Genomic DNA, 144,179 nt, shown 5'->3' with positions numbered 1-144,179 from the left:
AGACTGGAAGAAAGATGTATTCACATGTGGAAGTAAGTAGCTAAAAACTTCAGTTCCAGTCCAAATTTTCAATCTTATTCTATATACTAAAACTACAAGATGGGGTGAATAAGCAAGCAACCAGAACTTCCAGGTCAGGTAGTTTGTGGACTTTGCTTTCCTTTTTAAAAGGCGTATGCTATAGTTAACAGGTGTTAGCTTTTGTAGTAAAGTTGCTAAGAGAAACAAACACCTTGGAGTTGGGACTTTCTACTTTCTTTGGCCCTGGTCATTTTGTTTCAGGTAGCAAGGAAAATTCATGCATGGCAATAAGCAGTATATGGAGTGCCTTCACTAAATAAATCAATAAACCAATTTCTATTAATTGGTCTTTTCTGCTATATTCTACTTCAAGCTGTCCTTCCCAGTGTTAATGCAAGTTTTTCAAAATACCCCAGAGCATCTCCTTAGGGTTCAAGGATAAGTATGCTGAAGGCTCCTTCACGCTTGTTAACATTCTGTGACTGTGGGATACTTCTTTTCGGATATACCAATCAGTGTTCAAAACCATGTATGGAACCTTTTCTTTTCCTTGGTACCTTAGGAAGACCACTAAAGCATCAGTTGGCTCTCCTATGTGAACTAATGACATATAGCTTGTGGTATGCATAACAATATAATACAACTGCAGTGCCACACAGGGAAACAGGAAATTTATTTTATACATTCCCAAATGGTTGGTGAAAACCTTGAGAGTAATTATGGCTAAGGAAGTAAAGCTACTTGCCTCTCTCCTCTCTTCTGTCAGATGTAAGCTTTCTCGTCTTCTGGATCTGCTTCTGGCTCCCCTCCTGGTTTGGTGTGTCTGTTTGTTCAGAATATCTGATCAATGAGACCTGAACTGAAATTACCCTTACTGTAGAGAAAAGCAGAAATTGTGTGCTAAATCTAAGTATACTGACTGTATTTCTGCATATCTACATCAGTCTTACTCTTACTGTATAAAATCCATAAAATGATGAGACAGAGGGATCTCTGAATGTGGCCAGTTAGGGATACATGGCAAGGTCAAGACAAGTTGAGGCTACATAGACAAAAACAGGAATGAGGGTTAAAGGCAATCTAAAGGAACTGCATATTATGTGATCCCATAGAGAAAAAAATCAATATATCAATGTATTTAAGGCAAAATTTGTGATAACTAGGAAATAAGCATTTATTTCCAATACAGGGATAAAACAAGCCAATGGCCATTAGGGTTCGAAGAAAAGAAAGGAAAACTTGCCAAGAAAGAAAGAAAGACAGACAGAGAGAGAGAGAGAGAGAGAGAGAGAGAGAGAGAGAGAGAGAGAGACAGAAAGAGAGAGAGACAGAGAGAGAGAGAGAGAGAGAGAGAGAGAGAGAGAGAGGAAACTATGCATTTCATGTTTTTGTTATTATTGTTGGTGTTTTATTTTTGTTTTTGGAGTGATTGCACAGATCTGTTCAAAACTGACTAAACTGCACAATCAAGAACTGTTTTTATACAAAACAATTAACAAAAGCCCTATGATACGAAGGACTTAACTTAGGTACCTGACAACTTTAAAGTCCTTGCTATGTCTGTGCTGAATTTACATATTTAGTTTCTAGAACTTGGATTTATATACACTTAGAATTTGACCAAGACAAATTTTACTATTTACATACCACAATCATAGAACATGTTAGATAGACACACAGCATGGCCACACACACCTATAATCCTAGCACAAGGAAGATAGAGGCAGGAGAATCAGAAGCTCAAGGTCATAGGCAGCTATACAGGACAGCTTGGGCTACATGAAACCCTGTTTTAAATTAATTAACTAATTAAAATAAAAGTTAATGTATTAGAGCAATTCACTATGTTAATGAAGTAATAGAAAATCTATCATCTCAAAAAATTGTTTCTATAATTTGTAACATTTAACTCAAATTTTGTTTTTATGAGAAGGGGAAGGAATAACCTCAACCAGATGAAAAGTATCTGGAAACCCACCACAGTTGACAACAGTTTATGAATGATAAGAGACTGAATTATTTCTCCTAAGATGAGAACAATATCAAGGACATTGGTATCACCATCTGTGTTGAACTTTCCTCTTGAGGTTGTATCAAGAACACAAGGGAACTGGCATGATGGTAATGATGGTTTTATTACAAATATAATTATATATCAAAATTTACCCAATTATATACATCAAAATGGTGACATGTATTATGTCTAACATTGGTCCGCACAGCACAACTGCTCCACATGTTTATGCAAGGCACTGTATCGTCTGCAGTCTGATAATGCTTTATGCTGAAAGTAAGCAGCAAATTGCTGAGTAGAGACAAGCCTAGTGTTCAGAGGTGTTTGAACATCCTCAACCACTGAATGGGCATCTAGAAAATGAAATGATCCCAGAATGCATTTCACCAGCAGTAGACAAACTTATTTCACCCTGAAGCATAGAGAACAGAACAAAACACAAACCATTTAGAATACCTGGGCTTAAAAGTAAGTTGTGAATTAATTAGGATTTATGTGCCTTGTATACATTTACTACACTTGCTAATTTTCAGTCCTTGTTCTAGCAAATGAAATTACTTTCTACAAAGTGCTATGAGGAATCATGAAAATATCCTAACTTTATAGTATGTACATAGAATATATGACTGACATTCTTTTTCCCTTTTCCTAAGTCTTTTAAGTCTCTGATTTTATATTTTTATTATAAAGAGTTTGAAAATAATTATTTTCCATCTACTCATCAAGAATAAACCCAGTGCCAGGTATGAATATCATAGAAGAGTCCAGCATAGTTTTCTTTTTAGAAATGACTGTCAATAAACAAATGTTTCATAGCCACCCACCAACCAAGGTGACTGTAGGAAGAACAGAACATTGTTTAGATTGTTTAAGCAAAACATTCTAGTAAAGAAGCAGAAAGAAGATCTTGAAAGATGGGTGAAAGTGAACCAAGGCTGGGTGAATTTGATTGCCCAGAGTATCATTTCCAATGACAAAACTGATAAAGCTTTCGTAGTTGAATTAATCTGCTTTTAATGCTATAATCAAACACCTGAGTCAAGGTAACTTTATAAAACAAACCTTATTCAGATTACAGGTCTGGAAGCTGAGATCCTCAGAGCAGACAACAGAAGCAATTTCAGGAAAAAGTGATTATATCTTATAACTGGAAGCCATGTGGGGGCTGTGGAAGGACACCCTGAAGCCTTTGTTAATCTCTCAGTAACTGACACAAGTCTCAAATGTTCAATCAGCAAACCTTAGACCTTTGGAATACTGTGTTTTTTTAAATGAGTATAAAAATTATACATTGAATAGATCAAGGAGTATTCCTCTGAACTCTATAAGTTAATTTGACTTAGAGCCATGGGCAGCAACCTCCATTTTCATTGCTGTCTCATATAGTCCTTTCTTGGAGACTTAAGTACTTTACTGGCTTGATTTCACATGCTTCCCAGATGGAGATGCAGTTATGATATGGTATTTGAATGTATTGCACTCTCATTTTAAGGCATTTCATTTCAGCAGGCTGACCCTCAGAAAAAGAGCATGCTGGTTTCTCCAGGTCAGATATTAACTGTTAAGCGGAGCCCTAGCTTCACAGAGAGAGTATTCTTAGTTTTTGATGAGAAAGTGAGAAAGACTGTGATTAGAAACATGAGACCAGGATCTGCAATGACATAGCTTTCTTCAAAGAACTTAAAAACCAGAAGGAATTGAAAACAAAGGAACATGAACTCATGAGTTTGACACCACACCGACTTTCTCAAAGTCAGTAATAATTATTAATATCTCTACTGCAGAGATAAAGAAACTGAGGATAAGAACAGTGCTTGCTCCAGACTGATGGGCACGCGAGCTGCTGAGAACAAGTGGTGAATGCTTTGCATTAAAAATGAAGCCTGTAGCTCCCACAATTTATAGGACATTGCAGTAGGTTGGACTAAAAGAATAAATGACAGGCAGAGGGTGTCAAAGCACAGTGTTTGTTTTTGTTTTGTATTTTGGGTTTATTTATTTATTTATTTATTTATTTATTTATTTATTTTTGGGTGGCGGGCATGACATGGCCTAAGCCATTATGAACTCACATCTGCAATAAACTATGTAGGGCCTACACAGACTGAGCCAATAAACATTCATTCTTAGATTCTGGCTGGGATATGAGGCCCTGCCCTGCTGGTCACATAGGAGTGAATGGCAGTTGGGAACTATCAGCTGCAAGTGAGTATACGCCTTTATTGATGCTACAGCTGAGGAGTCTCTTATACTCTGGCACACAGCTCTTCACCCATGACCATGTAAGAGGCTTTGGTTAAACTCAGCAGGTCTGAGGGCAAAAATCAGAGCAAAAAATCATGACAGTGAGTGGGGACTTGCTGGGATGAAGACAGGTAGAAATCAGGGTGGGAGAAGAATAACAGAGAGTAAAGAAAAGAGAGTAGACAGTACAGATTACAGACATGTACAGAGTTGTCAAAGAATACATTTAAAGAATAAAAGATTGCCCCAAAGCTATAAACCTTCTGTAACTCATAATAATCTTAGCTTGATTTTACATAATAGTGTATTACATGTGGTTCAACTAATTTCTTCCTTTGTTCACTCCACTTTTTTTTTTGGTTCTTTTTTTCGGAGCTGGGGACCGAACCCAGGGCCTTGCGCTTCCTAGGTAAGCGCTCTACCACTGAGCTAAATCCCCAGCCCCTGTTCACTCCACTTTTAACAGTCTAAAGAGGTCAGGATACATATTACTCTATAGGTCAAACCCATCACAAACCCACACAAGAGAAAACATAAGCTTAATTCTTCCAACTGTGATTTTTAACCAGGACTTTGACTCCAAATTTCATTCCCCTAATAGGTTCTCTGAGAAGCCACAAATATTTGTAGGTCTGCAGGACATTAAAGACTGGGAGGAAAAGTGTTAATAGGCAGCAGTAGCAAATCTGAAATTGCAGGCTCAGAGTAGATCACACACTGATGTCCAGTTGTACTGAACTATTATGAAAGGCTGGTCAGCCAGATTCGTATGTGAACTCTCCCAGGTTTCAGTTATTGGTAATGTGTCAAATGTTATTTTTATTAATTCATCCCCTTATATATTATGTCCTGACCACAGTTCCCCCTCCCTCCTTTTCTTCTATCCCTATCACACCCACCTCCCCTCTGCCCATCCACTGCTCCTCCAGTTCTCTTCAGAAAAGGGCAAGCCTCACTGAGATATTAGTCAAATATGTCATATTGCTACAATAAGACTAGGCACCCCCCATATTAAGGCTGGACAAGACAATCCAGTAGAAGCAGAATCCCCAAAGGAGACAAAAGCATCAAAAATAGTTCCCACTCCCTCTGTTAAGAATTCCATAAAAATTTTTTTCCAAGCAAATAGTCTGAAGAAACAAGGTGAAGTATCCATTCTAATATTGAATAAAATTGACTTTCAACCAAAAGTTACCAAAAAAGATAAGGAAGGACGCTTCATATTCATCAAAGGAAAAATCCACCAAGATGAACTCTTAATTCTGAAAATCTATGCTCCAAATGCAAGAGAACCAACATTCATAAAATAAACTTTACTAAAGCTGAAAGCATACATTATAACACACACAATAATAGTGGAAGACTTCAACACAGCATTATCAGCAACGGACAGATCATGGAAACAGAAACTAAATGCAGACACAGAGAAACTAACAAGTTATGAATCAAATAGATTTAACAGATATCTATAGAACATTTCATCCTCAGAGAAAAGAATATACATTCTTCTCAGCACCTCATGGTACCCTTTCCAAAATGGCTATATAGTCAGTCACAGAACAAGGCTTAACAGATACAAGAAGATTGAAATAATCCCATGCATCCTATCAGATCACTGTGGACTAAGGCTAGTCTTCAATAACAACAAAAACAACAGAAAGCCCACATATACATGGGAGAAGAACAATGCTTTACTCAATGATAACTTGGTCAAGAAAGAAAGACTTTTTAGAATTTAATAAAAATGAAGATACAACATATCTAAACTTATGGGATACAATGAAAGCAGTGTTAAGAGGAAAACTTATAGCTCTGAGTGCCTCTAAAAACAAATTGGAGAGAATATACACTAACAGCTTGACAGCACACCCGAAAGCTCTAGAACAAAATGAAGCAAATAAACCCAAGAGGAGTAGACAGGAATTATTCAAACTTAGAGCTAAAATCAACCAAGTAGAAACAAAAGGAAATATACGAAGAATCAACAAAACCAGGAATTGGTCCTTTGAGAAAAATCAACAAGATAGATAAATAGATAAACCCTTAGCCAAACTAACCAGAGGGCACAGAGTCAATATCAAAATTCACAAAATCAGAAATGAAAAGGAAGACATAACAACAGAAAGTAAGAAATTAAAAAACATTATCAGATCCTACTATTAGAAGCCTATACTCAACAAAACTGGAAAATATGGATAAAATTGACAAGTTTCTAGATAAATACCAGGTACCAAATTAAATCAGGATCAGAAAAACAATCTAGATCATCCCTTAACCCCTAAAGAAATAGAAGCAGTCATTAAAAGTCTCTAAACCGAAAATAAGCCCAGGACCAGATGGATTTAGAGCAGAATTCTATCACACCTTCAAAGAAGACCAAATACCAATACTCTTCTAACTATTTCACAAAATAGAAATGGAAGGAACACTACCCAATTCATTCTTTGAAGCCACAATTACGCTTATACCTAAAATACACAAAGACTCCACAAAGAAATAGAACCAATTTCCCTCCTGAATATCAATGTAAAAATACACAATAAAATTCTTGCAAACTGAATCCAAGAACACCTCAAAACCATCCTTCAACATGATCCAGTAGGCTTCATCTGAGTGATGCAGGGATGGTTTAATATATGGAAATCCATCAGTGTAATCCACTACATAAACAAACTCAAAGGAGAAAACTACATGACCATTTCATTAGATGTTGAGAAAGCATTTGACAAAATTCAATACCGCTTCATATAAAACTTTTGGAAAGGTAAAGAATTTGGGCCCATACCTAAACATAGTAAATGCAATATACAGCAAACCAGTAACCAACATCAAACTAAATGGAGAGAAACTTTAAACAACCCCACTAAATTCAGGGACTAGACAAGGCTGCCCACTCTCTCCCTACTTTCACAATATAGTACTTGAAGTCCTAGCCAGAGCAATAAGAAACAAAAAGGGGTCAAAGGATGCAAATTGCAAAGGAAGAAATCAAAATATCACTATTTGCAGATGATATGATAGTATACTTGAGTCACCCCAAAAATTCCACCACAGAACTCCTACAACTGATAAACAACTTTAGCAAAGTGGCTGGGTATAAAATTAGCTCAAATTAGTAGCCTTCCCTCTACTCAAAGGATAAAAAGGCAGATAAAGAAATCAGGGAAACAACACCAGGACAGTCACAAATAATATGAAATATCTTAGTATTCAAGCAAGTTAAAGATCTGTTTGACAAGAACTTCAAACCCACAAAGAAAGAAAATGAAGAATGTCTCAGAAGTTGGATATATCTCCTATGTTCATGGATTGGCAGGATTAATATAGTAAAAATGGCCATTGTCATGAAAGTAATCTACAGAATCAATGCAGTCCCCAGCAAAATTCCAACTCAAGCCTTCATAGACTTTTAAAAAGAGTAATTTGCAAATGCATTTGGAATAACAAAAAACCCAGGATAGCAAAAACTATTCTTATCAATAAAAGACCTTTTGGGGAAATCAGCATCCCTGATCAAGCTGTCTTTCAGAGCAAGAGTGATAAAAACTGCATGGTATTGGTACAGAAACAGGCAGGTAGATCAATGGAAGAGAATTGAAGATGCAGAAATGGACCCACATACCCATGGTCAATAGATCTTTGACAAAGGAGCTAAAACCACCCAAGGGAAAAAAAGACAGCCATTTCAACAAATGGTGATATTTCAGCTGGTGGTAAGCATGTTGAAGAAAGTAAATCAATCCATTCTTATTTCCTTGAACAAAGCTCAAATGCAAGTGGATCAAAGCCCTTCACATAAAAGTGGATACACTGAAACTAATAGAAGGGAAAGTGGGAAGAGCCTTGAACACATAAGCACAGGGCAAAATTTCCTGAACAAAACAATGGCTTATGCTCTAAGAACAAGAATTGACAAATAGACCTCTTAAAATTGCCACCCATCTGTAAGGCAAAAGACACTGTCAATAAAACAAAATGACATCCAACAAATTGGGAAAAGATCTTTACCACTGTTACATTCAATAGAGGGGTAGTATCCAAAATATATGCAAAGAACTCAAGAAATTAGACACCAGAAAACCAAATAATCTTATTAAAAATGGTGTACAGAGCTAAACAAAGAATTATCAACTGAGGAATATCAAATGGCCAAGAGGCACCTAATGAAATGTTCAATATCCTATTCATCAGTGAAATGCAAGTGAAAACATCTCTGAGATTCCACCTCACACCAGTCAGAATGGCTAAGATCAAAAATCTCAGGTGACAGCAGATACCTGTGAGGATATGGAGAAAGAGGAACACTCCTACATTGTTGGTGGGATTGCAAACTGGTACAACCACTGTGGAAATTATCTGGCAGTTCCTCAGAAAATTGGACATAGTTTTACCTGAGGACATAGCTATACTACTCCTGAGCATATACCCAAAAGATGCTCCAACATATAACAAGGACACATGCTCCACTATGTTCATAGAAGCCTTATTTATAATAGCCAGAATCTTGAAAGAACCAACATGTCCCTCAATAGAGGAATGGATACAAAAAATGTGGTACATTTACACAATGGAGTACTATTGAGGTATGAAAAACAATGACTACAAGAAATCCTTAGGCAAATGAATGGAACTTGAAAATATCATCCTGAGTGTGGTAACCCAATCACAAAAGAAAACACATGGTATATACTCACTGATAAGTGGATATTAGCCCTGAAGCTTGAATACCCAAGCAATAATTCACAGACCATGAGAAACTGAAGAAGAAAGAAGACCAAAATGTGGATACGTTTGTTCTTAGAAAGTGGAACCAAATGTTACTGGAGGAAGACAGGGACAAAGGGTCGAGCAAGGATTGAAGGATAGGTCATCCAGAGACTGCCCCAACTAAGGTTCAGCCATATGCAGCCACCAAATTCAGACACTACTGTGGATGCCAAGAAGGTCTTGCTGAGAGCCTGATATGGATGTTGCCTGAGAAGCTCTGCCAGAGCCATGCTGATCCTGATGAGGTTGGTTGCAACTAACCCTTGGAGTACTCAAGAGAACCCCAATGGAGGAGTTAGAGGAAGGACTGAAGGAGCTGAAGGGGTTTGCAACCCCATAGGAAGAACAACAATATCAACCAACCACCCCCACAAACCCCCAGAGCTCCTGGGGACTAAATCACCAACTAAAGAGTACACGAGGAAGACCTGTGGCTCCAGCTGCATCTGTAGCAGAGGATGGCCTTGTCTGGCATCAACAGGAGGAGAAGCCCTTGGTTCTGTGAAGTCTCCTTTCTCCAGTGTAGGGGAATGCTGCCAGGGTGTTAAGATGGGAGTGGGTGGGTGGGAGTGGGAACATCTTCATAGAAGCAGCAGGAGAGGGAAGAGGGGATGTGAGAGGGAAAAAAGCAGATAAAATCTGAAATATAAATACATAAAATATCCAATAAAAAAGGAAAAAAACACAATACTTTGTAGAAATTGAAAGAGCAATTCTTAAGTTCATATGGAAAACTAAAACCCCAGAATATTCAAATAATATTGAACAATAAACAACTTCGGAAGGAATTACCATCTCTGACCTCAAGCTACAGAGAAATTGTGATAAAAACTACATGGTATTGGTTGATCAATGGAATCAAATCAAAGGTCCAGAAGTAAACCCACAGACTAAGATACTTAATTTTTTTATTAAGGAGTCAAAACCATATGGTAGAAAAAAGAAACTGTCTTCGACAAATGGTATTTGTCTAACTAGACGTCTACATGTAGAATAATGGACGTAAATCTGTTTTTATCACCCTGCACAAAACCCAAGTCCAAGTGGATAAAGGAAATAAATATAAAACCAGATACAGTAGATCTCATAGAAGAGAAAGTGGAAAATACCCTTGAACACATTGGCACATGAGACAATTTCCTGAATAGAACACCAATGTCTCAAGCTCTAAGATCAACAATTGATAAATGGGACCTCATAAAGCTGCAAAGCTTCATAAGGCAAAGGACACTGTCAATAGCACAAAATGGCAGCCTGCAGATTGGGCAAGGATGTTCACCAGCCCTCTGTCTGACTGAGGGATAATATCCAAAATTTAAAAAGAACTCAAAAAGCTAGACACCAATACCCAAATAACACAATTTAAAAAAAAAACTAGAGAATTCTCAACAGGTGAATCTTGAATGGCAGAGAAGTTGCAGAATGTTCAAAGTCCTTAGTCTTCAGGGAAATATAAATCAAAAGAACTCTGGGGTTCTATCTTATACCTAGTACAATGTCTAATGTCAAAAGCTCAAGAGACATCACATGCTGGTGAAGGGAACACTTCCTTATTACTGGTGGTAGTGCAAACATATACAACTACTTTGGAAATCAACTTGGCAGTTTTTCAGAAAACTGGGAACAGTCCCACATCATGATGCAGCTATACCCTTTCTGGGCATCCTTTGGGTAAAAGATGCTCCAATATTCCACAAAGACACTTGCTCAACTATGTCATTGTTTTTAGCAGTCAAGTAATACTCCCTTGTGTAAATATACCACATTTTCTTTCCATTTTTTGACTGAGGAACAAGTGGGCTGTTTCTAGGTTCTGGGTATTATGAAGAAAGCTGCTATGAATATACTTGAAGCTTGCTTTGTGAGTGAGAACAGAAATCACTAGGGGAGGGGCACCTCTGGGACCAGCTGGAGTTGTGGGATGACATAGGCTACGTGGAGGCTATGGGGGATGCCCCTGAGATTCTTATCAGCAGGACGTAAAGAGAATGATGTGGCCATTCCTGTAAGCAGGTGGGGTTTCTGATGGAGGGAGGGGAAAACCAACCCACGCACAAAGCCTTAAATTCAAAATTTGCCCCGCCTACAAGATGCATAGGGATAAAGACAGCACAGCTGAGGAAATATCTGTGCAAATGACTGGCCCAACACGGGACCCATTCCAAGGGAGACAGCAAAGCCCTGACACTATTAATGACACTGTGCTATGCTTGCAGACAGGAACCTAGCATAACTGTCTCCTGAGAGGCTTCAACCAGCAGCAGATGGAAACAGATGGAGAGACCCACAGGCAAACATCAGGCCAAGGGGCTGACAGAACTGAACAAGCTGGAGGGGTCAAGGACACCAGAAGAAGACACGTAGAGTCAACTAAACTGGGCCTATAAGGGCTCACAGAGACTGAACCACCAGTCAAAGTGAATGCGGAGGCTGGACATAAGCCTTCCACATATTTGTAGCAGATGTTCAGCTTGGTCTTCATGTGGATCCCCTAATAATTGGAGCAGTGGCTGACTCTGACTCTGTTGCCTTCCTTTGCATCTCCTTTTCCTATCTGAAATGCCTGTTTGGCCTCAGTGGAAGAGAAGGTACTTAGTCCTGCTGGGACTAGATGTTCCAGGGTGGAGTAGTACCCAAGTGGGGCTTCCCTTTCTCTGGGGAGAAAGAAAGAGGGAAATGGGAGGAGGGACATGGAAGGGTCAGACTGGGAGGAGTGGAGAGAGATGGAGCTGTGATTAGGATGAAATGTGAATTTAAAAAAAATCATGTGAAAAAAAAGAAAATAGTTGAGGAAGTGTCTTTGTGGTGGTATGATGGAACATTTTGAGCATATGCCCAGGAGTGGAATAGCTGGGTTTTGAGGTAAATACATCCCCAATTTTCTGAGAAACTACTACATGGATTTCTATAGTGGACTTATAGGTTTTCATTCCCACCAGCAGTGGAGGAATGTTTCCCTTGCTTTATATCCTTACCAGCATGAGCTGTTATTAGTATTTTATTGTCCTAGCTATTCCTAGGGGTATAATATTCAATATCAGTGACTTTTTGATTTGTATTTTTCTAATGGTTAAGGATATTGAACATTCTTTTAAGTGTTTTTCAACCATTTGAGATATATCTGCTAAGATCTGTACCACATTTATTAATTGGATTTGTTTTTGTTGGTGTCTAGTTTCTGAGTTCTTTATATATTTTGGAAATGAGCCCTCTGTCATATATAGAGTTGATGAAAATATTTTTCCATTTTTGTAGACTGCCATTAGGTCATATTGACAGGGTCTCTTGTTCAGTTTCATGAGGTATCATTTATTAGCTGCTGATCTTAGTGCCTATACTATTGGTGTTCTGTTCAGGAAGTTGTCTTCTATGGCAATATGCTCGATGCTATTTCCCACTTTCTCTATCATGTTCAGTATTTCTGGTTTTATGTTGAGGCCTTTGATCACCTTGGAGTTGAGTTTGTTTAAGGTGATAAATATGGATCTATTTGCATTCTTATACATGGAAACATCCAGTTAGCACAGCACCATTTGTTGAAGATGCCTTATTATTCCATTGTATAATTCTGGTTTCCTTATCTAAACAAGGTGTCCATACATGTGTAGATTTACATCTGAGTCTGTGATTTGATTTCATTGATCAGTCTGTTTCTATGCCAATATCATGGAGTTCTTACTACTACGACTGTACAGTAGAGATTAAAATTAGGAATGGTGATATCTCTGGAAGTTCTTTTATTATACAGAAATGGTTGATAAACAGTTGTACAGCTTTTTGTTCTTATGGGACTCTTAACAGTGGAATTGACTGTATCTCTGACTCCTTTGTCCACTCTTGGAACCCTTTTCCTCTTACTGGGTTGCCTTGTCCAGCCTTGATATGAGGATTTGTGCCTAGTATTATTGTAACTGGTTATACTGTGTTCAGTCGATATTCCTGGGATGTCTGCTCTTTTCTGAACAGAAATGAAGGAGTAGTGGGTCTGGGCGAGGGGAAAGTGAAGCACTGAGAGGAGTTGGGGAAAGGAAAATTGTGGTTGGAATGTAATGTATGATAGAAGAATTAAAAAAAACCAGATAGTATTTTCTGTAAGCTCAAGTTGAGAGTCATACTCAAATTTTAATACTAATTTTGTCACTGTGCCTGTTGCTAAGTCATGTGAGATCTCTAAAGCTAAGTCATCACCAATAGACTAAGGATTTCTGAGAAGTAACCTGATGAGATAGGACAAACTTGTTCAAAGGATATAAGGAGCCTTAAAAAAATCCATGGAACTTGATAAATATTCAGTCAACTGGGCTTACTGTTGTAGATCAACCAGGTCCATCAAAGTAAAATTTGTAGCAGCAGTACAACCCACACCAGAAAAGGCCTGAGTCCTTCAGTGCTGGGGCAATCAACCAATTATATGAATAGAAGAGCTTCAAAAACTCCTGCCAGCATATAAGGCACAAGTTATTATGGATTATTGGGCATTCTGATTCACTATCAGATGTCAGAACCAGAAAAACAAAGAGCACAGGTTGTCAATTAGGAAGCAGAGTGGCTGAAAGGCAGGGTCCCTTACAAAGCTCTCTGTATCAAGCTGTGAAATGCATAATGAAAAACACATGTAAACAGAGTCATGATCTGTGTCGTGGCTGAAGGACCAGGATAGAGACTACTGACTAGAGCAGGTCATTGTTTAGAGGATCTCAGGAATCCCCTGTGAGGTTTTCTTGAATTTCTCTTGAATAGCAATCCCCTCTTTCACTGTTTGGGAAGAGCAGCTGAACAAATTTGTATAAATAATCTGACAACCCTGACACACACCTTTAAAGAATATGATGCTAGCCCACACCCGCGGATCCCGGCCCGCAGCAGCTCTCTGCTCCCAGACCCGGTGAGAGAGAGACCCAACCGCCTGGTCAGGTGGGCACTCCTGAGGCTGCAGAGCTGAAGAGACCACCAACACTGCTCACCCCTGCCCACATCCCTGGCCCAAGAGGAAACTGTATAAGGCCTCTGGGCTCCCGTGGGGGAGGGCCCAGGAGCGGCAGGACTTCTGCGCCTGAGACACCGCCGGAACCTGAAAGAAACAGACCGGATAAACAGTTCTCTGCACCCAAATCCCTTGGGAGGGAGAGCTAAACCTTCAGAGAGGCAGACAAGCCTGGGAAACCAGAAGAGACTGCTCCCTGCACACACATCTCGGACGCCAGAGGAAAAAGCCAAAGACCATCTGGAACCCTGGTGCACTGAAGCTCCCAGAAGGGGCGGCACAGGTCTCCCTGGTTGCTGCCGCTGCAGAGAGCCCCTGGGCAGCACCCCACGAGCGAACCTGAGCCTCGGGACCACAGGCAAGACCAAATTTTCTGCTGCAAGAAAGCTGCCTGGTGAACTCAAGACACAGGCCCACAGGAACAGCTGAAGACCTGTAGAGAGGAAAAACTACACGCCGGAAAGCAGAACACACTGTCCCCATAACTGACTGAAAGAGAGGAAAACAGGTCTACAGCACTCCTGACACACAGGCTTATAGGTCAGTCTAGCCACTGTCAGAAATAGCAGAACAAAGTAACACTAGAGATAATCTGATGGCGAGAGGCAAGCGCAGGAACCCAAGCAACAGAAACCAAGACTGCATGCCATCATCGGAGCCCAATTCTCCCGCCAAAACAAACATGGAATATCCAAACACACCAGAAAAGCAAGATCTAGTTTCAAAATCATATTTGATCATGATGCTGGAGGACTTCAAGAAAGACATGAACACACTTAGGGAAACACAGGAAATCATTAATAAACAAGTAGAGGCCTACAGAGAGGAATGGCAAAAATCCCTGAAAGAATTCCAGGAAAACACAATCAAACAGATGAAGGAATTAAAAATGGAAATAGAAGCAATCAAGAAAGAACACATGGAAACAACCCTGGATATAGAAAACCAAAAGAAGAGACAAGGAGCTGTAGATACAAGCTTCACCAACAGAATACAAGAGATGGAAGAGAGAATCTCAGGAGCAGAAGATTCCATAGAAATCATTGACTCAACTGTCAAAGATAATGTAAAGCGGAAAAAGCTACTGGTCCAAAACATACAGGAAATCCAGGACTCAATGAGAAGATCAAACCTAAGGATAATAGGTATAGAAGAGAGTGAAGACTCCCAGCTCAAAGGACCAGTAAATATCTTCAACAAAATCATAGAAGAAAACTTCCCTAACCTAAAAAAAGAGATACCCATAGGCATACAAGAAGCCTACAGAACTCCAAATAGATTGGACCAGAAAAGAAACACCTCCCGTCACATAATTGTCAAAACACCAAACGCACAAAATAAAGAAAGAATATTAAAAGCAGTAAGGGAAAAAGGTCAAGTAACATATAAAGGGAGACCTATCAGAATCACACCAGACATCTCGCCAGAAACTATGAAGGCCAGAAGATCCTGGACGGATGTCATACAGACCCTAAGAGAACACAAATGCCAGCCCAGGTTACTGTATCCAGCAAAACTCTCAATTAACATTGATGGAGAAACCAAGATATTCCATGACAAAACCAAATTTACACAATATCTTTCTACAAATCCAGCACTACAAAGGATAATAAATGGTAAAGCCCAACATAAGGAGGCAAGCTATACCCTAGAAGAAGCAAGAAACTAATCGTCTTGGCAACAAAACAAAGAGAATGAAAGCACACAAACATAACCTCACATCCAAATATGAATATAAAGGGAAACAATAATCACTATTCCTTAATATCTCTCAATATCAATGGCCTCAACTCCCCAATAAAAAGACATAGATTAACAAACTGGATACGCAACGAGGACCCTGCATTCTGCTGCCTACAGGAAACACACCTCAGAGACAAAGACAGACACTACCTCAGAGTGAAAGGCTGGAAAACAACTTTCCAAGCAAATGGTCAGAAGAAGCAAGCTGGAGTAGCCATTCTAATATCAAATAAAATCAATTTCCAACTAAAAGTCATCAAAAAAGATAAGGAAGGACACTTCATATTCATCAAAGGAAAAATCCACCAAGATGAACTCTCAATCCTAAATATCTATGCCCCAAATACAAGGGCACCTACATACGTAAAAGAAACCTTACTAAAGCTCAAAACACACATTGCACCTCACACAATAATAGTGGGAGATTTCAACACCCCACTCTCATCAATGGACAGATCATGGAAACAGAAATTAAACAGTGATGTCGACAGACTAAGAGAAGTCATGAGCCAAATGGACTTAACGGATATTTATAGAACATTCTATCCTAAAGCAAAAGGATATACCTTCTTCTCAGCTCCTCATGGTACTTTCTCCAAAATTGACCATATAATTGGTCAAAAAACGGGCCTCAACAGGTACAGAAAGATAGAAATAATCCCATGCGTGCTATCGGACCACCACGGCCTAAAACTGGTCTTCAATAACAATAAGGGAAGAATGCCCACATATACGTGGAAATTGAACAATGCTCTACTCAATGATAACCTGGTCAAGGAAGAAATAAAGAAAGAAATTAAAAACTTTTTAGAATTTAATGAAAATGAAGATACAACATACTCAAACTTATGGGACACAATGAAAGCTGTGCTAAGAGGAAAACTCATAGCGCTGAGTGCCTGCAGAAAGAAACAGGAAAGAGCATATGTCAGCAGCTTGACAGCACACCTAAAAGCTCTAGAACAAAAAGAAGCAAATACACCCAGGAGGAGTAGAAGGCAGGAAATAATCAAACTCAGAGCTGAAATCAACCAAGTAGAAACAAAAAGGACCATAGAAAGAATCAACAGGACCAAAAGTTGGTTCTTTGAGAAAATCAACAAGATAGTTAAACCCTTAGCCAGACTAACGAGAGGACACAGAGAGTGCGTCCAAATTAACAAAATCAGAAATGAAAAGGGAGACATAACTACAGATTCAGAGGAAATTCAAAAAATCATCAGATCTTACTATAAAAACCTATATTCAACAAAATTTGAAAATCTTCAGGAAATGGACAATTTCCTAGACAGATACCAGGTATCAAAGTTAAATCAGGAACAGATAAACCAGTTAAACAACCCCATAACTCCTAAGGAAATAGAAGCAGTCATTAAAGGTCTCCCAACCAAAAAGAGCCCAGGTCCAGATGGGTTTAGTGCAGAATTCTATCAAACCTTCATAGAAGACCTCATACCAATATTATCCAAACTATTCCACAAAATTGAAACAGATGGAGCCCTACCGAATTCCTTCTACGAATCTACAATTACTCTTATACCTAAACCACACAAAGACACAACAAAGAAAGAGAACTTCAGACCAATTTCCCTTATGAATATCGACGCAAAAATACTCAATAAAATTCTGGCAAACCGAATTCAAGAGCACATCAAAACAATCATCCACCATGATCAAGTAGGCTTCATCCCAGGCATGCAGGGATGGTTTAATATACGGAAAACCATCAACGTGATCCATTATATAAACAAACTGAAAGAACAGAACCACATGATCATTTCATTAGATGCTGAGAAAGCATTTGACAAAATTCAACACCCCTTCATGATAAAAGTCCTGGAAAGAATAGGAATTCAAGGCCCATACCTAAACATAGTAAAAGCCATATACAGCAAACCAGTTGCTAACATTAAACTAAATGGAGAGAAACTTGAAGCAATCCCACTAAAATCAGGGACTAGACAAGGCTGCCCACTCTCTCCCTACTTATTCAATATAGTTCTTGAAGTTCTAGCCAGAGCAATCAGACAACAAAAGGAGATCAAAGGGATACAGATCGGAAAAGAAGAGGTCAAAATATCACTATTTGCAGATGACATGATAGTATATTTAAGTGATCCCAAAAGTTCCACCAGAGAACTACTGAAGCTGATAAACAACTTCAGCAAAGTGGCTGGGTATAAAATTAACTCAAATAAATCAGTTGCCTTCCTCTATACAAAAGAGAAACAAGCCGAGAAAGAAATTAGGGAAACAACACCCTTCATAATAGACCCAAATAATATAAAGTACCTCGGTGTGACTTTAACCAAGCAAGTAAAAGATCTGTACAATAAGAACTTCAAGACACTGAGGAAAGAAATTGAAGAAGACCTCAGAAGATGGAAAGATCTCCCATGCTCATGGATTGGCAGGATTAATATAGTAAAAATGGCCATTTTACCAAAAGCAATCTACAGATTCAATGCAATCCCCATCAAAATACCAATCCAATTCTTCAAAGAGTTAGACAGAACAATTTGCAAATTCATCTGGAATAACAAAAAACCCAGGATAGCTAAAGCTATCCTCAACAATAAAAGGACTTCAGGGGGAATCACTATCCCTGAACTCAAGCAGTATTACAGAGCAATAGTGATAAAAACTGCATGGTATTGGTACAGAGACAGACAGATAGACCAATGGAATAGAATTGAAGACCCAGAAATGAACCCACACACCTATGGTCACTTGATTTTTGACAAAGGAGCCAAAACCATCCAATGGAAAAAAGATAGCATTTTCAGCAAATGGTGCTGGTTCAACTGGAGGGCAACATGTAGAAGAATGCAGATCGATCCATGCTTATCACCCTGTACAAAGCTTAAGTCGAAGTGGATCAAGGACCTCCACATCAAACCAGACACACTCAAACTAATAGAAGAAAAACTAGGGAAGCATCTGGAACACATGGGCACTGGAAAAAATTTCCTGAACAAAACACCAATGGCTTATGCTCTAAGATCAAGAATTGACAAATGGGATCTCATAAAACTGCAAAGCTTCTGTAAGGCAAAGGACACTGTGGTTAGGACAAAACGGCAACCAACAGATTGGGAAAAGATCTTTACCAACCCTACAACAGATAGAGGCCTTATATCCAAAATATACAAAGAACTCAAGAAGTTAGACCGCAGGGAAACAAATAACCCTATTAAAAAATGGGGTTCAGAGCTAAACAAAGAATTCACAGCTGAGGAATGCCGAATGGCTGAGAAACACCTAAAGAAATGTTCAACATCTTTAGTCATAAGGGAAATGCAAATCAAAACAACCCTGAGATTTCACCTCACACCAGTGCGATTGGCTAAGATCAAAAACTCAGGTGACAGCAGATGCTGGCGAGGTTGTGGAGAAAGAGGAACACTCCTCCATTGTTGGTGGGATTGCAGACTGGTAAAACCATTCTGGAAATCAGTCTGGAGGTTCCTCAGAAAATTGGACATTGAACTGCCTGAGGATCCAGCTATACCTCTCTTGGGCATATACCCAAAAGATGCCTCAACATATAAAAGAGACACGTGCTCCACTATGTTCATCGCAGCCTTATTTATAATAGCCAGAAACTGGAAAGAACCCAGATGCCCTTCAACAGAGGAATGGATACAGAAAATGTGGTACATCTACACAATGGAATACTACTCAGCTATCAAAAACAACGAGTTTATGAAATTCGTAGGCAAATGGTTGGAACTGGAAAATATCATCCTGAGTGAACTAACCCAATCACAGAAAGACATACATGGTATGCACTCATTGATAAGTGGCTATTAGCCCAAATGCTTGAATTACCCTAGATCCCTAGAACAAACGAAACTCAAGACGGATGATCAAAATGTGAATGCTTCACTCCTTCTTTAAATGAGGAAAAAGAATACCCTTGGCAGGGAAGGGAGAGGCAAAGATTAAAACAGAGACTGAAGGAACACCCATTCAGAGCCTGTCCCACATTTGGCCCATACATATACAGCCACCCAATTGGACTAGATGGATGAAGCAAAGAAGTGCAGACCGTCAGGAGCCGGATGTAGATCGCTCCTGAGAGACACAGCCAGAATACAGCAAATACAGAGGCGAATGCCAGCAGCAAACCACTGAACTGAGAATAGGTCCCCTATTGAAGGAATCAGAGAAAGAACTGGAAGAGCTTGAAGGGGCTCGAGACCCCAAAAGTACAACAATTCCAAGCAACCAGAGCTTCCAGGGACTAAGCCACTACCTAAAGACTATACATGGACTGACCCTGGACTCTGACCCCATAGGTAGCAATGAATATCCTAGTAAGAGCACCAGTGGAAGGGGAAGCCCTGGGTCCTGCTAAGACTGAACCCCCAGTGAACTAGTCTATGGGGGGAGGGCGGCAATGGTGGGAGGGTTGGGAGGGGAACACCCATAAGGAAGGGGAGGGGGGAGGGGGATGTTTGCCCGGAAACCGGGAAAGGGAATAACACTCGAAATGTATATAAGAAATACTCAAGAATATGATGCTAAAGCCAAGCAAATCACTGAAAATTCTTCTACAAATTCAGGAATAGGGCAGAATAGAGTGCAGCGCTTTCTTCTGTTCATAAATCCCAGAATTTGCTCCTTAGCACCACTAAACCATTAGAAATGTCAGCATACATCAGATAAAGTTGAGAAGATCAGAATTTCAAGACCTCATCCACACACAGGGCTTGAAATCAGTATGTGACAGGTGAGGCTTTGTCTCAAAGACAAAGCCCCCCCCCCACACACACACATACACACACACACACACACACACACACACACAAGCTAGCACACACACAATGATAAAAACATGGACTAACACCATAAGTTGTAACAACGCTGCTTTATTACTGTCATGTTTTAGTATAGTTATTTGAGATGTAGAAGTCAGAAAGATAAAGACAGACTCTCTACCTATCTCTGGGGAGTGCAGGGGGAGGGGTTTTACTTGACTATGCAAGACTATATACTTGCTTCTAAATGGAAATATTTTTAAAAAAGAAAATCATGAGAAGCACTGAACATTAATTAGAGAAGATACAAAGTTCAACAAGACACTAGATCAAAAACCAATCTGAAGAGGAGAGTCAAAACACAAGTAGTCAGAAATGCAAGAGGGAACCCATAGACATCCAAAGACAGTGAGATAAATCCCATGCAAAATCAGCCATCACCCCTTACAGCCTAAAAATTTCTTGCTTGGTTTCTACTCTATAGAGAACAAATATAACATAGCCAAGCCAGACCAGTGATTTCAGAAGGAAGCAAGCACATAGGAGCCTGTAACAAGAAAGAGATGGGGCACTATATAATGAATGGGGGAGAAGACAGAATAGCATCCAGAGAAGCCATACCAAACATGGATCAGTCACTGCAATGTGTGTGGTTTTACATTTGTCCTGGGGCTTGCCCTGAGGCAAGCTTGAATAGCATATTTAGCTTTCTTGCAGAGTGGAGATCATTTTCTTATTTATTCAATCTACAGAAAGGTTAATTATGCTTATGACTGTGGTTGGAAAACAATTCTTAGAAAATGCTTTGGTAACAACAGGTTGGCAGTATATGGAAACCATCTGCTTCCCACAAATGTTAAGGTAAACTTTCAAACCTGTGGGGTTAGCAGCTACAGATTGTAGAGTAGTTTAGTGGAGTCAAATACATGCTGTCTGTGTTGATGTCGACTTTCTGACTCTTGACATCGAGCCTAAAAGATGAACCATGTTATAAGAAGAGTGGTCTCTGAGCATAGCAAAACTTTAAGTCATCTTTGCTTGCACATATTAAGGCTAACAGAACAAGAACATTACACAAGGGAATACAGTATTTATAGTGAATGTCTTCTAAGTAAATTAAGCTGCTCTGGTTTGCTCTTACCCTGACCCCTAATGGGAACAGGATCATAGAGGGAGGATTTGTTTCTTATAAAAATATTCAGTTTATTCTACAAAAGAACATAAAATGGTGCTCCTTTGACCCCATGGCGTGAGCTGCTCTCAAGGGCTGCAATTGCCTTGGTACTAGCTGCTTCGTCATAGATATGTCCTCTCCTCCTCCCTGGACTGCAGGGATTCTTATCTCCCCACCTCCACTCGGAAGGGCAGAGAGAAATGGAAATGGCTAATGTTCTCCAGGCTTAGCAAATGCTGCAAGGGAAGCTAATCAATCACTTTAGGGTGCTTCTCAACGAGACAGATTTCTGTGAAAATCATCTAGCTGAAACTAAGAGGAAGCATTTTAAGTAAAGACAAATTCAGAATTATGAATGACAGTGAGGAGTGGACAGAAATCATATTTGCTAATGGAAGTGAAAAATCTAAGTAGTCCCTTGTGTTTCCTGCTTGCACAGCAACACCTTATTCTGCATAGACTCTGGGTGCTTATGGCCATCACACATTGAAGAATGCCCAATACGATGCCTATGCTACATCCAGCACAAATCCAGGGGCACACTTTATTGGGGCAGTGAGGAATGAAGAAAAGACAGACAGAGGAAACACAAAGACAAAACCTGGAGTTGGGTGCACTGGTCCCTCTGATGGAGAAACCCCAGCACACCAGGAGTTCAGCATGTTTAGTATATAAGGGGTTACTGCAGAGAGCTAAATGAGGAGGCAGGATTTAGGGTATACAGATGAACAAGGAATCAGGGTTTATGATATATAGCTGGATCAAGGAGAATGATTTAGCTAATCTTAGGAGCAGTGTCTGCAGGAGAGAACTTTTCAGGTTGTAAATATTTTGAGGGAGAAACCTATGGTGTAGATCTTTTTGCACACATTATCAACATCCACACATGGACCAGAAGGGAAGGCTTTGACACTTCTGTCTGGGCCTCAGGTTAGGATCCTGGACATGAAAAGGGCAATGTTAACAGCATACATCCATTCCCGCTGAGATTTTACAAACGTGAATTACAGTTTTAGGTAATCCTAGATCTGTATGTCATTAACACCTTCTACACAGCATCCTCATCATACCTGAATCGTGTGGATTCTTCTAGTAAAAGATGGATTTATAGGAAAGCAAATATGCTACCTATCTTAGTTTATATAGATAAAGACAATATAGGGAAGGTTATAAATAGTGACACAAAGAGGAAATGATATGCAAATCAGAACATGATAGGTTAAAAGAGCTCAGAGCACACAATCAGAGGTTTATTTAAGTAAAGACTACAGACATGATTCTATATACTTGACCTTGTGCTGGGCATTTAAACTCTTCAAATATTAGTGTTCCTATAATTTAAAACTCAAAAGATCACTGGACTATGCTTTGCAGAGAATTTCTGTAAAGAGAAATAGCTATCAACATAGGAGGCACTTATTTAGTATCCCAGCTTTTTGTCAAGTCAAATTTTGATTATTCATTTTCACTATGACTATGTGATCAGATAGTGGATCCCTTTTCCCAGCCTAAGAGGTTATCTCTGACAAGTGTGTGAACCATATTTCCTTGGGCAGAATGAAGTTTGGGCATGGATATGTGACTAATTTCTGGGAAGAGGCTAGTGTATGCTGAAACGTTTGGGAAAAAGAGGCCTCTAGAAAAGTGGATTGTTCACTCTTGTATAAAGCTTCATAAAGATAAACCTTGCTTCCATTCCTCGGGATTGTGTCAGCCAAAGGCAATACCTAACATACCACAGGTATGTAAGCATTTCAAAGATGTGATGGACACATTCTGGGGAAGATGACATTACTTAAAAATACCATGTTATCATAAATGGTATCTGACAAATGTTGACAAATGATTTTATTGTTGTCAGATATGAACTCTAAGGAACTGTGGTTTTAATGTTTTAAACAAGCCAACACTAAAATAATAAAGAATGTAATCAGAGTACTAGAACATAAGAATATTAAAAGAAATCTCTACAACCCAATATGCAATAATCTGTATTAAAATTTTGAAATCTGGCATCATGTACCAGTGATCTCAACACTTAGGAAATTGAGGCAGCAGTCTTGCTGTCAACTCAAAGTCAAAGTTGACTAATAGTGATCTTTAGGCAAGACTTAGAAACTAAATTTGATATGGGACAGCATTCTGTACCTATAACAATTTCTTTTGACCTATTTCAAAGGTATTCAAACTAAAAAGCAAGAGAAAATACTTACAGCTGCTTCTGGTCCATTGTATTTTTCTAATGCTGTCAAATGGTTTATATTAATAAATGCAGAAAAACTTCCTCTATATTACTAAATATTCACATTAGAAATTATTTATTTATATACTATTGCTTTCTCTCTATTATTTTACTATTTATGTCAAGCAATATAAGACATCCATACTATATTGTACAAAACATTATTTTGCAAAATATTATTCAAATATCTACTTATGATTCAATTTTACTATAATTGCCCCTCTTTTTCCTAGTTGAGGAAAGATGTATTTGGCTCAGTTAAAGGTGGAAGAGGCACTCCATGGGATATTGTTTTCTGCATTTGTCCTGTTCTTGATTCCTCTCTCAATTTGATGCAGAAGGAAGTTTCACCCACTTATCTGTGAATAGATTTACAGTATCAGGCTTGAATACCCTCCTACTGAGTAGAACTTAAGTCCAAGAGGGAGGAATGATTGTAAGAGACAGAGGCCCTGGTCATTTATTTCAAAATAGTGTGTTCTATGTTTGTCAGGGAAGCTGCACTCATGAAATCTTAAAAAGATGATTGCCTAAGTAGAACCTGAATCCTGACATAAATTCTCTTGACGGTCTAGTTTAATGAGTCATTGCCTATAATTAATGCATCATGTGTACTTAGTCCAGCTTCAACTGGACCTCAGGGCAGATGGTAACTGAGGGAACTTCCCCTTCTCCTCAGAGAAGGGAGGAAATAATGAGGGAGGGATTAAGGGTGGTACTAGGAGAAGAGGGAGGGTGCTTCGATTAGGATGTTAAAATGAATACATTAATTAATTTATGAAGAAAAATAATACCTCATGGTGGTTTTCACTTCTTGCTTTCAGTCTTTTATTGACTTCTTCTCTTCTATAAACCATCTTTTTAAAACTTAGCATTCTGGCCAACACTCTTCTAGACACAAAAGTCCCTCCTCTTTGGTTCACATAAATGCCACTGAATTGCATGGTAAGTCTTTCACCCTGCACCAACCCCCAGACTTGACTGGAATGAGAGTATTATTGTTCCTTCTTGAGCCTGGCCACATACCTTCCCATGACACATGAAGGTACATGATCTATCTTTGAAGCTACATCACAAGTGTGACGTGTTCTAGGGAGGGGCAATTCTCAAGAGCAAAGGGTTTAGATAAAAGCATGCTGGAGACCCTGAAATTCGACGATGGAATTTAGTATACTTTGGTTAAGGTTAAGATTCATGGAATTCTATAGACAATTCACCGAATCTAGCGGTCACTCGGTCTAAATACTCCTATATTCTGTTCATTTTCTTCATCTATTAAATAAGGTTCTCGTTTGCCTCTTGTAACCAAATAGATGAGAACATCCAAGATGATTAGAAATGCTCGGTTAATAAATGGTTAATTATAGCTTTGAGAACCTAAGCACATAGAGGTTCTGGCTTGCTTTTGGCCACATAGTTTAACTCACCAACCGAGATGCAGTAATAAGCACAAGAGCCTTGAGCCCCAATAACATCGTATAAACTCTGAGAATTGTGCATATGACTTATCAAGGATGACACTGGGTCCTCAGAGAGGTAAAGTCTCACTTTTATTTGTGCTTAGGGGCAATGGTATGGTAATCAGGATATCTTGGGCTGCATGATGCCTTTGTTTTACAAAGTGTTTCCCATCAATTACATCATTTTACTTTTAAATATCCCTATGAGTCAGGGAAGACATTATCACCATTAGTTGTTGTTCTTATTATTGATTTTTTTTAAAAAAAGTTCGCCTTGTTATGAGGAAATACAGTCATTCTCATTTTTTAAAATGTTTCGAATACATTTCTCAGTAAATTCTGGTGTCTAGATTTCTCTGACAAAAGGGCTTTATCCAAATTGGAAATGACAAACTTCTTTGACAAATGCACAGCAATATGGCTTAGGCAAAAAGCCACTTGAGCAAGAAAGCTGGAAAATATATTTTTTGCATGCAAACAAATGAATTACAAAAAAGATGTTCATTACAAAATCCTCACTTCCTAGTTCTAAACTTTTGGAGTAGTTAAAGTCACAAGGATGCAGGGCTCTGTGAACTAGCTAATGGAACAAGTTAGCATCTGTTCACATAGATCCCAGGCAACAGCCAAATAAATATGTTTGTCAGTGTAAACAGAACCAATGGAGAGCACAGGCCTCATAGAATCTGGAAATCTGTGGCACCACTCTGGCTGCATGAAAAGAAGGTCTTATCCACTCTTCTCCTTATATAGATGGGGATGTGGGACTGAAAGGAGAGAGATGGGTAAAGTATGAAGTCTCAGAGTCTACCACTCAGTCATACCACCATCTCCGTTCAGAAGGTCACGTGCCCATAACTTTGCAGAGTTAAAGGACAACGGATTCTAAGGGGAGCATGGATGATAGTAAACTATATCAAAGTGCACTGTTAATGTTTCTACATAATTAGAACAGCTTGTATTTAAAGATTTTTAAATGTCAAATACATCGAAAGATGTATGTATTGCCTGGTGGGATGTTAATAATGATTATTAATGCAAAATAAGAAATTGTGTGTATATATCTTAAAAATGAAAATACATAGATAATATATATGCATAGATAATTATAATATATGCATTTATATATAAGAGGATAATTATTAAAAATAAGTACAAGTATATAATATATAATATGCCTCAAACATTATATACTGCATGCTAACTTATTAAGTTTATTGTTTAAAACGAGAGGCACTCTGTGAAGAGAAGAGATAGGTTCATTCCTCCTATCACCCAGGTTAATTAAGGGTCATTTGTGTAACACCCAGTGATATAGCAGGCATATTATCTAACCTGAAAATAATGAAAAACAAAGACTGATGCTTCATTGGGAAAGTACCTAGACAAGGCGTTTGGAAACCTGCAGGAGGTTCCACTCCACCTAGACTCAAGAGCTTTTGCCAGGATGAAAAGTCAGAGGATAGAATACATCTGCAGGTCTACTGGAGGTGAAAGGCCAGACTCCAACAAATCTAGGGAACAGATTGCTCATATAATGTAAGAACCCCCCATGTGCTGAAGGTATGAATGGAACACAAGTAACTCATATGGTGCAGATAGGGCTTTATCTGAAGTAAACTCTTTTTCAAGGATGACCACTGTGCACAAAATGAGAGCAGAGAAGGCTTGACCACCCAGCAGCTTTGGAGGTAAGGAGTGGTGAATGAGTCCAAATGAATGGACTCCACAGCCTAACACTGTTTTGTGGGAAGTCTGACTTCACCAGCTGGCAACCCACTCAACAGTGCTATTTCTTGTCAGGTCACTGAATCCCCAGGCCTCGGTCTCAGCACTGGTGTGTTGGGGCAGTCATAAACCAACACAGTCTTTTTTTCTTTTCTTCTTAATTTTTAAATGCGTAAAACTTGGGTTTCATCATGCCATGTCCGAAGAAGTTCATTATATCCTTTGTTCATACCCTCCTTGTTACCTCTTCTGTCCCACTAGTCCCCTCCCTTTATTCCAGAGCAGTCTCTTTGGTCTCTCATGTCAATTGTTTTTATAAATTTAGATACTGCATATGAAAGAAAAATTGGTTTGCCTGTCTAAGTAAGGCTTATTTCATTTAACATGATGAACACTAGTTTGATCCATTTCTGTGGAAATAAGGTGATTTCACTCTTTTTTATTGCTGAATAAAACTCCATTGTGTACATAAACCACATTTTTCTAGACTTCTTTTCCACCAAGAAAACATGACTAAGGTTTTAAGGGAAAGCTTGCTTTTCTGACACCCTTTGCCATGTGATTTTAAGTGTTTATCATCAAGGCTGATTTTATCATCCGGCAATAACTATTTATGAAAGAAAATCCACTGCATAATGATACCCTGTGGAAATAGAAATTGGAGCTTACTTATGAAAATCAAGTAGGAGAACGATTTAGCTCTTGGTTTACTCCAGCCTGGGCTGTGCTTTGCATGTAAAATGAGCTCAGCTTCGAATGTGGCAGATTTTTCTTGTTTGGGTCGTGTTTCTAATCGAGGCACATATATTTTCCCTCGATTGCAGGAAAACAAATTGGCAGTGGCATATTGCTTTGATATTTCAACCATTTGCTAGATTTCCATCCCTCCAAAATATCTTAAACGGAAGCATGAAGCATGAGTAAGCCAAACCAGAGCTCAGTATTTATGAGCCTATTTGAGCCTTATAAAGATTTGATCAGAAAATATGCCGATTGATACACGATAATGTTTTACAACTGCAGTTGTCTTGGTCTATAAAATGTATTACAGTTCTGAAGGGATTTCTACTTTTTCTGCAGACATTTCTGCTTTACTGCCACCAAGTGGTCTAGATTAGAATTGGCAGCATCGTTGCTGCTGGTTAAGCAGCGAAAAGGAGGATGTTTTTATTTTTAATTGTAAGTTGCAAATAAGAAATATTGAGAGGAAGATCCCTTTCTTGACAGGTCCATCCTGTGAGCCTCATCCAAACATCTTCTCTACACACATAAACACATAGACACATACATGCAAATACATACAGGCAAACACATACCTAAGATATAGTCCCATTTGAATATATCAGTCTGTGCTATGAATGATCCCCTATTACATCAGGTGGACATTTTGTTTCTGAGAAATTCAGTTCCTCTGGCTTTCAGTTTTGGTAAAGAATATTTGGTTTGGGTCTTTGTTCAATTTTTTTTTATTTTGTTTTTTTTGAGACAGTCTGGCCCTATTTTAGCCTAAGCTGGCTCCACTGCTCTTGTTTCAGGTACTAATCTGTTAAGAGAGGCTTAATAAGTCCTCTTTGCTTCATTGACTCTAGACTTTCCAATCCTTAAATGACAATTCTGGTATTTTAACATTGCCACATAATAGGAGCAAAACTATATTCACAAAATCTTGCTACGCAGATGAGAATTAAGAAGATAGCTAAGATAATATGAGGACACCAGGTACATTTTTATTCATTATGACTGCTGTTCTTTAAGAAGAGAATATTTGAACTGAGGTAAACCAGGAACAAAAGCGCATGATAAAAAGGTATCTATTTGTAGGATGGAGAATGGATAACCAAGTCCATGCCTTGAACGCAGATTTCAAGCTTCCAGAACTGAAACAAAATTTTTTGTTTATGCCACATGCCTTGCAGGACATTGTTACGGCAGCCCTGTTAATATAATATAAACAAATATTAAACGGTACATGGAGTGTGTATTTGGAATTAAGCAACCAAAATCTTATTAAAGAGTCTGTGACATGAAATTGTCTCAATCTCCATTGCAGAGAGGGAAACCTTGAAGGAAATTGAAAATAAGAGCTCCATCTAGATGTCCATACTCATTCATGGACAGGCAAGGCATATTTATATGTAATATGCCACATATACAGAGTTATATATATATATACATAAGTAAATATACAAAAATACCCATATGCAGTGCAGACATAAGACTGAAGTCAAGTCCAGTTCAAATTCAGGCTCTCTAATGTACAGAGTAGCCAAGGTAAGATTCTTACTTTTCTAAGATCACCTGACTTATGATAAAATAGAAAATAAACAATCCCGATGGTCAATGAAGCAAGATATAATGCATTAAAGGGGTAATTGTTTTTGTCTTTAGCCTATCTTGTTTTCCACATCATGGAGAGAAAGCTCCCCGCCTCTCATATCCTTTTCAACCCCCTGCATAGTCATTGTCTCCCAGGAGGAAGAGCACTTAATGCTTATCAGGGAATGTGGTATGATGATTAATATTGTCTGCCCACATAAAAGAATCTACAACCAGACTACAGATAAACCTATGAGCATTTCTATGGGGGAGTTTCTAGTGTAGGTTTTTTGAGGTGAGAAGACAAATGTTAAACGTGGGCTAGCGTTATTCTAGCAGCAAGTTACAGGTGAAAAACACTGACCTGCATTCACTTCTCTGTTTTAGGACTGCTGACGAAATGAGGCCATCTGTCACAAATCTTGTAGTCATGATATTATGTTTATCATCGCAGATACTATCCTCAAACTGAGAGCCAAAATAAAGCCTTTCTTCCTTCCTTAAATTGTTTCAGTTAGGCATTTTGTCAACGTAACATGAAAAGTAATATCTACATTTGACAAATATACCCTTGGGAGGGAATACGGAGGAAAAGTGTAGAACAGAGGCAGAAGGAACACCCATTCAGAACCTGCCCCACATGTGGCTCATACATATACAGCCACCAAACTAGATAAGATGGATGAAGCAAAGAAGCACAGGCCGACAGGAACAGGATGTAGATCTCTCCTGAGAGACACAGCCAGAATACAGCAAATACATAGGTGAATACCAGCAGCAAACCACTGAAATGAAGGAATTAGAGAAAGGACTGGAAGAGCTTGAAGGGGCTCAAGACCACATATGAACAACAATGCCAAGCAACCAGAGCTTCCAGGGACTAAGCCACTACCCAAAGACTATACATGGACTGACCCTGGGCTCCAACCTCATAGGTAGCAATGAATAGCCTAGTAAGGACACCAGTGGAAGGAGAAGCCCTTGGTCCTGCCAAGACTGAAGCCCCAGTGAACATGATTGTTGTGGGGAGGGTGGTAATGGGGGAGGATGGGGAGGGGAACACCCATACGGAAGGGGAGGGGTTGGGGTTAGGGGAATGTTGGCCCAGAAACCAGGAAAGGGAATAAAGATCGAAATGTAAATAAGAAATACCCAAGTTAATAAAGATGGAGAAAAAAATCCCCCTTTGGTATTTTATTCTGCAGAAGCTTGTATCTCTGAGCCAAGAATCTCTTCGCTAAAACCATAGCTCATAGAAGTCTGTTCTTTAGTCTAGACCATACCCCTGGCATGAACTCACTTTTAGGGAGATCAGAAGGATCTATTTTTTTATCAGAATTGTAATCTTTAGTATTTATTGAGCAGGGACCAAGTCATTGGTGGTACTGAAGAGCAAAGTCCAATCTCTCAAGAAAATACAGAAATTACTTGGGAAGTCTGATTGTCCCAGCAAGAATGATGGATTGTTAAGTGGGTCTCTTGCCTGGGAGATGCCTAGGGCACTAAGCACCAAAGAAAAAGAAAACCTCAGTCACATGGGCACACAAATAGAAAGGATCTGTTCTGCAGAAACTGCATGGGTCCCCATAGAAACACTGGCCCTCGGCCAACACGGCAATGCTGAGAGTCCTTTGATCAGTAATTGAAGTACTACAACAAATGCTTCACACTTCTGGATGCTAGTTCCTAGGAACTAGGAATTCTAAATGGTCTGCAGTGCTCTGGACAGTCCATTAAAATGAAGAATGCCAGTACTGTCTCAAATGCAATAATAAGGCCTCACCCAGACAACAGAGACAACTATGCATCTTTTATTTCCTTTCTACCAACAGTTTCTGAGGGCCTTCATAGCAAGTCCTCAATTAGAATGGATGCATCTGATAGAACAGACATTTCCTCTTATATAGTCCAAGCTATCCTGCTAGGTATTCTGCTCATTCTCACCAACACTTCATTGTAGATTTTTCTCCTTCTCTATTTAGGATATCAAGAAAACAACTCGAGGATATTACTGTCTTGCCAGTCTCAGATGAGGGGAATATCAAGAAGAATATTACCTGCCAAGAATGTTGCTGTCTAGAGAACTTAAATACATCTCTCTTGGGAGATGACCACAACGCTGCCTTTCTTTGGACCCTCACTATGTGGAGGTCACACTGGGCCTCATGCCAATGTAGAAGATCTCCCATCACTTCTCCGTTGAGTGATGATCACCTGCTGTCTAAACAAATATTGCATGTGTTTCTGTATTTCACGGTCTCCCACATATTTTCCATAATCATTCCTTAGCAATGTGTAGACTGGGGTGCCTGAGACCTAGATTTTAGATAAACAATTTTTTCCTACTTCAGCTTTAGTCCAACTCATATAAAGCTACTCTGTTCTTTTCTCTCTACAACTCTTTCCCACCTATGACAGGAAAAAAAAATAAACCCTCTCCTGAACTCACACCATAAGGGTTACATGTCAGTTTAGTTCAGAAGGTTTATGTAAATCCCAGGTTATAATCAGACTGGAATCTCCTCTTCCACTTCTTCCAAACTGAACAAACTATATTTTCCTTTCATGTGCTGAAAACTGGCAGATTATATATGTAATAGGTGAAAAGGGGAAGGAGGAAGGTAGGCGAGCATAAGGCACATTAATGCACATCCCATCTTCTAATCATGCACTTAATGGTCAAACTCCTTTACCTGCCTGCATTCTACACACATATTTCTTTTCTAACAACTCACCGAATAACCTTGGACCCTACCTCCACTGGGCTATAACTACATTCCTCTCTGAAAAACATAATAGAATTTTTTCCCTAACAAAAATCAAACTTTGACAGTTTCTTCTCCAATATATTCCCAATATATCCAAAGCCAACCAACCTGAACTGATTTTGGGTAAGCATAAAGTAAGACAGAACTGAGTCTTCATGTGAACTTTTAAGGAGACCTTGTAGGATGTTGCTTTGATGCTGCTCATATTTAAATGCTAAATTTTGTACCCCAAGATCTGGTTGACCCCAATGAGATCTTCACATATACCAAGTGATTCTAAGTCACATTGCTCCCCAAGGTAACTGGTCAATAAAAGGTTAAACCCTAGGCTTAGACAATAGATAGAGGTAGGCAAGTTTTCAGTTAACTGGCCTGGGTTGCAGGTAAAGGCAGGAAAAAGAAAGGACAGGGAGACATGAGAAAGCTGACGTGCTAGGAGGTGGACAATGAACTCATAACCAGGAGAAACAGCAAGTAACAAGGGACATATGGTTGGGATTAAGTTAGAATAGCTCCAAAATCTGCCTGATCTAGGCTTACAGTTTATAAATAAAATACTTGAAGTGTGTGTCTTTTATGTGGGCTAGCAAGAATTTATAATTCCATTTACATACACCTCCTATTTATCGTCTTATCCCTATGAATAATTGGGTTTGCATATGATTATAATCAGATGCATTATGGGAAGGACATGCACTATAGAAAATGATAATCTTCTATCAGAAAAATCCAACCTCTTGAATCCCATAAAAAGGAGTTAAGAACAACTATCAGGATCTTTGAGGATTTTCATTTATGTGGCCCAACTTTCCGTCATGGCAGCATATTTCTGACCTGTACTATTGCTCTTTTTACATAAAGTTTTCTTGCTACTTTTGTAAGTATGGTTAAGTTCTTATGCCAGTGCTTTGAATTGTGTCAACAACACAGTCCCCTACCACCAGTAAGAGAAAGGGAAAGAGAGAGGAAGGAGAAGAGATAGAGAAAGGCTGAAGTATATAAGCAAGAAAGTCAAATATGTGTAAAACACCGGGCACACACCAGATTCTCAAGTTTAGCTAACATGTTTTACAACAATGCCATTGTTCTCAATGGCAACTTAAGAATAAAGAAACTGAGACTCAAGATCACAGTGCTATTAACTCATAGAATTGGATTCCTAGAACATATTTTCTGACCCCAGAGTCCAGGAACTTTGGTTAAAGCATGTAAACTTCGTTTTATCACATAGATGATGAAAGTACTTTGAAGTAGTATAGCAAACTATCAGACAGCAGAGGCTATGTACATGTGAATGTGGGTTCATGTTGTACACAACTCCTTTATTTTCCAAGCATTGTATCCTCTCCCAGCATGTTGTGACAAGAAAGCTGGTTGGTCATGGCTAAGGATGAAGCTTTCAGCTGAATCCAAAGGAGACGTCAAGCTGTGTGTCAGCAAAGCCCACATCACATGCAATGCACACCAATTTACACCCCTCTAGATATAATAGCAGTCAGGTTACAGATATAAGTAGGTAACTTTCTTTCAATATGTGCTGTGAGTAGATATAAACAGTAAACAACATTTCCTTCATTTGAAAGTAGTAAAGGCAACAGACGGAAAAGTCCTGTTAAGAGCCTCTTGGAAATCTTACATATCTACATTCTGTTTGCAAACACAAACTTGTTCAGAAGTTCAGAACCATAGTGACTTGTATACAACTGGAGTATGGCAGACAAGGGAACTTTTCATTAGACACTTCTCTCTGTCCAGCTACATGCATCAACTTTCCTCCTTGGTCATTAGGGAGGCAAGATTTTCTCATATTAACCACTTGTGCTGCAAGCAGAAATAATGCATACGGTTTTTATAAAACAAACAATATTTCTTAAGTTAGGTAACACTTCAACATTTTTTCCTCTTTCTACAGATGTCAAGGAAACATGAGAGAAGATGCCACGCAGTCTACTTGGACCAGACATTTGAACCACACATCAAGAATAATTGTCCTAGAGAAATGCCTGCAGTGTGAATGAAAACTTGACTTTCATTCACTTTTACTATTATGTTCACTATGCACGTGTGTGTGTGTGTGTGTGTGTGTGTGTGTGTGTGTGTGTGTGTGTGTGTGTGTGTGTGTATTTCAGAGAACAACTTCTGAAAGTCAGTTCCCTTCTTTCACTGTATGGTTCCTAGGGATTGGACTAACATCCTCAGACCTTTATGTGCTGAGCCATCTTGCAGGCTTGACTATCATTTCTATTAAGCACTGAGATGTAATATATATTGGCATATGAGATTTATTTTGTCCTGAGTAACCCGATAGATTATTTTACTCACATGTGCAATATGCATATCTCTCTGCACATTTCAATTCAGACCACTTGGAAGTGCTACCATGAAACATCCCTTTTCTGGACCACAGTGTGTTTCTCCCACAAAAAGTTATGTTTATTGATGAGTGGTAGGGATTTTAGGCATTGAAAAAACTCCTGAATATACACACAGGTCCTTCATTCAGACACTTAAGTAGTCTTAGGAAATAGATACAGCTTTCTTGCTCTCCTCAAGTATTCATGTATCAAGTATGACAGCCAGACTGCAGTCAGAGGTTGTGAGTGACAACAGCAGGGACCATCACAGAGACTGTAAGATACACCCAGACCCATAATGTACAATGCCCACGTGTTACATGTGTATTTGATCTTCCCAAGGATGAAAGACTATGGTCGTACAATGAGAAGTCAGTCCAACCTCCATCTTGTACAAAGTGTTTAATTTCTCCCTGTCACTGTTTCCTTCAGTGGGTAAAACATTTCTTACTCTAAAAATTATTACTGTGTTGGAGAGAATATACAACTTTCTGGAGAGTAGTTTACTTAGTAAATATTGCTGTATAATAACAAATGCCATTCTACAAAATGAAGGAATAATGACTAATATCCACTACTGGCATATTTTAATATTAAGTACAAATGGTCATGGATGTGGCAGAGTGACACTTGAACCCAGAGCTTCTGGCTTCAGAGTCAGAGCTCTGGCTTGTTATAACTTAGTCAATTGGGCATCTAAAGCCGCCAGCTCCTTCTCGAGAGCCTCAGTTCCTAAGACTGTCACCTGGAGGGAAAGCGGGTTGGTCAACGTATGAGGTGGTGGAGGGGTAGGTTCCGTCTAAGTATTGATTCTGTTTAAATATTTTGAAACATATAAGCAAGTAACTTTCCTGACGATCCATAGCAGAGGAAGCTTTCTGCTGTGTAGTAAATTCTGGGGATTTTCTTGTCACTTTACCTCTGCCTCTACTATCACACTTTGCAGTTTATAAACGTACTCTGAGGAGTAAGTATTAGCTCTCCAGTGCAATGGCGATGACTCTGGTTTGTGATTGTGCCACTTACAGTTAGCAAGACCTTGGGAAGTTATCCAATCTCCTGACAGGTTCATCTAACTCAGACTTCTGAACCCCAGAACCCCAGACTAAGGGTCCAAGCAACAGTTTTATTTGATTCTGCCTTATATATCTTTTTTCCAGTAAAACCGTTGATTGGTCTTGATGGTCTTGGACCTATGATGCCTACATTAATTTTTTCTCTACAGGGACAAACACACACTATATGAAAAAGTCACATGGACACCTAGTATCTTATGTAACCAAACTTAAGAATGTAATATATATATATAAAATTAGGTGTAGTTGTGTATGCCTTTGATTGCATACATCTGGGTAGCACAGGTTGGCAAATCGCTGTGAGTTCAAGCCTGGTCTAAATTGTGAGTTCCAAACCAGCCAGGGCTACACAGTGAGGACCTGTCTCTAATGATAATAGTAATCTCTGTTTGAAAATAGTTTAAAGGGAGATAGGCTGAGTAGTTGGACAAAGCCAGGTAGGTAAAACATAACAGAAACTTTTGAATTTGCAAAATCGTTTGGTTGTTGGGGATACGATTGCGATGGGAGGGAGATAAGAAACAGTAGGAAAAGAGAGTGATCACAATGTCATCTTACGCATGGATGAAATTGTTACAGAGAAAGTTTAATATTTTTTAAGAAAAGTAAATTGCTGCTGAGAAGGGGTAAATTAATAAAGCAGTAATTATGATGGGAAAAGCATTTTTATTAAAACTACTGGCTTTACTGAAAAGACTGGTTCAGTTCATGAGACATTGTGGGACGTTTTCACAAACAGAATCAAATATTAGCTAATCTTAGAAGCCAGGAACTGAAGTATGAGGAAGCTTTGCTGGTTCTCAGCAAACAGAGTCCACAAAGGCATGCAGTCATTCTTGGCAACGTGTGACTGCATGTACCAGTAATTGACTATGAAGAGAAATACTATACATAGACATAAGGGCTTAGGAGCCAAACAAAAGGCCTTAATAAAGAGCATTCAGAAGGGAAGTACAATGACAGCAACCTTGTACATATACCAACATTTTTCTTAGAGTCTTTTAAACATCTTGCCCTCATATTATGTAATTCGTATTATCCAAGAAATCAGATCACAGAAAGCAAAGGTAGTTTGTGTAAAGTAGTAACCAAAGCATGATAAGCACAAATCGGGCATGTAAGCTTCTTCAAGGTTGATTTTTGTGTCCCTGTATCTGTCCATACAAGTACTAACCTAACCTTCAGTTTCTCCCACGGTGATGTTGTTCAGTAACAGAGAAAAGACAAAGTCACACGGTGATGAGAACCTAATCCAGTATCACCTGTGTCCTTGTAAAGAGCAAAAATGTGGACTCACACATGCATAAAAGAACATTTTGTGAACCTCAAATTTTTCTACAAGTCAAGAAGGAAATGCCAGAATGGCCAGCAAGCTGTCAGTAGCTAGTTAGGATGCCCTTGGCACTGACAGAACCAGCCTTGCCAACAGTAGCTAGTTAGGATGCCCTTTGCACTGACAGAACCAGCCTTGCCACCATGGGCTGCCCCAGGAGTTGGGCAATGGTGTGTTCCTGTTACTAAATTTACTCATTTTGTGGCACTTTTGTGCAGCAGTATTCAAAGTGTGCCCATCTAGTCAGCATGCTACAGTCTTCTTTCAGAGTTGAGAGAGAGGAGGAAAGGGGGTGAACTACTCTCTGTTCTCTTCTAAAACAACCCTGCCCTGCTTTGTCCTATTACCCAAAGTCCCCTTAGCAACACATACCATTGTCTCCTGGAGAAAATAATAAGGTGAAAGGTAGGATAAGGGAAAATGAAAGAGAAGGAGGAAAGAAGGGAGGGAAAGAGAAAGAGGAGGGAAGGGTAAAGAAAGGGAGAAAGCGGGGAAGGAAAAAAGAAAGGAATGAAACAGTACAATCCACTTATTCTTTGGAATACAGCTTGGTATTGATGTCTTCTCTGTTGGTCAGGGACTTCACTTCAAAATGCCTCATTTTTATAGACCTATGATTAAGCTGTTCAAAGAGCAGTTTCTGTTGTTTCCTGTTTATATGCTCGTTCTACTTTGACTTATATGGACCAAAGAAAAGCAGTGGACCCCTTTTTCCTTTCCCTCCTCCGTTTGATGGCAATGGAACGTTCTGACATCTGGGAAGGGGGTACTCTTTGGTTTTCTTATTGCAGCAATTCGTCTTTCTTTGGGGGGGAAAGAGAGAGAGCTGACTATCGGATGGAGACGTTTCTGTGGAATCTTTCTCTGGTGACTCGTAATCTAAAGCTGCTGAATCCAGGGAAGGTGGTTTTAACCACAGTATTTAATCTTAGGGAGACATTTACTGCACAGCCTCTTGTTTTGCCTTGTTTAATACAAACCGCAGGGGAGGTGTTTCTTGGTTATGTCATTTCATAAAGCAGAGTGAGAGATGAAAATCCACAGTCCTGCTTCAGAGTCGTCCTATTCCCTGCAATGCCGGGGGAGATCTAAGCCTCAGAAGACCACCAACAGGGACACCAGTGATTATTATGGCAACAGGAACACTAACATTCAAGATTATGATGACAACAACTAGACCCCACAAAGGAGTTGTGGGGAAAGGCTGACTATGCCCAGCCTCAGGCATACCAGGAATTCCCTTACATTCCTCACTGCCCACCCACATTCCCACAAGCAAGGTGTCTTTGCTAAGCTCAGCTGCCTCTCTAACACAGGGGAGTAAATAGTCCTTGTAAAGTTGTTATGACTGTTACATGGAGTGTTGATGGTAAAACTCTTTAGCAGCTCCTAGCACATAATAAATATCTCCTGTGTTATTTCCATTGTTACAAGTAAGTGAACAGTCTATTGTCAGCCTATTACTTGTTTGAGGGTCTTTCCAAGCGCCTGATGTGCAGTCCTGAAACAACCACTTAGTTATCTCCTCTTTATAGACAGTTCCACTCTAATGGCAGTGCATGTTCATGGGTTCAGAAATGGCAGAGGAGAACTCCCCTTTGCTTTGAAAAACACACCATATTTCATCTGAAAACAATCAAGTTGGTTACAGGGCTGAATAGATCCTGTGAAGGTCATTAGTTGAAGTTGGCCATTGTTAAACCTATAGTCAAGCAAAAGTCAGAGGTCATAATTTCCTGTTCCTTCAAGGTTCACGTGGAATTAGCAGAGTTTGTATCTAGTGAATGAACTGAGCGACACGTCTACATTTTACGAAGAATCTGAACTTTCAGGAAAACCAATGGTGGTTTAGGCGTAAATATTAATGACAGTTCATCTTGAAATATCATCAGCATAAGGGAAATTGTTTACGCCTGTGTTTGAGATCACTAAACCCTACCAGGCACAGCCACAGCCAGTCTCTGTGATGTCCTCTGCTTTCAACCTGCAACATTTTCAGCTCTGCCTCCTTCTGCTAACCAGCTTCCCTGAGAGAATCTGCAGATAAAAACATGCACTGGAAATGTCAACACCCATCCTCGCTGGTAGCTCCACCAGTGCCGAGCCTCTTTGCTTTCCAAAGCCCATTGATCAATAGTTTGATCAATCAAGATGTAGTGTTGGAAGAGCAATGTAAGTGAGCAACCTCACAAAGATTACTTGGAATGGGAAAAAAGCATCCCAGCAAAAGGGTAGGATGGAAGTGATCCAGAAGGTTGGGAAGTTACAGCGAGTAACTCTAACTCCAGTGCATGCTCTATTCACTCGGGGTTTGTGCAAATCAACATTGCAGAGTCTGGAGAGAGAGGTCAATCCTGAGAACAGAATCTGAAAGCCATGGGACTCTGGGGCTGATGATATCTAAGACATGAGTAGAGGGGAGACCTTTTTAAAGCTGGGTCTTTGGAAGGCACTGTGAAAACAGGGTTGCTCCCATAGCAAGCTGTATCAAACGTGTGCCTGTGTTTCTTGCCCTCTAGAGAGCGAAACTTAGAAGCCAGCCCCACCTCCTCTGCCTATGGCTGGAAGCAGAGGCTGCAGCAAAACTGGAAACACAGCAAAGCTGGGGGCCAAAGATGGTTCCTTAGATTTGGAGCTGAAACAATTATATCATTTTGGAGTCAACTTAAGTGACATTACTCACATTTACAGTCTTTAAACACAATACAGAGTACCTGGAAGTCTGGAAGTCTGTGTTGGATGGAAAACTTATACAGGAGGATGGATATACTGAGTTATACTAGGTAAATCAAACTCCCTTGGGTTCACTAGTCGTTAGAGCAGTTGTTTTCAACCTATGGTTCAAGAGCCCCCTGAGTTCAAATGACCTTTTCACAGGGATCACATATCAGATATCCTGTATATGCAACATTTACATTAGAATTCATAACTGTAGCAAAATTACAGTTATGAAGTAGCAAAGAAATAATTCTATGTTTGGGAGACCACCACAACATGAGGACTATATCACAGCTTGGATGCAGCATCCGGAAGGCTGAGAACCCACCATACTAGGGATTTGTTCACACAGAAACCACACGGTTTAGGCTGGAGTTGAGAGATCTGCATTAAGAATAAAATATGCAAACCATGGTTCTCTAGACCTGAAGAAATGTTTGAGAAACGACTAGAGGAGAGTCCCTGAGATGGTTGAGCTCCTCCATTTGCCTCCTGGGGTCTTGGTAGTTTCTCAATATCTAAACTTTATTTTCTTTCACTTTAAAATAAAAGTAAAACACATAGCTGGCAGTTGTCAATAATACAATATTTCCCAAGTTCAAATAAAGCTTCTGGATTATAGATGGCACAGAAGGTTATTATTAGAGTTATATTACTTTGTTTCTTTGTTTTTATTTATTTTGTAACAGAATCTCATGTAATAAGACCTGGGATAAGCGGTTAAGAAGGACCTTGGATTTCGGGTCCTCCTATCCTCTGAGTGCTTGGCCTACAGGCACTCACCATCACACCTGGTTCACGCAGGTCCTCATACTAGGGACTGAATCCAGATCTTCATGCATTCTAGACAAGCACTATATCAACTGAGTTACGACATCAACAAGTCAGCCTTCTTATTTAATGTCACCAAAATCATCTTTTTGTTTGTCGTCGTTTTCTGTCAATGCAGAGCAGAAAACAGTCCTGGAGCAAAGAAGACGTTTACTAAAGCCATGTCTCTGGAAGCGTGACTTAGTTTAAAGTATCCAGTTCCAGGTATGTTTTACTAACTAGAAGGAAATCTTAGTGGAAGAGCAGGACAGTCCACAGGGGATTCTGGAAAAGCACAGAACTCAAAACACAACCCTCTCCAGGCAGCAGTCAAAACCTGGGATACCTGGTTTTCCCCTCACCCCTAAGTCTTTCTGCAGTCAGTGGTGAGGGGAAATCTAGTTCCCGCCCAGCAACAGCCTCTGCGTCCTTAGCGACAGGGTTGCAAAACCCCAACCGCGAGCTGGCCCTGTGATTGGCTGGATTCCTGAGCTCCACACCCAACGTTCTTGGGTGGCTTTTTAGACAGAAGCAGTTGAGCTTCTGAATTCCAGGGTAGGAAGCGCCACTTTGGTGGTAAGACTGCTTGCCCCTCTGATCCCTCCTGGGGATGGTCTCAAGGTTGATGCCCCACTGCGGGGGGTGGGGGGGAATAGGACAAGATAGTCTCAAATCTGTGTTTGGTTTTCCACACCTATAGCTTCAAAGAACCTGCGATGGGCAGGATAAAGTCTCTTCTGGGGTTTTAGTCCACAGTAACTGAACTGAAATCATAGAAAGGTCTCTACTATAGCGGTCAGAAAATCAGAATACTGGAAAGACCTCTACCTTCTCCTTCCCCCTCCAATCTGGAATTCCTTGGTGAGGCAGCATACCCTCTCTGGAGCTTAGTTTCCCATCTGTAAAGCCAGTATTTAAACAAGAGTACGTTGTAGAGGCCCCTTGGACTCTCTGAAAAGAAGAGGTCAGTCAGGTTCACCTAGCACCACTCCGGCTTAGACACCCAGGGCTTACTTTAAGCTGGTTTTCATTTGCAGGGTCAGGCATCTGTGGGTACATATTGGAGAGAATTAATCCCCCTTTTGATATACAATGCTTCTTCAAGCACTGTTTCTTCTGCATTCACAGAAAGTCTTTGAGCATCACAGGAAATACTCTTGAATTCCCAAATGGGGAAAGGGAGTATCAGGGCTGAGTGTCAATTTTTCAAGAGATCTACTAATGCCTGGCTTTCTGCTCTGGCCTCAGGACAGTCCCATCCCAGGCCCTGCAGTCAGAAAGATGGAGTCTCCCAAGGACTCGGTGCACTTGCTTTGCAGTCCTTCTGAGGTTAAAAGATCTAGCTACACATACCACTCCCCTCACTAGTAAAGCAAGAATGGCCAGGGTTATTAAGAGTATCTCCCACCCAGTCTAAGGAGACAGCTTAGCCTTTCAACCTGAGTTCACTTCCTTGAACACACATTGGAGAAGCAGAAAACTGATTGCAGCAGATTCTTCTTTGTATAACACACACACACACACACACACACACACACACACACACACACACACACACACACCATGAATGTAATTTTAAGGATGTAATAGGTAATTTTATTGGGAGTGTTAAAGAAGTATAGGGGTGACATCCTTTATACCCAATCTTCCTAGGCCTTGTGATTTATTAGTAGAGAAGCTTATGCATTATGTCATGCAAGTTGTACGTAGCACAGAAGCTTCCATTTCCCCAACCCCTAGTAAGATAGTGAACTGGATAAGGACTAGCTGTAATAAAGCAGCTGGATTATTTGGGAAGAATTGAGGAGAGCTATTTTAACAAGGGTTTTCAGTCTTGTGATCTTGACTTCTCAAAGGATAAGGATGCTACACTCCTTACATAAGAATTTCATCTGCTTTTAGGAAAAAATGTGGAATGTAATAATCATACTGTTCTTGATTTTTTCCCCAAATATCTTTAACTTAGTCACGCTACTAAAGTAGTCTATATGATCCCTTCACAAGAATAATGCCAGTAGGTTCTGGTGTTATTGTTGATGAGAAATCTATAGCTACTTGGGGCTTGTTTATTTTCCTTCTCTAAGGATCTGACAAGATTTGGAGAGAGGCCATGTCTTCACCTTGGAAGACCCCACCTAGTTCAGCGCCAAAGCCAGAGATGATAGTGAAAATTATAGGAAGTAAACACTTTCGCTACTTCGTAGAAAAGCCAATGATGTAAGTTTCTTCTCTGAAAAAAATTAACTGTGTTTCTTAGATAATACTGATTTTTTTAAGCTAAGAACTTTTTAAAGTGTCAAACTTTTACTAAATTAAGCCATTAAAATATAAAAGTAGAAATAAAACAGTGTTGATAACTCCATGAACAATTTTTCTGATATTTTCATCTTTATAATTCCCCAATTCTCTTTAATTACTTGGGCTGATTTTGCCAATAGATGGGAAATATGAGCGCTGTGACACTAATAAATATTAATGGAGTATTGCTGCTTCTCGTAGTCAAGTTTGTAATCCACCACATGCAGTAATTTAGTGGTGGGAGGGAGACAGGGAGGCAGACTGTTAGTCAATTTGTTGTGAATTACAGGGGTGGGATTAATAAGAAATCACAGCTTGTAAGGTTTTCCCTTATTCTTTTTACATTTGCTCCTACTCTAAGCAAACTTCTCAGAGCTGGGCCAACATGCCTTTCTTCCCTTCGGTTAATGACATCATGTTTGAGGAGGGTCATTCAGACATCTTTAAAGTTAACTAGGTACTTGGCACAAAAGAACATTATAAGCTCTTTCCTCTAGATTTTCAGCTGTTTTTAAAAGAAAAGAATGCCAATTAGACTTAATTTCTTTGGGAAAATCTATAGCTAGTTGCCTTTCCCTCCTAAGATGATTTCTTTGTTTCTTTCTGCTATTGCTTCATTGAACATAGCTGTGGGAAGTAATGCTTATCAGTCAAGACAATCACCCAAAGCATACTTGAAAATGAGCACCTGTGGTCCACCTAAGACAAACTGATACAGAGTCTCTGAGTGAAGGTCTTATGACCATCGTCTTCCAAATGGATAAGCAACACCAACTGCCTTTGCTGTTTCACTACCAGCATTGTCACCCAGAGCAATTCCAACATGAAGGCTATCATCAGTCATGTTTGCACAGACTAGCAAGTGAGCAAGGCAGGATGGGGTCCATGGTTTTGAGAACATTGCAGAGCAGAGTGATGGGAGTTTTAATCATAGATCTGTTTCTTCCTGGTCAGTTGAAATTGAGAAAAATGTAGTAATATGTCTGGCCTTCTGTTGTAATCTATAAAGTAGGAATTTGATGACACCTGCATAGTAGGTTGAGAGGATTAAAAGTATGTGGGCAATTTGCAGTGCCCAGGATGTCCCATGTACCTCATAAGCGATTCTGCTATTGTGATTGAAGTATATCCTTCCAAGGATACAAAGTGTCTAATGAAAACCATATGCCATCCTATGAAAAGGTTGTCATTTCATTTATATTCTATGACTAAGAAGCAGGATATGTTCTATTCTATAGATGAAGAAACTGTGATAAGGTAAATAACCATTTTAAGATCTTTACCAACCCTCTGCCACTGTAAGAAAGCAAAGAGAACTAGCAATGGAACATACTTTTCTCAGGAATACAATACCGCCACACCCTTGTTTCTCTTCATAAAGCTGATTAGCTCCATTCCATTCAAAACTTCTTGTTTTAAGGATGACAAGTGTAGTTTGTTTCTAAAAGGAAAGTGAGGAGGAACCCTTGCTTAATTTAAAAAGTAAAGGAGTAAATGGCACATTAAGTAAATTGTGAAGGAAAAGCCACAGTTCTTGCTCATGAGACACTATAAAAGTGGAATTATTTTATAGTAAGACAGGTTTTCTGTGAACTTAATGCTGCTGTTTCTCGACTGCCATAAGCAATTAACATGCCTTGTTAGAATACTCTTCTGAAGTTCAAAGTGAACAGTTGTCAACAGCCGACTTGAGGTAAAGGAGATCAACAGCCGTCATGCCCCTTAAGTCCCAAAATACCTCAAACCAGAGCAGCTAAATCTGGAAAGGTTGTGCCTTTGGGTTGAACCAATTCGTAAAAATCTGCACAAGAAGTTTAAGTAATAACAAAGGAGGTGTCATCAACAGGAAAATCTGACTTAAAGATGAAAGCAAAAGAATAATGAAAAGAAGTGGAAACACATTTAGCTGAGATTTTCTATAGGACATTATTGAAGAGGAAATATTATGTCAAACTTGAAGATCTAGAACTGTGCATGATCTTGTTCCTCTGTCAATGTGCCAGAAACCACAGAATTTATTTTTCCACAGTTGTGGCTGCTAGAGATTTATCACTCAGGTAAGCATTCAGCAGAATTCCCTCCAGAGGTTCCAGAAAAAGATGTCCATGTGTCCTGTACACTGTTGCTTATCATTAGGGTTTGGTACTGTGTGACTTTTCCATGTTTGCACCTGTATTGAAGTTGCTCTTTTCACAAACACACTAGTCAACTGGATTATAGGCCCATTATATTGATATATTATAATATATTAATATGCATATATATATACATATATATAATGGTATATGATTTGGGACTTGAACATAGTGATTTCGATGGTGATACAATTCACCCCATAACAACCACACATCTGTGCCATACATAAAGTAGCTAAGGGATGCTGTTTACTTAAGATTGGAATAGATGTCACCACTCCTCTTTTCTACATTCATTATTAGATTTAAAAAAATATACTCAAGACCTATTTAATATAAAGAAACTTAATCTATGGGCTTTGAAGACTGAAGCAAATTTCCCATGGTTTGTACCGTCTTTATTTCCCTCTAAGATTCATCCAAGTTTTCCAAGTCAACCCTTTGCTTCTGCCTTTCCTGTCCCTAGTGGACTGTATGAAGCCTGGCTTTTACAGTGCCATGCATGAACGACCAGCATTCATCCCACTTGAGCAGATCCCAAGCTCCCTGTGCAGCTAGACTAAGCCAAATTGCTTTTTAAATGGATTCCCTATTGACTCCTACACATGCTAGAGTGAAAAATCTCCATTCCTCACCACAGCCAGAAGGATCCTTCTAAAACACAAATCTACTGTACCTGATAACTCCCATAACACCCTTGAGTATTTTATTGCATTGAGACTTCCTATATCTCTGTCTCTCCCCTTTAACTGTGAAGTCCTGTGCACAAAACTGTATCCTCTGCACAAAGTACAAAGTCCTCTATATGTTGAAAGCTGAGTAAGTGAATTAGAGTAACGCAGTTGCCAAGAAAAGTAAAGATCTAACAATGTTTCCTTGCTTTAAAGGATTTCAGGCCTGTGATCTCAAGCTTTCAAATAGCATGCAGATGTTACTCAGGATTCCTGAATAGTCTTTGATAGCTCCTTGATAGGAAGATATGCCTTTATCTCATCTCCAAAAAAGAGTAGGTAAAAATGGGGGATGAAATCCAGAGGCTTGTGAACAACCCCTGGACAAATTATAGCCAAACAATTTTAAGCACTAAACATGAAAGCAGTGATTTCCAAGGGTCAGGGCATCTTGACAAAAAGCAGATAAAAGCAGATTCAATTATACAGGCCTTCTCCTTACTGCTGGGACTATGAGGCCCAAATGAAAGGAATGAAAAGATGTGTTACTGTCAATTCTGATGAATCATCTCTCCCACAATGGCATGCTCTTGAGGTAAGGATATCCTGTTGTTTATTTTGCTGTTGCTAACAGCACAGTGCCACAGACCAAATACATCTGACCAAAACAGGTTTATTCATGCCCATGGTTCTGGAGGTCCGGGGTTGAGGTGGGTTGCATCTGACGATGGACTTCCTCGTGGCAGTCTTAGAGTGCTGCATTAATGTACAGCAGATAAAGAAATAGTGTAGGCATGATGTTTATTTTATCTGTTCTTTCCATTCTTCTTTTCAAATCCCACGAGTCTATCATGTGGTTGATTCTACTCTAGACTTTCATTTAGTCCAAAACACTTCATAAAGTCCCCACTTTAAAACTAATAGCTTGGTTGAATGTTTCCCTTTAGTATCTCTCAATGGAAAATAAATTCCAACACGAGTTTTGGAGGGCACAGACCATCTTAAAACTAAAATGCACATCAAAATATTTGTTGTTAAGTGATGAAATGATTGATAATTCGACCTTCTGAAAGTGGGATGGGGGATTTATGTGTGATACTTTCTAACATACCATCAAGGAAAACCACTGAGGCAAAGATGTAATAAAAGAATGATGAGGGCCCCTGGCAATTAAATATGTTAACAACCAAATCAACGTGAAACATAGCAGGTTTCTCCTTGGATAAGTATGTATGATCATGGTTACATGAGTTAAATGCTTAGGTTCCTGTCTGTGTCTGTGCTGGTCATGCACTAAGATACTCAGAGAGATATGCTCCCCCTCTTTACTCAGCACTCAAGGGAGGACTCTGCTTGATTCTAGATCAGTGTACAGGAACCCCATCATACTAAAGACGAAGGCAGCAGGGAGTATTAGAGAAGATCCTCAGGACAGAGCTATAATAAGTGTTGTTAAATTGATAATATATTGATGTTAAATTCATGAACATAAGTGAAATGTGCATATTCTGAGAAATTGCTTTCCAGTAAATAAAGTTGACCTCTACAGTTGCTTCCAATGTCAAAGGTTAGTAACCCATCCTTTCGTTCTTAGGGAGTCAGTTATCAGTAGAGCACTATTAGACACTAGGTAGGCTATCTGCAAAGATTTAAGGGGAAGGTTGTACACACGTACAGCAGCTTACCTTGGTATTATAAGTCCAAGTTTTCTCTGGTGTTTTCTCAAGGAACTCTCTTAGGAAACAAAATATTGTCACTTTTAGTCCTCTGAATTCATTCACAATAATAAATTTTATATGATTTTTAAAAACTGTTTGAAGTTTCATAGATTTAGAAATTAATGTATTACATGGAAAACCATCACTGTCCTCTCCACAGGTATGAAGGAGCACTTTCTAATAACTGAGTCTTGGGGATTCAGTAGGGCACATAGAATATTAGCGGCAGGAGACACAGCAAGCAGTGACCACTCAGATGGAGACAGTATAATCAGAAAAAGTGGAAATGATACAAGATGAATTCTCAAAATGCCTTTCTGGACAGGCAGCGTTTGCCTGTGTCTTTGTGGAAATAGAGCAGGTCCATGCATCAGAATGACCTCAGCACCACAGACAGTAAGAGGACCTGAGCTGACCCGACAAGTGTCCTAGCAGCCATGGTCCTACTAGACGCCACTTTACTGTAAAGATGCCTGCCTCCTCTGTTCTGAAGAAGAGGTTGCAACTTTCCACAGGTCGACGATCAGATATCAGATAACTGGACTTTCTAGCAACTGCAACAAGTAAGAAGGTGACTAAGTAGAATGCACTGAGCAAAACAACAACAAGAACATAGCTCAACAAATGTGTGAGATCAGAGAGGCCAGCAAGCTCAGACCAGGTGCTGTGTGAGCCATGGTGCGAATTCTGCGTTATGTAGGACAAGACATTGTTGGGAAATTGCGAGCAACAGAGAATACATTCTGTGTATACTTTCCAAAACATGGTTCTGGCTACTGAGTGATAGGTAAACTGGGAGTGACAGAGGAAAGAGAGAGACCAATTAGGGCACTATAAGGGTAATCTAGAAATTGTAGCTTCTATGTAAACTCTAAATAAACTTTGTCATGTAAAAATTTGACATCAGAGCATGATGTATAGATGGGTTGGAATATTACAGGACTGAGAATAAAACTTGATGCAATAATTATCTAGAATGTGCTAGACTCAGAGTTTAATTTTGAATACTAAGGAAGAAGGAAATATCAAGGGACAAAGGGAATATAGGGTGAATAAATATTACCTACAATCTTCTAAAAATATACATTTGGGAGCTAATTTAGAGCATTGATGCTTCTGCAGAGGAGTCAGGTACCCATATGGCTGTTTGCAACTCTCTGTAACTCCAGGAGATCTGGCACCCTCTAGGTAAAAACAACTGATCATCAGAGTAAATGTTGCTGTGTCCATTGACACAAGATCCAAATGATGAATGTCCTAATATCATTCTGTCCTAAGTCTTTCATACTGTGTTTAGCAGCTCCTTTTTCACCTACTATGGCCATATTAGATAAATTCCTGTTTGCTCTGATATGGCAAGAAGCAGCACCTGGATGGAAAAGTTTATGTTGGTTCTCAGTCAGGTCTGCAGTAGAAGCATGAGGCAGCTGGTCACGCTGCCTCCACAGTGAGGAGCATAGAGCATGCTGGGACTCAGCTTGCATTCTCCTTACTCACCCCATAACTCCAGCCCAGACAGTTAGGCTGGGTCTTCCCTCTCAATTCATCTAACCTGGAAACTCTCATAAAAACATGCATGGACGTTTGTCTCCTAGTTGATTCTTGATCCTGCCGAGTTAACAGTATTACCTGTTCCCATGGGTTTTGTTGATCCCTTCTGTTTGGTTTTGTGCTTACCTGAAGTATTGTGAGAAGTACAATGACACATAAGACACTGCTGTTCTTAATGCATGCACATAGTATAAGGCACATGCAGAAACCTTCAGTTTATGACATCCTGTAGAATAACAAGGAAAATGTGTACCCACTGATCCCAGATATTGAGACTATATGGTAAAAGTTGTTGATTTATCATTTAAAATTCTGTTTTTCAAAAGGAAAGGAAAGCTTTAACTCAAATCCCAAGCACTATTTGAGATGCCTATAACTCACACCCTGGACAAAATAACTCTTAGCAAGAAAAGACTGAACCCCCAGTGAACTAGTCTATGGGGGGAGGGCGGCAATGGTGGGAGGGTTGGGAGGGGAACACCCATAAGGAAGGGGAGGGGGGAGGGGGATGTTTGCCCGGAAACCGGGAAAGGGAATAACACTCGAAATGTATATAAGAAATACTCAAGTTAATAAAAAAAAAAAAAAAAAAAAAAAAAAAACTACAAAAAAAAAAAAAAAAAAAAAGAACAGAGCTATTGCAAATGAATAAGGTAAGTATGAGGAATTTTAAAAAAAAAATTGACAACAGACCCAGACACTTAATTCACAAAAGAAGAAATGAGTAACTGATAGGAAAGTTTAGCCTGCATTGTATTAGAAGAAATGTATATAGCAATTAGGTATTATTTTTTACAAATCAAGTTAGAAACACTTTTAAAATGAAAATATCCAAAGTTGACAAGGTTTAGAGAATGTGCAGGTCTTGTAAAAGTATGTGCTCATCAAAGACCTTAGCTATGTATATACCTCCGTATAATAAAAGCATGAGGTCAGATTCTGTTTCAGTTGGGGTTTTTCTTGCTGGAATAAAACGCCAAATCATAAACACTTGGCAAGGAAAGAGTTTATTTCACCACATACTTCTCAGGTCACACACCATCTCTGAAAGAAGTCAGGGCAGGAACCTGAAGGAAGAAGGTGAAACATAGGCCACGAAAGAGTGCTCCTCTTTGCTTGCTCCTCAGGGCTTGCTCAGCCTGCTTTCTTATAGAAGCCAGAACCACCAGCCCGGGTGTGGCACTGCTTTTCCCTACCAATCATCCATAAAAATTGAAAATGGACCACAGGCCAATCTAGTGGGGACATTTTCTCATTGTGATTCTTTCTTACAAATGACCCTAGCCTGTAGCAAGGTAACCAGAAAAATAATTATGGTTATACCCCTTTCTTGGGAAGCTGCTGAAGATTGTAGAGGGACAGCTTCTAGTACTGGGTAGCCGAGTCCATCTTTTGAACAACCTGTTGGCCATTGTGGCAAAGCACCCCTGGGCTAGAAGTTGATGGTTATGCTCTGCCAGGGCATTAATGTTTCTGGGAATTTCTACAGAAGAAAAAGTTAAAGCGCATAGCCTTTCTCTGAAAAGATGGGCACCAACCTTTCATCAGGCCTCTACAACTTCCAAGATTGCAGCAGAATTTTTTGGCTCATTCTGAAAGGCTGCCCCATGAGACCAAGTGAGGCCAACCTGCCCAGGAATACTCAGTTTCTAACCTATGACAACAAAGCTATTTTGGCTGGAGCCTACCAGAAAGTTTGCTTACCTGAGGCATCAAACTCATGAGGTTAAGCAGAAGTATGAGGCAGTGATTAGCCACTCTGAGGAATAAGAGGAAAAAGCCAAGATTCACCTTCGGAAGAAGCAGCCGCAGCTCATTAGACTTGAGAAACAGGCACAAAAAAATGTGGAGAAGATGAGCATGCATGGAGGCCCACAAGACCAATGGACTCCTGATGTGGGGCCAATAAAGAGAGTGCCTTAATCAATCAATATCAATCAATCAACCAATAACACTTTGGCCTAAGAGTTATACTTATGCTTCAATCCTGTTGTAACAGTCATTCTTGAACACAACGGTTAATTTTATAGATTTTCACAAATTGTAAGGCTGGATTCCCATAGGAAACAGATTTGTACATTTACCCTCCACAATAAGGAAGTTTTGGTTATGATGGGAGTAGTTACGGAGATACAGAATCAGAGTAAGAAAACTTCAATGTGCAGCACAGGGTCAGTATCTGCAAAGTGGGTACCAGCAATCGGTCTGAAAAGATCACAAGATGAATGCCATGCAGCTAAATGGAGCGTTCTGAAGCACAAGCCACCATAATGAAGGGAGTGGCCTTCAGTACAGAGATTACAGCAAGACTGAGGCAACTTGCAGTCAGAAAACCATCTCCACTAAAGCTATCCAGCCAGAGTCAGAGGGAGTTGCTAACAGAGCCTACTTGGACAGCTTGTTAGGAAAGAGAATGGCATGGGTCTCAGTATGGAATATATTTCACAGAACAGGGTGTTCAAATTGATAAAAAAAAGTTTGTGACAAAGTATCTCTTAATGGTACAGGATAGGTTAAACTCTTGTATATTGACACGGTGAGAAACTATTAAATATTTAAAGTATACAGAAATTAAAGTATTGCTATGTAAGTTTACCCATATTTTAATCTCAACCAGAGATTTAAAATATTCAGGATTTGATTTCATCTTTCTTTACTTGGTTTAAAAATCTGAAGATAATAAAAAGTATCTGTGCCTGAATATGGCAACTTTGCATGATGATCTCACACATCCAGTTAAAAATTCAAGATAACCCAAGTTTCTATTTGCATAGTGTAGTATTAAATCCATGATTTCTTTATGTATCACTGATTTAGTCTAATTCAATCAGATAAAATAATGGGCAAGGATTATTGTTTCCACTCCATAAAACTGTGTATAGTATCTAGGACAGTGGCTCTCAAACGTTATAATGCTGCGATCCTTTAATACAGTTCCTCATGTTGTAGTGACCCAGAACCACAAAATTATTTCATTGCTACTTCATAACAAATTTTGTTATTTTTATAAAACATAATGTAGATATTTGTTATGCTTGATATCTGATATGCAATCCCTGTGGGGTTCATGACCCTCAGGTTGAGATCCACTGATCTAGGATAGGCTACAAAAGAACCTATATCCTTTCAGTGTTGTGGGGACATGGACTGTGAGCCTGGTCCTCAATTAAACTAACGGCTTTGAAGCCCTGGAGACCCTGAAAGGGTGGTAGGAGCTTCACCTGCTTCAGGGAACCAGGCTCTTGTCACATATCCATGCACCCACATAGACTTGTAGCTATCAGACATGTAAGGACAAGGCCCCAAGCCCTTTCACATGTAAATGAGGCATTCTTAACATCTCAGACCAAGACAATAGGAAAACATATGTGACCTGTGGTCACATAGACTTCAATATAGAGATCTCTATGCTATGGATGTATCTAGAAGCCCAGAGGGCATTGCCAATAAGATTCCCTTCCGAGACATTCCTCCTTGGAAAAGGTATTTAATCTCGGGCCGCCCTGATAAGTGGGGTATGGTACACAACCACTTTCTACAATGACAATAAATGGTTTGGAACAACAGACTGTCTCTCTTCATCAAGATCCACTGTAGGGAGCCATTGAGAAGGCCTTCACCTACAGAACCACTGCCCGATCTTCTGTAGAAGGCCTCTCTGTGCTCCCAGCCACAATCATCAACAAGCCTGCTGCCTTTCAAGCCAAGGATCATCTCTGCTGGGACCAGCCCAAGCTCCCCTTCTCAACCCCCACCTCCATCCTGGACTAGCTCTCCCTTGTCTCAGACTGTGGTTTCCCACCACAAAATGGTGCCTCAGTGCTTCCGTACATCCTGACACCTGCCCGGTGTCTCATGGGATAAGTTCAAACTATCCTCATCCCACTGTGGATACAAGACGTGCAACCCTCCAAGCTTAGTGAGAAGTCCTCACTCAGACACAGTCCCCTAATGTGAAGAGGTACTTGCTGAAGACACTGTGCAGTTATACATTCTGCTTCAATTTGCAATAGCCAAGTAAATAGGAGAGAAAGCAAGTAGAAATGACACAAATCCTTAAGACTCTTAACATCTATTTATTTCCAAAAGGCCAGTTACCCGATGGAAAATAATTCACCCGGGAACACCCTATTGCAATGTTGGTCTTGGATTTTCCATAAAACTAAAGAATTCTATTATTGACGAGCTGATTTTATACTAACCACACTTTGCTTTTTCAAGTCGGCAATTCCTAAAGCTTCTACTTATTATGATTATCAAATAATAAGGTATCCAGATACATTAGGATCAGTGTAGACTTCCCTTGACTGAAATCTGGCACAACCTGTGCACTTGAACTTTAGAATCCTTATTAGTAAAGCAAGCTCTAGAACTCAAGAAAAAAAGGCATCTACTAGAGACCTGGGTAGTGAGGGGGTGCTTGTGATGGTGGAGCACCATAAGAAACAATACTAAATGGCCCTTTGTTAGGGCCTCTGAGCACAAGGCAAAGTCCCATGGTGTCTTCTCATTCTCTACTGAGATTGAATGAACATAGAGCATACTTGGCAAGTGCTCATTAACTGAAAATTTTCTCCAGCCTTCTTTGTTGTCATTCTGGTTGTTGTTAGCCTTTTTAAAATTTTAATAATCCTACTAGTTTGTGATGGCCTTGAACTCATTGGTAAATGAATATGACCCTGGTTCATAGTTTTTTCATAGGTTCCCAAGAGTCAGTTGATCCATTTTTTTCAGAACATTTTTCTTATTTATTTACTTATTTACTTATTTATTGTATTTTCTCTTTTAATAGTGACTTATATATAATTCTTTCATGATGCCACTTGATCTTTAGGTGCAGTTTTAACCTCCTTTAGAATGCATATTTCTTTTTATATAATTTAGAATGTTTCAATTGTCATACTATTGAAAGTTTCTGTTTAAATGATACTTCCCCTTTGATGAGATCTTCAAGCTTAAACAGTGTGGGTACAATGGCTAGCTTAGACAGATGTTTACCACCATAAGAATATGGAGGTAATAATAACAAACAGAATTCAAGGTCTATGGTACAAGATACACAACAGTAATAAATAAATACTTCAGGAGAGCAGAGATACTGAGATACCATTCACAATTTAAAAGGAAATCGCAGCAAAGAAAATGGCTGGGTGGATTAATTTCTAATTTTATACCCTTTAAAATCACAATCATTTGAGAAATCTGCTATATTCTCCAAAAAAAAACCCTTAGGATAAATGGGTTGGAAATGTAAACTTACTATTTTCATTAATGCCAGAACACAGCTCAGTGTTATAAGGGGTTGAGCCACTTTGGGACTGTAACATCTCTGTCTTGGGGAAAGTGTAGACATAGGCTGAATGAGAACTTTGACGCTCTACAAAGACACTGGCTTAGAATACAGACTAGCGACCACTCTAGGTTAGTCTTCACTAAAATGTGCATTGATACTTTAAAGATAAGATTTAAACCCCTAGTGTTTAATTACGAATCGCTTTTAAGTTATAGATCTGAAGTTGAGGCACACAGGCTTTGGAGCCATATGAGTCTGGATTAAAGTCATAATCTCTAATATGAGCAGTGAGTAAATTACTTAACTGCTTTGATCAATGATTTTGGGGGGGGGGGGAGGAGTATCCGACCGAAGTCAGAAAACCTGCTAGACAAATTCTAAAAGAGTTGTAACACTTAGTGATTTTTATCATGACCATAATACTAACTTTGCAAACTGTGAATCCACCTTGAAGTGTGGCGTATGTATACATTATGACAAACATTTATGTGTGATGATATATATATTTACAATGTCACTAGTGACAGAGCAATGATTCGATTGAGTATAGATGTAGGAGTAGAATTAACATCGTTTTAACATCTTTCTGGAAACTAAATCTTTTCTCATATCCACGCAGTTTACAAAAGGAAAGAACAATGGTAAAACACCTTCATATATTTTCACAATAACATTTTCAGCATACTGTATCGCAGATTTTGTCCTTCAGAAACTATGATATTTCAGTTACAGTGTATTTCAGGTGTATTACCTCTCCAAATGTTATGTCTAACATCTTTCTAAAACCTAAGAGGAGAGGAAAGACCCCGATTGTACTGATATCTCTCTGACTTTCAATAACATTTTACGAAAATGAAAATTAGATCTCCAGTCCCTGTGCTGTCACAGTCCCGGAGGATGCTCTAGAGGATAGTTGGCACATGGTCGAGAATTGGAGGCATTGATTGGCTGCCAAGGCTGGCAGACATTTTGGATGGCATCTGGTGACCTTTAACTGAGATCCCCTGGGTACTCTATTTGAGATTTTATGTAATCCAGATGAAATGCGTGAACCGTTGAGGTGGAGTTGCATGGAAGGGTCATCAGGGACCCTGCATCACTAAGGCAAAGGATGCTGCCACTCACCCTGTACTGTTTCTCTTCAGCCTCATCACTCTGAGCTTCATCAGTGGGGAGCCCTAAAAGCCTAGTTGCAGGAAGTCTCCAGTGTGGGCAAGAGAAGAGTTGGGCAGGTTGCCCTCATTTTTGATCACTCAGCAGCACTGTAATCAACCCTAATTACTCTAGCCAGGGATGCTACTGAATTCTTTATAGTAACCCTAGGATCAGAAACTGGGGCCAGAAGTACATGTGAGGAAGCTAACTGCCAGGTTTCCAACACACTACGAATGCTGTGTTTTCCCCTTTCTTTTAAAATGGCAAATTTCTATTTTCAGTAAAGTAGGTAGTTAGCACACTGCCTAGAAGAAAGAACTGTGAGTTTGTGAACAACACAACAAGAAATGTGTGTTGAAGAGATGTTTGCGCTAAGCAGAGACACATGTCGTTTCTCAGCTGGAGAGTCTATTTCATGCTAATTTTTAAAGTGCTATGTATTTTTTTTTAAAGACAGTTTTTACTTGAAACAGACCTAACAGGTTATTTTTGGTTTCACATCTACCGTGGTTGCTCTAAAAGACAGGCAGATACACTGCAGAATTTCCTGGGCATTGCTGTCTCGAGTCTACCAAGTGAAGGATTTCGTAGGTAAATAAAGCAAAGATGATTACAGGCTCTTTGCCTCCACACAGGAGTGTTATGTCTCCTCCATGGCCTTTAAAGTCTGTACTTCCTGCTTTGGTGATCTGTTCCTTTTTTTTTATCCTCGTTCAATCCCAAGCTTCTGTGCTCACCCTATGACCAGACTGTCTACAAGTTATAAAGCTGAAAACTCTAGTAGAGCTTTTCAGAGTATACCACTGAAAAGCCATATACTGCCCTAAAATCTCTGAATCTCAGTTTCTTTATGTGGAAATGGGGTGTATATACCTTCTTTGGGATGGATTTAGGAACTGAAGAGATGGAAAGGGCTATAGAGTTGACAGCATAAAAGGAGACAATCAGGAATACTTTGTTTTACTACTTATCACAGACCATAGTTATGTCTCTCTCCTCTGAACACCAAATAGTACTAATTCTTAGCACTGATCACTAGACATGGATCTGTTAGGCATGTATATCTGTGAGATTTATGCCAGTTTCTCAAGATGTTTAGAGGACTATATTTGCATTGATATAAAAGCTTGTATCGGGTTGGGGATTTAGCTCAGTGGTAGAGCGCTTGCCTAGCAAGCGCAAGGTTCTGGGTTCAGTCCCCAGCTCTGAAAAAAAAAAGCTTGTATCTTGTGTTTGTTCTCACTGGGTTTTTTCAAACATTATACAGTCATGTAGCAAATGCCCAGTTCAAGAAAGGGGAAGGTCCTAGTACCCCCAAAGCCCCACATTCTCCCTTCTACACTCTATATTAACCCTCATGGGTAACCATTATCCTGACTTCTGGACAAAGATTAGAACAATTCTAAATGTTATAGTTTGTGTTATTTTAAATGAAAGTTTAAGTATGTTGAAAAAGATCAATGTTATATTTGTTAAATATGTACTTTCTTTTTCTAGCCTTTCGCCTTTCTCTATTGTCTTTGGATTTCACCAGTCTGGAGAAGGCATAGTTCTGGGTGACCATCACTGTCTCCTTTCTCTGCATCTCCATGAGGAATACTGAGCACTCCTGGAGGAGAGCATCCATGCTCTCAAACTGGTGTCACATAAGTCTGTGTTCTCCATCGCAACAGACTAGCACACTGTTCTCCTTTCCCATTCAGCCACCAGGTCTCTCACTCTGCCTAGCAGATAATTCAAATCATTTCTCCTTAATTCAGACTTTCCATTGCTTCCTTTCTCAGTGAGACCAATCAAGTAACTGTCTGATTAGCAGAGAAAACATTAAGAGGTTAGAAGTTACTAACCTGTTGTCACCAAACACACAAATGGGACGGCACATATCCCCAATGGCATTTTTCCTGTCTCAGGCCTCACTGACATAACCTCTTGTATCTGGTTCTCTGTGCTTCTTCAATGGTATCTTCTCCCCACCAGTGTTGCAATGTGTGTTGCCATCTCTAAAGACAACCGTAGGAAACAGCTGTCTGAAAACCCAGATTATGCACCTGTTGCCACACCCCTTTACTCAGGCAGCCAGACTTCTTTATGCTGTTTTATCTACCTCCTCTCTATGGTTCCTCCTCTCTCTGGTTCCTCCTCTCTATGGTTCCTCATCTCTGTCTTCCCTTCCCTCATTTTCTTCTAGTTTCCACTTCCAAAGTTCACTGAAACCAGCTCTCTGACCCCTGGCTCAGGATATGGCAGTGTTCGTATGGCTAAACCATTGCAGAACACTCTGGCATTTGAAACTGCTGTCTGAGCTTCTTCCTAGAAACATCTTTTTTGTTTTGCTGTTTACTCAATGCGCCTGGGTTCTCCCCTGACTTCCCTGACATTTCTTTCCACTCAACTTTTAGAAACGATCTCCTTTCTTTTCCATAGATGTTAATCTGACTTCTCTCTAAACTTTCTCTTCCATTCCATGCTGATGTCAACAAAAAGATGACCATAAAACTACACATATGTTCAAAGACCTGCTCATAGCTTAACTTGGATCAGATTAACAAATAGTGGAGCATGTGAGAGAACATTCAGAGGGAAAACAGAAGTCTTGGGGACAAATAACTGAGGAGAGACAGAGCAGGCCTGGGGCCCACAAGACATCCTGCCTTTCTGGGTGCAAAGGCTTATTTGACTTATAAATGATCAATGTAATCATGGTTGGTGTTCAGTTTTGACTGTGTTCACTTCTTCTAGTAAGTGATCTGCAGCAGATACTCGGGTTATTAGGAAGTGAGAAGAGAAAAATAGCCTGAGAAGACAGACAGGGGCATGGTGCTCTCGGGTACATGGTGCTTAGACAGACAGACATGTTTACCACTATATCTCACAGGGCTGCTACTGCTGTTCACACTTCCAGACTCACACCTTCTGCTTCTCGTGCCAGCGCTGTATATGATGACGAGTATTCCTTATGACTGACAAGGTGCAAACTCTCTTCACAGTAGGCAGAACGAGACATTGAAGACAGAACCTCAAACCCCACTCCCGGAACCCGGGACTGATTACTCAAGGCAGGTACGCAGAGACCTGCCAGGACCCACTGACTCTTCCGAGCAACAAATAAGTGCTCACCCAGCTGAGAAGGAAGAAAGCGGCCAGAAACCAGAGAGCAATCAGAAGTTCCTAACCACAGTACTCGGTAACAGATTCCTGGATGACATGGTGAGTAAGAAGAAATGGCCAAGCTTTTCTTGGTAATTCAGTAAAAAAAGTACAGAGGAAAACATAAATTCATACAAACATATAAAGTAGAAACAAGTACTTTTTCATAGAATAGAATTACAAATACTTCCTTTTCAACTAGAAAACAAATAAGTACTTTTTCATAGAATAGAATTACAAATACTTCCTTTTCAACTAGAAAACAAATTTTGAGGGGATTTTGTGTAGTATAACTTTGTCTACAACAAATTGAGTTGGACAGCATAACTGTGGCAGACTCACTGATACTCAGTAATCGATACAGTAAATGGGCGTCACTAGCCATAAAATTAAGTTTATGTTCTTTTGCTGTGATAAACACCATGATCAAAATTAACTTAGGAAGGAAGAAAGGGTTTGTTGTATCTGACAGATTATAGTCCACCATGAAAGTAGATCATAGATATAAAATGGCAAGAACCTTGAGCTGAACCTGAACTGAAGCAATGACCATTGAGGGATGGTACTTATTTGCTTGCTCTCCATGGCTTGCCCAGTCTGATCTCTTATATATCTCAGGACCACCTGACCAAGTGTAGCACCACCCAACATGAGTAGAGCATCCCTATATCGGTCATTAATCAATAAAATGCCTTGCAGACATGCCTAAAAGCCAGTCTGGAGGGGGCATCTTCTAAGTTGAAGTTCCCTCTTCTCAAATGACTCTGCCTTTTGTCTAGTTGACAAGAATCTAACCAGAACACCATGCGAGGTTCCAGCCTCCTGGAGAAGAAAAGTCTGTCTGCTTTCACATCACAAGAAGAAAGATTATTAATTTTCAAAACCCCACACATCCCTGTCTAAATATCAAAAACCATGGGCCCTGAACTCTCTTGATGGAAATACATATCACCAGACTCTACCAGTAACCATCTGAGCCATCCATAAAAACTGTCCTGAGAAGGATAAATCCAAGTGATTAGTAATTTGAAATTAAAAGGCAAGTATAGCACCAATGGAAACCTGGATCCAAATCAAGACCAAACTAATGATTCATTGATAGCAAAGTGCTGTTTCCAAAAATTACTGAAATTTCAATTAAATGGATACATAGACTGGGCGTTTTGCACTGCTGCCAAGCATTAAGTGACAGCCAGATATTTTAGTAGAATACTGATTAAAGTCAGCATAAAACTCAGAGAGAAATATTTTTAGCTTATAATTTTAATAGCCCTTTAAAAATTTACCAAGATGCTAGCTATATTTTATCCATAGGAAGAAAAGAATGCCTATGGATTCTAACCTTCTGTGCATAAGAACCAGGCAAAAGACTGTGTATGTGGAATACTTGACAACCCACCAGTGTATGTCAGGATGCTCTCTGCAGTGCTGAACAGTTATAAAAGTAACTTGACCAGTAAGTTAGTCGGACAACTAAGGCTAAAACTCTGGCCTTCATTTAGTATTTTCTATTGGCTTTCCCATGGTGAGTTCTTGAAGGCATGCTCTGTTTAGAGCAGGAAAGAATAAACGAGCAAGTTTATATATTAAAATAGTATTTTATGAACACCTAAAAGTCTCTGAGTTTTCCTCTAATTTCCTCTAGCATTAATGTATTTCTTCTGTTTTATCATTCTCAAGAAAGACTTTAGTAATAATACTATAGTTAACAAAAGTAAAAAACCCTCTTTATTATGGCCAGGTACTTTCAGATACACATTATTCCCATTCTGTGCATTGCATTACCAGATGCACATGTCATTGTTGTTTCTCTACTGTGATGGATGACATCCTGAGATTCCAAGTTAAAGTGACTCATAGGGCACAGATAGGATACTTGACACACTTTTGACACTGTTGCCACTGCTTTGTGCTGCGTCGTCCTCCTCTTCCTCCTCTTCCTCCTCTTTCTCCTCTTTCTCCTCTTCCTCTTCTTCCTCCTCCTCCTTCTCCTCCCCCTCCTGCTGCATATCCTTCTGCCCCTTCTCCTCTTCTTCCTCCTGATCCTTCTTTTACTCCTCCTCATCCCTCTCTTGTTCTTCCTCCTCTTCTTCTACACAAGATCTAATGCATTGCAAACTGACTTCAAACTCTGTGTAGCTGGGAACCACCTTCACCCTCCTATCCTCCTTTCTCTTTCTCTTGAACACTAGGATTGCAGGCATCAAGCCTGGTTTATATGGTAGTGAGGATGGAACTCCGGGCTTGTGTATGCTAGATAAGCACTGTATGAATTGAGCTACACAGTAAGCCTTCTGTTTCATTTAAATTTTAATTGATTCCCCTAATCATAAAATATTACATAATTACTAGAAAACAGCATAATAAAAATAATTAAAAACTAAAACAAAATAGAAAACTAGTGGCTTTCTACCCTCTAGATGTTGATATGGAGTGAGAATCATTATGTGTATAATTTTCCCTCTCCTCCTCAATTCATTTCAAGGGTTCTTCCATCAGCATGAAAAAAGTTCTCCCTACACTGTAACTTCAGCAATTCTTTATTCTCGTTTAGAGCTAGCAGATATCATTTGCCATGTGTCAAGCACTACTCTAAGCTGTTTATGCATATTAACTAATTTCTACCACAGATCATTCAATGATGCAAGGAACACTTAGGAACAATTACATCTTTAGTTCATGGATAAGGAAACAGACAAAGGCAGTTGCCTTGCCAATATCATAATGCTGAGAAGTCTCAGTCTAATTATTCTAGCGTAGATTCTAGCACTGCTGATTCCAGATTGAATCTGTTCCTTTGCTTTGCTAAAATCAAAGTCTTTGTAGCACAGAAGCTAACTCATACTCGATGTCCACTCACCTATAGTCAGCTCCTCACTGGTGACATGGACCTAGCGATTACCATGACCACCAGAAAGAAGTTTGCTGTGTCAGCAGTGCAGCTCATGGACTTCCTCAATCTGGAGAATTTCCTGGCTATGTTACACCAAAGCGAAATGACTTTCTTCTCCCCACGTAGAATTCATCATGGGCTTTTGAGGCTCAGTGTGGGACCCTAGCTACCAAATACAGGAAGGCCTCCTGGGAGGTGTGGGGACTGACTAATTGGTTCTGTCTGCCAGGCAGGCATGTAATGCTGGCTTGCCAGATGGCAGCCACATTTGCCTGGTACAGAAACCCTCATTACCACCTTGACTAAGTGGTAAATGGAATCCTGCTGTAGTTATAGAAACACACCAATCAAAATGACTTCTAGATCTTTATCACTCACACACAGATAAAAATAAGCCTGGGATGTGGCCCACAATCTGGACAGATTAATTTGCTCCAAAAGAGAAGTTACTGATAAAGGATGGGACTGTACAAAGAAGGGCAAGCAAGCATCAAATAGTAGGTGATATGCAAAGGGCATCTTTAATAGGAGGTAAGGCTTAACATAAGAACACAACATTTTAAATCTTTAAGAATAGTAGTACATCTAAAGATGAGCTGGAAAGCCTTAAGGGAGTTGTGTAAGGTCTCCTAAGATGAGAAATGGGCTATTGTCAATACTCTTTTTCTTCCCTTGGAAAAACCTTTGAAAATGTGTGTGTGTGTGTGTGTGTGTGTGTGTGTGTGTGTGTGTGTGTGTATGTAACACATATACACATATATGTTTTTAATATATATATTTCTCAGAAACATAAGTTCTGATTTCTTTGATAATTTTTTTAAAGAATGTGTGACTAACATCAAAGACAGTAACACTATTTTAAAATATAAATTAAAGTGTGCTTATAGCATCTGGCAGCATGAAAATAAAAGTGTGAGTGCTTTCATTTTAATAGCTATCACAGCCAATTGGTAACAGTGTTCTTCAAAGACTTTTTGCATAGATGACATCCAGCTATGCATTAGAACCCCATGATTTTTGCCTTCACTGTAGAGATGAATAGGCATATACCAGGGCCTTTCCCACTTGGATGTGTGTTTGCAGCTCAATCCCACATGTTCAAAGTAGATAGAGTCTTTGCTCTTGCTAATCTTCCTATGACCAAGCACTTCTCAGCTCCACTCTTCCAGATGCACGAGGAAGAAACCAAGATAGGCTTTCCTCCTCTCACTCCATAACTCCCATGTCCAGCCAATCACTGAGTTCCTTATATTAGTTCTTTCTTCTGTGCCTGTTTCTTCTGTTTTTAATCTAGTCAGAGTCCTATTCTGTCTTACTGCACAGACTTTAATAATCTTCACACCCCTGGATTTTCCGTTTTTTAAACTCCCCTTTTTGTACTGATGGGCTATTATAAGAAATCTTGTTACATAATATCATGCACTTGATGGTTTGTGGCAATTACCATGTGTACTTACTTCAACAAGTGTGAACCAGGTCAGCCTTTATTGATCCCAGTTTGATTGGCTAGGCTGTCTCTAAACTGTAAATTTGTTTCAGGTATTATTTCTCTTAATTTTGTCTTTATTGTGTTTTTTATTATAATATATATTTCTCCTGTAATACATTATATACTTGTTGTATATATGAAGAATGGTATGTATTCTTAAACACTATGTATTTGTGTATTTATACACACGCATACACACATATGCACACACACATATACATACACACAAATAAAAGTGAAACGATTTTTAAAAGAAAACTTGAATTTAAAAACAGAACAGGAGGAGATATGGAATGGTTTGGAAGGAGGAAGGGAAAAGGTAGATGATGTTTACAATCTCAAAAATAAAAAAGTAGTTAAAATGTTTTAAATTATATATATATATATAATAATGAAAGGAATGACAATAAAACAGTATTCATACAGTATGCATGTGGTCTCTCTCTCTCTGTGCGTGTGTGTGTGTGTGTGTGTGTGTGTGTGTGTGTGTGTGTTACATCTTTTAGGACTAACTTCAAAACCTCTCAGCTTTAGGCTCCACTTCAAACATTTAAAATCTATTGCTAATCCCCATTGCCATGATAGAAAATTAAACCTCTTTCATCTAATTCTATCTACTCTGCCTCTTTTCACTAAAATAAAATTCCACCCCATGAATAGAATTCTCTTATTTTTCCATAATTTTTATACTATTTGATTTTAAATAACTAATTTTTGAGAACTTGATACATTATCTACCTCACTCTGACCTATCTCACTCTCCCTCAAGCTGCCCCATGCTCCATCCTCCAAAGTTCATGACCTCTTCCCTAATTAAACACTCTCATTCACAATAGTCTCAAAAATTATATAGGAATAAATCTAAACAAAAGAATGTTATGGAAGACTTCCAAAGAACTTTAATAAACTTTAAATCATTGAAGGAAGAGATTGAGGAAGACACTAGGAAAGGCCTCTCATACTCATGAGCTGTTAGAATTAATCTTGTGAAAGTGATAAGTCTATCAAAAGTAATTTATAGCATCAATGCAATCTCAATCAATATTGCCACAACATTCTTCACAGAAAAAAATCCTGAAATTCCTCCAGAACTACCAAACTCAGGATAGTCAAAGCATTTTAATTTAAAGGAACAATTCTGGAGGTGCCAGAAGTCTAGATTTCAGGATTTATTGATTAGTTCTAGGAATAAAAACGGCAAGGTATTCAGACAGTCAGACAGACAGACAGATATGTGTACACACACACACACACACACACACACACACACACACACACCAGACAGGTAGGCAAATTAACAAAATAGAAGACTCGAACATAAGTGCATGTAACTACGGAAATTTTATAGTTGGCACAGAGGCCAAAAAATCATACTAGAGAAGAGGGGGCATCTCCACTAAATAGTGCTGGGAAACTTGAACATCCAGATGCAGAAGAATGAAGTTAGACACATATTGATCAAGAGTTAAGATTTATTTGGCTTCCAACATCTCTAATAGCCCCTGGAAAAATGAACTGTGTGCAGAATTCTTGTGCTTTATTTTTAACAATTCTTACAAGCCAACATCACAAAACTAGTATTGACTAAAGGTACTGCAGATGTTTTTGTCACCCAAAAGCAGGATTTTTGTATTGTTTTCAGATAAAGCACAGACTATAAAAAGTCCTTTCCCAAACACTAGATTCTGATACAATTTCTCTCTCTCTCTCTGTCTCTTTCTCTTTCTGTCTCTGTCTCTCACTCGATCAGTGTATACTCTATTGGAATTTTCTATATTCACTTCCCTTTTTCTGTCATCTTTCTTCCCTTCTTCTCCCTACCCTGTTAGCTTGTCAAATCTAACTTCTTTTTCAAGCCTAGACAAAGGTGACGTTGCCTGATGACCTGAACTGCTAAGTCCATGTTAGGTGAATCTATGAACTGTTCTACTCGGGCCTTTTCTACTCTATATTGTCCTACTGTCATGGTTCCTTACTGTGCCTCTCACTGTTTGCAAGTTATGAGAACAATGGAAGATTCTGCTCTGTTCATTCTAGGGCCTGTTAGAGTGCCTGGCAGAGACTTTTGGAAACTCTATCCATACATACAAACATACATACATAAACACATACATACATACATACATACATACATACATACATACATGCAAACCTCTCCTTTCCAGCTATGAAATGGAGCTAAGACAACAGGGTTGCTGTAGGAGGAAAATTGATTATATCTCCATATCGTGCCTTGTTCATAGTGTGTAACATAACAAACTCTTCTTTGCATGCATATTCTATAACTGATATTATTGCCCACTCTGGAGAGCCTCTTGATTTTGCCTTAAAATATTTCATGATTATACAGCACCTGTAGGTTGCTGTCATACTGACAGTTATTGGTGACCACTGTCAGTTGACTGAAAAGAGTAAGCTACCACAGTCCCTATGACAATATCTTTAATTATCTGAGACTAATACTAATCATGGATTTGGATTTTTACTCAAGGTTTACTTGAAATTGGGTATAAACCCAAACTGTAAAGTGATGAATGTAAACATCCTGGGATGAATGGTTGTTTTTAGTTTTTTGTTTTGTTTTGTTTTGTTTTCTCCGAGAGAGAAGATATGTTGTCCCATTCAGGGCATGTGAGAAAATACAAACTTCATCTAAGAACCTGAAATGAATTGGAAGCAAAAGGCACAAATTTTTATGAGCTTCTTAGAGTCACTGGGGAAAGACAGTACAGTTTAACACCGGCTACATTGAAGATTTCCCCTGCAAACTGGGACAGGATTGTTTCTGGGCATCTGAATCCTGGTATTAGTTAGTGGAGAATTGAAAATGTGAATGTTCTATAAAGGTAGGATCTAGTTAATTTATGGAAAGTGTTTTGGAAGCAGGTCGTCTACTGCTGCCCGGACTAGGCAGCCCTGGGCAGAGCAATTTTCCCCAGCTATCAAGGCCCTGCACACTAACATGATAAACCATCATAAAATATAGAAAGAGTTTCAAATATCAATAATTCACCATATTCTGTGGAAATGAGATTAGATTTTAACTTTGACCCTAACTCCTCTAATATTTGGTTATAAACTTTAATAACATTTTTGGAGAGTAAAACTTTGAATTTCATTTCTTCTTGCCAAAGTTCGTAATTGTCTTCACCACCCTTTACTGAACTTGCTAATAAAAACATCCTACAAAGACACCCATTTTTGGTAAGATTCCACATTTGTCTACAAACACCTTGTATTCTACCTATTTTCCTATGTGCATCTGTCAAAAACACCTTCCTCGCACAGACGAAACGGTGTCTAATTGTTGCCATTTTGTTACACATGTGTTAATTGTCTAAGGCTGCAATGCTGTGGAACAAGAGTTCTTCACTGGAAATTTAGTTACTCCATGGTGTCATGGCCTGAGTTTCAGTCAGAATAGGAATTCCCTGAAAGAAGGCAGTTGGCTCACTCATGCTCTGTTTTCTTTTCCCCTCTATATTTCTGATCTTTATTTTCATTTGTCTTTCTTTCTTTAAGATTTCCCATGGGGCAAATGTCCACTGCAGCTCTGTACCAGCAGGAGACCAATCTCTATCCTATATGCATAGTCTCCCCAGAAGAAAGTCTATAGACTGGTGCTTGGAAAATACAAAGGACAACTCTGGTCAAGCTGTGGTATGTATACTAAATTATTGACTTGTTTTCTCTGAATGTGTATATGGTCACTGAATGTACTTTCCTGTGAAATACTGGTTAGAACATCAGAAAATGGACTGGCAGATGCCATACTCCTCGTATTCCCCAAATTCACAGGAATCTTCCTTGGTGACTTTTCAGGCAAGTTTGGAGATCTCAACTTCCTTCACTCCAAATTTCCTAGAAGGCTCCTATCATTCCAGTTTATCCAATCTCAATTCAGCCTTCATCTTTTCTCACACTCTCAGCACTGAACTCCCCAATCTGAAAAGTCTGTAAGATTTATTATTCTAAATGCCTGTTCAAGATGAAATGTTTTCATTTTCCTCGACTGCGAAAGATAGATGATGGGTATTAAAGAGCATATATGTCCTCTAAGAAGAGTTGTTTCCTTCCCTCCTAAGGAAGAGGTCCAAAGTCCCATAAACTAATCAATCTATCCAGAACAGATACTTTTCCTCAGGTGGTACCATCTTGTCTTGCCCTAGGCCAGGCCCAACTTTGAAACCTGTGCCAGTTGTTTTTTGCTTCTGCTTTTACTTGTCTTTGCTCAGAGTTCTACTCACATTTCTATCCCTTATTGTGTTAGGAAGTTGTCCGAAGGCCAAGTGTAATGACAAGAGAAGATTCTTTTCTAATTGCATTGGTCAGGAGAGAACTCAACTCATGCCCATTGAGCTCCAATTTGTTGGACAAACTTCAGAAAGAGCTGAAGACTCTGGACCCCATCTCGTCAGGCTTTCTCCACCAGTCACAGCTGAACCGCCTCTTCCTAAGGCATAAAGTACCTCTGCCATTACCAACACTCAAGCTCCTCTGCCAAAGATTTTCTAGAAGGGATTCTCCAGAAGGGGTATGGATATTATGTGATCTTAAATGTGGGTTCTTTTTAATGTCTCTTCTTTTTAACCCATCAGGGTAATAAAATTAAGAAGTTAGTTTCTTCCTTGACCAAGACCTTTCTTATGGGCCTCTAAGCTTATGCATATTCATAAGTGGAAACGTTTACATGAGAAAATATTGGATGATAAAATAAGGTTTGGGATCTCAGATCTGTTCAATTTTTCTTTAAAGAACTTTCTTGTCTCAACTTTCACTGTCTGTTCTAAACATATGAAGCCTGATACTGATTCAAATCAATGAGCCTTTTTGGGTCCAATGGTGAGCAGGCATGGTCTTTGAGCCTCAAGGTAAGAGTAGAGTAGTAAACTAAGGTAAATTTTTTTCTGACTTAGGCTTCTTAGAAGTTAGAGGTGTCTTTAAAATTTAATTTATGGCTACCATTTTGCAAACTGAGGCCCAGGTTGTCAAGGAAATTGGTTGAAGGAACCAAGGGATTAATGGAAGACATGGAGCTAAGACATGAGCTCACTTATAGTAAAGCCACAGTGGCTTTGCATACAGCCCATGTGACTGATCTCAGTGTCCCTGGTACCTCAATGATCTCATCTAGGAAACCAAGTAAAAACCAACACCACAGGCATCATCTCTTGATTTGTAATGTAACAAATGGAAATTATTAATGTTGTATCGAACCCTTAGTAGATGCTCAAATAAATGCTCTCTCTCTCCTAAGCTATCATAATTTAACCTGCTCTATCTTATGAGAATTATTTAGAAGTATGTGGCCAATACATGACACAAGCTACATGAAACTTGAGTAAAATTTTATAGCCGAAGACCTACTGTATATGAGACTGCCTAACTTCTTTCCAAGGCTGTCCCTCTGGTTCTCTGGAGGTTTTTATCCAGAACCATTGGATGGCATCTATGTTAGCAGTGGGAATCAGTGACCATCCTTCAATCCCTTACTACACTGGGAAACAATCTTGGCTTATTTCATCTAATCTAATAAATTCTTGTCTTTAGGGTATATGAATTCATCTAAACTTATAAGCATATATTATATGTAATAACCATTTCTGAGATGTGAGAGGGTGGAAATAAGCTAGACGCTACATTTTCCTCCCATTAACAACCCCACATTCTCAGTGGTTTTTAAAAACCTATAACTTATTGATGTTTTGAAATAGGTTCTGATGCAACTGGCATCTGAAGGCACCTATGTAGCTGAAGATGACCTTGAGTTTCTAATCCTCCTGCCTCCCCCCTTCAAGAGCCATGAGAAGAGTCATGTGCTAGCATGTTCTATTTCATGTGGGGAATCAAACCCAAGAATTATGTTGTAGCAGACACTTTACCAACTGAGCTACATTCCCAATTCCTGCTAGCTGTTAGTTTTTAAATTCACACTATATTTGTAGGCACTGATGCTGTTTAAGCTACAGGACTCTCATCCTAATGAAACAGCTGTTCAGGACTTCTTTTACAGGTGATACTGGAGGGTTAAAGGAGAGACCTTCAAGGCCTTTATGCAGGGAGCTTAAGGTGTTCATAGCACCTTATTCAGAACTAGCCACATGGCTCTCCCATGGTTCTGTAAACTTTGTCATTTTCTTGCTAAAGAAATTATATGTGACCTCAGGTATATAGATATATAAAATAGGTAAACAAACAATTACTGATAATGGATCACAAAGAACTGTCAACAATATTCTTCGGTATACATAGAATTTTAATATTTATAAAATATTAAAGCAAGTTTGTACACTAATGAGATAAATATGCTTATTTATTTAATGATTTATTTTTAAATTTATCTTATGTATATGATTGCTTTGCCTTCGTGTATACATGTATGCATGCCATGCCTTGTGCCCGTGAAGGTTAGAAGAAAGCAGAGATGCCAAAGCACTGGAGTTCCAGGTAGTTGTAAACTACCATATGGATGCTGAGGACCAAATTTGAGTCTCCTGTAAGAGCAACAAGTACTATTAACCATTCAGCCATCTTTCCAGCCCCTTATCTGTTCTTAAAATATAATTATATTATAACCCCTTCCTTTTGGCTACCTCAAACCCCTCCCCTTCACCTCCTACTCAAATGGCCTCTTTTTCTTCATTGATGATCATTATTACATATATAAAAATTCATAAGTACAACTGCTGAACCAGTTTTTGTTGCTTATGTGTAGCTTATGTGAATATGATTAATTTTAAGTGTGGTCACTTTGCATTGGATAACCAATTAATCATGACATTGCTAGGAAAAATTAATTTTTAATATGTTTTTACTTTTATTTTTTTATAGTCCAGTCATTACCATTCTTCCGGTCTGCCCACCCATAGTTCCTCATCACATTCCTCTTCCTCCCTGTTTCCAAGAGGCTGTCTATGCCCACTAACCCTCCCCACTCCCTGAGACCTCAAATCTCTAGAGGTTTAGGCATTTCCTCTTCCATTGAGGCTAGACCAGGCAATCCTCTGCTATATATGAGTTGGGGGGCCTCCAACCATCTGCTGCCTTGTTGGTGGTTCAGTATCTGAGAGATCTCAGGGATCCAGGTTAGTTGAGACTGCTGGTCATCTTATAGGGTAACCCTTCTCCTCAGCTTCTTCCAGTATTTCCCTAATTTAACCATAGCAGTCCCTGACTTTAGTCCATTGGTTGGGTGCAAGTATCTGTATCTGTCTGTCTCAGCTGCTGGTTGGGCTTCTCAAGGACAGCCAGGCTAGGCTTTTGTCTGTAAGCACACCATAGCATCAGTGTCATCATCAATAGTGTCAGACCTTGGAGCCTCCTCTTGAGCTGGATCTCAAGTTGGGCCAATAACTGGAACTCCATTCCCTCAGTCTTTTCTCCATTTTCTGTCCCTGCATTTCATTTAGACAGGAACAATTCTTAGTCAGAGTTTTTGGCTGAGGGATAGCAACCACATCCCTACACCTGATGCTCTGTTTTTCTACTGGAGGTGGACTCTACAGGTTCCCTCTCCCCAGTGTTGGGCATTTCATTTAAGGTCCCTCCCTCACCAGGAGGTCTCTCACCCACCAGGTCACCCTCCCTCCACCTCCCAGCCCCTGAGGTTGATTATTTCCATTCAATCTGCTGGCCCTCAGAGCTTCTCTCCTGATCCCCACCTCCCACCTCTAATACCTAATGAGGTTCCCTTTTTCCTCCATGTCCCCTCCCCTCCCATGTCCCTTTTTCCTCTGCTTCCTGTGATTGCTTTGTTTTTTCCTCACAAGTGGGACTGAAGCATTCTCACATGGACCCTTCAGCTTGTTAAACTTTTTGACTTCAGTGGAATATATCCTGAGTATTCTGTACTTTTTGGGGGGTTGGGGAGCTAATATTGACTTATTAGTGAGTACATATCATGCATATACTTTTGGATCTGAGTTACTTCACTCAGGATGATATTTTCTAGTTCCATCTATTTGCCTGCAAAACTCATAATATCTTCATTCTTAATAGTTGAATAATATCCCATTGTGTAAATGAACCACCTTTTCTGAATCTAACCTTCCATTGTGGGACATCTGGGTTTTTTCCAGCTTATGGCTATCACCGATAAGTCTGCTATGAATAGTGGAGCATGTGCCCCTGTGTTATGGTGGTACCTCTTTTGGGTATATGCCCAAGAGTGGTATACTTAGGTCTTCTATTTCCAATTGTCTGAGTAAGTTCCAGATTCATTTCCAGAGACGACGTGCCAGTTTGCAATCCCACCAGCAATAAAAGAGTATGTTCTTTCTCTGCATCCTCTACAACATTTTCTGTCCCCTGAGTTTTTGATCCTAGTTTTTCAGATTATTGTAAGATAGAATCTTACACTTCAGGGTCATTTGATTTGTATTTTCTTAATCACTAAGGACTTTGAATACCTCTTTTCTTTTCTTTTTTCTTTTTTTCGGAGCTGGGGACCGAACCCAGGGCCTTGCACTTGCTAGGCAAGTGCTCTATCACTGAGCTAAATCCCCAACCCCTTGAATACCTCTTTAAGTGCTTCTCAGCCATTCAAAATTCCTCTGTTATGAATTCTGTTTAGCTCTTTATCCCATTTTTTGATTGGATTGTTAACTTTGGAGGTTAGCTTTTTGAGTTCTTTATATATTTTGGATATAAGCCCTCTATCAGACAAAGGGTTATTAAAGACTTTTTCCCAATCTGTAGGCTGCAGATTTGTCCTATTGGCTATATCCTTTGCCTTAGAGACGCTTTCCAGTATCATAAGGTCCCATTTATCAATTCTTGATCTTAGTGCATGAGCCATTGGAGTTCTGCTTAGGAAATTTCCTTCCATGTCAATGTTTTCAAGGTTCTTTCCCACTTTCTCTTCCATTAGATTCAGTGTATCTGGTTTTATGTTGAGGTCCTTGAGCCACTTTGACCTGAACTTTGTGCAAGGTAATAAATATGGGTCTATTTTCATTTTTCTACATACAGACTTCCAGTTAGACTAGCACCACTTATTGAAAATGATTTGTTTCTTCCATTGTATATTTTTGGCTTCCTTGTTAAAGATCAAGTGTCCATAGATGTATGGTTTTGTTCTAGGTCTTCAATTCTATTCCACTGATCATCCTGTTTCTCTCTGTACCAATACCATGCAGTTTGTTTGTTTGTTTGTTTTATCATTATTGCTCTGTAGTACAGCTTGAGGTCATTTACTGCCTATAGCTTTTTGTCTAGGGGTAGGACCCTGTGAGAGTTCCACCTTCTGTGTTAGTGTGTCTTTGGTATTGCTATTACTCAGGTCTTGTTTAGGCAGCATTATTATTTCAGTGTCATGGGTGGAGCTTCCTTGTCATTTCCAGGAGAAAAAAATCTCCAAGACTTCATAATTCTCTGGCTCTTTTAATCTTTCAGCCTCCTCTTCTGTGATGTTTTCTGAGCCTTAGGTATATGACTTACTTTATGTCATGTATCTGTGTGTGTGAGTGTGTGTGTGTGTGTGTGTGTGTGTGTGTGTGTGTGTGTGTGTGTGTCCAGTGCCCATTTATTGCAAAGAGATGTTTCTTTGATGTGGTCTGAGAGCTACACTTTTAAATGGTTATAAATTAAGGTTGAGAATATATTTAGGAATGATGCTAGTGGTAAACTACAAGCTCTCCTCTAAATTCCAAAATCTCATTAGTACTGAAAAGATACATCTCTAATGTAAGGCACGGTTTCTTTTTGTTGGGAAGTTCTTAAGTACAATTAGATAGCTATTAGTTCACATCTAGATAAGAGTGTCACTATTGCACCTTGCAGAATATCTTGCCATTATTGTCATTGGTACATATGCATCTTAGCTGTACAGGACATTGATCTCTTTCCTTTCTGGATGGCTTTCACAGCATGTTCTGATATGATGAAAGCTAGTCTCCAAAGGGAGGTTTTTAGTTTAGATATAGGATCTAAGTAGTGTGTATCATTTAGGTAAATATAAAATACTACCATTCCTTAAGCTTAGTCAAGTATCCTTAGTGGTATTTGTAAAAATACCCTTGCCTGGAGAAATGGCTCAGGAGGCAAATACCTTGCAAATAAAATAAAACAAAAAGAATGAATGCCAATGACCAGCCTTGGCTTAAATAAGGGTTCTGAGGAATGGGGTGTTTTGGACCAGAAAAAAGAATGATTTGAAGCTAATCATGGGTACAAGTTGACAGCCTTGTGTTGTGCCGCTGCTGGATCTCCAGCTCATCTAGAGCACACAGCTCTTAAAGACCAAATTTCACTCTTTTATTTACATATCAATTCAATTATTTACCCAGGTTCCCTTTTGATCATTTCATGAATCAGCACTTTATGACCTTAGCCCCTTGATTGTTAGAGGACAGCAAGTACATTTTTTAACATTGCAATTAAATTCAGAGATCTGCCTGCCTTTTTAAACACAAACAATATGCTAGCTGGGAGAGATCTCACTCTGGAATTGCTAACCTCACACTGTCCCAAGTTAGCCTTGAACTCAGGAGTCTACCTGCCTTTGTAAGCACAAAAGATAAATTTAGCTGGGTGGGATCCTGCCCAGCAATCACCATTCCCCAAATCTCTTTATCTCCTTTCTTAATATCTTTCTGACAAGCTGGCTCATAGTGCAACTGCATCTGTTTTGAGGTCTGCAGTACCCCCATATAATTCACATTGTGTCCTCATATTATGTGTAGTTGAAAAATTGTACATTATTGAACTCATGTTTTCACAGTTCTTTCCCACAGCCTTAAGGACTGTCCTGAAGGTCACAGCATTTACCATTCTGCTAAGGACTTTAGAGACAGCTTAGCCTCCCTGACTGCTGTTTCTATTTATGATGGAGTCATTAACCTTGCCAGGGAGACATCTCTTGAAGGAGAAATATAAAGTATATTATGTACATTACTGTTTTTAAAAAGTGTCAACACTCCTGGAGGCCTATGTTCTGCTTGCTCTATTCTAGGGGTGGGAACCAGTCACACTGTCTCTTGTGCAGCCATGCATTACTCAGCACAAGAGTGAGAGTTCAGATTTCTAGCACCCCTATTCATTCCAAAGAGTTGTTGCATTCCATCTGTAATACTTGCCCATGGGAGAGGGTAAAAGAAATCCTAGGACAGACCAGTCAACTAGGCTAGCCAAATTAGCAAGCCCTGGGTTAATCTGAGTGAGTCTATCTCAATACATGAGGTAAAGCATAACCAACATTAACCTCTGCCCTCCACAGAATACACTTATGTGTACATACATGCAAACCACACACACACACACACACACACACACACACACACACACACACACACGAAACAAAAGAGTTCAGTCTTAGATGAATATCTGTTATGGCAGGATGTAAAGCATCTCCAACATTTTTTCAGATATTGCTTGATCAAAATTGATCAATACCTTGATTTTGTAATTATCAATGCTAAGAGTACCACTTCACATAAGTATGTAGTTCATATTAGCAAAAGTCTGTTTAACACTTCATATTACCAAAGGTCTGTTTAGCACTGTTTCTGAAGTTGAAAATTCTGTCCTAATCCCAATCCAAAATAACTGAATTGATTTTCATGAAAATCAAGTCAGGAGTTCAAACAACGGATTTTAAAACCAGACATTTTAACTTAATATAATCTAAAGATACAGTAATTTTACCCTAATATGCTGAAGAGTAGTTGTATAGAATATTAAAATCTTCGTTTTCTTAATTAAGCCACTGTGTTTCTGTATGGGTAGAAAACTCCATGAATAGTAAGAACCCTGCAGTTCCCAGTACACAGTTGCCTGGAATCCAAAGCATGGTGTTTCAAGCACAGCTCACTGGTATTGATGCAACTGAATTAGAAGTGTATATGTTGTGTTCTTGCTGAGAATTTAAGTAATTTTGCTTTACCCAACCACAAGGCAAGAATGAGGAGGAAGGACTGTTTTGCCACTTGTCCAGATAAGACCACTTAGCTAAAACCATTAATAATTAACTAATAATTATGGACCTGCATTTTTTTAAATAAGATTTTTTGAAAATTATCAGTAGTGAACATTTTCCAAATACATTTGACTGCAACGGGCATCTTTCCCTTTGACACAAATTAAATGAAGCTGTTAAATTTTATATTTAACTTTCAGGTGAATTATGGAGAGCTACTTTGTTTTTTGAAAGAAGCAACTAAAGATAATTTACAGCAAAATGGAACAGCTGTATATAGTAACCCAAGGAAAACTCCAAGTCTGAGCCAGGATAAACAAAGGTATGCTCTGCCCCTTTGTAGTCATAAAGTTCCTGCATATCTAAGTCATACTGCTGTGGTGAACTGCAGTGCTGTTGGTAGCTAGATTTGGAAGTTCAAAGTTTAAGATGAAAGTACCAGCCTGCTTGGGTTTGGGTTTTCAGGTGTCACTTCCTTCCTTATCCTTATATGATTAAAAAGAGAGAGGGGAAGGGGGAGGGGGAGGGGGAAGGGGAGAGGGGAGAGATAGAGACACAGACAGAGACAGAGAGACAGACACAGACACAAAGACCCTGCAAGCTCTTCTATAACCCTTTTCACGAGGGCTCCACTCTTATAAACTAAGGCTCCTGAGTGTGAGTTTGGTAAATAAATATTCAGACTATTGCACTGGCCTTCTAGAGCTTTCAAGGCAGTAGAGACATTCCCTAGAGCTACTTGTTCATAAACACTTGCCCCCATCTTTTCTTCCTACCTGCCTTCCTCTCCCTTTCTTGCCCTACCCTGTCCATCTCCTCTCATCTCCTCTCTCTCTCTCTCTCTCTCTCTCTCTCAGCATAGAAAAATATTTTCATTAATTTCATATATTTACTTTTAATTATTTACTTTTACACTCGAGATTTTATACCCCTCCCAGCCCACCCTACCCCCCCATCTGTTCCATATCCCATACCTCCCCTCTCCCTGTCTCCACAACAATGTACTCACCCCACCTATCCCACTAGAATTCTAAACTTCCTGGGGCTTCCATCTTTTGAGGGTTAGATGCATCTTCTCCAACTGAACCCAGACCTGAGAGTACTCTGCCGAATATGTGTTGTGGTCTCATATCAGCTCTGAATGCTGTCTGGTTAGTGATCCAGTCTCTAAGAGATCTCAGGGGTCCAAGTTACTTAAGACTACAGTTCTTACAGGATCACTCTCCTCTTCAGCTTCCTCCAGCTTTTCCCTAATTCATTCAGAGGGGTCAACAGTGTCTGTTCATTGGTTGGGTGCACATATCTGCATCTGACTCTTTGAGCTGCTTATTGGGTCTTTCAGAGGGCAGTCATGATAAGTCCCTTTTCGTGAATGCCCATAGATTCGGTAATGGTGTCAGGTCTTGGGGCCTCCCCTTGAGCTGGATCCCACTTTAGGCTTGTTGCTAGACCTTCTCTTCCCCGGCTCTTCTCCATTTCCATTCCTGCATTTCTTTCAGACAGGAAGAAGTATAGGTCAGAGTTCTGACTGTGAGATAGCAACTCCATCCCTCACTTTTTGCCCTGTCTTTCTGCTGGAGGTGGATTCAATATGTTCCCTCTCCCCATTGTAGGGCATTTCATCTAGGGTCCCCCCATTGAGTCCTGAGGGTCTCTTACTTCACAGGTCTCTGGTACATTATAGAGGGTCCTCCAAACCTCTTTCCTCCTAAGGTTGCCTGTTTCCATTCTTTCTGCTACCTCTCAGGGCTGCTGTCTTTTCCCCCCACTCAATACCAGATCATGCCAAAATATCTGCCTTTTTGTTTTTCTTTGAAAATAAAAAAATCTAATTCTTAAATAAAAAAGAATCACATAGGGTGCAGAAATCAATGTTAAACTATGAGCTCAGAAAGTAGGTTTGGACAGTGAAGTCCTATATTATTGGTATTAACAAATGGTTTTAAAATTTAAAATTAAGCAATAATTTTTTTAGATAATCTTAAGCAAAAGGCACTACAGATTGTTTTTTTAAAGTGTGTGTGAGAGAAATATTAGAGATGGAGAAGAGTATAGTGTGACATTTTCTGTGTTTGCCAAGAACAGGGAGGAAAGGCAGTTGTCAGGAACATGGGTTCCATCACCAAAATCCTGGGTTCTTCTCCTTTGTCACTCTATACTCCATCTACTTCCTTCTTGCTTTCAGTGTCCAGTTGGAAATGGAGACTCAAATAATCTTTCTTACATTGATTTCTAACTGGTAACAAAGCCAAAGATTTTCCTTTTACTGAAGATGTTCAATCTTAGATTTAAAAGTGTGCTCTTGTGTGTGTGTGTGTGTGTGTGTGTGTGTGTGTGTGTGTGTGTGTACACATTATATCTGTGTGATTATCAGTCCAGAAACTAAAAGGTAATCATGGAAGGCCAGAAATAAAGCTGAAGAATAGAAAGCAATCGAATGCACATGTCCCAAAGGTAGAAGGGTTACTCCTGAGGGAGGGAGGGAGGGAGGGAGGGAGGGAGGGAGGGAGGGAGGGAAGCAGTTGAAGGTATGCAGAGGACAATGGGACAGATAGAACAGGATAATTGATAGCAAAGTATAATAAGACATGAGTGTTTAAATGTCAAAATGCAATGGAACAGGATAGCTGTGAGCTCCTTGCCAACCTTTTCTACACAACAAGATAAAGGAAGGCAGAGGTATAGAGTGAAAGTCTGCACTAAAGTAACTAAAATTCAGAGAGGAAAGAAAGAAAGAAAGAAAGAAAGAAAGAAAGAAAGAAAGAAAGAAAGAAAGAAAGAAAGGAAGGAAGGAAGGAAGGAAGGAAGGAAGACAGACAGACAGACAGACAGACAGACAGAAAGAAAGAAAGAAAGAAAGAAAGAAAGAAAGAAAGAAAGAAAGAAAGAAAGAGAAGCACAATGTTATTTCAAGGAGTGCTTGGTGCATAGTGTTTTTATTATGTCTTTTTTTCAGTTAGAAATAAGGTTACTTCATAGTTAGAAATTATATCACTGCACATAAATGTCCATGAACCGAAGAGTAGAGTTGATTTTATTACTGGAAATTTTGGCTGGTTCAACCAAAGTTGCTGAATGTACCATAAAAATCAGGGTTTACTCTTTGGGTTCTTAATCTTAATAATAAACAAATTTATGAATGATAGGATATTTTAGTATGTAGCAACCAGCTTTCATTTACTAAAGATTATGAAATTGTAGCCCTGGAAATTTACCAACTATTTAGATCTCTTCAGTGCCAAATGGGAGGTCTCTTCTGGCTCCTGTACCTTATTACATTTCTTTGTCTCATGGTTCCGAACTTGTTTCCTTCCTGACAGGCATTGCATTTGGAATTACTTATTTGGCATTTGAGGTTAGGAATGGTGTCTGTCCTAGCCAAATTTGTGTCTCAGTCCTACCATAGTTACTGGCCTATTTGAGGAGCTCGATGAATATCTATTGAAGAAGGCATCTGCAGTTGTCTCAGGATGTTCCATGATAGGACTTGCAGGGACACCTAGGAATCTCTGTTTAACAGAAGCACATAAAGACGTCATTCTGAGTGCATTGGAGAAGACAATTGCTTTGTTCAGACCAGACAGTGTGTTTGTAAAAACATGGGTCTAAGCCTGCCGCTCAGGAGGGAGATCTCTTTATCATCTCCTGAGTCGGGCAGCTCTGTGACTTGAGGGCTAGAGCCCTCATCTCCTCAAATGAGCCAGATGAAATACACTCCTGTAACAGCCTTTCCAGAAATCCTGCCATTCACAGTACATTCCGAATAGTACCAATCACTGAAAGAAGCCTGGTGTATGTGGATGTCAGGTATAGAGATGTTATAGCTTCCTTCTGAGGAAATAAAACTTCCCTTCATAAGTGTAAGTCAGTTTCAACTTCACAAGGAGGGTGTCATTCAAATGGATCAGGGGAATACTTCAATTTGGAGGTAATGGGTTCATGAAACAAATCAGAATAACATTTTAGTGCCCCATTCTCACTCCTCTTATTTAAAGAAGAAAAAGTCAGGGGTTGGGGATTTAGCTCAGTGGTAGAGCGCTTGCCTAGGAAGCACAAGGCCCTGGGTTCGGTCCCCAGCTCTGAAAAAAAGAAAAGAAAAAAAAAGTCAAACATGACTGTCTCAGTACTTACACATCTGCATGTAAGACTGTAAGTAAACATTATTCCTGAATCACTCAGTTCTCAAGACACAAAAAGGTAGGTTAGAAAGTATGCAATAATTCCTCCGCCCAATAACAGGCAAATCAATTCCCATATAAATCCGCCATCACTATATGGGAGCATCCGCTCAGCTTTGTTGTGACAAAAAAATGATTTGGGAATTTAATTTGCTATTAGTAATGGACTGAATTTAAAAACAGTAAGATTAAGTAGGTCAAGCTTGGTTCACAACTTGTTGCTATTTTTAGTTTCAAATGAGAAAAAGGGCTGGAGGACAGATTAGGTGTTTAGGTCTGTTAAATAGCCCGCTAGGTTTGTGCCTCCTGACAAGAAAGTATAAATATTGTTCTAATGAAAAGGGAGCATGTGAATCTATGAACCCTGCACATGCAGCCCTCATCCAGACAACTAAGATTTGGTAGTGAGATTCAGTAAGTGGCTGGACTGATAAACACAACCTCAAAGCCGGCAGAGCCTTTTAGCTGGTTGTTCTTTCATAGCCTTTATTTACCTGTCTAATCAGCACCCCACCTCAAGACTCCAGCTTACTGTCTGACGTGAACAAGAGCCTGCTGCAGATTTTGAAGATGGCACTAAGAACATACCAAGGCAAGTTCAGTGTAGACTGCCTCAACCTGAACTTTCAAAAAGAAGATCACTCATTCTCTGGCTGCCTGCCTCTGCCCAAGGTAACCAAAATTACATGTCAGATTTGACAAGAGTCAGCAGGCTACTTACTTTAGAATACTGAGTCTATATTAACAATAAGGCACAGCTATGTTCTATGTTCTCACTATAGATTACATTATACTACAACTGCTTGGGGTGTGTGTGTGTGTGTGTGTGTGTGTGTGTGTGTGTGTGTGTGTGTGTGTGTACTTGAGAAGAGAAAACAAAATAGAGAAGAGATTTATGAAGCATGCAGAATTGGTCCAGCAATTACTTACGTTTGGGATATGTTTAATGTTAATAATAGAAAATATGATAATATCCAAATAACATTTCACAATGCAAGCAAGTACTTTTTCAAGGCCAAATTCATTTCTCACATCCTCTCTGAGCCTCTACTTGGGGTCAGCATGTGGCTTCTCAAGCCTTTGGAACACCATATTTTAGGACTGATGTAATTTATTGCAGATAGAGCCTAGCATGCTGATTTGAGACAGTAATTACCAGTGCAGATGTGTTTCATGGAAGAGGACCCAGAACAATATTAATTCATGAATCTTCTGTAGCCAAATAAACTGATGTCGCAAAGCTGTCCAGGGCAGCGGTGGAATGATGATCGTTGCTATGACTGTAACTGCATTGATAATATCACAGTCTCACACTGCTTCACTCTAATGAGGTGCTGAGCACTGAGCTAAATGCTTAACTGACACGATATCCTAGAATTTCAACAAAATTAACTCCTTACACAAAATCATGAAATGTAAGTAGGCATTGGCACTGCCCTTTTATAAGTGAAATAAATTCTGAATTTTGAAAAGAAAAAAAATGAACTGAATTCTGGGACACAAGGTCGGAGTCCACATTTCAAGTATAGAACAGGTTGGAAATTGACACCAGAGGGAATGCAATTAAGAGGGGATATCCAGAAGTTTTTACTGAGCACAATACCAAAAATAAATAAATAAATAAATAAATAAATAAATACATAAATAAATAAATACATAAAAATTAGAGAATTAGGGGAGGTTGGGAATTACAGGAGAAAGGTACTTTCAGAAGCATCACAGCATACTCAGGGGTTAAAAGTTAAGAAGTTAGAGTATCTTTTTATTTTTTAATTTTATTTTATTTACTAAGAAAACAAAGATGTAGTGACTTACAAATAGGCTATTATTCTCAAACAAAAGCTGCCTTCCTCTGGTACTACAGAGAAAGTATGTAGTACATTTTTCATGTTGCAGCCACCATGAAAATGCTAATGTCTGTGTGTGTGTGTGTGTGTGTGTGTGTGTGTGTGTACATGTGTACATGTGTACTGTACATACAAATTTGTTTCAGTAAAAAGAGAATACTGCAGGGTAGTCTGAAAGTTATGACTTGTCTTTCCTGTGTTCAGAAAGAAAAGATTAAGAAGCAGCAGACCTTTGTTAGATTGTAAACCACGTAATGCCATTGGTGAAGCTTGTGTTTACAGATGTTATGCATAAACTACAACACAGATAGGTTGAAAATTAAATGACATTCACCTAATCTCTTTTGGTCTTAGATTTTTATCTGGAAAACCAGGGTTCCAAATAGTCACTTCCTTGGACTATTGTGAAGATTAAATGAGATTAAGTTTATGAAATTATTTGTATATAGTCTGGTACATAAGACTTAAATAGGTTAACCTTCACACACACACACACACACACACACACACACACACACACACACACATACCAGTTTTTTGAGATCTCAGTCTTGTGATCACATGATACAACATTAAACACTAGCTATCTGTCATGGAACCCTTAAATGTTCTTGTCTACAGCTGTCCTTGAAAGCTTAACTTTGTGGTTCAGATCCATGGAAATGGGGTGTATTTTCCTTAGAGATGGTATGTCTTTCATGAGCCATCTGGCATCTCTTAAGACAGCTGGAACTCACTATGAGTATAATATAGTTCTGGGAGGCATGTTAAATAGAATTCTGCTTCCTCAGAATGTGAAGCAAATTAAGGCCCAAGGGATATTTGATACAGGAAGCAAAGGGTACAAACCACACCACAACTTCCTTACTGCTGGATCCAAGCTTGAGAGCAGACTTTAAAGGCCAGAACTAGAAGCACTGATATTTTGGACCTATAAGTCTTAACTTTCTTAAAGTGTGAAAGAGAAAGTCATGAACTTTATTGGGTAATCTATGACAGCTCTATCCTGCTCCCTGCCATAAAAACAAAAGTGAGAATGAAGTAGAGATGTGAACACCCAAAGAGCTTTTAATTCAAAGGGTTTTCAGAGCACCTGTGGCTCCTAAGAAAAATAAATATTATCAAAAATAACATACAGATCCTGACACTCAGATCATTTGGAATTTGATCAATCATAAAAAGGTATAGAAACATATTAAATATGTCTTCATTATCTGTGGACTCCTATATCTTGTTATCTTGTGCATCTTCAGTGTAATGATGGTGTGTTAGGACTGTAAATGCAAGGTGGATCCACATTTATTTCTTTATTAATTGTTCCACTGCTGTACTCTTCTTGTTACTGTGACAAAATGCCTTAGCAAAATCAAGGAAGAACTGGCTTATTTTGGCTTACAGAAGTTACTACAATCTTGGCAGGGAAATTATAGCAATAAGGGTTTGAGGCCCCTGGTTACATTGCATCTGAGGTCAAGAAATAGAGAATCACTATTAATGATTGTTCTCACCTCACTTTCTACTTTTTATAGATTCAATAATTATAGCTTAGGGAATGACCATCCCTTATAGATTCAACAATTATATCTTAGAGAAGAGTGTTATATCATGTGACCTACAATCGGCAGGTATTTCCACCTTAATAAATCTATTAAAGGTAATCTCCCACATTTATGCCCAGAGACAACTCAGATTATTATGTATCTCACGAAGTTGATAATTGAGATTAGCCATCACGCCTTCCCATTTCCTGAGCAATCTATATATTTCAGCAGGACTATAGAAACTTAGCTCTTGAGCAAAGCCTGACTTTAACACTTTTACACAAATTCCAAATTTCCCGTTTGAACATTCTTTAGAACATCTGAATCTCCATCCACCTTCTGCAACTTCTCAGACACCCTTTTCATATTTAATTTTTTCTATATCCCTGTCATAAAACACTCCAAATATTTCTACTAATCCATAATTTTTCTCTACATTTAATACAATAGTCGTATTTCTGATCTACATGGTATATTTAATTTCATGTATGATACATTAATTAGTTCTAGGCACTAATGACAACAAATTCAATCCTGTTCACCAGGAGCTTCAGGAAAGGAAATGCCTTTGATATGCTATGACAGCATAAGGCATAGCCATGGCCTTGAATGTAGAACTAACTAGACATCAATATAATTTATCCTAAAAATAAACTAGGGAGATTATATAAATATTGAGCCTTGGTCAGCATATAGGTTTGGCAAAGAACAAATGGGGAAGATGTAAAATGATAGAAAAGGTGATCAGGGTCAAATGAACAGTGTGAACCATCTCCAGAGTCAGGAAGGACTCATGGAAACAACGACCACTTCAAAGAGTGGCTTGTGTTCAACTAATGAAGAGTATCAGCCTATATAAGAAGGGTCTTTCCATGGAGTTTATATTTTATCCTATAAAACCATTGCAACCCCTGAAGCATTTTAAATGTCCAAATGATATGACCATATTTGAACTTCCAGAGGGACTTTTGAATGTAATTTGGAGAGGTTTTTTTTCTTTTTCTTTTTCTTTTTTTTTTTTTGGAGCTGGGAACCGATCCCAGGGCCTTGCGCTTGCTAGGCAAGCACTCTACCACTGAGCTAAATCCCCAACCCTATTTGGAGAGTTTTTAAGGCAAAGTTTCAAGCAAAACTGAAAGGAAAGAGATCCCTGTAAGAAGCTGCTCCAGGAAAATCGCAAACAATAATGATGCCTCAAGTAACACACTAAACGGAGAGATGGAGACATTAGACAAGATAAGGTCAGCTTTGATATGTCGCTGGATATAGGCCCAAACTAACTCCAAATTCATGAACTTGTTAGAAGACAATGACATTTACTCAGATAGGAAACAAAACAGGGGTAAAGTGAACTAGTAGAATAAGTTCTTATGGACAACTTTTTGAACATGTTAATCTTGGTAATTAGACTGAAATTACTTATTTTGAGACTCAAGATGTAGCAGACATCATTGGAGCAGTGTAGACCACTACAGAACAGAGGAGTGTGAGGCAGGAAACAGGTTGTAAAAGCCATTCATTATGGAGAATTTAGACAAAAGAAGCCAGTGAAAGAGATTAAAAATTATCACGGGAGATGTGTGAGTACTGAAGAAAACTATGAAAGAAAGTTTGGAGGAACAGGACACGGCCACCCCATGCTGCAAAATAGGACTTCTTTGAATAGGACTAAATCTGGTCATTAGAAATCCATAGAGGTACCTTTAACTGATAGTGATGGTTGAGTCAAGCGATAGTGTAAAACACAACATGAGGAAACTGTACTATTGCTAAATAATATAGTTTATTGACTTTTAACATTTATTTACTCCTTATTGAAAACATTTCCTCATTGAACAAAGGAACTTAAACATTTCCTGCTAAGGATCATTAGTATGGATATTTATGCCTTGGAGGATTTTAATAGTAATCCAGAGTAACCCTGCCTGTAACTTTTCTGGTACATGTCTCTATTGCTCCTCATGACAGTCAGTTACATTTTAGCAGTCATCAATCAGTCTGTGTCTAGATACCGTGATTGTACTCTTTCTAATCTGCTATTCATTTTAGCCTTCAGCAAAACTGAACATTGACAGAGTGATCTATTTTGAGAATAGAATTTCAGTATAGGTGTTCAAAAACATATCAGTACATGCTAATCACTATAAAAGATAATCAGTTTTTACTAACTAGGGGTGGCAGAATGTGGTAGAAATTTCCATATCGTCTTGCTTTTTTTTTTTTTGCTAACCCCTCCCACACACATTCCATTTTATCCATTCTTTACTTGAACCTTTATTATTCATGACAGCGAAACAATGGTGGTAAGAAAAATAAATGAATCGAGCACCATCCCACCCTGGAAAAGATACTGTCTGTCAAGGAAGCTCAGAAAACAGTAAGATTGCTGCTTTCTCAGAAAAAGGCATAAAACAATTGTCGAATGGGTAGCACCATAACACAGTTCTATACTGCTCTGTACCTTTTTTCACCTGTTATTCATATCTTCTTGTCTTCTTCCCAGCACTCTCCTTAACTCCTTATACTTTTAGTTAACTCTGTTCTTCTTTATGTTTCAGAAAAATCTTTTATTTTTCTCTGCAAGTCTCTCTGACTTAATTTCTTTACATCTAGAAAGTAACAGGCTTGTTTAAAAACCTCATAAAAAAGGAAACATGAGCTTTTGACCTCTGCCTTCTTTCTTACTTACTATGTGCTGAGGAGGAACACGATGCCTTGGCTCAGCCAGGGACATGTTACACAGAGCTAAGCCCTGTTGCTGTTTAAAAGGTAGATTCCGTTATTGTTTAGCTATGATTTCACTAATAGATCTATAGAAAATTGCTATTGAAAAGAAGAGATCACACCACATAAGGCTTCCCAGGTTCAGGACAAAACAGAAAGTGTGGTCAAGAGCCTGTTACTATTTTTCTTGTGGAAAGAATGAGCAAAGCAGGGTAAGAAAGCTCAAGATTGACTAGTTTGAATAATTCCCTTGAACTCTGACAGTTTAGAAACTATCCTGGTCCTATATCCAAGGATGATAGTTCAGAGGAGTAGTAGAATACTGGAGGCACTTATAAAGACATTTCTTTAATTTGTTTGCTCACATTCAACTGAGTGTTCTACTCTCTCTGGTAATTAGCTAACCTAAGAAGGGCAAGACAGAGATTGGAATGGGTAATGTGTTAATTGTGAGTTTGTCGAACCTACAATTGGGGAGGTGGGTTTTCTGCCAGGTCTGTGAGGATTATTTTGTTAATATTAATTGTTGAAGGAAGATCCTCCTTAATTGTAGGTGAGAACTGTCTATGGGCTGGGGATTCTAGACTAGAAAATAGAGAAAACAAGCTAAGGACTACCATGCATTTCTTGATCTTTGCTCATTGAATATGGATGCAATACGACCAGCTGCTGTATGTGCCCACCGGCCTTACTGATGCTATTATTTGATGGACTCAACCTTGAACTATGAGTTAGTTGAAACCCATTGTCCCTTAAATTGCTTTTGTAAGGGTAATTTCCTACACCACCACCAACAACAACAACAAAAAAATGCCATTAACCATGAACGTAACACACTTGTTTTTACAAATCAAAGTAAAGGATATAAAACGTTTTACAATTTAGCAACAGTAAGAAGGGCAGATCAATCCTCCACCTTAACTATACATGAGTTGACAAAAATGTAAGTAATAGAAAGCTTAGTGGCTTCTGAATAATAAACTACACTTGTCTCTCAACTGAAGGTGTCTGTTACCTATAAGCACTGAGCTGGAACTCTGACTCTGAGTGATACTTGAATGGCACAATGTACTTCTGAGCAATGAGTCTTTGTTAGAACTGTGTAGGCTATAATAACGGGAAGAAATTAGAACACTAATTCCATTTTACTGAAGCTTCAAATTCTGCCTTATTTCTAGATCATGTCTATATGTAGCAAGCATGGATTGCATATAACTATGACCCTGCTGGAAACATTGCTCCATCACCAAGATTTGGGTTACCGAGGTGAAATAAAGTAAGTTGATTGAAGGAGTTTCATGTGGGAACCAATCAATTTCAATCCCTTGACAGCTGGGTTAAAGAATTATTGTTTATTAAAGCAAACATGGGCTAGTAAAATAGCTTAGTCAGTAACAAGCCTTTACTGTCAAGTCTGGTGACCTAATTCAGCCCCTGGATCCAACATGGTGAAATGAGAGAGCCAGCTCTCACACGTTATCATCTGACCTCCACATCTATGCATGCACATATACACAAAATAAATAAATATAATCTCTTAAATATTTAAAACAAAACGTTCTCGGTTGTCATAAAAACACAAATCAGGAATTTTCTTTCAGCCCTTAGGAACTATCACTACTTATATGTCCATCATAAATAGCTTCATAACAGACCAAACAGATTAAGCAGTGTTATAGAAGGTTGAGGACCAAGCATCATCATCAAACAATGATTATTAAGAAAGGGAAGCAACGAGATTGCCTTAACTTGATGCAAGAGGAAATCGAACAGGCGAGAATCTTCAATGAGCAAATAAGATAGAGTTGAAGGTTAGGAGGAGCAAGGAGAATATAACACACCCCACCAAGAGTACAGATCCAAGTCCCCACGAGTCTCTCTGGAGATGTTAGAGAGTTACCTTCAAGGCTTCTTATAGGTACTGACTGATGGATAAATTTAGGAAACCGCTCATAGCCCTGGAAAGAAAAAGACAGAAAAACTTCTTAAGGCTTACTCAATCTGTGTGGGGTATATAATTATTTTATTCAGAATTCCAATGCCCCACTCTTTATCCTTTACCTGCTTTCCCTTTTTGGCTATACAAAACTTCCAACTTATTTTTTTATGTATACTGGTGTTTTGCCTTCATGTATCTCTGTGTAAAGGTGTCAGATCCCCTGTAACAGGAGTTACAGACAGCTGTGAGCTGCCATGTAGGTGCTGGGAATTGAACCCGGGTCCCCTGGAAGAACAGCCATTGCTTTTAACTGTCAAGCCATCTCTCCAGTTTCCCCCCAAGTTATTTTTTAAATGTTTCATATAAATAAATATATGAATGTATTGTCCCCCAACTCACCTCAACTTCTAATAAATCGAATACCATTTACTTAGCATGTTTTTTTTGTTGCCATATTGTAGTAAACAGTGAACTGCAGTACTGTAGGACAAGCAGATTCTTTATTTAATTCATTTCTATATCCCAAATATCTAAAGCAGTAGAATTTGTGATGATGAACCGAGTTAGGGGAGAAGTTATCTCAAAATATTTCCAGTCCTCAGCTCATAGTCAAACTGAATGGTGCCTTTCCCAAACATCGCAATGAAATCAGGTTCATTGTATTAAGGACTTAAGCAGCACCTAGTCATTTTATTTTCTAGCACTCTATTGAATATTGGCTTTATTTTTGTGGTTTCATAATTGATGTATATACAGTGATCCCCTGCAGCAACAAGAAACATAGCTGCTTTCGTAAACTAAAGGATCACAGCTTCTAACTTACAATGTGGCACAAAGTAAATATACAGTGCATATTTAATGAAATTGAATGAGCCAATAATATACTGTTTCTCCAGACATTTGGAGTACAGCTATGAGAAAAACAAAGTCCGTTCCTCATATAGGGATATTCTAGTTAGGATGAGAAATGTATGTTAAAATATATGGCATATATCAAGGTTTCAGGAGTAACAAGAGAAAATAAGGTGGGTGAAGGTTTCTTGACAAGAGACGAGTAAATAAGACTGAGAGTCTCACCTCGTACATGAATTTCTAAGGGCCACTTTGGAAATGAGCATCACCTTAGAGATGGTTAAACTTCAAAAGCAGAAAGATGAGTCGGGAGCAAAGTAGAAAACAAATGGGGGATTCCCAAAGAGGCTGTAGTCTAAATGAAGAAAAATCAAGCACCAAATCAAGCTCACATTATATGTAGGACATAGTTAAGAGTCTACTGGTAACATTGATTAATAGCTAACTCAGAACCAATATTGCAGGGATCTGGAATATGAGTGGAAACTGCTATCTTTGACCTTAGAATATTCTAGGACATCAACACCATGGGAATCAAAGAAAAATGTGTTTATAAGAGATAAACCTATTTCATCTGTAAACAGTCATTGGCTAAAGCTTCTTCTATGAATTAAACCCATTCCATTATAGGCTTTGTATGCAAACCTATATCCTTAAGAGATTAAAGATGCAATTTAGACACACATTTTAGGAGCTGAATGCTTGAATCATTATCTTAGTACATATTGTCCATTAATCTGTGTTCAATTGGAAAGCCATTTGGAATGTGGCTGTCTGCTAATTAGCAGGATTCTAGTGCTGAGCTGCTTCCTGATTAAATGTCCTTTAGAATCAATAAAACATCAGGAGGGATTGTGGTGATGTGGGATTAGCCCCATCTAGCCAAAATAAAATGAGTTGTGTTCTCTCCTTAAACTAGCATGTTGCAAGAGCTGACAAGAGGGGCGATTTTGCCAGCCCTGCAAGAAAATTGTTTTGTTTAGTTTCAAATAAATTTTTTAAACTCTGAGATTTGGTTTTTATTTTTCCATTTTCCTAACAATTAGCAGAGACATTAGTGAATGACTGCCAGGGTAAGGCGATTGTGAGGAAGACTTGATTACGATTTCTAATCTCCACTCTGAATCACCCTCATGTAAAATGAGCTCAGGTTGTATTGGATGGAAATTATTATCCCTGTTTTTGGCCAGGGAGATGGAAGTCAGAATTCACATTTAATGTGAATTCTCTGTGACTTTGTAATAAATGGTAATTAAGGAGGACAGAGAAAGAACAGGAGGCAATCTAATACTCTAAAATTATATTGGCAAAATTAAATGCTTCAAACCAGTTTAGAACACACGTGCACACGCCAAATTGTGTTGGGGGAGGAGAGAAATAATAAAGCTGCTATGGAGGCTTCCTGAATAGAGTAGAGCAATTGACACAGCCACAAGTAGGACTTACCATACACATCTGGCCCGTTATTGAAAATGGAGTTAGGTTGGAAAGGACTGTCTTTGTCAATCCTGGGGACAAAGGCAACAGTTTAGGAGACAAAGGAAACATGAGGTGTCTTATTTGGCAATGGCTGTTCAAAGGGAATAGGAAAAGGGTTGAGGAAAGAACTATTAGAGACCTGCTGTTGTCTGCCTTTTGCCTCAGTGTTAGCTAGCCAACCCAGCTTTCCACTCCACATTCTAAGAATGATGAGAATTGTTACTGTTTATAGAGATCATTTGTAAAGCTTAAACAATAACAAGCAATATTTCAAGTGCTGTTAACAATTAGCTCTTTTAATTCCTGCAACAGCTAGGAATTAAAGGTAGTTACTATTCTATTTTTCAAATGAGGAAACTGAAGCAGCACGGAGAGACCAAAACCTATATGCGCCTAATAAATAAGTTTGTCAGTTAGGCTGAGTGACTCTCTCTGAAATATCAAAGGAGGGAGTTGAACTGAGCAAGGTGGGAAGGATGAACTTAGTGTCTATATCTGACAGTGCCACCGCTGAAAGTTAATGTTTTGTCAGTTAGCACAGAAACAGCTGGTAGTTGGATATACTTAGGAAAGTGTGAACTATGATATATGATACCACTGTGAAGGATCTTGTTCCCAAAAGTATGGCAAGCATACCACATGGGCAGCTCAAAGAGAAGAATCTGAAGTGCCAAGGATCCACAGGAATGGCCATCTGTCCCTTGTCTGTAGGCTTAAGGAGATGGTGAGCAGAACCGTGGAAATCAGGAGACTGTATCTGTATGGTTGCACTGTATGTGGACATACTCTCACTTGATGATGAATACAGAGAAAATTCAGCATATAAAGCCTACTTTAAAAGAGTATTATTCATTCACCTACAAGATAAAAATGCTGAAACAAAAAGAACATTGCAGAACATGGGAAAAGAAGTGTAGCCCTTCATGCTCTAAGTCTTAATAACATTTTAAAAGTATTTCTGCTCTAAAAACTAGAAAAGATTAAGAAATTATTGTGGTTCTTTCAAAAAGACAAAAACCATGAATTCTATGGAAATGAATTAGAAAGCAATAAGCGTAGTGAGACAAACTAGTGATAAAAATGTAGCTCGTGCCCCAGAGAAGGGGGATGTGAGAGGAGTGACGTGGGAGTGGGTGGGCAGGTAGGGGAGCATCCTCTTAGAGGCAAAGGGGAAGAGGATGGGGTGCAAGGCTCATGGAGGGTACACTGGGAATGAGGATAACATTTGAAATGTAAATATAATAAAATAATTTTAAAAAGCATTAAAGAATATTTGATAAAACCATAGAGAGCATGAGGAAGAATGGGTGATTTCAAAGAAAGTACACTTCTCAAGGAGAATTAAGAGTAACTAGGAATCAATTTTACAAAGGCACATATAAATGAGAAAAATGTAATAGGCAATGTTAAATATAGGGGGCTTCTGCAGAACCTACCCAAAAGTAACTATGAAAAAAAGACAGGGAATATTAGATATGAGACTAGAACAGAGGCTCAACCTAAAGTGACTTGACATTGTGGGAAACCAGTGACGAAATAAGGAAAACAAAACAAAATCGAACTGAATTAAAACCAAAGTCCTGATTATGATAGCCCATTTTCTGCTGATATAGTGAAAGACTGAATTTCTCTGTTGTGTGTTTTTTTTTACCTGTATGTAGCTGAAAGCATTAGAGACTGAAAATCCAAAATCAGGTAGCTTGATCAGCCTGGCCTCTGGCAGGGGCCTCTGTGCCGATGTCACAGCATAACATAAGTATGGCAGAAATATGCTCCAGAAGGAGAGATTGCACAGCAGAACAGATAGCCATTGAGTTGGAAGAACAGTGTTGTTATTTTTATAACAATTAATCGTCAAGAAATTTGCCAGTATCCCCTGAGAACTATATTAATCTCTTCCAAGGCTAATAGTCCTGATGAGTACTAACTTTCCTTTAAGCTTTGACTCTTATAGATCTGACTGCTTCAACATTGCCATGCCATAGACTGAAGGCCAAGTGCATAAACCTTACGTGACCCACACAAGCCATACTGAAGTGATAGAACCAACTAAGGAAACTTTGCAGTCCAATGTATACAAATAGGAAGAACTCAGTATGACCTAGGACACATTAAGAAAAAAACTGTGCCAGGAGTTTGTGTATTGCAATGAGAACTTGTATTATAAAGAGAATAAAATTTGACAAGATCTTATCAAAACACAAAATGAAAGAGAAAACTAAATATAAATGAATAAAAATCAGACTGACCTCAGACTTCTATAATAGTAAATGTTAGATGACACTGAAACAATGACCATAATTTTAAAGTGGGAAACATGGACAGAAAGTTGTAAAACCTGCCCAACTTGTGGATCTGGAGTAAGAAAACAAGGGTTTGGCTCTTGAATGGATACCATTAACCTGTGTCTTGTGGTAAGTGACTTGCATGTCTTTCATAATGGCAGTCTCTATGAGAGAAAATAATGAATAATAGGTGTAGTGTTGAACCCAATTATCACTTCTCAAATTGACTCAGGCAGCAGGGCTGTGGCACTCCTCAGTGCCCTCCCCAGTATTCTCAATTCCTGAATGAAAACACACACACACACACACACACACACACACACACACACACACACACAGCCTTTATTTAATGTGCCTTAAAGAGCTCAATGAATGGGCTACTCCTTAACCTCCACATGGCTGATCCAGCCCCCCTCTAATATCCGCAAGTTATTATTTATTTAAATCTATAGTCCAGCTTTGCTGCCTTAGACTCAGACATAGAAACTTCTTGGGTCTTGATCCCAGGCACCTACATGACTTCTATGCTCTCTGCCCTCTGCACCTCCCAGGAGTGATGTCTCCTGTCCTTCCACTGGCATTGTGGCTCTCTCTCCTCCCATTCTTCCTTGATTCCTTTCCCAAAATCCTAAAAGTCCCTCCTCTGTCTCTGTGGCCAGCCATTGACCTCTGGTAACTTTATTTACAAATCAAAACCAACTGGCAGCAGGGTCCCTCAGTCTAACTTGAGGGACACTGCAAACAAGTTTTGGGGAAACTTTAGCATAATACAAGAAGCTACAAAGAGGTACCAAAAACACTCTGGAATCTATGTTAAAAAGATAAACACATTTGAAATTGTAACTTAGAACCTTGTTGTTGTTTTGTTGTTGTTGTTGTTGTTGCTATTGCTGCTGCTGTTGCTGTTGTTTGAGAAGGAGTTTCACCTAACTTAGGCTAGTCTAGGTCTTTCTATGTATCTGCGGATGACCTTGAAGTCTTGATCCTTTGTCTCTACCCTACAAGTGTTGTCATGATAGACACTAATCAATACTCCCCCTAGAGATCAAACTCATGACTGTTAAACACACATTCTACCCACTTAGTTACCCTCTCCCCAACTCTGAAACTGGAATATGAGATAAAGTCCTTCTGAATCTAGAATCAAGAACATAGTATTTGTCCCAAGTCCTAACCTTCCTAGCTGGAAGATGAGAGCTTGGTACAACAATTTTGTTATTACTAGTGCCTATTATTACCATAGAGATCAGAGGAAAGCATTTGGGAATTCTACTGAGGGTTCTTGGGATCAAATTCAGATAATTGAGTTTATATAACAAGGTTTTAATTGACTAAGCCATCGCTCTGGTCCTTCTCTTTTGCTTGGTATCAAAGAGAACATAGTCTGACATTGCCAAAAAAACAAAAACAAACAAACAAACAAAAAAGAAACAAACAAACAAACAAAAAAACAACGGACTATGGTCTGTGACTATGGATAGATAGATCAATGCTCTTCGTTGTTGTGCTTCATTGTCAAAAGATTGGAAGATGATCTAGGTATATGTCGGTACTTCCAAAGTGTCTCAGAAGAAGAAATAAAGAAATTTTAAAATATGAATCCATTGCTGTTTGTTTCCAGAGCTGAGCTGGTGCTTATATGATTATTACCACTCCCCATGAGAGCTTCCTATCCTCCATCTTTTCTTTACTTCCCTAGGTCTTCAGTCACCAGATATTCTGGTTGCAGCATTACATATCATGGTTTATCTCTCCCTCACAGGAAGCTCTGGAGGCCACATGTTCAAAGCATCTATTAGAATACACGAGTTGATCAAAGAAATCTTCTGACATGTGACCCATGTATAGGAAAAGGTTTATGAGGTATAAGCAAAACAAACTGGTCTCATATTTAAAGTATCACTTCTATTGAAAGAGAATAAAAATCATATGACATTAGAACTTCTTGAGAAAACCTGATACATGTTTGCCAACTTCCTCTCCATTTCAGTCTGCCTTCTGCAGGGTGAGATAGCAACAAAACTCCCCAGTGTGCTGGCATCAGAAGCTCTCTTTCATCAACAGGAGAGAATGTAAATTTCTTTTCTTCCTCATTTTACTCATCCTTTGAGAAGTTTATACAATGCATCTTGATCACATTCACTTCATAGCCCAACTCCTCCTGCTTTTATTCCCTCATCCCACCCACACAACTCTGTGCTGTTTTTCCTGAGATTAAGTTTTGTGCTTCGTATATAGTTTTGAATGTATAACCTTAATTGGAGCTTGCACAAACCACCAGAGATCTCTCTCAGAGGCTCTCAAGAGTCACATAGTTAGGAGGTAGGATTTCATGCCTTTTCTCATCTCCAATCTAGGATATTGCCTGCTTAAACGTGTGCAGATCTTGAGCATTCTGTCTCACTTGCTATGAATGTATATGTGAACTGTTTGGTTGTATCTACAGAACAATTTTCTCTTAGTGAACCACTGTCTCTGGCTCGTCCCATCTTTCTAACTCCTCTTCCACCATGATGACTGACCCTTGGGAGAAGGGAATATGATACAGATTGATCATTTAGGGCCGTGCAATTAACAGTTTCTTATTCTATGCACCTTGACCAATTGTGAGTCTCTGTGTTAATAACATGAGACAACTTGTAATATTAGGTGAAAACAAAAATCAAGAAGGATCAGAAACAAATTTAATGACAGAGATGGAAATAGGAACAGAGGGTAAGACAGAAGTGAGAGTAAGGAGTGAAGAAAATCATAGACAGGTGGGTCACAGCCTTGGCTCAGTAGGATATAGATGTATATCTATATCTATATCTATATCTATATCTATATCTATATCTATATCTATCTATATAGATATGTATATATACATATATATAACAAATCCAGGCATCTATTACTGACAGAGAAAACCATATTTACCTAGCATATAAATGGCCGCTAGGCAAGCTAATATAGGTGATTTTTCACTGCCAAAGCTCTACTGGTTTAGGTCAAGCTTTAGATAACTGATTTCAGTTATAATATACTAATACCCAATACAATTTCTTCTTGAGCAACTCATTAACTTTATCTAAGTCTACCACATATAACTCTCTCCCTTCTATGTTTGTTATGTTTTATAGTTCTTTCCACACTTAGGACAGAAAAAAGTGGCATTTCTAATAGTCACTTGGCATGAAGATCTCATGACTGATTTAACTTATTACTAAGAGGTAAATGCATAAAATTTTGAGGTGGAAAAGAGGGCCAAATGGTGCTAACACAGACAGGCCATAGACTTATTCATTTCCCTATAGTAGTAACAATGCAAAAACTGGCTAGTTTTTACTGACATCAGAATTGTCACTGATTTCATAGCTAGAGGCACCTGCTGCATTAGTCAGATTTTCCCAGCGTTCCCTTGTATCTGAATGTCCTGACCTTGCCAGCAGACCCCAGTCTCCAGTCTGCTGGCCTTGCAGAATTTGTTTGTTTGTTTGGGGGTATTGGGTTTCTTACCTAGGAACCTCTTGATCCTCCTGCCTCAGTTACCACCCCTCCCCCTGATATTCTGATACTAGTGGCCTAGGCCACCATAAGATTTTGCTGTAACTCTGAGAGCATTTAACTCCCTGCACCAAAGTCCTTTCTAGGAAATATACCTAAAGCACCTGTTTCCTGCACTGATATCAAATCTCCCTTCAGTATCGCTACCAAACAGCAAAACTCGGCTTTGCTGACCATGCTTCCCACACAGTGGGAACTCACTCACTTCTCATGACTCAGATGCTGTCTCCCTTTCTTACACAGGTGGAAGAATTTTGTTAAGTGGCTGAACAGGGCTTCTTCTGATTTGCAATATGATATGCCAGCAGGTGAGTGCTAGGCTTTGTGCCTCAGGAAACTTAGCTAGGTTTTTAACTCATTCTTCCCCAAAATATTCAGTGAAGAAAAGATAGGACTGAATTTTTCCCTTAAAATTTACTCTTCTGTGTTAGGTGGATGAAAAGACACATGAATCTCAAGGCTGCATATTTTCACTTTTTGTAGTAAGTCTTTGACATGAATCTAGAACACTTACGCAGAAAATTGGAATTGACTTAAATTTCAAACATAATCTCTGTAGCATTTTCAGGTTGGTAATATTTGGCTGGTAAATCATCAAATATCATATAAATATGTAGTTATACTATATGTGCATATAGATATAAGTTTAGTGCAGCAGCTTTTATAAATGTTGTAAAGTTGGGAGCAGTGAGAAGAGTCTTCTGGGATCATTCAACATTCAATTAAATTAGAGTACAACCAGTTGATTAAATTGTGGAATTATAAAACAACATGACTGGGCTGCTACAGACTGATTTCCATGACATACTATTAAGTAAGATTATAAAGATGAAGGTGGCAAAATATTTAGCAATTAGCAAATTTAAATATAACAGGTAAAAATGTGCATTTATATTAATCTTTTGCAAGGATTTTTCTACATAAACATCCTCTGACTACTGTGAGTACGTGCAAGGCACTAGGCAGGTGTGGTTGTGTGTGCTGTGTGATGACGATATCTATATCCATGTAGGGAAAAATATCCTACAAGATATTTCAAACATAGAAATGCACACAGGACATTAGGCATATATGAATCAGAGGCTAAAAGTGTTGAGAACAGTGTGAAGAACGTATTCATTTCTTGACCTCTGTAACAAATGTTTGCAATCATATGACATAAATTGTCAGAGAATGCTTCAGTCATAGTTCTGAAACCTGGACTATTAAAGCTGAGTAGCATCGAGAGCCAGAGCCCCTCTGCAGTCTCTAAGCAAGGGTCTTTGTTTGTCTCTTCCAGGCTTTAGTAGCCTTAAGCCTCCTTAGCCCATTCCATATAACTCTATCCTCTGCCCACACCTCCATTTGACCTTATGTCTCCTCTCTATATTTGTATCCAAATACCTTCTCCTTCCCCTTATAACGATCTCTTCTAAACTTGATCACATCTTAAAATTGCTTCCCAAATAAGGAAAACTCACAGGTGCCAGTGGGCAGGAGCTGAACATATCTCTTGGGAGAAACAGACACAATTCAACACTTTACTTTGACAAAACCCACACTTTAGGGACCAAGAAGCATTTTCAATTTTGGGAACTGCAGAAATTGTAGTATATATTGGTGTACTATGTTAAAAATCTAGAAGGCAGTGTTCTTGCATACATGGCCAAGTATCTCTAAGGAAAAATCAAGGAGCTGAAGAAAGCACTCCCCATGACGTGTGGTGAAACTGCCTATTAGAGTGCCACATAGTTGGGACAGTAACTGTTCTTGTGTTTCAAACAGAACACTATGTTATAGTGCTGAGATCATTAAATCGGTGTCATGTGCCTGTAGATTCACACATGACTCCTGTTGAGAATGATGAACAGTGTAAGAGCTCATCCCTTTCTCATCACCAAGTAGATGGTCACTGCATCTTCATTTGGTTCTCCCCTGTTTGCATGCATCCTGACATCTGTCTGATCCCTAGTTCCTTCTCTTTTAAGATCATCACTTAGAATTGTTGGTATGGCTCCAAACAGCCTCAGTTTAACAATCATTTCCTCACACCCTATCTCAGAATGCAGTCACACCCCTAGCCATCTGGCATTAGAGTATCTGTATACAAGTGCTACAGAAACACAATTCATCCTGTAGCACATGTCACAACTGAAGTGTCAGCTCTGTAGTAGACCAATAACCTTATATCGGATTACTTCCTTTACGGTGCTCTGACATATCTTTATCATCTTTAAAATGAGAAAGAGAAAGGGAGAGGAGATAGTGAACATGCTAGAGACATAGGTTCTATTAGGTGCAGAGTGACAAAGAGTTTGACAAACAAAGCAGAGACTATTAGTCACTGTACAGCAAGAGGACTGACAAGGTAGTATTGTTGGTGTTGCATTGTGCTATGGCCTCATGATTGCTGAACATTAATGTGATGGATCTACGAGGATGAACTGTTCTTAAGTGTTGAATGAGAATAACAAAATTGAGAGTGGTAGCAAAAATTTCAATCTAGAGTAAGGACACAATTGGAAGATACAAACTGAAAAGTACACAAAATAAATGGAAAATATAATTGATATGTATAATAGGAGAATATATATACATTAATGTGTGTATACACATATATACACTCAGGATTTGTGATATGAACTAAGTTTAATAGTTCCAGTTCCAACTCTTAGATATTGTTAGATATCTAATATCAATATTGAGGCATCAATAAAATCTAAGAATGGTTTGCTATACTATCCACAACTATGAAATAAATATGTAGGAAGGGCTGGAGAGATTTCTCAATGGTTAGAAAAACCTGCTGCTCTTACAGGGGACAACTATTTGGCTCCTATCACTAATGTAGGGCAACTCCTGCCCTCCTCCCATATCACCAACTGTCAGATCTTACACACACACACACACACACACACACACACACAGAGAGAGAGAGAGAGAGAGAGAGAGAGAGAGAGAGAGAGAGAGAGACGGGATGTGGGGGAGGAGAGAGAGGGAGATAGACTATATCCTTCCAAGAAGAAGGGAATTAAATAGCAAATATTTTCTCTCTTATCAGAGTCTCATCATCAATTTGATGTCCAGCTTTGGGTCAAGAAAGATGGTGGCTAAGATATTATTAGAGATGTAGATAAACTAGAACAGTCTCAGAGCTGGAACAGAAGATCAATCCTACCAAACCACAGTTCATTAGAATGGTAGCTGAGTTGTCCTATAAGGAAAAATGCTGTTTCTGTGCCCAAAAGTGAAAAGGAAGAGGAGAATCACCAGGGCTGGAAGCTAAAGAGACAGCAGTTAGCATCAGTGATAAGGCTCAGCCAGGAGGTCTTGGAACTCACAGCACTTGTTTCTCCTCCCTTTGCCTTGTGCTACACCAGCTTTCTCCTTGAAGCCATTGTTGAATGCACTAAGTATTGCTGCCAAGGCCTTTGCTTTCCCTGTAACTCCCTGTGCTTCTTCCTTAGGTATTTGCATGGCTTGTACCCATGTTTGCTGTCTACTCAGTATTCTCCTTAACTGAATTCTTTGGATGAACTCCTCAGTGATTCCTGTGTGGTTCTCAGCCCTGAATTTGGGTTTGGTTGTGTTGGAAACCTGATGGTGATGTGTGTCTGTTTCCTGGCTTCAAGAATAGAATGCCCATTACATAAGAAGAAAGAGCTTGTCTTGGTCACTTTCATAGTGTCCTTCCCATAACAGTGCCAGCTTATAGTAGGCACTTGACTAATATGTTTTCCTGGCTTTGTGTCTAGAATGCACAATGCATAGGAAGAAAGAACTTGTCTTATAGTGTCCTTCCAATAACAGTGCCAGCTTGAAGTAAGCACTTGATTAATATGTCCTCCATGAATGAATGAATTGGAAACAAACATGTATTCTCTTGGTATTAAGAAGAGAGCTGAAATTTTTATTTTCTTAGATCATCTACAGTCAAATAGAGGTAATTTCCATCTTGTAGAGTTATTCTTTAGATTATGTGGGAAATGCCTGCATTTGGTAAACATTTGAAGTGTGTTAGCTTGCTGATCACACAAGCTTCATTCATTAGGATCCAAGAGTGCAGAAGATTTTACCTCAGTCAAATGCTTCCAACCTTGTTTCATTTTAAGATCAACTAGAGAATACCCTTAAAAAGTATTATGCTGGGTTCTGCTGAGTAAAAATCAGGATTTAATTGGCCTGATGAGACACTTGAGCACTGATCATTTTTAATGCTCCCCAAGTAGAACTAATGTCCAACCAGCACGAATGAGCACTGACTTCAATAATCAGTGGGAGCAAACAGGAGGAGGGATGGTTGGATCAACATCACAATTCCTTGGTAGCTTTATAAATCTTTGTCCTTCTCACACTTGGAAACTTCTAGAAGTCAGTGGGGCCTATTTCCCCCAGTGCAAGCCTTCCAGCTGCTGACTAGACAGATGGTTCTCATTTACCCTCCCTGCTGTGGTAGGGAGAAGAAGAAGAAAAGGAGATCTCCAGCACGGGTCATTCAAACAGTGTTTACATATGCAAGCAATTACCTCTGTATATGCCATCAGCTCTGACAAAGGAAAATGGTAAACTGAAGAGAAACCAAGTAGATGTTTCATATACTCTCTCAGGGAACACTGACAGCAAGGAACAGCTAGACAGAGACATAGAAACCAAGTAGACTCTTCTTATATTCTCCAAAGAGAAAACTGAGACTTTCACATAGAAAGGAAGAGCTAGACAGAGACAAGTCTAGGTTCTAGGACTTATTCTAAAAAGTCTTACACATTAACTGGCACCCAGAAAAGTGCTGGGCATGTTGTATGGTAAATCCTCTCCTGTCAAAATGATGTTTGTTTGCTTAAAGTTGAATACCTTCCTTTGTTGAATATTTTACATACATGATTTTTACTTCATGATATTATAGCAACTTTCTGGAATTTCACAAATGAACTGATCCAAAACTTCACAGTTGGTAAAGAAAAACACAGGGTTAGTGTTTAGGTCTGTCTGACTGAGACTCAACACCCTTGCCTTTCTGCTATACACAGCTGCTAAAGTCCTTTTAACTGTCCATCTCTGTGATTAAGAGTAATTGAAAGCATTTTCTCATGCAATAAAGAACAAATTCTTTTCTTCACACACTTGGTACCGTGAGCAGATCTCAGTACAATTAGGTGTTCATGGGTTCCCATGACAACTCAAATTTTTAATAGATATATTCAGATTTATCTTGAAGGGATTGCCATTATGATCTTCAGTGTGCATCATTTGAGTTTATTCTATGGCATCTGGGTAGGGATGAGAGATAAAGAAGGGAAGAAACATTCTTCTTCTCAGAGGATTGAGAAAGACATTTGAGAAAGGAAGTATGCAATAAATAGCTGTGTTTTCTAAATGTCACATAAAAGTGCATGGTCATTCATCCAAGAGCAAGCACTGAGGGCCGTTGTCATTCAAAGCTCCAGGTAAACATGAAATTGCATTGTCTTCTCCATCAAAAAGAAAATGAAGGCAAGCTAGGTAGATGGCCCAGTTCATAAATTGATTGTCACATAAACATGAAAAATTTGAGTTTGGTTACTAACACCCATGCTTTAAAAAATAGCCAGGCAAAGCAGGGAACCATATGGATATGGCGGTAACCACAGGGTTAGGAATGCAGAGACAAAGATTCTGGAGCTTGCTAGGCCATCAGTCTAGCAACCAGTAAGCTCTAAATTCTGGGGCAGACCCGGTCTCAAGAATACAAGATGCAGAGTAACTGAGACAGATGCCTCTGGTCTTCACATACAAACATACTCATGTTCATAGTCATTCTTACACACACACACACACACACACACACACACACACACACACACACACACGCCTACACACCTGTACTATGCATATGCAAACACAAACATAGAAAAAGTAATGGAAGAAAATACTTCCTAGTGATCCAGGAAGGCAATGCTAATAGACTATTATAAAGGGGATCTAAGCCTGATGTGGAAATTTGGGAAACACTCTTAACTTTGTAATACTTATTGAATACTTACTGTGTTCTAGGTAATTCCATTTAGTCCTAACAGTCACCTAAGGTGCCCTCCTTCTGTCAGTAGAAAATCCCTGAGGCCCGAAGAAGTAGAGTAGACTGCTCACAGTCCTAGATCTTAGAACAAAAGTAGCCATGATTTAAATCCAAGACTTCTAGGCTCAGACCTGATATTGTTACCGACTGTGTTACAACGACTCCTTCCAACTTTGCTTCAATGTTTTGGTTCATTTCTATTGAAAATAGTGAGACCCAAGTGAGAACTAATGTATTTTCATTAATTATATATTTACATTTCACTTGGCACTACGTGATAATCACATAGAGCCAATAGGGTTCTCCCTAGGCCTTTGATGACTGCATTTAAAGCAAGTCAGTTTTATCCATGAAGGCAGCAGCCTGCAGCCTGGCAATTGTAGGTGCTCACACCCTTAATTTAAAAGGGGGTACAGTGCTTCTATTCTAGGAGACAGAGTTACATGGTCTTCCTCAATAAGCTGCATGGACCTTTCTGGTTCAGAGTCTTCCACAGGTTGTATTTTGGCTGATTCATGCCACTGCTGTATGGGTACCATCACCATGCCTTTGTCCAGATGACCCCTGCTTATCTTTCTATTCATTAATTTGTTTCATTTACTGCAAGAATAGTCACTTTGTACCATGTCCACTGCTGCTAAGTAAACGTAAATGTTTTCCTATATCCATATGTTGCTTTTCTGCAGAATGTATAATAATGGTGTTTAAAAAGCACATCTGAGCAACGATTTATTCCCCCCTCTCTTATTCTAATATCCACAAGGTAAGAACCTGGCCTTTTATCTACCAAGTCTCCCTATTGCCTATAAGTAACTTGGCCAGCAGAGCCAGGGTGTGGTCTTTGCCTTGGGTGTATGTGTATGCCAAATGTGTGCACCAAGTTTAACCCTTCTCTCTGTCCTTTTCTTGTTTAGGAAAGAATAAAAAGGAAGTCCAAGAGAATTTGGTTAACATCCCTGAGGGAACCCAAAGAAACACTGAATATGTGGTATGCAACTGGGCATGCAGAGCACCTGGGAGGGCAGTGGGGACCCCTGATTCTGTCCTCCACATCTTACTGGGCTGGGCCCTCTCCTGTGGGTTCTTTATTTCTATCCTCCACCCTATTGTCTGACTGTCTTAACCTGACTCACACAGAAAAGGGAGACAAATTAACTCCCAAAATATGGGTAAACTCCTAATCTAGTTAGTATGAGGAAGCCTCTTGCCCCTGCTCAGTGATGTGATTGCCCCATGCCCTAAGCAATTGTTCTTGTATACATATACAGTAGAACTTCCAGGCCTTGTGACCACTAACTGTCAACAGACATAAGAGTGACCAGAAGAACATTTCATATCTTAATTCCAGTTTCCAGAACCTGAGGGTGACCTTTTTTTTTTGCTAAGGGGACACCTTTTAAAATGTAGCGAATTCTCTGACTTTTAAAAGGAAGGAAGAGAGAAAGTGATGCTTAAAAATCCATTTTAACAGTCTCAGCATTTAGCCAGGAGTTATTGAAAAATTGAAAGGTAGCATGAATTTTTTTATTGTTGTTTTGAAATGTCTGAATTAGAACATAATTCATCTTAAAATGCTATGAGGTCTCCTCATGCACTTCGCACATGGAAGTATTTTAGAAAACAGTATCCATTCTGGCAAGCATATTGCCATGTGAAAAACAACCGCAAATGCTTTCTCCTTGAGTGTTAAGTCTGTTGTGAATACGACTTTTAAAAATGCATTTTGCTCTTTTATTTTGCTTCTTCTAGAACTTTTTTTTAATCTCTGTAATAATTGACTCTTCTCAGATCCTTGTATAAACAATCTTCATTGCCTCACTTTTTAAAAAAGAGATGAAGCAGAGGTTTGATAAAACAACTGTCTATTATACCAGAGAAAATAATCCATCCATATGTTCACTCACTCACTCACTCACTCATTCATTCATTCAACAAGCATGTGTTTAGCATCTTGTCAGCCACTAACTAGACCTTGAAGATTTTTCAATAACTATCTCCTATGGCCTTGATGATATATCAGTAACTACCTCTAGGGAACACGATACTTAGACAAATAGAGTAGGCAGTGGTAAGTGCCTTGATAGAGAAATAGATGAAAAGGAAGAAGTTCTTGGCCATTCTTGGCTATCCAGAAAGACAGTACAGGGAATGGAATATGAAGTGGGTCTTGAAAGTTGCATAGGAGCCTAATCATTCCAGGCACAAGCATCAAAAGGGTTTATGTAACTGAGAGAGTGACATTACAAAGAGAGAAACAGCATCTGTGGTGGTCAAGCTTTATGTACTTGCAGAGAATGAGATAAGACTGGAAGGAATAAGCTGGAGAAATAAGCAAAAAAGCATCAACATCTCATGAACAGGCAAGGAATGTGGACTTCTCCTGGTACAGAAAAGTGATATAGAGTATATTAGCTACTTGTTCCTTTACTGAGACCAATTTGGGTTCAAAGTCTTCAATTCCCCTTGCCTTTAATTATCAGAGAGCCGGGAAGTATCCAAAAAAAATTTAAAAAGCAATGATTTGTAATAAAAATATCCATGTATGCAAGGGCATCAAGTAAGTAGATTTTTTTAAAGCTTTCACCTTTTCTAACATTGTTCAAAGCTCAAAAAAATCCATAAGAATCATGTTTCTGGTTTTCTATGTGAAAAGTTTCTCTTTGTCCCCAAATTAATTTTATCAAAGAGGAATTATTTCATATTCATCCCGAAAATCTACCAGTTGCTTGTCAACCGTGTCAGAGCAATTTCACAGCGTTCTAGTATTTCAAGCAAAAAATTCTTCACATTCCCGGGAGCAACCTCATCCATGTCTGTTACCCAGTCCATAGACAAGTTTCTTTTTACAGCTGCTCCTCTGTGGGAAGTTGGGGGTGTTCACCACTTGCACAGGGAAAGTTTGACATCCAAAATGACTGCAAAGTTTCAGACACTTGAACGTTGGGGGAAGGGAATGCAAATGGTACAAATCATTTCACAGTGAATGATGAACATTTTAGACTGCAATGAACAGAACTAACTCCACTAGCTTAATTATCTGGAAAATTTGGAAATTTGATTGTGTTGTTTATGGACAGAAATGAAACATGAACTAAACTGAGGAGGGAAACCTGGACAAAGTTTTCCATCTTTACTATGAGTTTCATGTTCCCTGCGCCATCTCTGCTGTTTAAATTACAGCCAGAGAGACTCTTAGGTATACTACTTGATGCCCAGTCCCTAACAATGTAAATAGAAGTTGTTGCTTCTTCCCATAACCATGTAGGCTGGTCAGGCAGAAGGCAGAGTTCCCAAAGGATCAGAGTAGCACTGATCAGGCTGTAGATATTAACCTTGTCTCCACATGAAAGGTGTCAGGATGCCTTATTTTGGCATCTCTTGGTCTATTTCATTGCAAAAGCACCTTTCTGTTCCAGAGTGGTCATGGGATTAGTATACTGAAGTGAGTTAAGCATCACATGTACGCCCTGCTTATACTTTTGGGTCAAGTATGAGATCTGCTCAATCTTCTAAGTGTCTCGTTCTTTCTGAACTTTGATTTCCTTTGTTAAATTATAGCCAGAGAGAGTCTTAGGTATTCTTTAAACTGTGCTCATAGGCCAAAAATGGTATTACTATTGGCCTAGTGATTTTTCTCACCAAAATCCACAAAAGAGTTCACGGCTTTTCCCAGAAGACTACTCCTTACTGATTGCTCTAGCTCTTGTACAATAAGACATCAGAATGTCACCCAGGTCCCAAGTCCTTTACCTGTTACAAATCAGAAAATGAGATAAAAGTGATGTTGTCACCCTTATCAGAGAAGAAATAAACTTGGCATATTTATATTGAGTTAAAACTTGGCAGGTAGAACCCTGGGCTGCCAAATATGTCAGATTCTTCCTTGTTTTCCAAAGCCAGACCTCACAAGACATCTTTCTGGTGTGTGGCTTCGACTTTGGCCAAGAGCATAAAGTGCTTATGTTGTTTTGGTAGAAAACTTCAGAAAAGAATCTGCAGCCAAAAACCTCTACCACTTCAGCCCCAGAAGGCCCTGTGACTGCCTTTAAGTACAGGCCTGCCTCCGAGCCTGGTGAGCATCGGGCCATGATGAAGGATGAACAACCTGAGTTATGGATAGACAGGTTCAGAAAGCTGGAAAATGCCCTTTATCTGTGTGACCTGAGCAACACAGGTAAAGTATGAATTCCAAAGCCCACCAACCCAGTTTTCTTCATGTTCTAAGCACACTTGTTCTATTTGTTTTATTCAAGTCTGGCTAGGTTTTATGTCATGAGTAAACAGTACATTTTATCTATAAAATGGGTGCCTACAAAGATCAGAAAATACAAAGATGAATTAAAGGAGAATTCCCTGAGACGTAGGTGACTGACAATCTCATTGTGTTTCCTATCCCCACCTCTACTCTACCACCAGTTGAACATGTGCTTCATTCTTTTAATTACCCGAACTCCTTTCTGTTCCCCAGATAAACTCCAAGCTACTTAGCAAGTCAAATCTGGTGCCTGCCCACCTGAACTGCCTTTTCTACCATTTCTACTTTTATCATTTTTCACACAGTCATAATGAGTACTGCGTCACTTGCTTTTCCTCAGACATGCGTTACTGTCCCATTTGTTTAAGTCTTCTGTTTTCCTGGTCTCTTTCTCCATAATATCATTTATACCTGTAATCAAATCACTGTTCTCTGGGGCTTGAGACAGATCTAGGTCAGACTTCCTCTGGCCTTGCCAGCTTCTTTAATATCTATCATCATGTTTGATATCATGTATTTTTTTTACTTCAAGGTCCATTGTTATCTCAGTAGTATTAAAGCAAATAAATAATTTCAAGTGTCTGAATAAATTAATACAACATGCAATGTGACAAGTGCTCTTAGATTATGTCATGTGAGCATTTAGAGAAAGAGGAGTCCTTTTGTGGGATCAGCAAATGCTTCATTAATATTAAAATGATCACTAAAGTTTGAGCACCAGCTTGCCCTACAAAGGCACTTGTGTGAGTCTTCACTCCCTTTGTGTTCTTTTTCTCTTTTGCATATTTAATTCAATCTTAGTCCCCATGAAATATAATAGCATTTGGCGCAAGATTTTTAATAATTATGGGAACGGATGGAAAGAAATTTAGAAAGAACTAAAAACTTTAAATGCAAGAGGAAGCTAGTTGAATAATACAATATTTACTAAAACTATGTTAATGACTCCAGAACTGGGATAGAGGCTAGACCAAGAAGAAATTCAGAAAGACTGAGCTGTGGCTTCTGCTCTCAAGAATAGACTTCTGGGTAAACCACAGAATGGCAGCAGTTTAGCAGCATTACAGAGAAGGGGAAAGAAATGATACGTAATAAAGTTCTATGATTGAAGGAAAAATTAAAAATTAAGTAGTCCAAAGGGAAGACGTCAGGAGCTCAGTTAATATTACATGTGAGAAAGGAGTTCTAACGGACAGTGGATTGCAAAATTATCTAGAAAGAGTACATTCTGGGAATGTTTATTAAGAGAAATGATAACTATCTGGGAAGATAAATATGCCTACTCTGGTTAAAATTATACAGAATTTATTTTTAATGGAATATCACAGGGTACTGCATAAAAATGTATCAATTAAAATTCCTAATATAAGAAAGAAAAAAAAACAGATCTGAAGGGAAGCTTAGCATGTGATTTGAACTGAAGCACCGAAGACTGGACTGTGGAGACAGAGCTGGGCCTGAAACATGATGTGAGAAAGGCTTTGGTGGCTTCATCAAGTCATTCTAAGTTGAAGCCATCTTCTCCAAATGCTAGTTGAGCTGACTCGTGACATGGAAAAGGATGAACAGGACAGGCACAGAAGTATGCAGCATTTGGTCATTAGATGCATGGTGAAACTGAGCCTTTACTGTGATCCTGCGAGTTAGGATCAGGCATCTTCCTGTACCAGAATACACACACACACACACACACACACACACACACACACACACACACAAGTTCAAGCAAAGAAGGTCATTGTGAAAGCTGAAATAAATTATTTGGGGAAGATTTCTATGGTAAAGAAGAGAAATTAAAAGGTTATTGAAATAACCTTGAGCCTAGCTATATACTAAGTGGAAAGGAAAACTATTCCCAAATAACATGTTAAGTCATGATAATGTATCCTGGATCCTAAACTTAGTTCCTAAGAGACTCTCCAAAGATTTGGACCTTTCTAATGGGAATAAAACAGTCTCAGGAAAAATGTAGTTTTTCTTGACTTTGGGGACAGATTCTGATGGCTTTGAGATGCCTTTTTCATGCCCCCTTAACTGTTTATGCTTGTTTTCTCCGTTTCTATGAAGTTTGCTAGTTGCTCAACAGCCAAAAAAAATCTATCAGCCAGATCTGGGAACATCTACAACTGTCTAATGGGAAAGGGGATTAGCTGAGGTCACGCTGTTGGTTCATTGGCCACAGTATTTCACAGACCATGAAGGCCTTTTCTAGATGTAGAGCTGACAGCACCTGCCCTGCCCACAGATGACTCACTGTTCTTTATTATGTGCAAGGAGCTAAGTAGGCCAGTGCAGTCCCTATCCAGGATCCAGCAGACCATCCATCATCAAATCAGTATTTCTGGGAACCTACTGGGCTTATCCTTTAATGGGGATTGTGAAGAAAATAGCCTCAAAGAGAAGGATCACAGAATGACAACTGTTCTAAAGAAAGAAAGTGTCGGAAACAAATGGCTGAGTAAATGGTCCATTAAGAATTCAGCCAGTGAACCAAAATCTAAATAAAAAATATAAAGTCCAAAGAGGCGGAATGCCTTAAAGGACATGGGCGTAGACATTGTATGCTTTTCCTTTTTACATCCTCACTTTGGCAAGACTGAAGGCTTGGTACTCTTCTTTGCAGAGGAAGAACTCAAGCTCAAAATGATGACATAGTGGCCAGTAGGAATTCGATTCATAATTCAAACCTAGCTCTCCTTGACTTCTCACTATATCTGGTACTCAAAATTACACTAGAACAATGAGGTTTTGCTTATTTTGGGTCAGAAGATATAGATCTAAGTCCAGATTCTTTTCAGTTAACTTCATATACTACTAAAACTCTTCAGAACCACCAGCCTAAGGATGGTGCTTTCCACAATGACTTGTATCTTCCTAAACCAATTAACAGTACAGACAATCTCCAAAGACAGGCTGAAGGGCCAACATGATCTAGATAATTCCTAACTAATACCCTTCCAAGGAGATCCCAGGTTCTGTCAAATTGGAAGTTAACTAACCAGAACACATGGGATGTATCTTACATCTTTTTAAAATGTTGGGTAACTTTTTGGAGCTTTATGACATAGACCTTCATAGTTCAAGGAACAAAATTAGCAGATACTATAACCCACATTTAAGATAATCTTTTAACCTCACTTCATAATGTGATATAGTAGTTACCTTTGCAATTAACTGTTTAATTTAACTACTTAAGCAAGTGATTGAACAACCCTAGAACTCAGTTTCTCAATATGTAAAGTGGATAATGATAACCAAATGAATTAATATTGTACAATGCTTGAGATGGAGCTTGAGACATAGGTCACATTTATAGGTAAATGTCTGTTATTGTAAAGATTGTTCCATTCCTTCTTTCTTCTTACTTACCTTCTCCGTGGGTTGCGGAACTTCTATAAGCAACAGATTGCTTCTCTGTATTCCCAAGTGCAACATCTAATGTGTTGAAGCTCACAGTTCAGACTTATATACCAGTTAGTGGTCATTAGAGTTGCTGCAATCTACACTTATTGTCCTCCCTGCAGCTATTCTAACACCTAACCTCCATGCATAAAGCATGCTGACATTGTCATAGCTGAGACAGATGACATATGGATGACAGAATGCTTACTGTGGATCCACACCTCTATCATACATGTTAGTTGAAGACAGTCACAGAAAATGTGTGTCAAGGAGCAGCAGCTTAACTCTTACATGTCTGGGAAGATTCGTAGGTACGTTCGTAAGAAAACTCCTGAATATTTAGGAACATGCTTAGCAAGCACACCTCTTCTTTGAAAAATTGCCTTTAAATTTAAGTATGTATACAAAGAATAAGCTTAAATTCTTTAGAACAAATCTGTGATGTTATTGGATCTATCTGCTTTGTTCTACCCCAAAGTCATCGTCTTTGGTCTCTAAGCTGTATCTTACTGTAACTATCTTAAGTAAATTTTAAGAATCTTAAAGTCATAGAAATTAGTGTTTAACATGTACCTACAACTCATTCAAGTGAACACATATCTGTTCTTTAGTCTCCCTTCCTCTTTAAAAAATAATAAACCTTATCTACCCATGTCATCACAGGAGTGCTGGAGTGGGAGCGAGCCAAGCGCCTCATTCACAACTACAACCTCATTTACAAATTGTCCCTGAGTCCCCGGAGAATCGACCAGGCCCTTCGAAGATTCCGTTCTGGAGAAAACATAATCTTGGAGCCAGCACTTCAGTACTTAAAGGAGCTGTGAGAACAAGAACACATTGTGAGAGCAGCTGTCTCTCTCATGCCCCCTTTACGGGGACCTGTGCTTCTGCTCAGGTTGAGGGCTGGGCAGAGATTTTGTCATAACTAAGACAGATGTAGCTGTTCTAGCCAGTTTTGAGCAGGATTTGGCTGTGAGGAGGAACAGTTCACAATGATCAGAGATGCAGCTTTCTCTTCCGATATAAGAGTCTAATCATTTGAAGTGCTCTTCTGTTCTTTCAGTACGGTATTATCAATGTGTTAGATTTTTTCTACATTTCTAACAAACTGTTAAACTGTTTTTGAAAAAACCATGAGTTCATGTGTCAAAATGCATTCTTAATATTAATAACTCACCAGAATGTCTGGTACAGAATAGAGCTTAATTGTTCTTTTTGTTGGGTTGGATTTTGAGATAAGGTGTGTGTGTGTGTGTGTGTGTGTGTGTGTGTGTGTGTACACATGTAGTCCAGCTGGACCCTCAAGTCATAATCTTACTGCCTCAGATTCCTAAGGGCTTTAATACATAATTTACTATGTAGTTAAATAGGCCACCATGCTGCCTCTATTCTAGGAATGATTTTGACTATATAAATAACAAAAGGTATGGTGGCTCATACCTTTAAATCCCAGCACTCATGAGGCAGAGGCAGTTGGACCTCTGTGTTCAAGGCTAGCCTGTTCTAGTGAGTGAGTTCTTAGGAGAGCCAAAGCTACAACACAGAAACCCTGTCTCAAAGAGAAAAAATGAACAAATAAAAAATAAAAGTATTGACATTGTCTTAACGGTAAGCAGAACAATGATTTAAAGTTCGCGTTTTCTATGTAAGTATAGCACCTTTCCCAAGGCAAAACTAGGCAATGTGAGCAGTGGCTTCAGGGATATTTCTGAGAGTCCCCGAGAGAAGTTTCAGGGAAGGGCACGTGGGATTACACTTTGGAAGTGCTCTCCCAGGGCAGGAAAATCTAGTAGAGTTTTCACCAACCATGTAGTTCTATCTTTAACATGTTCTCCAGCTCTCCACCTCTTCTCTTCCCAAGCAGCCGAGAAATAGCCATAGGTTCATCTGAAGGAGCATTATCTTGAAGCTTCAGAGATAAGATGATCCCAGGACCCATGTTAATGAACCTTAAACTGGATGCTGAACATGGATAGTATAGAAGATAAGATGAATGAATTAGGTCACGTCAGGCAACAATCAAACAAAGTAGCTTCTGAGTGGGCCATATTGTCCGTTTTATAGTGTGGTGTGTTAGGACAGCACCTCACGAACAAACCTTCAAGAACAAAAGCAAAAACACCTAGATTCAGAAAAATAAACATTAATGTTGAACAACTTACCTTCTGGAACCACTAGACCTCCTTGGTAAGTCAACAGAGTAAGAATAGACATGGCTTTCTCCTCCTGACAAGGAAACAAGTAAAGAAAATGAAGGCTTTAGGATTAATAGTTCAATACGACTATTAAGTATCAGAAACTTGGCACTTTATTTCCCCAACTTTCATATCTCAGTAAGATGTCTCATGGGTCCATTTCACAGATAAACAGACAGGCTCAGAAAAATAGAGAGTATAAAAATTGTGGCTGTACTAGTCATTTGCCAGAAAGAGGTAGCTTTCTGGGGAGCCATAGATCAAGGTCTACCCTTTATCTCTGGGCAGACAGACTAGAGAGGCAGCTGGGGTGCAGAGAACTCTAAACCTGATGTGAAATTAATGAACTCAGTCAGAATCTTCAGCAGCAAAGATTTTCCCTCATTCAGGCTTTTCTAGCCAACATCCAATAGAGCTCTTGATCTAGCAGCCTCAGTAACCAGCTGATGTAAATGGACAGGGCTCTATTTACAGACGACGCTGCAATGTAGCAGGTGTTCCCAGAGCTTTGTGACTCTAACCAGTGTTTCCTTTTGTTTGGGCCAAATGGATATTTTTATATGGAGGAACACCATGACCAGATCACAACCCCCTTTCTACTCTCACCATCCAGATTATACCAAGACTATAAAAGGAACAGGCTCAAAACAGCTAAACTCCATTCACTACGCAGTAGATTTGGCAGTGACTTAATCCCCCTGAACTTGTTTCTTTGTCTATAAGAAGGAAGTAATTGGACTGCTTTGTAAGAGTGTGATAAACACTGGAAGCAATGCCATTTTTACAACTCTTTGTATGCATGAGACATAAACTCTCAGGAAATCTCAAAAAGAAAAAGAACTGAACAAATGGCCTGTGTAGATAAACAGGAGAATCGGGCCATTACCATACCAAAACAAATTTTGAAATACATTTTCTTATTCTAGGTACAAGTAGCAATTTCTTTTGAATCATTCACAGCTTTACCCCTAAGATTGTGTGTATGTGTGTATATGTGTGTAAGTGTATGTGTGTGTGTCGTGCGCCCAACGTCTCGCCAGCAAGAACGACTCGTGGCAACAGGATTCTTCTGCGAACAAACCTTTACTGTACAGCTCTCTTGAACAGGGACAGGGAACATCAAACAGCAAGAGTGCTCGCCTTATATACACAACAGTAGGCTAATAATCTCTCAGGGATTGGTGGGGCACGGGTCACCCCACTATCACCCCACTACTTGTCCTCCAGGGATTGGCGGAGAACGAATCACCTCACCAGCATGGTACCACCCCCTCATTAGCATATTACTGGCCAACTGACACCAGGTACAAAACCCGCGCATGTGCAGTACTATTGTTCACCACAGGAGGGCGCCGGATCATACAGCTGCCCTGACGAGGGGACAAGCCTGCGCATGTGTGGAAAGTTGTTTACATTCAGACAGGGCTGGCTGTTGGCGCCATCTTTGTTTTGCCGTGCCGCTCCCTACATGTGTGTATGTGCATATATATATATATGTGTGTGTGTGTGTGTGTGTGTGTGTGTGTGTGTATTGTGTTTGTATATACATATATGTGTGCCTGTGTGTATGAGTGTGTATGTGTGTGTATGCGTGTACGTATGTGCGTATTTGTGTCTGTGTATATGTGTGTGTGTACATGTGTGTATATGCATGTGTGTGGTGTGCATATTTGTGTGTTTGTGTGTTTGTGTGAATGCATGTATATGTGTATATGTGTGTGTAGTATATATGTGTGTGTATACTTGTGTGTATGTGTGTTTGTTTTGAAACAAAGGGAGACAGGAAGTGGGAGATTATGGGGAAAAGATGGATCAGTGAAGAAATGTGGGTAAATCTGATCAAAATTTGTTGTATGAAATTCTCAAAGAATTAATAAAGCATACATTATTTTAAAAAGAACAATAAAACAGACTTTACTTATAACTATGATGGTAGCATAGGGACTACTTTGAGAGATTTATACCCTAGAGGAGAGATACTGGACCAACTTCAATATGGCAAAGGGAAATGGGAACTTGTAGTCAATGTTCAACAAAATTAGGGTCAGGCCACATGAACTCAGACTACATGATCACAGGATGGTTAGAATTTAGCCAAGAAGAAAATCTTGGCCTGGGGGTTGTCTTTATGCTTGTCTGTTTGCATGTGCGTGTATTATGAGAGTAATTACTCATTACTTTTGTCTGAGTAAAAATTAAGGAAATAAAACTTAAATTCATAGAGAAGATTATTTATTAAGGTAACAATATGACAGTAGAGGTTATATGAGGTCTGCTATGAAACAAACATATTGACATCAATAGTAATATGTTATGACGTTATTATGCTTCAGATTGTCATCGTGGCATTTGCTATTCTCTATGATTTTTCAGATAGTGTCTTGTTGAATGTGCGCTGTGTGTCACTGGGGAGTTCTAATAAAGATAGAAGAGTAAAGGCCAGTGTCTCTTGATTGATAAACTTCCTAAAGCAGGACATTCCTAAGTGGGCAACATTATGCAGTAAGCTTCTTAGAGATGATGCTGTGTGTGTGTGTGTGTGTGTGTGTGTGTGTGTGTGTGTGTGTGTGTGTTGTATGCCCTAACTTTCCAAGAACCACAAAGTGTAAAGACGGGGAGAGTAAAGGATAGAGGCATTTTCTCAGCAAGAGCAGACTTTCTCACACCATATAGCCTTGAGCAATTACGTTTTACCAGAGCAAAACCCTTCCATTCATATTAAATGAGATACTGCATCAAAGGCTTAGCAGTGTATCTTGCATGCCACAGAGAAGTGCCACAGAGGAAACAAGTATCCTCTATTTTTATACAGTATTTCCCTTCACAACAGGCCTAATTATTGTCTTTTCCTAGGTCTTTTCCAGATACTGAAACTAGCATTTGACTCATTTTCAGAGTGCTTTCCTGATCAGCAGAAACTGCCTTTTACATTACCCTCCTGCCTGTAATTGCTTCTCCCAACTTTACAAAATAGGTTGGCATTATTATATCCATTCTACGGTTGAAAAAACTGAAGCTCGGGATACCGCTGAAATCACATTGGGTCTAACAGGCCTAGTGAGACTGACTGAGCCAGGAGTGGAAAACTTGTGTAAACTCCAAGCCCAACAATGTTATGCAGGCTGCGCTGGCAGCAAACAACTCGTACAGCATTGCCATGTGAATGGTCTGATTCTTCAGCAGGCCTGGCAGCAAATCCAAGCAAAGCCTCTTCAACTTTTTCACCAGCACCAAAGCCCAGATCCTTCATCATGTGGGTCACTGGTGAACACCTACTGAATGGAGCCCACACAGGAACATTAGCAAACCCCAGCTGCTTTCTCTCAGCTCCATACCCCTCTGAGCAAGTAACAAAGCCTTCTCCCGCCACCTGGGTGTGAGATGTTCACAAAAGCGAAAACATAAGAAGAGAGAGGAGAGTCCAGAGTTTGCTAAATGTTTTCTAACTCTTCTGAAGAATTTCCCATGATGATTAAGAGAACAGTAAGGAGGGGGTGATGCTCTAATTGGGATCAGAAACTGGAGAGCTTTGGTGCCATCTAGAGAACTGTGAACTTCTGGAAACAAGTGCGTGCCTTTCTTCTCTCCCTGTCCTCCCTGTCTTTAGGAGCCTTTCAGCTACAGTTCCAATGCTCCTTAGCAACAAAGGCGGGCTTCCCAGAGCTGGGTGCCTCAGGAATGCCAGCCCTTTCCCTCATTAGCATCGAGGGGCCTCATCTGCCTGCACAGTTGGCCAGAAACCATGCAAAAGGCAAAGTGGTTTGGGGAGGGCCCAGCATTTACCACGGCTTGTTGGAAAGTGGGAAGCTGCCACAAAAGTTTCCAAACAAAAGGCATCAATATTATTTGTGGAGCCATCAGGCTGCCTGGGACACAATATGGCTCTGGCTTGGCCACATGCTCCCACCCCAGGTTCTGAGCAAAGACTCCAGGCCTTCCCACATCACATCTTGGCCTCGGATCCTTGCAAAGTACATTGTTTCCATCCTCCCCCTCTTCTGCTTTGTTGCTCTTCAGACTCAGTTTTTCCAAAATGGACAATGGGTAGACTCCAACTGGTAGTGCGGTTGCCCAGAGGAGGACAGTTGACAAAGGGTAAATGGTCAGATGGTAGGACAATCACTAGCAGATGGTGCTTTTGGGGATAGAGTCCAGGAAAACTCATAGGCAGATTGAGCTCTGACAAAGGCCAAGGGAGATTTATCTTGTGAAGAGCAATTGGCACTTGGTACCAAGCCCTAAAGCACACACACACTGCTATCCCACACAGTTTCCTCTTTTTACAAGGGAGATTTAGACTGAGAGTCTGTCTCATCAGAATTCCAAAGTTCTGTAATCCCCAGAAGATTACAACTGAAGCTCATTTTCTGCTTTGAAGGAGCCAGCTCTAAGCAGGGATTCCTCGGGTTTCCTTGTGCTTAGACACCTTCCAAGAGTGACTTCACTATGTGTCCCTTCAGACAAGTCCAATTTTTTTTTTCCAAAAGCCATCTCTCTCCTCCCGGTGGACATAGAGAGTGTAGATTGATGATTCTGTCACCCTGTGCCTGGCCTTATTGGCAGAAGGAAAGAAGGTGTAAGGGTAAGGGAAATGGGAATCTTGTTTCTCTCCTAAAGTATTGACTCATGTTCAGGAAGTTCAAAATGTAAAGGGAGCTAGAGAAACATGTATAAATAAATGCATTAGGTTACTAGGGCTTCTACTATAATTTTAAAACTTTTTGAGACTTTCATATATGAATATTGTTTACATTCTTTCCATCACTCCTTCCCCTACAAGTCTTCTCATGGCCCCTCCCCCATTCTCTTTCTAATTCTTGGCCTTTATTGTTACATAAGCATGCATATAGACTTATATACATACATAATACATATGCATTCATTATCACACAGACAGACACGTACACACACACACACACACACACACACACACACACACACATATGTATACACCTACACTGATTCAATTTATTGTTGCTTCTATTACATGTGCTCGGGGCCGAAAATTTGGGATTGGATAACCTGCCTGGTCTGGCCTTAGTGAGAAAAGATGCGCCTAACCTTCAAAAGACTTGAGGCCCCAGGGAGTGGGTAGGCCTGGTAGAGTGGGCTGTGGAGGTGGGGTGGGGACATCTTGGAGACAGGTGGGAAAAGGAATGGGATGAGGAAATGTTGGAGGGCAGCCTTGGAGGGGCATAATGACTGGAGTGTAAAAAAAGATTAATGATAAATATTGAAGAGAGAGAGAGAGAGAGAGAGAGAGAGAGGGAGGGAGGGAGGGAGGAGGGAGAGAGAAACAGCCACTGACTGCTTGTAGCTGTTCATTGACGGTTTGAACCTTGTAAACGGTCATCCATGCTGACTGGTATGGTCATTATGCAGGTTTTATTTAAGCAATTATACTATTTGTTGAGATTATTTTTGGGTACAGCTTCTCCATTATGTCTAGGAGATATTGTTCTTTATTAAAGTAATTTTTGCTATTGGTTGTTCATTTAATTGTCTACATCATCTGTCTATTAAAGGAAATGGGGCAGTAAAATCACCTACAATTAATGGGTTGATATTAATCATGCCCCTGACCATTCTGTTTCAAATTTCTGGCTTCTGTTATTGTTATGTAACTGTTATGTAAATATTGTGTGCATTATGGTTATATAAAACATACATACATACATGCATGCACAAATGCATACATGCACACACAATTTAAATCCAGCAGTCTATTTTTATGAAATTAGGTCCACTAAAATTTGGTGCATATATCTTTAGATAGTAACATTTTGAGGCTAAAGTCCCCTAATTGTTCCCAAATTGATTCTTTATCTGTCAATAAAGAAGCCGTGGGTCAATTGTAGGGCTGGGTCAAGCAGGTGAGAGACAGACAAAGCAGAGCTACAGGCAGTTGGGAATGTTTAGCTGGAACTAGATGTAACTGAGCAACTAAAGTCGAGAGTCTGTGGAGAGGTGCTAAGAGCATACTTCTTGATAAGGGCATACTTCTCCAGGTGGGAGATAGATAGTGCCCAGCAATTGTGCCAAAAAGGCAAGTTGAAATTGAACAACTGTGTGTGTCTGTGTTGTTCATCTGCAGATCCAATATTCTCTGGTAGCATGGTCTGTTCCTGGAGTTTAGGAGTGGTAGCAAAAGGTAGCTCCCCTTTTGATTAACTATTTCCTTGATTAGGATGAAGCAGGCCTTCACCTTCCCTGATTAGTTTTAATTTGAAGTGTATTTTGACAGATATTATGTTGGTGATGCCTGCTTGCATCCTGCTTCCATTTGATTACTCTTGGTCCATGCTATTTTTCTAAGACTCGTATGTCGTTAATGTTAAGATGTATTTCTCACGCAAAGCAGATACATGTAATTTTTCTTCATCCGTTTAGCCAGCCCATGTCTTTTTATTGAAGAACTGAGACCCATTCAACAGGAGGGAAATTATTCCTCCTGCTGGGCACCTAAGCAAATACCCATGAGTAATGAAGTCAAGGATCTTGGAAGAGGACCTATAGCTACCACCTTATGAAGACGGCATAAGCTCTAAGTACATTCTACAGACTTATCCTTAGCCCCGGTGACAAGTATAATTAATCCTTGATCCTCATCAAAGGAATTTCTCTTTACAGCAAACAATGACCATTGAAGAAAATTACAATCAGTCAAAATGCAGAGATATCCGTTTATCTCCAGCGTAACTGCCACACTGAAGGCCCAGGGATCATTAGGGAAGAGTAGGCAGAGTGATTGTAAGAGCTCGAAGATCAGGGAGCTTTCTGTGAGCCTGAGTCTCCTCAGAATGTGTGATCTACAACCATAAGGCTTTACCAACATATCTGCTTAAATATAACAGGGACAACAACAGTAGATATATTTATGTGAATTCCATGAGGCTTCAACCCAATACAAAGAACAGTAACTAAGTAAAGCATAATATAAGGGGGAGAAATAGTCTTCCTCAGGGTAGAGCACATCAGTTGGCTATCCACCACCAATTTGTGAGAAAACATATATATATATATATATATATATATATATATATATATATATATATATATATATATATATATACAATTCATTAAAAAAAAGAAGACCATGAATTTGAAAAAGAGCAAGGAAAGGGGGATATGGGAGGGTATGGCATCAGGATAATGAAGGGGAAATGTAATTATAATCTCACAAAATAAAACAAATTTTAAAAGTTTTTCTTTGATATTTTTATTTGTGTATGTGTGTTTATGCCTGTGTCATTTGTATAAATATGTACTGCATGTACATGTCTTTAGAGATAAAAAGAGACTCAGATCCGCTGAGCTAAAAGTGGTCATGAGCTGTCCAATGTGGGTACTCTGGAGGGGCAATTAGCATTTTTTTCTTTTTCCGTTTTTTCTTTATTAACTTGAGTATTTCTTATTTACATTTCGAATGTTATTCCCTTTCCTGGTTTCCAGGCCAACATCCCCCTAGCCCTTCCCCCTCCCCTTTCTATATTGCTGTTCCCGTCCCCATCCTCCCCCCATTACCGACCTCCCCACAACGATCACGTTCACTGGAGGTTGAGTCTTAGCAGGACCAAGGGCTTCCCTTTCCACTGGTTCTCTTACTAGGCTATTCATTGCTACCTATGAGGTTAGAGTCCAGGGTCAGTCCATGTAGAGTCTTTGGGTAGTGGCTTAGTCCCTGGAAGCTCTAGTTGGTTGGCATTGTTGTTCATATGGGGTCTCGAGCCCCTTCAAGCTCTTCCAGACCTTTCTCTGATTCCTTCAACGGGGGTCCTATTCTCAGTTCAGTGGTTTGCTGCTGGCATTCGCCTCTGTATTTGCTGTATTCTGGCTGTGTCTCTCAGGAGGGATCTACATCCGGTTCCTGTCGGCCTGCACTTCTTTGCTTCATCCATCTTGTCTAGTTGGATGGCTGTATATGTATGGGCCACATGTAGGGCAGGCTCTGAATGGGTGTTCCTTCTGCCTCTGTTTTAATCTTTCCTCTCTATTCCCTGCCAAGGGTGTTCTTGTTCCCCTTTTAAAGAAGGAGTGAAGCATTCACATTTTGATTATCTCTCTTGAGTTTCATGTGTTCTGTGCATCTAGGGTAATTCAAGCATTTGGGCTAATAGCCACTTATCAATGAGTGCATACCATGTGTGTTTTCCTGTGATTGGGTTACCTCACTCAGGATGATATTTTCCAGTTCCCTCCATTTGCCTATGAATTTCATAAAGTCATTGTTTTTGATAGCGGAGTAATATTCCATTGTGTAGATATACCACATTTTCTGTATCCATTCCTCTGTTGAAGGGCATGTGGGTTCTTTCCAGCTTCTGGCTATTATAAATAAGGCTGCTATGAACATAGTGGAGCACATGTCTTTTCTATATGTTGGGGCATCTTTTGGGTATATGCCCAAGAGAAGTATAGCTGGGTCCTCAGGTAGGTCAATGTCCAATTTTCTGAGGAAACTCCAGACTGATTTCCAAAATGGTTGTACCAGTCTGCAATCCCACCAACAATGGAGGAGTGTTCCTCTTTCTCCACATCCTCGCCAGCATTTGCTGTCACCTGAGTTTTTTATCTTAGCCATTCTGACTGGTGTGAGGTGAAATCTCAGGGTTGTTTTGATTTGCATTTCCCTTATGACTAAAGATGTTGAACATTTCTTTAGGTGTTTCTCAGCCATTCAGCATTCCTCAACTGTGAATTCTTTGTTTAGCTCTGAACCCCATTTTTTAATAGGGTTATTTGTCTCCCTGTGGTCTAACTTCTTGAGTTCTTTGTGTATTTTGGATATAAGGCCTCTATCTGTTGTAGGATTGTTAAAGATCTTTTCCCAATCTGTTGGTTGCTGTTTTGTCCTAACCACAGTGTCCTTTGCCTTACAGAAGCTTTGCAGTTTTATGAGATCCCATTTGTCGATTCTTGAATTTTGAGCATAAGCCATTGGTGTTTTGTTCAGGAAATTTTCTCTAGTGCTCATGTGTTCAAGATGCTTCCCCCTTTTTCTTCTATTAGTTTGAGTGTATCTGGTTTGATGTGGAGGTCCTTGATCCACTTGGACTTAAGCTTTGTACAGGGTGATAAGCATGGATAGATCTGCATTCTTCTACATGTTGACCTCCAGTTGAACCAGCACCATTTGCTGAAAATGCTATCTTTTTTCCATTGGATGATTTTGGCTCCTTTGTCAAAAATCAAGTGACCATAGGTGTGTGGGTTCATATCTGGGTCTTCAATTCTATTTTAACCACTGAGTTATCTTCCTAGTCCTTTGCTAGGCCTTCTTTAAATACATACTTCAACTTGGGAGATTTAAGTAGAAGTGTATTACTTCATAGACTAGAAGCTATAATTTCCAAACTGAAACATTGAAACTAGAAGTCCTAGAAAGCTAGAACTGAAGTCTGGCAAGACTAGTTCTGTCTGAAGCTTAGAAGGGGTTTGCTTTATGTCACTCTATAGCTTTGCCTAGTTTGCTGACATTTCTTGGCAGGCCTTGGATTTTAGGTGCATGACCTTAGTCTCTGACTTGATTTTCCCATGAAAATTAAGAACTATATTTTTTTGGTTGCATGTCTATCTCTGTGACCAAGCATCCCCTTTTTGAAGCATTCTGTCACATTGAATAAATGTCTAGAGGTTAGGACTCCAGCAGGTCTTTAATGCTGCACATGACTCAAATTATAACAGGAGCATAATTCATTTTGTAGGTGAGATAAGCTCTTTCTTACAATTCTCCTGGGAAAAACAGGTACAATAGAAGGAAGGGTTGTCTCCAATGGTATGGATCAGTGGGTATTTCCTGAGGGAGAAGGACTTACAACTCAGCTGAAATGTTGAGTTGGATTTTTCCAAGTAAGGGAAGAAAAATGACCTTCCCACCAAAAAGAAAAGCATGTATAAAAAGACCAAATATTATGAGTGAAGTTGTGGTTATCAGAAAAAAAGTGTACAAACTCTACCTTACTAAACCTGCATTATTACAAGTAACAAACTATAAATATTCATCCTTATGGCCACAGGTAAGTGTAGTCATCAAATCTCATCAAGAAAACTTTTCTTTTTGTAACAGGCTGAGACCATTATAACCAAAACCATTCAAAACAAAGTTGAGTTCAGCCTAATGGGATATGTCTATCAAACAATCTCACACCTACATCTCAGGAAACACTGGGCAAGAGGAGGCAGAAAAATAGTAAAAACCAGGGGATCAGAAAGTTTCCTAAGAAATGGTGTCTTCTAGTAATGTCAGAAGCTACACCCATAAAGTCTTACCAATATCCAAATGTGAGCTGAACAAGGAGGACATTGATAGGCAAGCCAGAGTTGATAGGGAAAAGGTCATAAAGCCTCCAGTCCACACAAATAACTATGGGCAGCTGAGGAAGGCTGAGAACAGAACCTCCACAGGGAAGACCATGCTAACTTGTGTTCAGTGACAAATGGTCAGCCATGAAATCCTACGTACAAGTAACATTATGTGCACTGACCAGATTATATTTAGGAATATGTAGTTATACACATATATGCATGGAATAACATTTAGTGAAAAAGAGGCCAAGGGTTTGAAGGAGAACAGAGAAGGTTATATGGGAAAGTTTAGAGGGAGGGAAAATGCTGTAATTAATATCATAAATAAATAAATAAATAAAGCAAGCAAGCATATATGCTCTCCTTTCTGATTTCTGTCAAGTCATACTGTATACTTTCCTTAACACATAAAAACTCTCTATGTAGCATATCTGCCCCTTGCCCCAGAAATGAACCAGAGAATTCATTTTTCATCATGAATACTATGCTCCAGAGACTACTGACACAGGCTTGGGGTTGGATAGTCTTAGACATTTATGAACTTGGAAATAGAAGTTCCCTTTTGTAAAAAGAATGTGACCCTTGCCTGTGTTGTTGAAGAGTCGCACAGGACATTCTAATGCCCTATTCACAAAATATAAAAATTCTGTGTCCCTCTTGGCAATATTGTACTACTTCTCAAAATAAATATTATTCAAAGTTTGTTTCCTTCTCCTGGGGGATAATACTTTCTTCCCTCATTGATCAGATTTGGCCTACGAGTCATGACTTTTTCCTCAGGAAGATAAATATGAACTTCATTCTGCTTAACTCAATCTCCTACTATCACCAGTAAAGTAAGTCTCATGGTATAAGGCATAGCACAATTAAAATAATATCAAGTAAACACAAAAGAAAATTCTCAACATTTTTGTTACTCCAAACATAGTCAATGAAAGTACTTTTTTTTTAAATTTTCAAGTAACACCTAAAGAATTCCTGAGAACTATGCAAGGCATTGTAGGAAATCCTATTCAAGGTGATGTTCCAACAATCTTAGTCTTCCAAGTTTCCTACTACATCCATTGATTCATTTGCAGTAAGATGTCTAGATCCAGGGCTGTGCCCTGTGCGATATTAAATAAACACTGTTGAGAAATGAAAGTAAGTATCATAAACTCAGTTCAATCTAAACAGCTAAAGTTACTAGCAAATGTAACTGCATTCTGCCTGGGTCATCTTTCATAAACCGGCACTGCATCTCTGTTCCTGGCCCTATCTATCAGTGTTAGTCCATATTCACTGCATCTCTGTTCCTGGCCCTATCTATCAGTGTTAGTCCATATTCACTGCATCTCTGTTCCTGCCCCTATCTATCAGTGTTAGTCCATATTCACTCCCAGCCACAGAAGCACACCTGCTTCCTAAAGAGACTTTATCTGTTCGTAGATGCTTTTATTTGTGACATAATCTCGTGCAATGCCTTTTTTCCTCTTTGGCTAAAGAGTTGAACTCCTTTTTATCTTGCAATATCTATACCACTTATCTCTTATTTCTACAAAACTTTCTATAACTCAATCATTAGCCTCCATTTTTAGCCTTCTATGTGTAAAACATGATACAAACCAGCCTAGCATTTTATTCATTTTACTTTCCCAAAAGAGCTGGCCTTGGTGAACAACACCTGTCCTTTACTCAGCATGGCACCACCCACCCTTATTTCAGCATCTAGGAAAAACAATAAAGTAACAGAAAACCAGGTAGGAAAGAGACTCTGGTCTTTAGGTACCAGACATATTGTGGAGTGAGGGGTAGAGGTAGGTTAGAAGTTGTGGCAAAACAAGTTTTGATTGAACATAAAGAAAACCACATTAAGAAACAGAACTATTGCATGAATGAACGTGACTGCAAATACAATTGGTAGATCACTGTTCTTGGTAGCAGTTGTCTGAAGAACTGTTAGACACTATGGATGACAGACAATTTGGTTATGAAGAATCTGAATGACTGTAAAGTTCTGACCACCTTAACACCAAGGCAGAAAAGGGAGAGGAACCTCATTACCTCTGGGCATTGATGCTCTTTTTACAGTCACCTTCATACTGGAAAACACAGCAAAGTCTTCCGAGGTATTTTAAGCTTTAGATAGCATGTAAATAGAGGATGGCTATTTCTCAGTTAAATAAAGCCCAGTAACCAGGGGGAGCTCTCAGAGCCTGAAGTTTCACATTTTCCTCTGAAAGCAAAGATTTAGGTTGGTGGGCTCAGTGCATCCTGAAAGATTAGTTTGTAACCAGTCTGTGTGGTAGTCTATGTATCATCTGCTGTATGTTTGTAAGTGTTCCCATGACCTTGAACAATAAATACAAATGGGTCACATTAGGTAGGACAGAAGAATAATGGTGGCCATTTGCAGTTGAGGACAATGAAGCTCAGTGAAGTTCTGGTGATAATGGCACCAGAAAAAATTAAACAGAGATGATTCTCAGACTCCTTCTCTATAATTTCCTTCTTTTATTTTTTTCACTTCCAAACATTTTTTCTCATTCTCATTAAACTTGATAGTTTTATTATACCCTATTATCTAGCTTCCTATGTCAGGCAAAACCTGGCTGGCAGGGTGCAAGGAATGTTGGTCTCATACAACATTCAGCTTCTGCTATTTCTTCCTGTTACCTCAGGCCAGGGCTCACTGAATCTAAGGGTAAGAGAAGGACACTCAAGATTGAAGACGTGTTGTGGGCCTATAATTTCTATTTTATAAAAGACATCATGAGGCTCTACATAGCAGAGTAGCCATGAATTATGTACAGGGGTCCCCAGCTGTGGAACATGTGGTTCCCTCTAGTTCAAGCTGATCTGAAGAAATCAGTAATGTCTTAAAAGGTTCTTCCTCTACTGTCATCTACCTCTCCTGTCAGGGGATAACACAGGAGCCGGATGTAGATGTCTCCTGGGAGACACAGCCAGAATACAGCAAATACAGAGGCGAATGCCAGCAGCAAACCACTGAACTGAGAATAGGACCCCCGTTGAAGGAATCAGAGAAAGAACTGGAAGAGCTTGAAGGGGCTCGAGACCCCATATGTACAACAATGCCAAGCAACCAGAGCTTCCAGGGACTAAGCCACTACAAAGACTATACATGGACTGACCCTGGACTCTGACCTCATAGGTAGCAATGAATATCCTAGTAAGAGCACCAGTGGAAGGGGTAGCCCTGGGTCCTGCTAAGACTGAACCCCCAGTGAACTAGATTGTTGGGGGGAGGTCGGCAATGGGGGGAGGTTTGGGAGGGGAACACCCATAAGGAAGGGGAGGGGGGAGGGTGATGTTTGTCCGGAAACCGGGAAAGGGAATAACACTTGAAATGTATATAAGAAATACTCAAGTTAATAAAAATAAATAAATAAATAAATAAATAAAAACTTTTAAAATTGAAAAAAAAAGAAAAGAAATGTTAATGACATTCTGACATTGGTCTTTGCTCTGCTTTGTGTGTGTGTGTGTGTGTGTGTGTGTGTGTGTGTGTGTGTTGTGTGTGTGTGTGTGTCTAATACAGAGGCCCTGGAGGGATAGTGCTTACTGGCTAGCTCAGCCTGCTTCCCCATAGAACCCAGGACCACCAGCCCAGTGCTACCACCACCCGCCATGGTCAGAGCTGCCATCAAATCGCAAAAAAAAAAAAAAGAAAGAAAGAAAAAAAAAAAGAGCCTCGCCTGTATATTTTACATTTTACTATTTAATAACTATTGGCTGACTGCTTACTGTATAACAAGTATCAGGGAAAATTTGAATGGTTTTCCAAAGCTGTGTTCAGACCTCTTCCAAAATGTTCTTTCCCAAACACCACTGAGTACATTGGACATTTAACTAGTACTGGCTGGGAATTAGCTTGTGGGTAACTTTGCCCTCTGGTACTTAGAGAGTAAAAATTTTTATGTCCACTCCCACCACTCAGCCAAGACCACAATTTCCCTCAACATTTTTCAAATTCCCAACAAGACATTAGTAACTAGCTCCTATCAAAATATAGTAAAATATTGTTTTTAAATCTAAGGCCATCACAACTGCTGCAGACACACCTTATGGGTGATTTAGGAAAAAGCATTTGGCACTGTTGTTCATCTATCTGTTCATTTATTCACTCATCAGTTTAGAAAATACAATTTGGGTCATGCTGGAATCCTACACAGCAGTGAGTAAGACAGAGCTTATAGGCTTCGCTGCAATTGAACATTGACCCTGTTCAGTGCAACGGAATGTCATGTTAACAACATGTTGAAAGAATGCCAGGAAGATCAAGTAGAGCTCAGGGCACAGTAACAGGAGCATGGCTGCTGTCAGAGAAGGTTTCCTAAAGAATGACCACACCAAGGTGAAGTGACGGAAAGCAACTGGCCAAAGTGCATTAGATGAGACCCATGGAAAACGGAGGTGAATATTCTAGGCAGCATAAGTAAGATAAGCAAAATTTCTGAGTGAGGGATCTACTGTCTACTCTGGAAATGGAATTGTTTGCAAACACAAATGACGACCCAGACAAAAGATAAAGTTCCAAAACCAGGGGAGTAGGGTCAGACCCAACCATCTCTGAATATTTTTTAAGATGCCACATGAACATCATGTGGTAGATTAGGGTTTTGATTTCTACTTGGGGTATTAACTCAGAAAACAAAGAGGAGGGAAAGCCTAACTCTTGCTATTTGTATGATGTAGAGAAATCAATGTCATTGAATTTTATATTCTTCATCTAGAAAATCAGCATTAAGGTTCCTGCTTTGGACAACTAACAGATCTAAGACATGGAAAGTAATGTACGTAGCAGTGAACTCTAAGCAGGTCTCCTAATGGTAACTATGTGTTTTGCAATGCTCATGTTCTGTAATAACTCAGTCACAGAGCAGTGTCTTTCATAGGAAGGGCATAAAGGATAATACCATCAGCAGAAATAGCTTCAAGGGAATGGTTGACACACACTGAGTAAATAATTTATGTGTTTGGACCATTTTTAAAAGCCCCATTATTATTCCTTCTCCCTGTCTCACAGGGACACTAGTCGTCACAGTGCATTAGTTAATTCCATGGCCCCGTTGTGAATATAACAATATTTCATCCTCTTAATACAAAATAGTCACTCCAAGTGGTTCCAACTTCACGAATAAATAATTCCTGTCAGAAAATGGAGTTTTTCCATCTGCCCAGCCCATTTTCCATCTGCCCCTATGAGCTCATAGCAGGACAGAGCTGGGTCATGAGGCCCTGTTGATTAGTTCTGATGTAAAGAGAAGAATTCTCCCAGATGGATTTCATATTAGTGATAAAGATTGCCCACTGTTATTACTTTCTATGTAATGAGAGTGCATGGAAAAAAGTTCTTTCTAGTCACAAGGAAGGCTGGAAGAGTGACTTCGACTTGGATTCTGCATGAATTTGATCACACCCTAGGTCCTGTTTCCATAGTGTGTGTGTATCATTGCACAACTGCAGTGAACCAACAAGTACACGAGAGGCCCACATGGCAGCTGAAAAGGCTTAGGATTTGACTAAGATCACACAACTTACACGTGAGATAACCAAGACCATTTTCCAAACACCGGCTCTTTTCAGAACACCAACTCCCTCAACTGTGTTTCAAATGGAGTCACTGACTTAGAGATCGTGACAGTCTGTGTCTTCCAATACCTGTAGCATGTAATGGCAGAAGGTTATCACATGAGAAGGGTATGCCTTCTTGTAAGTCCTGACACTGCCCTGGAGCTAAATAGGGGAAGAGAATCACTGTCAGGTGAGATTATAATATTAGTGGAATCTGATATTAGAAAAAGAAACTTGGAAAAATAGACTTATGTTATAGATTCCCAATAAACTATCATGATGGTAAGGGCAAATTCCTTCACTGTCTGAGATCTACTTCAATGGGAATATGACATTTGGAAGAAGCTATCCCAAGATCTGGAAAGGCTGACCGCTACAAAACAAGCCGGACAAGCAAATTGTATCCACGAGGGCAATAATGGCATGGCTGTTATGAAGATAACAATATATCATCTGACTGGATTTAAGGCTTGCTCCACATCACGTTGCTCATGGCTGGTACTGTTTGGGAGGTCAAGGACATTACAGAGGGGCCTAGTTTTGTCATTTTCTAAGTGGTAATATCATGAATCTACTTTCTAAATATTTATGTTTATACGCACAAATCTGTGTTTTTCTTAGTGTTGGTGAAACTTTTCTTTCAGTAGGAAACAAACAATGCAGAGATGCCTTGTTCTAAGAATCAAAGATTATGAATGCTCATCCACAAATGGGATATCTGTATTAACATTTCCTGTCCCATGCTCAGGAAACATCACAGAGGAAGGAGAGAAAAGAAGTGCCATGAAATAGAACCCTCCAGACACAACAGGTTGTTGTAATGCACAAAATCAACAGCTGTTTTTGTGTTTCTGACTCAGTGACCAAAGCTCAAGAAGAGGTGAGGTTAGAGAGAAGTCTCCAGGCTCTAAATGTCATGACCTCAAATAGCAAAATTTAACATAGAGGACGTACAGTAGGGTACAACAGAATATTTAACAATATTAACCTTAGAAGTAAAACACTGATGTCTGGGGCAAACTTATGACACTCTATGATATTGATCAGTGATGAAGAGCATGGAACCATAAGATATTGCATGCTAGCGATAAAATGTCTGAACACTTCAATACCTGAAGACCTGAAACAAGTTGTTAATCCTCTCAGGCTAATGAGTTCTGTCCTTTCCTTTCCTTTCCTTTCCTTTCCTCTCTAGTCCTTTCCTCTCTACTTCCTCCAACTCGTTTGTGTGTGTGTGTGTGTGTGTGTGTGTGTGTGTGTGTGTGTGTGTGAAATAATGGTAAGAAAAAGTACTTACCACATATCAACTGTTTGCAACATGAAATGGGATCAAATGTGTATATAATAAACTCATTCATAATTAAGAGCTAAGACTTTGGAGTCAAAAGACTTCCATTCAAATCCCATCTCTGCTAAGTCCTTTGGAACCAGAAAGGCCATAGTCATATTACCTCTTCAATATTACCAGAACTGTAACCCATACCCTTACCCTTGCATGTACTCTAAACCCCAACCCCAACCCCACCCCAACCCCATTCCCAACCTCTTCACACTAACCTTAACACTTACGCGATCCCTAACCTTAATTATAACCCTACACTTACAGTTACCCTTACACTTATCCTTCAAACTGCTGTTGTGAGAATTGAAAACATTAAAATTCATAACTTACATATAAACCAGTGTGTGTGTGTGTCAGTGTGAATCTTACCTGTTGTACCTGCTCTCGTTTTAGCTAACAAAGTGTTGCTTTTCCAGTTCTTCCTAGTGAAATAAACCAAATCCACTTTGCCAAGAAAGCCAAGGGTATTCTTCCAGACACCGTGTTGTTGCCTGCCAAATTTGAATTTAAGGATTAGGAGCTAAGAGCTCCCTCTGCTGCCCAGAACTGAAACTGCATTGTCACCTCCGACAGCTTTATTAATGTTCTGTCCTTCGTGCCCTGCCGTCTTGCCTCCTGAATGTGCTTCCTAGACTAATGAAATTGCTCTGACGTACTAATATCAGCGATGCATTTTCCTAAGCAGCTGACTCATGATTTTCATTTGCAATCAAAAAGAACTATCCTTCTAGACTGAAGTTAGAGTTTAAAAAGCTGCCTTTACTTCACTCAACATCAGGAAGGCTCAGGAGACTCACTAACAGAGAGTCCTCTTCGAATCTGGCAAAAAGCTAGAGTTGAAACACTAGAATAGAGTGTTCCCATCTACAAATCATTTTCCACTCTGTAATGTGTAATGAAGCTTTCCAAGGTGAACGCATTGGTCTTGGAGATTGACGAGAGGGGGGGAAGGGAAAGGAGGAGAAAAGGGGACAGACAGGGAATGAAAGGAGAGCTTCATTTGTGTCTAGGATCCTTTTCGGAAGTGCTTCTCAGATTCAGAGGAGGGAAACAGCCTTTCGAGCGAGTTGGGTCTCATAAATTGAGTAAAGTGGCTCCATTTCCTGAGAAAGGAAGTAGAATTCATTGAATGCCCGCGATGCCAAAGTAGAGGGGTGCAGAGGGATAGGCATAGTTAAGCTCTCGGGTTCTTCAGCAACTATGTCTGAGTTATATGGCCATTGTACATTTGAAGGCATAGAGTTTGAAGGCATTTGAGTGTACCATGCAAAGAAATGATAAATGTTCCAGGTGATGATGGAAATAACAATGTTTTCTGATCCAGTCACTATACAATTATGTAAATGGTTAAAATTGAATGACTCGCGTGCGTGCACGTGCTCAGACACACACACACACACACACACACACACACACACACACTACTATTATGTTCACTAAAAAATTCTAAAATCAGTTCTCACTAAGGTGTCAGACACTTTGTAAGAAACTCTTCATTCCAGCCTTACAACATAGTGAGTTAACATAACCATGTCTAGATGCAGAAGGAACCAGTGGAGCCATCATAATTTTATAAATGGTGGCTAAAACTGAACCCTCCTACCACACTATCTCCAAAGACTGACTGAGACTCCATTTGAGGAAACGCTTAACCGGGAGAACATCAGAAGTTTTCTCAAGAATAGGGGACCCCTAAACACATTGTTGCCATGGAGGTTATCCAGGACCACTGATGGCCCATCCTTCCCCTCCTCAGCAGGAAACTTTGGTTATTTAAGAAGGACTCTAGGTCATTTGGGGCTCCCCAGAACACGAAAACCCTTCACAATGATGCAGTCTAATGGAAAATTCTAATGAACATCTAAGGAAAAAAAAAATGGTTCTACACAGATTTTTCTACTATATAGAAAAGGAAGTAGCACAGACCAAACATATCAAAGAATTTCACAAATACCAAAAGCTACACAATACAAAGAAATTTGCATGCTAAACCTCTTATGACTAAACACTCAAAATTCTTCACAAAATATTACCAAATCAAATCCAACAATGTATAATACCAAGTGAGACTGTGCCACGGTTACAAGGCTGGTTCAGCATCAAAGGGGAATCAATAAAAATCCCAGTGCTAATAAACAAATGAAAGGTGTCACCACATAAACTTAAATCGTGGAGTCTAATGCTAGCATTCTTCTATTGAGAGGATGAAGGACTTGATATGATCAGTGTCATAAAGTAAGAGTCTTGAATCCATCTCTTTGGGACATAGAACTGTATGGAATGCTGTTCTTGTGGAAAGCCACAGAAGCTCTCGAGTATGGAGAGGAAATAACACAGGGCCTCTGCTCACAAGGTCTCACGCAATCACACAACCATTTGATACTTACGTCCTTATTCCACCAAAGTGATAACAACTCTTAGTTGTGACTTATGTAAAGTATCATCAAAATCTCTCTCTCTCTCTCTCTCTCTCTCTCTCTCTCTCTCTCTCTCTCTCCCCCTTCTCTCTCTTTTTCTTCAGGTAAATTTCCATTGTTTTCATCCCTGGAAAATCTGATACCTTTCACAAAATCTCATACCTCTCACCAAGCACACATGCACACATATACATAAATACACATGGAGGGGGTAGAGAGACAGAGACAGAGAGACTACTCTTCATTTTCTGAGTGCAGAATGCCTTGATGCAATATACTCAAACTCACTTGTATCTATATGACAATAGTCAACTACAAACTATTCTTAGACTCAGAAATCTCAAAGTGAAGCAGAACTTGGTCAAGAGATGTTTCTGTATAACTTCTTATATCGTCACCTTTAAAATTTGCTTAAATTTGTTCCACTTTTTATTATTTTAAAGGCATTAATATTTAATAGTTCATCTCACATATCTAATTAACAGACAAGGCACTAGATCTCAAAGGATAAGGTAAATTTCTGCCACTCATCCAGTTGTATGTAACAGGAGCCACAAACTTAGACTATGCTATGGAGAACCCAGAGGTATTACAACCTTCAATCCCAAAGAGATCAGTGCCATTGGTAACATCAGGCAACTGCATAAACAATCACTTGCTAGCAACAATGTAGCAATGAAATCTCTCTATGTCTATTCTTAGCATTTGTATTAGTTGGTTTTTTGTTGGCATGACAATTAGCTAAGAAAAGCAATTTAATTAAGAAAATATTCATTTTGTTTGTGGTCTCAGATGTTGCAATTCATTATAGCGGAAGAGAGTGACAAAAGCAACCCAAATCACATCAGGACAGCCAGGAAGCAGAGAGGAACAGTGTCTGTACCGTAGGACTTTATCATCTTTCTTTTTTGTACCCTGGGTACTACAGCTTAGGGAATTGTGACACTCAGTCTTGCACTGACCCTTTTGCTCATAGTCTTAGGAGACATGCTCACAGACATGTAGAGGAGTGCTTTGTGAATGATCTAGACATTCCTTGGTCTACTCAACTGGGCAACCAGGATTAACTATCACAATCTCATTTAATCCACTGAGTCTCCTCTTGGAGTGTATTTCATTAAAATATGAAGGGCTAGAGAGATGACTTAGCTATTAAGTGTTCTTGCAGAGGACCTAAGTTCAGTTCCCAGTACCTATGACACCTCACAATCAACTATAACTCCAGTTCCAAAGAATCCAATACCTCCTCTCAATTCCACATATCCATACGCAGCATGCACAAATATACACGATTAAAAATATTCTTAAACAAGAAAAAATGAAGCTGGTAACAGTCATTTAACATGACCAAAGTGGATATAAACTCACTGACAGAGTCCAGATATGAGCTTAGTCTTGTAGCCAAACTCTGGACTCATAACAGAAGAGTTTCCTACACCTTGGAAATGTGTTCTAAATGTCATGGACATGATGTGTAGAGAAAGCGTGTGTATGTATTAGAATTCTCTAGAGGAACAGGACCAATATATATTTAAAAGGAGTCATATTGTATGGGATAATACAAAAGTGGCTGTCTTAACAATGTAGATTTGAGAACCTAATAGTTGCTAATTGCAATGGGACTGGATGTCCTATTCATCTCAGTCTGACACTGAAACCTAAAAGAGTCACAGAGAGCCACTGGACTTCTACCCACACTGGAAACTTGAAGAAGCTAGGTTCTGCAACCATGATGGCATCAAGAGGGTAGATGAACTTAGGAACAGGCAGATAAGCTCTCCAGTAAGCCTTGAAGGCATAAAAACGAAATAATTTTTCTTTTTATTTGGGCTGCCAATAGAAGGTACCACCTACATTTCAAGTGGGTCTTTCCACTTCAAATAACATGATCAAGAAAATGTCTCATAGCTGTGGCTATCCACCTAGCTCTCAGTTGAGTCCAGATCCAGTAAAGTTGACAACCAAGATTAACTATCACAAGTCCTGTTCTTGTCAGTTTGTACCCAATCTTATCTTCTTGTTTCATGAATAATTTCCAAATGAAAGCTATAACAATTTCATAATTCAACCCAACATGGTATAGCTAACTTTTGAAAAACTGCAAACCCATCATTGTCCCCTCAGATAGGTGGAAAGATCCCTCAACAGATGCTTAGTCTTTCAGTGTCCCATAACTTAAATCGTATAGGATAGACTTACAGTACACTACCCACATTATCTGAGTATGGTGCTAGGTTAGATGATAAAGAAATAGAGGAAAGAAAACACAAACATCTGCCTAATTTATACGTACAAATGCACAAAATGTTCTTTTTTTTTTTTTGGTTCTTTTTTTTTTTTTGGAGCTGGGGACCGAACCCAGGGCCTTGCGCTTCCTAGGTAAGCGCTCTACCACTGAGCTAAATCCCCAGCCCCGCACAAAATGTTCTTAAGAAAGGATGGAAGCACCCATGGCAATTACAGTCCTTACTTCTGCGACTAGTTACATGGTCTTGCCTGGTATTGGCAACTGCCTTTGTCTACTATCTAGTCCATATTTCCTTCACTCTCAGAAAGCCCCTCAGTATGTGTTGGTTCTTCACTCAGAAGAGTGGTTCAAGCCTTCATTGGTGAAGTATTTCAGCAATATATCATTCCTTCTGGATTAGGTTGTTGTAGTTTCCCATTGATCTTGATCACAGGACATTTAATACCATGATATACCATAAAGAATCTCCTGCATACTTGAAGCACTCCTCTTCCTCACCTCCATTATGCAGAACCAGTGTAATTCTCCCCCAAATAATCCCCATCAATTACCCCTCCTAACACTCTTACTCCTTCCTTAGCCTGTTGAATCAAAGTTATGAAGATCCCAAAGTAGCCAGAGGAAGTCTGAGCTTCCAGTTCAATAAATTGTCTGTTGTAACCTCACTGGCAGAAGCATTTCCTCTTCTAGAAATAAAACTTCTGGATACATAATTGTAAGGTTATGAGAACAGGAAGCAAAGTTTTTCTAATGGGTGTAGGGATAATGGAGAGAGATACTATTCTCATTTTCCCTCCCTGATTCCTGAGCCTGTGAATCCTGGTCATAGGGAAAAAAAGAAAAAGAAAACAAAAACAAAAAAAGAAACCCCACAATGCCATATATTAGATGTTGACTGGAAGTCCCATAAAACCTTTTAGACAACTGCAACTGAGCCTTTTAAGGTATTACCACCTAACTGGTCCTGTGTGTCTTTAGAAGGCCATTCCACTGTTTTATCAAGCCAGCTACTTCAGTGTGGTGGTAGGACATGATGAGACCTGCAGAATCCATAATCATGAGCCCATTGCCAGTTTTTTTGTGATGTGAGTCCCTCAATCAGAAGCGAAAACTTCAGTCAGAAATAGAATATCATTATGGTGGATAAGTCATTCTATAAGTCCACAGATGGTTTTGGAAAAAGCATTATGTGAAAGAAAGACAAAGCAATAACCAGAATATTATACTAGTAAGGACCAGTACTGCATTTTACCTGATGGAATTTGTACAAAGGATCCAACATGGCACCAGGTTCCTCGCTTGACCTTCTTCCATTTAATGATGGATTTCTGCTGTGCATTCTCAACATTATGGCTTGGAGGGTCAGATAATACCCGTCTCCTGATGGCAGCTCAGGTTACAAGATAACTTGATGATCTCATGCCAAACATTTGGTTTCCACAGAAGACCCAAAATCAAATCAAGACCTGTCTCACAAAGGGGGAATGGTTGTCTACAGATGATGGTAGAGGCATGCTCCGAAATTCCAAAGGGCCTCCATTATGATTTACACATTCAAATCACAAGGCCCATTGTGTGTGTGTGGGGGGGGGGCTGACAAACTCTTCAAACAGCATCCCTACCTGCCACCAACAGGTGCCATCAAGTCTTCTGGATCATATGACTCAGTGGTGGTGCAGCCCATAGAGGATCCCGAGCCTATTAAAGAGTTTTGTTTGTTTGTTTGTTTGTTTGTTTGTTTGTTTTCTGTTCTGGGACTCACTCAATACCCATCAGTTTTCCAAGGCACTTTTTCCTTAGGATAGAGAAACATACCCATATGAGGAATACACTACCTCTAAATTCCAACTAGGCCTTTGTGCTTCCTTGCTGCTTACAGAAGAGTCCTGGTGCAACAATGTTTCTTTCATCATAGAAGGGATATCTCCATACACCTCCAAGATGATCCCAAATGCTTGGTGTAGAGCTGCAGAATTTAACGTTTTCTCTACTATGTTTTGGTCTTGCTTTGGCTCTACCTTTCATTACTATGTCCCATTTGGAGAAGGAATCTATACCCTGCTAATGTATGTTGGAGGTATGCCATTTTTTTAAAATAAATTCTACAGGATGTCACAGTTTAAAGACTGCCTTGAGTTTGTGAAGAAACTGGAATTTGAAGAGGGCTGGGGTTGTGCTGGAAGTACATGGACCTTTGAAGTTGCCTGAAGAGGTTTCAAGAATGAACCTTCTGATTTGAATGTGAAATGTCCCCTACAGGTTTATGTTTCAAATATTTGGCCCTCAGCTGATGGTGCTGTTAAAAAGATGGTTGAAAAGCATGTCACAGAAAGGGGGCCCTTGGACTGGGACTTAAGACTATCTCCATCCTCCTGCTCACTCCATATCCTAAGCCTGAATGCAGTGAGACTATCGGTCTTGCTCCTGCCACCGTGCCTTCTCTGCCTGCTACCATGCCTCTCTGTCATGATGGACTGGATTCTTCTTGGACTGCAAGCAAAAATGAGCCCTTTCTCCTTTAAGTTGCTTCTGTCAGGGAATTCTGTCATAGCCATGAGAAAGTAATTAATATGGGGTGTTAGGGAAGCAGTAGCAAGAAGTGATCACACATGCTTGGGAGGGTATGCCGGAGAAACTGCAAAATAATTGAGAAGCATCTTGACTAGCAGATGAGATTGGAAAAGGTAGAGATGAATGAGAGAAGGATTGCAGATTTCTAGGAGAAGTCGGAAAATAAAAAATGGCTCTGTGCATTCAGATAACTAGCCTGGGTAGAGGGAGGGCGTGGCCACTGGCACTGCTACTGGTTTATACAGGACTTTGCAAGAAATGTAATCCTGAGGGTAATGATTGAAAGTTTAATTTGGTGTCATTTCCCCTTTCAGTTAAAGTCAAGATTTTTTTTCCTTACAAATATCAGAGTTCCTGACCTCAAGAAACTACCATTCTGCTGAGAAGTCAAGCGAGCTATGGCACAGCCGTAAGTTCTATGAAGAAACTAAGCAGAGTTTCAGCAACTCAGATATAACCAAGGCACACTGAGGATCGAGCTGAGAATTGGGGGCTGCATGGGTGTTGCTCGGCAGACAAAGGAACCTAGTCTTGAATTGTAGGAACAGCTGTGCCAAGCCCAGACGGGAGACAGACCAGACACAGCTTGTTTGGGAGGCTGCAGGTGTTAAGTACTGCAGAAGACAAGCGAGCAGGTGGGAATTGATAGCATGGAAAGCCAGGGGCCTACCAGAGGTCAGCTGATGATGAGACTGTGCAGTGTTAAAGCAAGGATGTGGTAGGGTGCCCTGGCCCTGAGCAAGCATGGGCTGGCTTCCCACTGCAGTCAGCAAATCAATTACGCCCTCCACCGACTTTCGCCTTGTGTATTTAGAATGCATGGTGCTCCCCTGCCAAACATCTGCTCTCGCTATTAAGCATGCCATGGTAACCATTGCACTCCGTGCGTCAGCGCCACCAGGATTGGTAATAATCACAAGTGTCAAAACCGAGAAAGAATGGGGAAGGAAAGCTGTGCAAAAATCCAGCGGCAAGATGATTGGACTGGAGCACCAGTCTGCGGCTCGCCAGCTGCGCCTTCTGCTGCCCTGCTGGGGGCAGGGGAGCTGATACGGCCCTGGCCTCCTTTTGCCCCTTCTGTTGATCTCTCTGCCTGTATTATTCATTCATCCACTGCTTCCCCCGACATTGGAAAATATGCCCGGCCTTGCCAGCGCAACATATGTGCCCCTGCGCCATTGTGTATGATGAATAAACCCGCCAAAAGCTCACCAGACCTAGGGGCCTCTGGGTGCAGACCTAGCATTGACACAGACAGGCAGTGGAGTGTCCTGGCTTGGGGCCACAGGAAGACACAAACCAGGCTTGGGCTTTCGGCCTGCCTATCTCAGAGTCTGGAGAGTTTGACAAATCTCTTAGGCTCTCTGAGCACAGATTTTGCCCATTTTGAAAAGCAGAAGTATGAGCACTTATCAATTACAGACTCTTGGGTGCATGAAGGGAATCAGCCACCTTTAATGGGAGCCCACCATAGGTCTTCAGGGTCAGTTATACTTTTTTCTTTTTAGTTGTACTCTCGAAAATAGAGATAAACAAAATTCTTAGGCCCTATTCCGAACGCTTTATTTAAATTATTGGCTCTCCATAGCCATCCTCAAGACACACTGTTGATACTGTTTCGTACAGAGACTGAGTTTAGGAAAGGTTAACTGGCTTGTGGAGCCCTAAGGTGGTGTCTTGTGCAGGCCATAGGGTGAACTGGAAACAGTCTCGGTACAGTTTGCTGCTGCAGCCACGCTGCTGGCTCTCTTGCCTTGTTCTTCACTACTGAGAAGAAAATACTATTTATAGGCCCCAGTTCAGCCACAGGAGCCATCAAATGAAGCTATTTTGTCTTCCAAACAAAAGCCCTTCGGGAAGGCAGGGCCATCTCCCACTGCCCCAAATCTGTGTTCATTCTGACCAACCGGTGCCAGATCCCTGGGCAGGTGTCCCCTCCTCCAATTATTTCCCACCGACCCACCCCCCTCCAGCTTGGTGAATGCCTCTTTAAAGATGGGCTCAAACCCGTGCTGTGGGATTCCTAGCTGGGAGTTATGGCTTCCCTTTCATCGAGTCAGCACATTTAGACGCTCATAGACAGACAGGCTGGCAGGGTTGGTGCCACCATCTGGAGCATGCCCCTTTGGACAGCTTCTGAGCATCCCTGAATAAGTCTCTTGCTGGGTTCGGTAATGTGGGTTCCGGCGCCCTCAAGTGGACATGTAGGGAAATCTATGAAAAGAACACTGGATCTCTTTGAGAACTAGAGAATTCCTCTTTGAGCCCCAAAACAAAGCAAGATAACAAGAAACAGCAGGCCTCACGGCACAGCTTCTGATTGCGTCTCTTTCCAGCTTGGCGTGAGATGGGTGAGCACACCGTGCAGAGGTCCGAAGCAAGCAGGAACTTACAGGCCACTGCTGCTATTTCTTGTGCCAACCAATAAAGATGTATATGGCACCCAACCTCCTGCCCTGCCATTATAAAATCCTCACCGATAGCTCACTCCAGGTTCAGCATTCTTGCAACTTCACTAAGGAAGTAAGACCCAGGTTCAAAAATGCTCCCTACCATCCCGGTCTCACAAATTCCTGGAACTAAACCAGTAAACAACTAGGTGTGAGCAAGAAAAGATTTATTTGAGGCAGTACATATAACTCGAGGCCAGAAAGTCATGTGGGTTTGGAGAAATTCACAAGTGGACACAGTTGACCTAACATTCCTACTTAGGCAAACATTGTCTGGAAGTGGTTTGTTTGTTTGTTTGTTTGCTTGTTTTTATGTTTTGTTTGTTTTAACTAACTGAGATTCTTTGGACAAGATCCTATAAGAGTGTCCCTCTCCAGTGAGTGCTGCCATAAAATTGTTACCAGCCTGAGTCACATCCTGTGAGACTCATGAGACTGCTACTTTTACAGCAGAGTTGGAAATCATGCGGTACTTGTTCAGTACCTAATGTCCCTAAAACACATGGTGTTGATACCATGAATTTCTTCTTTGATGGTAACAGGACAGTTTTCAACGTACCAAGACTGCATGCAAACCATGGAGTTACTTCTGTAGTAATCCTCAAGCTGCAGCCTTTCTAGTCAGGCCATTCACACCCACCCGATGTCACTGTCGATGGAGCCATGTGACCCATGTGACATCACACCATGATGATAGTGCACTAGGATGCCTGTGCCTCTGCTGGGACTCCCTATGAAGGACGGCCCTGGAATCAAAGCTGCCAACCTGCTCCCTGACTCAAAGCTGTAACCATTCCCCATCTCTCCTCCCTGCAACCCTGGCCGCTTCATGCTCTCCAGAGCATGTTTTCTGTTAGAAGGATTCAGTTGCTTGTAGTAGGGGAAAATAGACCAAGAAGGGATAAACTCAGTGAAGTATGGGTCACCAAACAGGTGGGAGACGAGAAATTGAGACAAGTAACAAGAAAGGGAAGGAACAGGGCAAATATAGAAAGCAAAATGTCATAATAATTCTAAATATTTTCATTTGTTTTGACAGCTCATGAAGTTTGGTAACTTTAGAATCTTTACTGAACAAAAGGGTTTTTGTTTTTTGGGTTTTTTTTGTTTTTGTTTTTTGTGTTTTTTTTTGTTTTTGCTGGATTGCTTGTTTGTTTGTTTGTTTGTTTGTTTGAGGAATAAAAGCAGTCAGTCACCACAAACTTTCTACTGAGAGTTGTAAGTAATTTCTATTTCATCACTGTCATCATTAACACTATCGTCAATACATGGAGATCCAATGTAATGGCCTGCATGTCTTTCCATTTATAGCCTATGTTGTCCTGGAAGAAAGGAGAAAAAAGATCTTGTACAAGAAACTAAGAAATTACAACCATGAACTTCTTGGAAGCTCAGGACAGATCTGACTATGCTGCTGGACCACTAAGCATCTTTGCTTTTTGTATATTAAATATGTTGTGTAATTTTATATTGATTTTTGTATATCATGTATATTGATATTTTATATTTTGAATATTTTGTAGATTCTACCTCATGGCAAATATAACTAAATTGTAGATATGTAAAAATACTTTCTAGTTTTTTTTTAAAGGTCACTATACTCTGCCTAAAATACTATAATTGCACCATATCTACACCCAGTACAGACCTCTTCTCATATGACGGGAATGTAAAAGGAGTTATATCCAAGATGTAGACACAGGAGGCAGGCACTTTACTGGGTATGTTTTCCATCCCAGTCAAACTTAGATCCCAGACAGCCCAGAAATGTTTGTGGATACACACCAGGAGACTCAGAAGCAGAGCAAGAGTCATCTGCAGGAGGCAGGTAACAAAGAAGATGCAGGCAAGGAAAGACTGTGTCCCCAGCCTACCTGAATGCCCTAGGTCACAGAATCCCTTTCCCTGGTGCAGGGGCTGTTTAAATTCAGCTTATGGGTTATTTTCTACTTAACGAATAGGCTGGCCTTTAGAACCCCATCTTCTTTCAGCCTTTGAACTCATAGTTCGCTAAGCTTATTGGACAGAAACAGCTCCTTTCCAAAGAGGAAATCAGATGTGTATCTGTGTAAGCCTCCTCTGAGACATTTGCATAAACTGTGAGTACATGACTGGCACAGCCACTCCTGGCTTTGTGGTCCTCTCTTTCATGGCTGTCTCATCTTATTCTTCAAACTCATGTAGCCTTCTGAATCTGGAAGTCTCAAACTGAACCATAAACTGCATCTTTTCAAGGGCTAACTGGTTCACAAACAGGAACCGAGGTCATGTTTCAAGGGAAGAGTAAAAAGCAGAAGGTTCTTGAAAACATTTTAGCTTTCCTAAACTGAGATAGCTTGAAGCATCAAGGTTACAATGACATGATAAGTAAACTAATACTCACAGAAGTAAAAACAATCAAACACACAAAAACAAAAACAAAAACAGTAAGAAAAAAAGCAATCAAACATGCTTGGCTTGGAACAATGGATGAAAAATGTATGTTTAATAACTTCCCTCCAATCTAAATTTAGACAAACTAATTATCAAGGGAAGACAGTGAGAGAGCCTTCGTTTTGTTTTTGTTTTTGTTTTTGTTTTAACTAATCACCTTTTTGTGAAGGTATTTCTATTAAAGACCTCCAGCCCATTTGGACTTTGGATCAGTCCCATCTGCATTGTTTCGAGCGAGGCCTACTAAAATCACCTAGCAGTTTTGTTTCAGTCCCAGCTAATGTGTTAAATTCCATATGGCATTTGGCAAAAGCAGTGTAATAGAGCAGAAAAAAAATCAGCTTTGGAGTTAAACTGATCTGTCTCTGGTTCTGCCATTAACAATTACACATCTCCTTGATCTTCAGGTTCTACATCTGCAAAGCAGGAACAGCAGAGTAAGAAGTATCCACAGCCCGGGGCTGTGGTGATAACTCAGTTAAACGGGGCAGTAAACATGTTTAGGCTGCCTGGAATAGATCAAACTTTGTATCTCCAGGAAGGGGTGTAAGTAAAGGATGATCGTGCCTGTTGGAGCGAGGTAAGTTGAGGGTTTCTTCTTCTTCCTCCTCTTCCTCCTCCTCTTCTCCTTCTCCTCCTTCCTATCCACCTCTTCGTTTTCATCTTTTCTTCCTTCCTTCCTTCCTTCCTTCCTTCCTTCCTTCCTTCCTTCCTTCCCTCCTTTCTTTCTTTCTTCCTTCCTTTCTTTCTTCCTTTCTTTCTTCCTTTCTTCCTTCCTTCCTTCCTTCCTTCCTTCCTTTCTTTCTTTCCTTTTTATGGGTTGAAAAGCATTAATAATTTTGCTCCTGAGCCATGGTCCTCTGTATCAATGATGTTTATTAATTAAGTTTAGAAAGCTGTTAGGTCTTTTATAGCCACCTTTGGACTACAATTCTTACCATTCTACACCCTGCTCTAACAAAGAACTACCTAATGCATGAAGTCATTTGACTTGAAATCTTAGACTTTGGATTCTGTTTCCTGAGAAACCAAGGCAGATACTAGACATAAACGAGCCGTGGAATACAAATTGAGGGTCAACTCGGGCCTTGAAGGAGGTACTTGAGCCATAAGTCCTTAAAGCTACTAATATCAGCTGAGAAAATGACTGGTCTCCTGTTTTAGCCCCTCAGAAAAGAGAGCATATAGTATTTCCAGAAATTCCTGGAGAAAAACTCTATGTCTGAGCTGGTCATTTTCTTCACTGCTCTTATGCAAATATTTACCTTCAAACCCCAATAGAGGAGAGGCTGGGTATGAAATTAGAATGGAGTTCATGCTTTCCCAGGTCAGCCATTGTGTCTGTGCTGTCCACAGATAGTGATGCCCAATAAAGAAAGAGAAAGGAGAACAAGAGGAACCAATATGTGCTCTTAAGCTACTAGGGCCTGCTCACATGGGAGGAGGCAGGAACTAGGCAACAGAGGAGAGGTAAAATAATGTCCTCTAAGGGAATTGGACACAGTTCCTAGACAACTATTATCTTGATGTGGTCTCTGGACAAATCACTTATGTGCTCAGTGATACATCTTTTCATTTAAAGGTGCAAGCTTTCTTTTCTACAGGACTAAAACAGAAGTCCCGTCATTTCCTCAGCTGATATTAGTAGTTCTATGGACTGATGGCTCAAGTACCTCCTTCAAGGCCTGAGTTGACCCTCGATTTGTATTCAAGACTTGCTTCCTCAGGGCACAGAATCTGAAGTCCTAAATTCCAAGTCAAATGAGTTCCTGCATAGGTAGTTCTTTATTAGAGCAGGGTGTAGAATGGTGGGCATTGTAATCCAAAGGTGACTGAGAAAGCTTAACACCTTTCTAAGCTCAATTATTAAACATCTTTGATACAGAGGACCATGGCTCAGCAGCAAAGTTATTGATGCTTTTCAACCCATAAAAGGAAATGCAAAAGAGTAAGTGTGTTAGCAAAGTGTCCCTGGAGTACAGGTCATCTTTCTCTTATGCCCACTTTACTCTTCCACCTTGACTGACGTCAGTGATGTTGATGGTCATTTGTCCTTCAGAAGGGTCCTAGAAAGGGAACCGAAGAGGAAATCAGAACATTGCAGGGAATGAGAATTATTAGGGGTCCCATTATTGCCTGTCATCTTCTTGGTAAAGACAAGACCACAGAAGCTAGTCCTCACTAACAGAAAAGTTGGAATTGTCCTCAAGATGGACCAGAGAACTCAGGCAGGAATAGGAACAGCCTTCCTCCAAGAATTGTCTCAATATGCTGTGGTGAAAAGGCTGATAAGTTCTTTCAGTGATAGCCAGAGCTGTCAACCTTGGCCTTTTGGTATACGCAGAGTACTTCTACCACATATTTACATCTCTATATACCTTTAAATTATGGCCATCCTATAATACACCCCCCCAAAAAGGACCAAAACAAAAGAATCAGATTACTGTGATATATTACCTCATAAAAATTATTTCCCTTGTTGCTGTCCTCTTGGGTCAGACAATATCACAGCGTTTGTTTTAGGATGTTTGGAGTTCTGAGAATTACCTCCAGTCATCCACAGTGATAGTCGTCTTTGCTAGCAGTGCAGTTCATTGGCCTTTTTCCTTCAATCACTTTTGCATCTCCAGAGCATTGCTCTTTATAATTTCTAAATGAACCATTTCCCTGGTAAATCCTTATCTGGAGGCTCTTTATCTCTAGGTTTGTTGTGAGAGACATCTGAGTTACAACACTCCTGACTTCAACCTGTGTATATTGAAGGAGAAACTAGGGATATAAAGTATAATCCTTTGGAGAATTTTCTTAAGTGAGAATAACAGAGAAATATGGAGTTGAATGTATTTCATGTTTGATAATATTAGGCATGCTTACAAATTTGTAAAAAAGTTTAACAACTTTAGAGATATTAATGATGCAAGTGAGGAGGTGCCTAACTGCAGAGAAAAGGCATCAGAGATGTATGCAAAAGGGGACAATGTCTTTAACAACAAGACCCAGTGCATATGAGGAAAGGCCACTGTCAGAATAAGGTTCATAAAATCATCACTGTAAAAGGTGAGCCTGTAAGGCACTAATTAAACATGAGCTATTGGACTGAGGAGAAACATTAGGTAACCTGGGTAGAAATAGCCATCTTTGCCAGTAGCTCACATAGAAGTGTTTGTAAGGAAAAGCATGCCAAAATGGAGAGGAGGTTGCTGAAGGAAATGAGTCCAAAGAACTTAGTAATGTGGTATGGTGTCTTAGTTAAGGTTTTACTGCCGTGAGCATACATTTTAACCAAGGAAAGTCTTATGAAAAACAACATTTAATTGAGGCTGGCTTACAGGTTCAGAGGTTTAGTCCATTATCAACAAGGCAGGAGCATGGCAGCATGCCAGCAGGTATGGTACAGGCAGAGCTGAGAGTTCTACATCTTCATCTGAAGGAAGCCAAGAACAGACTGAGTATCCTCAGGCAACTAGGAGGAAGATCTCCAAGCCTATCCCCACAGTGGCACACTTCTTCCAACAAGGCCACAACTCCTAATAGTGCCCCTCCTTGGGAAGAGCAAATGCAAACAATCACATATGGGGAATTTATAATGTTTGTAACACTAAGAAGAATGAAGGAGTAGATGTGAGAATAGAGAAAGGAAACAGGATGCTAATAAACAAGAATGACAAGCACCTCAGTGGTTTGACAGTTAGAGACTGGGTGTCACAACTTTGACACTGTAAAATGGAGAGATCTAGAGTGCAAAGAGATATAGGACAGCTGCTCTTTTGATTCTGGGATACA

At 39.6% G+C, this 144,179-nt stretch overlaps 1 protein-coding gene and 1 non-coding gene across 3 annotated transcripts; one reads left to right on the top strand and one right to left on the bottom strand.

Annotated features, from left to right (window-relative positions):
* Nucleotides 1–40,998: 40,998 nt before the first annotated feature.
* Nucleotides 40,999–110,056, top strand: C5h1orf87 (similar to human chromosome 1 open reading frame 87). 2 transcript variants are annotated; one of them, NM_001411863.1, is made up of 12 exons: nt 41,049–41,091; nt 42,600–42,732; nt 58,324–58,543; nt 66,388–66,525; nt 67,136–67,399; nt 74,980–75,101; nt 79,464–79,629; nt 86,248–86,345; nt 95,414–95,478; nt 102,116–102,189; nt 105,177–105,375; nt 109,522–110,010. In NM_001411863.1, exons 2-12 carry the CDS (start codon nt 42,626–42,628, stop codon nt 109,680–109,682), a joined length of 1,614 nt encoding a protein of 537 aa, NP_001398792.1. In that variant the 5' UTR covers nt 41,049–41,091; nt 42,600–42,625; the 3' UTR covers nt 109,683–110,010. The 2 variants fall into 2 exon arrangements, with proteins under 2 accessions (XP_017449066.1, NP_001398792.1); XM_017593577.3 differs by lacking the exon at nt 105,177–105,375 and having other exon boundaries at nt 40,999–41,091; nt 109,522–110,056.
* On the bottom strand, nt 54,516–54,578 carry LOC120103241 (U7 small nuclear RNA). The gene has a single exon (XR_005505326.1). It is a non-coding gene; the product is annotated as a U7 small nuclear RNA (small nuclear RNA).
* Nucleotides 110,057–144,179: the final 34,123 nt, after the last annotated feature.

This window comes from Rattus norvegicus, chromosome 5, assembly GCF_036323735.1.
Source record: "Rattus norvegicus strain BN/NHsdMcwi chromosome 5, GRCr8, whole genome shotgun sequence".
NCBI lineage: Eukaryota > Metazoa > Chordata > Mammalia > Rodentia > Muridae > Rattus > Rattus norvegicus.
The sequence above is the reverse complement of the archived record's forward strand: the minus strand, read 5'-3'. Positions and strand labels throughout refer to the sequence as shown.

What these genes read in the sequence shown, in the direction of transcription:
- C5h1orf87 (NM_001411863.1), top strand. Translation starts at nt 42,626, where the DNA reads ATGTCTTCACCTTGGAAGACCCCACCTAGTTCAGCGCCAAAGCCAGAG. An exon ending in TTCGTAGAAAAGCCAATGAT is followed by an intron (nt 42,733 to 58,323) that starts GTAAGTTTCTTC and finishes CTCTCTTCACAG; the next exon opens with TAGGCAGAACGAGACATTGA. An exon ending in GGTTACCGAGGTGAAATAAA is followed by an intron (nt 86,346 to 95,413) that starts GTAAGTTGATTG and finishes TTTCTTACACAG; the next exon opens with GTGGAAGAATTTTGTTAAGT.